The sequence below is a fragment of the Octopus bimaculoides genome, chromosome 6 (assembly GCF_046866305.1).
Source record: "Octopus bimaculoides isolate indiv1 chromosome 6, ASM4686630v1, whole genome shotgun sequence".
In the NCBI taxonomy this organism is placed as follows: Eukaryota; Metazoa; Mollusca; class Cephalopoda; order Octopoda; family Octopodidae; genus Octopus; species Octopus bimaculoides.
The window spans coordinates 108,496,800-108,640,978 of NC_142933.1; the positions used below are offsets into that span (position 1 = coordinate 108,496,800).

Genomic DNA, 144,179 nt, shown 5'->3' on the forward strand with positions numbered 1-144,179 from the left:
GGTGCGCGAAACAATCGTCTCTTGCTCTTGTGTCGGCGCACGCCCGGTTTGCCGGAATGGTGCGCGGAACTGTCGTCCGTTTCACTTGTGTCGGCGCACACCCGGTCTGCCGGAACGGTGCGCGGAACCGTCGTCCCTTGCTCTTTTGTCGGCGCACGGAACTGTCGTCCCTTGTTCTTGTGTCGGCGCACGCCCGGTTTGCCGGAATGGTGAGCGGAACAGTCGTCCCTTGTTCTTGTGTCGGCGCACGCCCGGTTTTCCGGAATGGTGCGCGGAACTATCGTCTCTTGCTCATGTGTCGGCGCACGCCCCGTTTGCCGGAACGATGCGCGGAACTGTCGTCCCTTGCTCTTGTGTCGCCGCACGCCCGGTTTGCCGGAACGGTGCGCGAGACTGTCGTCCCCTGCTCTTGTGTCGCCGCACGCCCGGTTTGCCGGAACGGTGCGCGAAACTGTCGTCCCTTGCTCTTGTGTTGGCGCACGCCCGGTTTGCGGGAATGGTGCGTGGAACTGTCGTCCCTTGCTCTTGTGTCGGCGCACGCCCGGTTTGCCGGAATGGTGCGCGAAACTATCGTCTCTTGCTCTTGTGTCGGCGCACGCCTGGTTTGCCGGAATGGTGCGCTGAACTGTCGTCCTTTTCTCATGTGTCGGCGCACGCCCGGCTTTCCGGAATGGTGCGCGGAACTGTCGTCCCTTGCACTTGTGTCGGCGCACGCCCGGTTTGCCGGAACGGTGCGCGGAACTGTCGTCCCTTGCTCTTGTGTCGGCGCACGCCCGGTTTGCCGGAATGGTGCGCGGAACTATCGTCTCTTGTTCTTGTGTCGGCGCACGCCCGGTATGCCGGAAAGGTGCGCGGAACTATCGTCTCTTGCTCTTGTGTCGCCGCACCCCGGTTTGCCAAAACGGTGCACGAAACAGTCGTCCCTTGCTCTTGTGTCGCCGCACACCCGGTTTGCCGGAACGGTGCGCGAAACTGTCGTCCCTTGCTCTTGTGTTGGCGCACGCCCGGTTTGCCGGAATGGTGCCCGGAACTGTAGTCCCTAGCTCTTGTGTCGGCGCACGCCCAGTTTGCGGGAATGGTGCGCGGAACTGTCGTCCCTTGCTCTTTTGTCGGCGCACGCCCGGTTTGCCGGAATGGTGCGCGGAACTGTCGTCTCTTGCTCTTGTGTCGGCGCACGCCCGGTTTGCCGGAATGGTGCGCGGAACTGTCGTCTCTTGGTCTTGTGTCGGCGCACGGCCGGTTTGCCGGAATGGTGCGCTGAACTGTCGTCCTTTTCTCATGTGTCGGCGCACGCCCGGTTTGCCGGAATGGTGAGCGGAACTGTCGTTCCTTGCTCTTGTGTCGGCGTACGCCCGGTTTGCGGGAATGGTGCGCGGAACTGTCGTCCCTTGCTCTTCTGTCGGCGCACGCCCGGTTTGCCGGAACGGTGCGCGAAACTGTCGTCCCTTGCTCTTGTGTCGGTGCACGCCCGGTTTGCCGGAACGGTGCGCGGAACTGTCGTCCCTTGCTCTTGTGTCGGCGCAGGCCCGGTATACCGGAATGGTGCGCGGAACTGTCGTCCCTTGCTCTTGTGTCGGCGCACGCCCGGTTTGCCGGAATGGTGCGCGGAACTGTCGTCCCTTGCTCTTGTGTCGGCGCACGCCCGGTTTGCCGGAATGGTGCGCGGAACAATCGTCTCTTGCTCTTGTGTCGGCGTACGCCCGGTTTGCCGGAATGGCACGCGGAATTATCGTCTCTTGCTCTTGTGTCGGCGCACGCCCGGTTTGCCGGAATGGTGCGCGGAACTATCGTCTCTTCCTCTTGTGTCGGCGCACGCCCGGTTTGCCGGAATGATGCGCGGAACTATCGTCTCTTGCTCTTGTGTCGGCGCACGCCCCGTTTGCCGGAACGATGCGCGGAACTGTCGTCCCTTGCTCTTGTGTCGTCGCACGCCCGGTTTGCCGGAACGGTTCACGAAACTGTCGTCCCTTGCTCTTGTGTCGCCGCAAGCCCGGTTTGCCGGAAAGGTCCGCGAAACTGTCGTCCCTTGCTCTTGTGTCGCCGCACGCCCGGTTTGCCGGAACGGTGCGCGAAACTGTCGTCCCTTGCTCTTGTTTCGCCGCACGCCCGGTTTGCCGGAAAGGTGCGCGGAACTGTAGTCCCTTGCTCTTGTGTCGGCGCACGCCCGGTTTGCCGGAATGGTGCGCGAAACTGTCGTCCCTTGCTCTTGTGTCGGCGCACGCCCGGTTTGCCGGAATGGTGCGCTGAACTGTCGTCCCTTGCTCTTGTGTCGGCACACGCACGGTTTGCCGGAATGGTGCGCGGAACTGTCGTCCCTTGCACTTGTGTCGGTGCACGCCCGGTTTCCCGGAACGGTGCGCGGAACTGTCGTCCCTTGCTCTTGTGTCGGCGCACGCCTGGTTTGCCGGAATGGTGCGCGGAACTGTCGTCCCTTGTTCTTGTGTCGGCGCACGCCCGGTTTGCCGGAGTGTTGAGCGGAACAGTCGTCCCTTGCTCTTGTGTCGGCGCACGCCCGGTTTGCGGGATTGGTGCGCGGAACTGTCGTCCCTTGCTCTTGTGTCGGCGCACGTCCGGTTTGCCGGAATGGTGCGCGGAACTATCGTCTCTTATTCTTGTGTCAGCGGACGCCCGGTTTGCCGGAACGGTGCGCTGAACTGTCGTCCTTTGCTTATGTGTCGGCGCACGCCCGGTTTGCCGGAATGGTGAGCGGAACTATCGTCTCTTGCTCTTGTGTCAGCGCACGCCCGGTTTGCCGGAACGATGCGCGGAACTGTCGTCCCTTGCTCTTGTGTCGCTGCACGCCCGGTTTGCCGGAACGGTGCACGAAACTGTCGTCCCTTGCTCTTGTGTCGCCGCACGCCCGGTTTGCCGGAACGGTCTGCGAAACTGTCGTCCCTTGCTCTTGTGTCGGCGCACGCCCGGTTTGCCGGAACGGTACGGGAAACTATCGTCCCTTGCTCTTGTGTCGGCGCACGCCCGGTTTGCCGGAATGGTACGCGGAACTGTCGTCCCTAGCTCTTGTGTCGGCGCACGCCCGGTTTGCCGGAATGGTGCGCGGAACTGTAGTCCCTTGCTCTTGTGTCGGCGAAGGCCCGGTTTGCCAGAATGGAGCGCGAAACTGTCGTCCCTTGCTCTTGTGTCGGCGCACGCCCGGTTTGCCGGAATGGTGCGCTGAACTGTCGTTCCTTGCTCTTGTGTCGGCGCACGCCCGGTTTGCCGGAATGGTGCGCTGAACTGTCGTCCCTTGCTCTTGTGTCGGCGCACGCCCGGTTTGCGGGAATGGTGCGTGGAACTGTCGTCCCTTGCTCTTGTGTCGGCGCACGCCCGGTTTGCGGGAATGGTGCGCGAAACTGTCGTCCCCTGCTCTTGTGTCGGCCCACGCCCGGTTTGCCGGAATGGTGCGTGGAACTGTCGTCCGTTTCATTTGTGTCGGCGCACGCCCGGTCTGCCGGAACGGTGCGCGGAACCGTCGTCCCTTGCTCTTTTGTCGGCGCACGCCCGGTTTGCCGGAACGGTGCGCGGAACTGCCGTCCCTTGTTCTTGTGTCGGCGCACGCCCGGTTTGCCGGAATGGTGCGCTGAACTGTCGTCCCTTGCTCTTGTGTCGGCGCACGCCTGGTTTGCCGGAATGGTGCGCGGAACTGTCGTACCTTGCACTTGTGTCGGTGCACGCCCGGTTTCTCGGAACGGTGCGCGGAAATTTCGTCCTTTGCTCTTGTGTCGGCGCACACCCGGTTTGCCGGAACGGTGCGCGGAACTGTCGTCCCTTGCTCTTGTGTCGGCGCACGCCCGGTTTGCCGGAATGGTGAGCGGAACTGTCATCCCTTGCTCTTCTGTCGGCGCACGCCCGGTTTGCGGGAATGGTGCGCGGAACTGTCGTCCCTTGCTCTTGTGTCGGCGCACGCCCGGTTTGCTGGAATGGTGCGCGCAACTGTCGTCCCCTGCTCTTGTGTCGGCGCACGCCCGGTTTGCCGGAATGGTGCGCGAAACTATCGTCTCTTGCTCTTGTGTCGGCGCACGCCCGGTTTGCCGGAATGGTGCGCGGAACTGTCGTCCGTTTCACTTGTGTCGGCGCACGCCCGGTCTGCCGGAACGGTGCGCGGAACCGTCGTCCCTTGCTCTTTTGTCGGCGCACGCCCGGTTTGCCGGAACGGTGCGCGGGGCTGTCGTCCCTTGTTCTTGTGTCGGCGCACGCCCGGTTTGCCGGAATGGTGAGCGGAACAGTCGTCCCTTGCTCTTGTGTCGGCGCACGCCCGGTTTGCGGGAATGGTGCGCGGAAGTGTCGTCCCTTGATCTTGAGTCGGCGCACGCCCGGTTTGCCGGAATGGTGCGCGGAACAATCGTCTCTTGCTCTTGTGTCGGCGTACGCCCGGTTTGCCGGAATGGTACGCGGAATTATCGTCTCTTGCTCTTGTGTCGGCGCACGCCCGGTTTGCCGGAATGGTGCGCGGAACAATCGTCTCTTCCTCTTGTGTCGGCGCACGCCCGGTTTGCCGGAATGATGCGCGGAACTATCGTCTCTTGCTCTTGTGTCGGCGCACGCCCCGTTTGCCGGAACGATGCGCGGAACTGTCGTCCCTTGCTCTTGTGTCGCCGCACGCCCGGTTTGCCGGAACGGTTCACGAAACTGTCGTCCCTTGCCCTTGTGTCGCCGCACGCCCGGTTTGCCGGAAAGGTCCGCGAAACTGTCGTCCCTTGCTCTTGTGTCGCCGCACGCCCTGTTTGCCGGAACGGTGCGCGAAACTGTCGTCCCTTGCTCTTGTTTCGCCGCACGCCCGGTTTGCCGGAATGGTGCGCGGAACTGTAGTCCCTTGCTCTTGTGTCGGCGCACGCCCGGTTTGCCGGAATGGTGCGCGAAACTGTCGTCCCTTGCTCTTGTGTCGGCGCACGCCCGGTTTGCCGGAATGGTGCGCTGAACTGTCGTCCCTTGCTCTTGTGTCGGCACACGCCCGGTTTGCCGGAATGGTGCGCGGAACTGTCGTCCCTTGCACTTGTGTCGTCGCACGCCCGGTTTCCCGGAACGGTGCGCGGAACTGTCGTCCCTTGCTCTTGTGTCGGCGCACGCCCGGTTTGCCGGAACGGTTCGCGGAACTGTCGTCCCTTGTTCTTGTGTCGGCGCACGCCCGGTTTGCCGGAGTGTTGAGCGGAACAGTCGTCCCTTGCTCTTCTGTCGGCGCACGCCCGGTTTGCGGGAATGGTGCGCGGAACTGTCGTCCCTTGCTCTTGTGTCGGCGCACGTCCGGTTTGCCGGAATGGTGCGCGGAACTATCGTCTCTTATTCTTGTGTCAGCGCACGCCCGGTTTGCCGGAACGGTGCGCTGAACTGTCGTCCTTTGCTCATGTGTTGGCGCACGCCCGGTTTGCCGGAATGGTGAGCGGAACTGTCGTCCCTTGCTCTTGTGTCGCCGCACGCCCGGTTTTCCGGAACGGTGCGCGAAACTGTCGTCCCTTGCTATTGTGTCGGCGCACGCCCGGTTTGCCGGAACGGTGCGCGGAACTGTCGTCCCTTGCTCTTGTGTCGGCGCACGCCCGGTTTGCGGGAATGGTGCGAGGAACTATCGTCTCTTGCTCTTGTGTCGGCGCACGCCCGGTTTGCCGGAATGGTGCGCGGAACTATCGTCTCTTGCTCTTGTGTCGGCGCACGCCCGGTTTGCCGGAATGGTGCGCGGAACTATCGTCTCTTGCTCTTGTATCAGCGCACGCCCGGTTTGCCGGAACGATGCGCGGGACTGTCGTTCCTTGCTCTTGTGTCGCTGCACGCCCGGTTTGCCGGAACGGTGCACGAAACTGTCGTCCCTTGCTCTTGTGTCGCCGCACGCCCGGTTTGCCGGAACGGTCTGCGAAACTGTCGTCCCTTGCTCTTGTGTCGGCGCACGCCCGGTTTGCCGGAACGGTACGCGAAACTGTCGTCCCTTGCTCTTGTGTCGGCGCACGCCCGGTTTGCGGGAATGGTGCGAGGAACTATCGTCTCTTGCTCTTGTGTCGGCGCACGCCCGGTTTGCCGGAATGGTGCGCGGAACTATCGTCTCTTGCTCTTGTATCAGCGCACGCCCGGTTTGCCGGAACGATGCGCGGAACTGTCGTCCCTTGCTCTTGTGTCGCTGCACGCCCGGTTTGCCGGAACGCTGCACGAAACTGTCGTCCCTTGCTCTGGTGTCGCCGCACGCCCGGTTTGCCGGAACGGTCTGCGAAACTGTCGTCCCTTGCTCTTGTGTCGGCGCACGCCCGGTTTGCCGGAATGGTACGCGAAACTGTCGTCCCTTGCTCTTGTGTCGGTGCACGCCCGGTTTGCCGGAATGGTGCGCGGAACTGTAGTCCCTTGCTCTTGTGTCGGCGCACGCCCGGTTTGCCGGAACGGTACGTGAAACTGTCGTCCCTTGCTATTGTGTCGGCGCACGCCCGGTTTGCCGGTACGGTGCGCGGAACTGTCGTCCCTTGCTCTTGTGTCGGCGCACGCCCGGTTTGCGGGAATGGTGCGAGGAACTATCGTCTCTTGCTCTTGTGTCGGCGCACGCCCGGTTTGCCGGAATGGTGCGCGGAACTATCGTCTCTTGCTCTTGTGTCGGCGCACGCCCGGTTTGCCGGAATGGTGCGCTGAACTGTCGTCCGTTGCTCTTGTGTCGGCGCACGCCCGGTTTGCCGGAATGGTGCGCTGAACTGTCGTCCCTTGCTCTTGTGTCGGCGCACGCCCGGTTTGTGGGAATGGTGCGTGGAACTGTCGTCCCTTGCTCTTGTGTCGGCGCACGCCCGGTTTGCCGGAATGATGCGCGAAACTGTCGTCCCCTGCTCTTGTGTCGGCCCACGCCCGGTTTGCCGCAATGGTGCGCGAAACTATCGTCTCTTGCTCTTGTGTCGGCGCACGCCCGGTTTGCCGGAATGGTGCGCGGAACTGTCGTCCGTTTCACTTGTGTCGGCGCACGCCCGGTCTGCCGGAACGGTGCGCGGAACCGTCGTCCCTTGCTCTTTTGTCGGCGCACGGAACTTTCGTCCCTTGTTCTTGTGTCGGCGCACGCCCGGTTTGCCGGAATGGTGAGCGGAACAGTCGTCCCTTGTTCTTGTGTCGGCGCACGCCCGGTTTGCGGGAATGGTGCGCGGAACTGTCGTCCCTTGATCTTGAGTCGGCGCACGCCCGGTTTGCCGGAATGGTGCACGGAACAATCGTCTCTTGCTCTTGTGTCGGCGTACGCCCGGTTTGCCGGAATGGTACGCGGAAATATCGTCTCTTGCTCTTGTGTCGGCGCACGCCCGGTTTGCCGGAATGGTGCGCGGAACTATCGACTCTTCCTCTTGTGTCGGCGCACGCCCGGTTTGCCGGAATGGTGCGCGGAACAATCGTCTCTTGCTCTTGTGTCGGCGCACGCCCCGTTTGCCGGAACGATGCGCGGAACTGTCGTCCCTTGCTCTTGTGTCGCCGCACGCCCGGTTTGCCGGAACGGTGCACGAAACTGTCGTCCCTTGCGCTTGTGTCGCCGCACGCCCGGTTTGCCGGAATGGTGAGCGGAACTGTCGTCCCTTTCTCTTGTGTCGCCGCACGCCCGGTTTGCCGGAACGGTGCGCGAAACTGTCGTCCCTTGCTCTTGTGTCGGCGCACGCCCGGTTTGCCGGAACGGTGCGCGAAACTGTCGTCCCTTGCTCTTGTGTTGGCGCACGCCCGGTTTGCGGGAATGGTGCGTGGAACTGTCGTCCCTTGCTCTTGTGTCGGCGCACGCCCGGTTTGCCGGAATGGTGCGCGAAACTATCGTCTCTTGCTCTTGTGTCGGCGCACGCCTGGTTTGGCGGAATGGTGCGCTGAACTGTCGTCCTTTTCTCATGTGTCGGCGCACGTCCGGCTTGCCGGAATGGTGCGCGGAACTGTCGTCCGTTTCACTTGTGTCGCCGCACGCCCGGTCTGCCGGAACGGTGCGCGGAACTGTCGTCCCTTGCTCTTGTGTCGGCGCACGCCCGGTTTGCCGGAACGGTGCGCGGAACTGTCGTCCCTTGCTCTTGTGTCGGCGCACGCCCGGTTTGCCGGAATGGTGCGCGGAACTATCGTCTCTTGTTCTTGTGTCGGCGCACGCCCGGTTTGCCGGAATGGTGCGCGGAAATATCGTCTCTTGCTCATGTGTCGGCGCACGCCTGGTTTGCCGGAATGGTGCGCGGAACTATCGTCTCTTGCTCTTCTGTCGGCGCACGCCCGGTTTGCCGGAACGATGCGCGGAACTGTCGTCCCTTGCTCTTGTGTCGCCGCACCCCGGTTTGCCGAAACGGTGCACGAAACTGTCGTCCCTTGCTCTTGTGTCGCCGCACACCCGGTTTGCCGGAACGGTCCGCGAAACTGTCGTCCCTTGCTCTTGTGTCGGCGCACGCGCGGTTTGCCGGAACGGCGCGCGAAACTGTCGTCCCTTGCTCTTGTGTCGGCGCACGCCCGGTTTGCCGGAATGGTGCGCGGAACTGTGGTCCCTTGCTCTTGTGTCGGCGCACGCCCGGTTTGCCAGAATGGTGCGCGGAACTGTAGTCCCTTGCTTTTGTGTCGGCGCACGCCCGGTTTGCCGGAATGGTGCGCGAAAGTGTCGTCCCTTGCTCTTGTGTCGGCGCACGCCCGGTTTGCCGGAATGGTGCGCGGAAATATCGTCTCTTGCTCTTGTGTCGGCGCACGCCCGGTTTGCCGGAATGGTGCGCGGAACAATCGTATCTTGCTCTTGTGTTGGGGCACGCCCGGTTTGCCGGAATGGTGCGCGGAACTGTCGTCTCTTGCTCTTGTGTCTCCGCACGCCCGGTTTGCCGGAATGGTGCGCGGAACTGTCGTCTCTTGGTCTTGTGTCGGCGCACGGCCGGTTTGCCGGAATGGTGCGCGGAACTGTCGTCCCTTGCTCTTGTGTCGCCGCACGCCCGGTTTGCCGGAACGGTGCGCGAGACTGTCGTCCCCTGCTCTTGTGTCGCCGCATGCCCGGTTTGCCGGAACGGTACGCGAAACTGTCGTCCCTTGCTCTTGTGTCGCCGCACGCCCGGTTTGCCGGAACGGTGCGCGAAACTGTCGTCCCTTGCACTTGTGTCGGTGCACGCCCGGTTTGCCGGAACGGTGCGCGGAACTGTCGTCCCTTGCTCTTGTGTCGGCGCAGGCCCGGTATACCGGAATGGTGCGCGGAACTGTCGTCCCTTGCTCTTGTGTCGGCGCACGCCCGGTTTGCCGGAATGGTGCGCGGAACTGTCGTCCCTTGCTTTTGTGTCGGCGCACGCCCGGTTTGCCGGAATGGTGCGCGGGACTGTCGTCCCTTGCTCTTGTGTCGGCGCACGCCCGGATTGCCGGAATGGTGCGCTGAACTGTCGTCCTTTGCTCTTGTGTCGGCGCACGCCCGGTTTGCCGGAATGGTGAGCGGAACTGTCGTCCCTTGCTCTTGTGTCGGCGCACGCCCGGTTTGCGGGAATGGTGCGCGGAACTGTCGTCCCTTGCTCTTGTGTCGGCGCACGCCCGGTTTGCGGGAATGGTGCGAGGAACTATCGTCTCTTGCTCTTGTGTCGGCGCATTCCCGGTTTGCCGGAATGGTGCGCGGAACTGTAGTCACTTGCTCTTGTGTCGGCGCACACCCGGTTTGCCGGAATGGTGCGCGAAACTGTTGTCCCTTGCTCTTCTGTCGGCGCACGCCCGGTTTGCCGCAACGGTGCGCGGAACTGTCGTCCCTTGCTCTTGTGTCGGCGCATGCTCGGTTTGCCGGAACGGTGCGCGGAACTGTCGTCCCTTGCACTTGTGTCGGCGCACGCCCGGTTTGCCTGAACGGTGCGCGAAACTGTTGTCCCTTGCTCTTGTGTCGCCGCACGCCCGGTTTGCCGGAACGGTGCGCGAAACTGTCGTCCCTTGCTCTTGTGTCGCCGCACGCCCGGTTTGCCGGAATGGAACGCGGAACTGTCGTCCCTTGCTCTTGCATCGGCGCACGCCCGGTTTGCCGGAATGGTGCGCTGAACTGTCGTCCCTTGCTCTTGTGTCGGCGCACGCCCGGTTTGCCGGTATGGTGCGCGGAACTCTCGTCTCTTGCTCTTGTGTCGGCGCACGCCCGTTTGCCGGAATGGTGCGCGGAACTGTCGTCCCTTGCTGTTGTGTCGGCGCTCGCCCGGTTTGCCGGAATGGTGCGCGGAACTGTCGTCCCTTGCTATTGTGTCGGCGCACGCCCGGTTTGCCGGAATGGTGCGCGGAATTGTAGTCCCTTGCTCTTGTGTCGGCGCACGCCCGGTTTGCCGGAATGGTGCGCGAAACTGTCGTCCCTTGTTCTTGTTTCGGCGCACGCCCACTTTGCCGGAATGGTGCGCTGAACTGTCGTCCCTTGCTCTTGTGTCGCCGCATGCCCGGTTTGCCGGAATGGTGCGCTGAACTGTCGTCCTTTGCTCATGTGTCGGCGCACGCCCGGTTTGCCGTAATGGTGAGCGGAACTGTCGTCCCTTGCTCTGGTGTCGGCGCACGCCCGGTTTGCCGGAATGGTGCGCGGAACTGTCATCCCTTGCTCTTGTGTCGGCGCACGCCCTGTTTGCCGGAACGGTGCGCGGAACTGTCGTGCCTTGCTCTTGTGTCGGCGCACGCCCGGTTTGCCGGAATGGTGCGCGGAACTGTAGTCCCTTGCTCTTGTGTCGGCGCACACCCGGTTTGCCGGAATGGTTCACGGAACTGTCGTTTCTTGCTCTTGTGTCGGCGCACGCGCGGTTTGCCGGAATGGTGCGCTGAACTGTCGTCCCTTGCTCTTTTGTCGGCGCACGCCCGGTTTGCCGGAATGGTGCGCGGAACTGTCGTCCCTTGCTCTTGTGTCGGCGCACGCCCGGTTTGCCGGAACGGTGCGCGGAACTGTCGTCCCTTGCTCTTGTATCGGCGCAGGCCCGGTTTGCCGGAACGGTTAGCGGAACTGTTGTCCCTTGCTCTTGTGTCGGCGCACGCCCGGTTTGCCGGAACGGTGCGCGGAACTGTCGTCCCTTGCTCTTGTGTCGGCGCACGCCCGGTTTGCCGGAACGGTGCGCGGAACTGTCGTCCCTTGCTCTTGTGTCGGCGCACGCCCGGTTTGCCGGAACGGTGCGCGGAACTGTCGTCCCTTGCTCTTGCGTCGGCGCACGCCCGGTTTGCCGGAATGGTGCGCGGAACTGTTGTCCCTTGCTCTTGTGTCGGCGCATGCCCGGTTTGCCGGAACAGTGCGCGGAACTGTCGTCCCTTGCTCTTGTGTCGGCGCACGCCCGGTTTACCGGAATGGTGCGCGGAACTATCGGCTCTTGCTCTTGTGTCGGCGCACGCTCGGTTTGCCGGAATGGTGCGCGGAACTGTCGTTCCTTGCTTTTGTGTCGGCGCACGCCCGGTTTGCCGGAATGGTGCGCGGAACTGTAGTCACTTGCTCTTGTGTCGGCGCACACCCGGTTTGCCGGAATGGTGCGCGAAACTGTTGTCCCTTGCTCTTCTGTCGGCGCACGCCCGGTTTGCCGCAACGGTGCGCGGAACTGTCGTCCCTTGCTCTTGTGTCGGCGCATGCTCGGTTTGCCGGAACGGTGCGCGGAACTGTCGTCCCTTGCACTTGTGTCGGCGCACGCCCGGTTTGCCGGAATGGTGAGCGGAACTGTCGTCTCTTGCTCTTGTGTCGGCGAACGCCCGGTTTGCCGGAATGGTGCGCGGAACTATCGGCTCTTGCTCTTGTGTCGGCGCACGCTCGGTTTGCCGGAATGGTGCGCGGAACTGTCGTTCCTTGCTTTTGTGTCGGCGCACGCCCGGTTTGCCGGAATGGTGCGCGGAACTGTAGTCACTTGCTCTTGTGTCGGCGCACACCCGGTTTGCCGGAATGGTGCGCGAAACTGTTGTCCCTTGCTCTTCTGTCGGCGCACGCCCGGTTTGCCGCAACGGTGCGCGGAACTGTCGTCCCTTGCTCTTGTGTCGGCGCATGCTCGGTTTGCCGGAACGGTGCGCGGAACTGTCGTCCCTTGCACTTGTGTCGGCGCACGCCCGGTTTGCCTGAACGGCGCGCGAAACTGTTGTCCCTTGCTCTTGTGTCGCCGCACGCCCGGTTTGCCGGAACGGTGCGCGAAACTGTCGTCCCTTGCTCTTGTTTCGCCGCACGCCCGGTTTGCCGGAATGGTGCGCGGAACTGTCGTCCCTTGCTCTTGCGTCGGCGCACGCCCGGTTTGCCGGAATGGTGCGCGGAACTATCGTCTCTTGCTCTTGTTTCGGCGCACGCCCGGTTTGCCGGTATGGTGCGCGGAACTCTCGTCTCTTGCTCTTGTGTCGGCGCACGCCCGTTTGCCGGAATGGTGCGCGGAACTGTCGTCCCTTGCTGTTGTGTCGGCGCTCGCCCGGTTTGCCGGAATGGTGCGCGGAACTTTCGTCCCTTGCTATTGAGTCGGCGCACGCCCGGTTTGCCGGAATGGTGCGCGGAATTGTAGTCCCTTGCTCTTGTGTCGGCGCACGCCCGGTTTGCCGGAATGGTGCGCGAAACTGTCGTCCCTTGTTCTTGTTTCGGCGCACGCCCACTTTGCCGGAATGGTGCGCTGAACTGTCGTCCCTTGCTCTTGTGTCGGCGCACGCCGGGTTTGCCGGAATGTTGCGCTGAACTGTCGTCCTTTGCTCATGTGTCGGCGCACGCCCGGTTTGCCGTAATGGTGAGCGGAACTGTCGTCCCTTGGTCTGGTGTCGGCGCACGCCCGGTTTGCCGGAATGGTGCGCGGAACAGTCATCCCTTGCTCTTGTGTCGGCGCACGCCCGGTTTGCCGGAACGGTGAGCCAAACTGTCGTCCCTTGCTCTTGTGTCGGCGCACGCCCGGTTTCCCGGAACAGTGCGCGGAACTGTCGTCCCTTGCTCTTGTGTCGGCGCACGCCCGGTTTGCCGGAACGGTGCGCGGAACTGTCGTCCCTTGCTCTTGTGTCGGCAGATGCCCGGTTTGCGGGAATGGTGCGCGGAACTGTCGTCCCTTGCTCTTGTGTCGGCGTACGCCCGGTTTGCCGGAACCGTGCGCGGAACTGTCGTCCCTTGCTCTTGTGTCGGCGCACGCCCGGTTTGCAGGAACGGTGCGCGGAACCGTCGTCCCTTGCTCTTGTGTCGTCGCACGCCCGGTTTGCCGGAACGATGCGCGGAACTGTTGTCCCTTGCTCTTGTTTCGGCGCACGCCCGGTTTGCCGGAACGGTGCGCGGAACTGTCGTTTCTTGCTCTTGTGTCGTCGCACGCCCGGTTTGCCGGAACGGTGCGCGGAACTGTCGTCCCTTGCTCTTGTGTCGGCGCACGCCTGGTTTGTATTGGTGGAGTTTTGCTATCTCAGTCACGTATAAGTCAAGGAGCGTGGCTTAGTGATTAGTGTATTTCGCTCACGATTGTACAGCCGTGAGTTCGATTCCTATATTTCCATATTCATTTTTTGTTCATAAATCGAAAAACTACCTTCACTTGTCCAACACCTCGGCAAAGAAAGAAAACTAGGTGTTATTTTGGCGTGTGATCTACAACTTAAAGGGCGATTACTTTAAGTTAGTTTTTAGTTTATTTTTCAATTTCTAATGTTCTTGCGTTTCTTGCAGATGTTCACCCAATTCATCGATAAAATTATTCAAATTCTGTATTTCATCTTTATTATTAAATTACTATTCAAATTTCTTATAAATTCTTTTGTATATACTTAACATTGTAAACATTTTTTTAAAGTTCTTACAATTTTAATAATAATGAAACTATGATTCATTTATGTCGAAGTAAATAATGATAACAAACCAAGAACAAACAATATAATAATTAAAATAAACGCGAAAACCACACGAATTTGGTAGCCGCGTGTTTTGCGACGTAAAATTGGCAACATTTCACCGCTTTCCCTTTTTCTTCGAGCTTTCCTCATTTCTCCACCATAACCATGACATGGTGCAAGATTTACTCCATCATCGAAAAGGCCATTTCTTCGTAAAATTGCAACTGCCTTCGTCTCGTCGCTGATCAAATTGTAAAAATCTTTTGCCAACATCTTTAAGGTTTTTAGAAGTTACAAAGTGAACTAAAAAGTAACCTAAAGTAATCTCCCTTTAAATTGTAAATCACATGCCAAAATAGCACCAAATAAAGAATATGATAAGGCAACGAGGTGGCAGAATCGTTAGCACGCCGAACCAAATGCTTGGCGGCATTTCATCCGTCTTTACGATTTGAATTCAAATTCCGCCGAGGGCGACTTTGCCTTTCATCTTTTCAGAGGTCGATAGAATAAGTACCAGCTGAGTAGTGCAGTCGATGTAACTGACTTAAACACCTCCCCCGAAATTTCTGGCTTTGTGCCAAAATTTGAAACCAGTATGAAAGAAATTGATTTCAAATATGTTTGAAAATCTGAAACTTAAAGAAGAAGAGAAACAATAAGAGATAAAGATTATTTGCCAACATAACATGGCAGTCATGGTTTAGGACGAATGTTGCAGTAATTTAACCCTAGAAGACATCGTCTCCAGCTGGCTATACGACACGATCAGTGTCCTTAGGAAGAATGTTGCTGAATTTAGCCATGTTATGCTGGCAAATAATTTTTACTCCAAAGAACTGTTGCTGAATATCTCTCGTTGAGAAATTTACAAATAGTAATTTTCCTATAAAAAAGTTATCAGAGAAAAAGGTGGTTCCAGGTTCAGTCCCACTGCTGGGCACTTTGCACAAGTGTCTCCTACTATATCTGTGGGCCGACCAAAGCCCTGAGAGTGGATTTGGCAGACGGAAACTGAAAGAAGCCCGTATGTGCGTGTGTGTTTCCGTCTGTGTTTGTCCCCCACAATCGTTTGACAACCGGCGTTGATGTGTTTACATTCTCATAACATAGCGGTTAGGCAAACGGGTTCGATAGAATAAGTTTAGTTTCAAGAAAATAAAAGTATTAGTGCCGATTCATTTGACTAAAAATTCTTAAAACCTGTTCCCCAGTATGGCCGCTGTCTAAAAAAAACTGTTAAAGGGAAATAAATGCTACATTCTGCTTTGAAGAGTTACTTCCCTTTAACCTTTTTTTTAACGAAGTTTTAGTGCATGGCTGTATGTTTTGTTAGATAATATACCCGATGGGTCAAACGAAAGGGTTTGACCCGAGCAAAAGAAAAAAGAAAAAAAATAGTGTAATAGATGTAAAACAACTTACTCTAAACGAATATGAAAAAAGTGCGCGCATTGTGAATGCTCCGAGTCGTCTCACCACAGCCAAAAACAAATTATTTGGTTGCAGACATCCTTTGAGTCTTTTTATCACTGGGTCACACATAGTCCCTCGACGGTAACATTGATTTCAAGGCCTTCCCAGTTGAGTGACTGGTTATTGAAAAACATTTAGAGATTGTAAATTTATTCTGTCGGTATAGTGGTCATTTGCAAACTCCAGAGGTGACACTTTCATTTCCCCTTAGCCCTCACGTTACACAGTTGTTAGTGTTTGAGTTGGGTCACGCCCTTCCAATTGCTATAGATCCTTAATGCATCTTACAGCTGTGCCTGTCACCTGTATGGTGAGGAATCCTACATTGGGGAGTAGTAACGACTAGGATAGGGTAGCTGACTGCTTATCGTGATCATTCGTCTTTTGCTTTCCTGTAGCTTTGCTCTCTTTTATAAACCCAGTGAACATACATATATTTCCTATTTCAAAGAAATTCAAACAATACATGTAAGACCCAACTTAAAAAAGATTCTCAACAATTCAACTTCTCTGGTTGACATTAAGACACCCACCCCCAATAGGAGCTTTAACTCCAACATTTTAGAGCTCCATGACACCCATTTTTCAGGAGCCAAATCCTTTTAACAGGTTCGATAAGACTGGAATTTTGGATTCTGCGCATAAAGATCAGTAGTATGAGATACATGTGTCATGATTAGAATTTTTTTTTAGGATGTGTAAAGAGGGAAAGAACCCTCATCTGCAATTATTTGGTTGCAGACCTCCTTTGAGTCTTTATATTATCACTGGGTCATACATAGTCCCTCGATGGTAACATTGACTTCAAGGCCTTCCCAGATGAGTGACTCCTCGGAACTCTCCAGGAAGTAATTCATCCCCTTCGGAACTTTCCAGGAAGGAATTCATCCCCCTCCCTCGGAACTTTCGAGGAAGTAATTCATCCCCCTTCGGAACTTTCCGGGAAATAATTCCTCCCCTTTCTCTTCATCCTCGGAACTTTCCCGGTCGTGATCCCTCCCCTTCCTCCCTTCTTCGGAACTTTCCAGGAAGTAATTCATCCATCCTTGGAACTTTTCAGGAAGTAATTTATCCAGCCTCGGAACTTTCCAGGAAGTAATTCCTACCCTTCCTCCCACTCCTCGGAACTGTCAGAAATGACAGGGACAAACTAAATATGCACCGCCGGAACGTGATGTTGACAAACCACAGCAGTAATTGTTTTCACCTGACGTCATTGATTGGTTGAACTTATCGAAATACAACTTCAACACGAAATAACTTCGAAAATAGGCAATTTTCTCAAAAACGCCAAGAGTAAATGATGTTTTATGTGACACATTCTACCAGTATACGAATTTTGAAAGTGTTTAGTTCCAAAAGATTATTTTTTAAATGTGCCGGCCAAAAGGTAAAGATCCGCAAACTTCTTACCACTCAGTCACTCCTGCGTACATGATAAAATTTACCAAAAAAATTCTTTAAGGCATTTCAAATTGTTCTTCCCCACCCACCCCGATTTTATTGACTCTAATTTCCGTAGCGTAAACAATTTTCACCTTTTTTTTTTTTTTTCAGATTATATGTTTGAAGCATTACTTTTACATAATCTACCCTCTGGAAAACATATTTCTGCAAATATGTTTTTCAAAAAGTTAAGAAGAAACGGAGTGGGAGAACCACTTTGTAAATAATCTTAATGTTTATGTGAAGCAGCTAATAACTTTTATTTAACTTTCAAGTCATAACAGGTGCCACCCTTTGGAATTAGCTACTACATCATCGTATCTCGTTTATTCTCCTCTATAAATATGACTTCATCAAACTCGTAAATTTCTTTCTTTTACTTAATGTAAAGAAGAATTTTCATTCATTTGTCGTTGTCTAAACTGATTACTACACGTGGTCCGAATTAATTATACTAACGTTATGTAAATAAAATAGTTTTTCCTTTCATTTTCTTATATTACCATCAATTAAATTTAAGAATATTCAAATAAAATATACTTCATTAATAATAACGTTTTAATTTAATATCAATTCTAATCTGAAGTAAAATTATTGTTATTACCTAAAGTACGAAAGTAAGTTTTGTGTTACTTTCACATAAACATGGCGGGCGTGATAGAAGATATCCGCACGCGGCTCACATTAAAGGAGTATGCAGTTGATAATACGCACAGTACTAATTTCCCTGGATCACATGTAGGTTATGATGACGCTCTGAATTTGAAAAACTTCAAAAAAAACTTTAAAGTCGACATAATTCGTCTTTGCGATGAATTTTTAGAGTTCGATATGGTTGGTATTGATGCTGCTATCGTGAACGCATTCCGGCGTATCTTGATCTCCGAGGTCCCTACGATGGCTATTGAGAAAGTCTTCGTTAACAATAATACTTCTATTATACAGGACGAGGTACTAGCTCACAGACTTGGTCTGATCCCAATATATGCAGACCCCCGACTCTTCGAGTACGTAAGTGAAGGAGATATGAACGGAACTCCCAGCGATACCATAGTTTTCGAATTGAAGATAAGATGTAGTAAAAATCCCAACGCTGACACGACAGACCCCGATGATTTATATATAAACCATAAAGTTTACAGTCGACATTTGAAGTGGATCCCTATAGGCAATCAAGCTGATCTGTTTAAAGAAGGAGACATCCGTCCTGTTGATGACGATATTCTCATTGCTAAACTTCGACCCGGCCAGAAACTCGACTTACGAATGCATTGCATCAAAGGTAAGTGGTATTCTTTCCCAATAATTCTTAAAGTTTCCACTGGAAAGCGGTCTAGCACCAACCTTCCTTGCTAATAGAGGTAACAATGTCCTGAATTTATTCCACAACTTTTACCGCAACCAACCCAGTCGTCCTGAGATCACGAAAATAATAAAGGCACTGCTGGTTTGAGTTGATTCTTTGGCTACTGACTGGCCGGAGCTATCTATCTGTCTGTCTGTCTGCCTATCTCTCTCTATATCTCAACACAAACAAATACATGCCAAATGCAAACAATACCTTCAGCTGCTTCGAACCAACGAAGCCAATACACCCTAACAATAAGTCCTTTTACTTTCAAATAATGCCCTATACCTAGCCCCTATCCTCACCAACATCTTCAGTCTCACTTTCAGCATGACTATATCTCGTTCTTTGGAAAACCATGTGTCCCATTCCAAGAAGAAAGCTACTATTCTATCACATTCGATTCCAGTATTTGAAAAGACGTTGGTGACAAGCATAGACCACAACTTTACCCAGCACCATGAATTTCTCTCCTTCTTTAATGATCTCCTCTTTGCTGTTTTTTATAAATCCAGGGTCCAGATGGACTATATGTAATCTGAACCTCCCCCCCCCTTTTTTTTTTACGGAATCCCACGTTTTAGGCTATGGGGATTCCGATTCTGAAAAAAAATTTTCAAAATTTCGAAACCCCCCCCCCCCGGTTTTTATATAGATCCACAGGGTAAACCTAACCCTAACACTAGTTTTGTGAGATTTGGCTGTTATTTCTAGCATGTAAATAGCCTGCTTGGTGGTGGTGGTTGGGGGAATTGAAATTTTTCAAACAATTTTTTTTCAGAATCGGAATGTCCATAGCCTAAAACGTGGGATTCCGTAAAAAAAATTAATAAATAAGGGGGGGAAAGGTTCAGATTACATATAGTCCGTCTCCGCCAAATCCAGATCACCTTTAGTTAAATAATTATTGTCATCATTATCTAACGTCCCACTTTCATGCCGACAGTGGTTAGATGGTTTGACAGAATCCAATGAGCTGAAGGACTGTCAATCTCCAACATCTGCTTTGGTGTGGTTTTTGTGGTTGGATGCCCTTCCTAATGCCAACCACTTTGCAGAATGTATTAGGGGGCCATTGCACTCGTGAGGTTGCCAAAGAAAAACCCCTTAACTGAATGGGACTGTAGTAGAGAGGGAGGTAGCTTTACACCAGGTGTCAAGAAAGGACAGGCACAGGTGTCAAGAAAGGACAGGCACAGGTGTCAAGAAGGGACAGGCACAGGTGTTTTGCTAGAGAGGAGCTACATGTCTATCCACATTGCATAAGAGTAGATGAGGGAAGGCACAAGAAAATGAGAATAAGAGAGAGAGAGAGGACAGACTGGATTGAGAAGCCTGGGTGGATAAATTCATAATGGTGTGAGGAGAGTGTCAGTTATGGCATAAGGGTGGAGGTATTGTTGGTGGATGGAAAACAGAAACTAGATGGTGATGATGATGATGAAAGAATTGGAATGGCTCGAGGAGGAGGAGTTGATAAGTGGCCGTGCAGTGAGGGAGGAGAGTGGCAGTGAAACAAAGCTGTAGATGAATCAGAAAAGAGGGAGGTGATATGGGGAGAGGGGAGAGGCAAAATAGAAAGTGATGGACATCAGGGATATGTAGGGGTGGTTTTAGTGAGTGGATAGGGCAGGGACATCATCATCATTTAGCATCTGCTTTCCATGCTGGCATGGGTTGGACGGTTTGACTGAAAAGGTGTAGGTAGAAAACTCCATAAGATGTACCTGGTGTAAGATATGGACACATATGAGATGCAGCAATACCAGAGGAAGGTTAACAGAGAAAACAGTGCTTGTGTGTGGAAGGTGCAGAGGTACAATTAACACTAAGAATGCACAGAAAATAGATTCCATCATGTGTCAGATGTAGTTGATAGCTTCTGTTACCTAGGTGAGTGAGAGGCCCTTTGTTACCAGCAGAGGTAGAAACACTCTGAACTTTGCCCAGCCTATTCATATTCTAGCACCTATGCTCTTGGAGCATCCACCCCAACCACTAACCTAGTCACCTAGGTAACAGAAGCTATCAACTACATCTGACACATGATGGAATCTATTTTCTGTGCATTCTTAGTGTTAATTGTACCTCTGCACCTTCCACACACAAGCACTATTTTCTCTGTTAACCTTCCTCTGGTATTGCTGCATCGCATATGTGTCCATATCTTACATCAGGTACTTCTTATGGAGTTTTCTACCTACACCTTTTCTGCAGATGGAGCAGGACCATCTATCTGAAGGAATTTGTGACTTGTCTGCTTTCTTACTTACTAAGACTTTGGTTTTTGCTAGGTTAACTCAAAGGCCCTTCGATTCCAGACAAAGATGGAAAGACTGGTGACGGCAAATATATCAGGGTGCTCTCACTCTCAAGATTTTTGATGAAAATAATGTTATTGCCTTCAACATCAGTTAAACTTGTAGCCATGTCTGGCTTAAGAATTTGTCAAAACTACTCACCTAGGGTCTCTGTCTGCTGCCTGAATTAGTGACTCTATCAGGTTGCACTACCATAAGTTTTGTGTGCTCTGAGATTTAGTTTTGTCCTCCACAACCTCCTTCCTATTCATCAACACTGTCATTCCTCCCAAACCTTCACCACCTAAGCATCATCCACTCGGATGGATTTGGAATGAGGTGCCTAACTCATTGTACAGAGACCTTGAGAACATCCTCCAATGGAACCATGTCAATCTTGCCTCCTTCAGCAGCTCAAAGACACAATTATTACAGATATTAGGAAAATGTTATCAGGTAAGAAGACTATCTTTGTTCCTGTATTAGACTCTGGTCTCTCAGCTGAGAGATTCTTGTCTTGCAAACTGTGGGTGCTGGTGCCAGATAAAAAAAAGGGCATCCAGCCATAGGAGCCATGCCAAAGTAGACAAATGGAGCCTAGTGCATCCCTCTGGCTTGCCAGCTCCTGTCAAACCTTCCAACCTATGCCAGCGTGAAATATGGACGTTAAATGTTGTTGATGCTGGTGATGATGATTCATTGCAACACAAGAATTAAGGATGGCATATTCTTGGAAATGTTTATAGACGGATTCACTGGTTCTCACTAGCATGGGTACTTTTTTTACGTGGTACCAGCAATGACTATTAATGGCTGAAGATAGTCATGGTGGCTACCTACCTGCATGCTAAAATCTTATCTACCAATTGTGTCCTTCCTTGCAGTACCTTCTTATATAGCTTAAACACTTCTCAAATGCCTTTCCTGCTTCTCACCAAAATACAATGCGTCAGTCCTCGTCATAAGCATTCCTCAGATCAAAAAATACACAGTAAAGTGATTTGTTCTTAATTATGAACTCTTGCATTTGTCATATCAGGAATTTGGTTTCTCTTGATGTCTTTCTATAAACTCTTACAATCTTCACACCTTCGCTGCATTACTTTTTAATTCTGTGGTTCTCAACCAACATCCATATAGACCTTCCAAGTCCACATAAGATTTTGTTGTCTAAATTTATCTGAAATAAATTGGTTATGTTTCTTCTAAATACAAAATATTTTAATTTTCTTATACAATTCCTAATAATATTATAAAAATACAATAAGATTTTTTTATAAACATTATTATTCCTAAAAACAACAACATCAGTGGTCACGAGCGTAAAAGCCGTATCGGCAAAATTAACAATTATTTATAAGATATATAAAGATATATGTATGTACAATTATAAATAAGCGCAAACGAAAAAATTTCTATGCCAATATGTTGAGAAATAGACTTTGAATCGTCAGTCACCACATACAATATATATCACTATAAATAGTCCTTGATTCAACACAATGTGTATTTATAGGGATATGTATTGTATGTGGTGATTGACGATTTAAATATACTATTTCACAGCATATTAGCATAGAAATTTTTTCTTTTGCCCTTATTTATAATTGTTTATAATATTCACCTTAAAAGGTATTTTAATATGCTGGCCACTTGATGAAATTTTTTTTTTGAAAAAATTTTATCCTATATTAGAAATAAAAATATATTTATATATATTAGGGTACCACATAAGCATCTGCTTCACTAAAAACTGAAATCAAAATATTCCTAAGCCACAGAAGAGTTACCAAATTAATACAGGCGTGATAGGAAAAAGATTTTATTTCATTTCATCAAATGGCTGTGAGGATCCAGTAGAGTAAAATAAGAACCAAAGGGGTCCATAGGTGAAAAATGGTTGGGAACCACTGGTTTAAGTCAGTCACTCAGATGTCTCAACATATTTTGAGAGTAATTTGAGTTGTCGCCCTTGCCTTTGATTTAGTCAATGTTTGTTAACCCTCTTCAATACAGCTATAATCTTTTTTTTTTTTTTTCTGCTCAAGGCACAAGGCCCGAAATTTTGGGGGTGGGGGTTAGTCGATTAGATCGACCCCAGTACGCAACTGGCACTTAATTTATCGACCCTGAAAGGATGAAAGGTAAAGTCGACTTCGGCAGAATTTGAACTGAGAACATAAAGACAGACAAAATACCGCTAAGCATTTCGCCCAGCGTGCTATCATTTCTGCCAGCTCGCTGCCTTAATACAGCTATAATCTTGATTAATTAAAACTATCATGCTAGCCACATTGAATGTATTAGCCCTCTATCATTAAAATCAGGACACACCTGGAAATAAATGGAAAATGAATTTAAGTCCTTAAGTTTTTACCTGACTAAAATAGGTGTTCTTAGATCTAATTATTTTAGTTTCTGCACACAAAGTCTCTTGCTTGACAAGCACGACTCCAAAATTGTTAAAAAGGCAGTATTTTTAAATCCATTGGCAATGTTTGTCTTCGTTTCTGATCAGCCGATGCCAGTACCGCCTGACTGGCTCCCATGCCAGTGACATGTAAAAAGCATCCACTACACTCTCAGAGCGGTTGGCGTTAGGAAGGGCATCCAGCTATAGAAACACTGCCAGATCAGATTGGAGCCTGGTGCGACCTCCTGGCTTGCCAGTCCCTAGTCAAACCATCCAACCCATGCCAGCATGGAAAGCAGACGTAAAATGATGCGTGTGTGTATACACACACACATTTTCATTTTCTTTCTACTAAATCCATTCACAAGACTTTTGTCAGTCCAGGCATATGGTAGAAGACATTTGATCAAGGTGCTGCACAGTGGGAGTGAACCACAAGCTGCATGGTTGGGAAGCAAACTTAACTTCACAACCAAACCAACAACTGACATAAAATACAGATTGACAAAATCTGTCAATTTGGGACCAAAAAAATGTCCTGCTGGAATTTTCTGAGATTTCCAATTGCTAATTGTCTTTTGTCAAAGCCCCTACCTTGGATTCCATATCTGCATCTTTGATATTTCATCTTCTCTTTTTTTTTTTTTTAAAGGTATCGGGAAAGACCACATAAAATTTTCACCAGTGGCCACTGCATCTTACCGTTTGCTGCCTGAAATAACCCTGTTGAAACCTGTGTATGGAGAACAGGCTCATCGCTTGCAGACTTGTTTCTCGCCGGGTGTTATAGAAATTGATATAGTAGAGGGTGGAGAAAGGGCCAGAGTTGCTCATGCTAGGAAAGACACATGCAGCCGTGAAGTGCTGCGCCATGATGATCTCAAGAATTCTGTCCGCCTCAGCAAAGTACGAGACCATTTTATTTTCTCTGTAGAATCAACCGGTGCTCTACCTGCCAATATCCTTTTCACAGAAGCAATAAATATTCTCATGAAAAAGTGCCAAACATTCCTTGGTAAAATGAAGACTTAATTCTTGACAAATAAAAAATAAAGTTAAATAAAAGAAAAATAATTCTCTTTGTTGTATTGTTTGTTAAAGTTTAAAGTTTGGAATTAAATCCTAAAAAAAGGATTGTAAACAAACAGCTATCGTCTCTATTGTTATTCCTCATCATTTATGGGCACAGACATGGCTAAGAAGCTTGCTTCTGGACCACATCATTTTGGGTTCAGTCCCACTGCATGGCACCTTGAGCAAGTATCTTCTACTATAGCCCCAGGCTGACCTAAGCAGAAACTGATAGAAGCCCATCATGTATTCTTTTACTTATTTCAGTCATTTGACTGTGGTCATGCTGGAGCACCACCTTTAGGCGAGCACGTCAACCCAGGAATTATTCTTTGTAAGCCTAGTACTTATTCTAAGTTATGGGGATGTAAACACACCAGCATCAGTCGTCAACCGATGGTGGGGGGGACAAACACACACATACATATATATATATATATATATATATATATATATATATATATATATATATGTATATATATATATATATATGTATATATATATATATGTATATGTATATATATATATATATATGTATATATATATATATATACACACAACAGGCTTCTTTCAGTTTCCATCTACCAAATCCACTCACAAGGCTTTGGTCGGAATGTGGCTATAGTAGAAGACACTTGCCCAAGGTGCCACACAGTGGGACTGAACCCAGAACCATGTGGTTGGTAAGCAAGCTACTTACCACACAGCCACTCCTCATCATCATCATCATTTAATGTCCATTTTCCATGCTGGCATGGGTTGGACGGTTTGACTGGGGGCAAGCCAGGACGCTGCACCAAACACCAATCTGATCTGGCAATGTTTCTAGAGCTGGATGTCCTTCCTAACACTAACCAGTCTAAGAGTGTAGTGGGTGCGTTTTACGTGCCACCAGCCCAGGAGCCAGATGGGGGCTGCCATCAACCTCGTTCAGATGGTGCTTTTCACATGCCACTGACATGGGGAGCCAGTCAGGTGGCTCTGGCAATGACCCAAGCATGAATGGTGCTTATTGCATACCACTAGCATGGGAGCCAGTCAGGCGGCACTGGCATCGTCTACGTTCAGATGGTGCTCTTTACATGCCACCGGCACGGGAGCCAGTCAGGCCTAGAGGGCTGGCATCGACCACGTTCGGATGGTGCTTTTTACATGTCAGTCAAGCGGAACTGACATCAGCCACAACTACAATTTCCATTTGATTGTGGTTTGATTTGATTTTGATGTACTTGACTCAATAGGTCTCCTCAGGCACGACATGTCGCCCGACGATCCAAAGGTACTTTTTTAAGTGGATCGGTATGTAACACTAGTGTAAGCTACGGCTGTGATCTCGCTTTATTTGCCGGGTCTTCTCAGTCACAGCAACATATCCAGAGGTCTCAGTCTTTCATCATTGCCTCTGTGAGGCCCAACGTTCAAAGATCATGCTTCACCACCTCATCCCATGTCTTCCTGGGTCTCCCTCTACCACAGGTTCCTTCCATTGTTTGGGAGTGGTACTTCTTCACACAGCTCTCCTCATCCATCCATAGTACATGACCATACTAGCGCAGTCGTCTCTCTTGCACACCACATCTGATACTTCTTATGTCCAACATTTCTCTCAGGGCGCTTACACACTGTCGTGTGTGCACAGTGACATTACACATCCAGCGAATCATGCTAGCTTCATTTCTTTCGAGCCTATGCATGTCTTCAGTGGTCACGGCCCATGTTTCACTGCCATGAAGCATGACGGTTCGCACATATGCATCATACAATCTACCTTTCACTGTGAGTGAGAGGCCCTTTGTCACCAGTAGAGGTAGGAGCTTTCTGAACTTTGCCCAGGCTATTCTTATTCTAGTGGTAACACTCTCTGAGCTTCCACCCACACTACAGACTTAGTCATTTAGGTAATGGAAGCTATCAACTACCTCTAGTTTCTTCCCCTGGCATGTGATGGAATCTGTTTTCTGAGCATCTGTGGTGTTTATTGCCCCTGTGCATCTTCTGCACACAAAAGCTATCTTCCCAGTTAATCTTCCTTTGATGTTGCTGCACCTCTTATGTGTCCATAGCTTGCACTGGGTGCATCTTATGAAGTTTCTACCTACACCTTTTCTACAGATTGAGAAGAGCCATCTACCTGAAGGGGTTTTTGCAACATTGACTCTAAGGCCTTTCGATTCTAAACCTTGCTTACACACTTGAAATTTCTTGTCTAATTCTAGTAGTGATTCTGCTATGGGAGCCAAATCATCAGCATAGAGGCGCTCCCAGGGGCAACCTGTCTTGAATTCCTCTGTTATTGCCTGGAGGACTATGATGAATAAGAGGTGGCTGAGGGTGGACCCCTACTTCTACCCAGAATTTTTCACTATACTCATTGCCAATCCTAACCTTACTAATGGCATCTCTGTACAGCCCTTATTAAACATTCATCAATCCCTAGTTTCCACATCACCCACCAGATAAGGGATCAGGGGACCTTGTCAAAGGCTTTCTCCTAGTCCACAAATGCTAAGTATAGGGGTTTATCTTTGGCTAGGTATTTCTCCTGCAGTTGCCATACCAGGAATATAGCATCAGTGGTGCTTCTACTTGGCTTAAAGCCAAACTGCATCTCATCTAAACAGAATCTCTCCCTAATTAGGTGGGCTATGACCCTTTCTGTGACCTTCATCACCTGATCCAGCAGTTTGATACCCCTGTAGTTATTTGTATCTAACGCATCACCTTTACCTTTGTAGCAGTTAACTATGGTGCTGCTACGCCAGTCATTGCGTATGACTCCATCATGAACTACCTGGTTTACAATACGGGTGACTAGGCCATAGCACACACCACCAGATGTTTTAAGCATCTCAGCGGTGATTCCTGATGGGCCCAGGGCTTTTCCTGACTTAATTGCTTTATCTATCAGGGTGCTGTCTATTCAGATAGCTGATCCCTCTACTGGGTCAACATTTGGCAGGCTGCCCTCCTCCCATTCAATCTCCACATTCAGCAGCTTTTCATAATGGCTTCTCCAAGCGTCTTTCTTTTCAGAATCATTAAAAGCAAGTGCACCATCATCCATGCGGAGACATCTCTCTCCTGTGTCATCTCAATTTTCTCTCACACATTGGCTTGCAATCTGAAATACTTCAGTTTTTTGGTCCTCACGTTGCTGAACATTGGCAAACTGCTTTTCTGCTTCTCCCTTGGCTATGCATACCTGTCGCCCAGCCTCCCTCCTGGATATCTGGTACAGTTCCCTGCTACCTCCACTCTTCCAGGCTTTCCAGGCCTGTTTCTTTGCTCCAATGGCTTTGTCTACAGTGCCAATAGAATATGTAAATAATTAACAAAAGATGTACAGGTGTCAATTCATTACGTCCCTTTCAAGCGGCTCCGTTTAATTGATTAATTAAAATTTGAAAGAAACCGTTCTTGTCAGATAACTGCATTCATCTGACAAAAACGGTTTCTTTCAAATTGATGTAAAGCTTTCATTAATCAATTAGATGGAGCTGTAATGAATTGACACCTGTACATCTTTGTTATTTGTTCATATTCTGTTTACCTAACATGGAATCTGCACTTTGGAAATACTATAGAAAGTACCTTTATAAAAAGTACATGTCAGAATTACCAAGAGTGGATATCTTGACTTAGCTGGGTTACATTGCCTAGACACACACAACAGGAATATCAGGTGTTAACACTCTTGCACGGAGTCTTGATATTCAATATTCAAATAATATTGTCAAGTTGTGCAAATTATACCGAATAGCAAAATGCCTCAATTTAAGTACCCAATTCAACTGAATCTTAATTATATTTTATGTGTGTGTGTGTGTGTGTGTGTGTGCATTAGTGTTCCCTTGTCTTGTAATTAGGTGATACCTATTAACAAGTGTCCTACAATCAATGCCCTTGGTCCCTAATCTTCCATTAATATATATCAGGCCATCTGGTAGTGATTCTGCTATGAGAGCCAGGTCATCAGCATAGAGGAGCTCCCAGGGGCAACCTGTCTTGAATTCATCTGTTATTGCCTGGAGGACTATGATGAATAAGAGAGGGCTGAGGGTTGACCCTTGGTGGACCCCTACTTCTACCTGGAATTTTTCACTATACTCATTGCCTGTACAGCCCTTATTAACCATTCGTCAATCCCTAGTTTCCGCATCGCCCACCAGATAAGGGTAGAAACAGGTGAGGTTTGGTGATAGGAAGGGCATCTGGCTGTAGAAAATCTGCCTCAACAAATTCCATCCAACCAAGCAGATGTGAAACTGAAGGTGGGGGGGGGGATGGGAGAGGGCAACAGCTAGCAGAGGTACCAGAGCAGTGGTTTTCATCTATTTTTACCTATGGAACCCTTTTGGTTCCTATTTTACTCGGGGTGGACCCTAAAAGCCAATTTCAGAAAAGACTGTAAGTCGATTACATCAACCCCCAGTGCTTGACTGGTACTTATTTTATTGACTCCAAAAGAATGAAAGGCAAAGTTGAACTCAGAACGTAAGGTCAGATGAAATGTCTAGTGACATTTTGTCCAGTGCCGTAACAATTCTGCCAACTCACCACCTCAAAAAGTTATTTTAAAAATTAATTGAAACAAGGCAGAGTATTTCAGAGTATGGTAACAAAAAGGGTTTAACCCTTTCCTTAATGTATTTCTGTTGAGATACTCTGTATTTCTTTCAATTACTTTAAATATAACAAAGAATTTAGTAAAATAACTTAGTTATCATCCAGCTAGTGTTAGGAACATAAATTGTGACTGAAGTTTGGTGGAAGATTTTAATTCAAAACTTATGAAAACAAGACATTTGTATTCAGAGCCAGAGCCAGTTTCAGCTGGGTTGGTATCAAAAGGGTTAAGAATCGTTTCTCTATTATATATTTTAACCCTTTCCTTAATGTATTTCTGTTGAGATACTCTGGCCAATCACAATATTTATTTACCCAACAATAACAATATTTTTCACAATCATTACTTTGTTATTCCTGCCCCAATTTCTCCTTAAGCTACAACAATCAAGCCAAATTCCTCATCATTTAATCATATAGTTTGTGTAATTATAAATGCTCTAATTTCTCATGACACTGTCAATCAAATATTTACTTGTCAACTGTTTTCAAAATGTTCCTTTGGTGGTGGACTGCTTCACCTTTTTGATCGCCAAACCACCAAAGTCTGTCTTTGGTTCTATGATACAAACTTCTCATTTTATTTAAATTAAAACTTTCCATCAAAATTTTATGCTAATTTATTTCCCAAACATCAGCTTAATGATAGTTTTATTAGATTCTTCTTTATTTTCAAAATTGAGAGGTTTTTGTTTTGCAAACCCTGACAGTGCTGGTGCCACATCAAGAGTACTGGTGATGGTACCACATAAAAAAAGCACTAGGGATGGTACCACATAATAGGTACTCATACTGGTGTCACATTAAAAGCACCCAGTACACTCTGTAAAGTGGTTGGCATTAGGAAGGGCATCCAGTTGTAGAAACTTTGCTAAAACAGACAACAGAGCCTGGAACATATCCCAACCTTACCAGCTCCTGTCAAACCATCCAACCCATGGAAAATGGATGTTAAACAATGACGAATTGAACCAAAAGCAGTGAGTTTCAATAGAAATGTGAGAACTAAAGGGTTAACCCTCTTTCATAGCAACCTGTCTGAGACTGCTCCTAGTTCTATAATATAAATTCTCTGTTTTAAAGTGATCTAAATTAAAAACTTTCATAAAACATTTATGTTTAACCCTTTAGCATTCAGATTACTCTCTTTTCAAATGTAATATTTATTCACATTATTTTGAATTAGTCATCCATTCTTTCATAATTTTGAGATTTCAGCAATGTGACTGCATTTGTTGTTAAATCGAGTATTGTGTCCCACTATGTCTCAAAGTTAGCAGTTCATCAAGCAGAGATCTATAAAATATATGCCAGATTGAAATACGTACCGAGGTCAGTATGATCAATTAAATTTTTGAAAGTAACACCCCATCATGGCGACAGTCGAAAGACTAAACCTAGTAAAATAATGTTTAAAGACTTAATGGCTTCAAATTTAAGGTAATGGATTACTAACCGTAAGATAATGAGTTCAAAACTTCGTATTGAATTCCCACCCTATACGATAACATTATATGTACATCTCAGTCTACTTGACTTCCGACAATTAACAATTGTAATTTGAAGTTGAATGGTTAGCAATATGAAAGATGTCCAGATTTCTTAAAAAATTAGTGTGCAAAATATTCTGGAAAAAAGCATTTTTTTTTTTCACTACAAAAACACACACACACACACACACACACACACAGATGTTTTTGTGGTAACTTGAGCTACTACAAATAGCAGCCAAATCTCTTAAAACACACCCTTTTATAAAAAAAAAAAAAAAAAAGACAGATTTACAGTATTTCAGGAAGAAAAGAGCAAAACTATGCGATGTGTCTGCTTCGTCAGAAGCAACTCTGGGCTAAACAAAACACAGACAAACATACTTCAGGTTAAAAGATTAGGAGTGGCTGTGTGGTAAGTAGCTTGCTTACCAACCACATGGTTCCGGGTTCAGTCCCACTACGTGGTATCTTGGGCAAGTGTCTTCTACTATAGCCTCGGGCCGACCAAAGCCTTGTGAGTGGATTTGGTAGATGGAAACTGAAAGAAGACCGTCGTATATATGTATATATATATATATATATATATATATATATATATGTGTGTGTGTGTGTGTGTCTGTGTCTGTGTTTGTCCCCCTAGCATTGCTTGACAACCGATGCTGGTGTGCTTATGTCCCCGTCACTTAGCGGTTTGGCAAAAGAGACCAGTAGAATAAGTACTAGGCTTACAAAGAATAAGTCCCGGGGTCGATTTGCTCGACTAAAAGGTGGTGCTCCAGCATAGCCACAGTCAAATGACTGAAACAAGTAAAAGAGTAAAAGAGTACTACATACTACTAATAAAGTTGTCGGAATATCTTTGAAGTTTCATTCCCTGATAAAATTCCTTGCATTTTAAGATTGTTCAGGCAGAGTTGCCTCCCTTAACTAATGACCTTAAAATTGTACTTCCTGATATTTTTTTCATACTTTACATTCCGAGTTCAAATCCGACTGACGTTGACTTTGCCTTTTGTCCTTTTGGGGGGTCACGAAATAAGTATGTGTTGAGCACTGTGGCTGATGTAATCAATTAGCCTGCTTCCTAAAAAATTTCAGGTCTTGTGCCTACAACAGAAAGAATTGTTGTTGTTGTTGTTGTTATTATTATTATTATTATTATTATTGGTGAGCTGGCAGAACTGTTATCACGCTGGGCAAAATGCTTAGAGGTATTTCGTCTGTCTTTACGTTCTAAGTTCAAATTCTGCCAAGGTCGACTTTGCTTTTCATCCTTTTGGGGTCAATAAATTAAGTACCAATTGAACTCGGGGGGGGGGGGGGGGTCAATGTAATTGACTTAGCCCCTCCCCCGAAATTTCAGGCCTTGTGCAATTAGTAGAAAGGATTATTATTATTATTGGCAAGCTGGCAGAATCGTTAGCATGCTGGGCAAAATTCTTACCAGTATTTCGTCTGTCTTTACATTCTGAGTTCAAATTCCACCAAGGTTGACTTTGCCTTTCATCCTTTCGGGGTCGATTAAATAAGTACCAGTTGAGCACTGAGGTCAATATAATCGACTTACCCGATTCCCTGAAATTTCACACCTTGTGCCTTGAGTAGAAAGGATTATTATTACTATTATCATTATTATTATTATTATTATCATTATTATTATTATCATCATCATCATCCTCATCGTTCGTTTAACATCCACTTTCAATGCTGGCATGGGTTGGACAATTTGACTGAGGACTTGTGAACCAGATGGCTGCACTAGGCTCCAATCTGATCTGGCAGAGTTTCTATTATTATTATTATTATTATTATTATTATTATTATTATTATTATTATATTTGTTTCAGTCATATTCTTTGTAAGCCTAGTACTTATTCTATCGATCTCTTTTGCTGAACCGCTAGGTTACGGGTACGTAAACACACCAGCATCAGTTGTCTCCAAGTTCAAATTCTGCCGAGGTCGACTTTGCCTTTCATCCTTTCAGGGTCAATAAATTAAGTACCAGTTGCATATTGGGGATCAATCTAATTGACTGGCCTCACTCCCCAAAAATTTTGGGCCTTGCACCAAGAGTAGAAAAAAATATATTAAGCAGCTAGAATGGAGAAAAGTACACACAATAAATGACAAAATCTCCAAGACGAAAACAGAAAGGAAAACAATTCTATGTAGACATGCATCACTGGATAGACACAAATTCAAGCAGATGCCTTGAAGCAAAGCTGAACTCTGTTTAAAGAAGAACATATGGCTTAGCATTAGTTTTCTGAGTCATAACCATAAATTCAGGTCTGTTAAAATTATTTTTCCACTTGGAAACCCAAGCAAAGAAGCATTTTATTATCCTCCCCCCCAATAGATTCCACATTGATACCAATTTATCTGGGACATAGGGCAGAGAGTGATTTGAGTAAAAGTCTCAAACATACCACCAGAACTAGATTTCTGGTGGTTGGGGAAATGTGTGGTTCTAGATGAAACCAGCACTCTTCAAGAAATTAAAAGATTTTGGAAAGAAAATTGGGTTGGAATGAGAGTTGGAGAGCTCAATTCAAGTGAAACCAGAGGCACTTGACAAAATTCCCAACCTAACAGAGATCCTAGGAGGGTAGCAACTGCAGGTGGAAATGGAAGAAAGATGGCCCCAATGCTACAACAGTGGAAACAAACCATCTAAAGGCTTTCTCCAACACCACAACTTCAACAACCACATTGATAATGGCATTATTAGTGATTGCAGCACCTGATACAAGACTAGAAGTAGCAGTTGTAGCAACAACACCAAAAGTGAAAACAAAGGCAGCAGAAAAAAAAAAATACAAAGCTAAAACTTTGCCCACAAGAACCACCACATCATCAACAACATCGGTTACTGAAAGCCCCAAACCACAAAACCTCAAGACATTCTCCTCCCTGCTTGGGATCATTCAGACATCTTGTGTAGCAAAGGAGATGGTGAGGAGCCTAAAACAAAAACACACCATCAAAGACCAAATAAACAAAGACTGGCAGATATGAACGAATGGAGGGATCCTTTGAGCAACAATGCCAGCACCACTCCCCATCACCACCACTATCACAGACCCCTTACCCTTACAAACAACCAAACAACAGGCAGGCTACACACCTCAGTATAAACAAAAAAAGAAAAGATGTTATTAACTACACATTCAGAAAGGCAATAAAGAACTAATGGATCATGTACACTAACATACAAGTATCATTCATGATAACTACATTGCATTAGCTACAAGCATTTCATCACACAAAAATCCTCACAGTATACAGACAACAACGTTAAAAAAATAATTTTAAAAAATACCCAAAAGATGTAGGAAACTTCCAATGGAATATCAATAAAAGATTATACGAAAAATTACAAATGAAAATACCCACAGCCAGCCTGTGTGACGAAATACCTGTCCCTCCACAGAAATAAGAGAAGTGATCATTTCTCATCCACTTCTCTCTCTTGTCAATCATGCTTGTGTCAGACTAGGCAACATAAATGCATGTGGTCAGCTTAGGAGCAGGGTTACCAGTTCAATGATCTTGGATCACTAGATTTAGATGTAGTGGCCATCAACGAGACCAGATTTTTACAAGCTTTCATGCACATTTTCAATGGGTATGAAATTTACTCATCTCCATGTCGACTAGGATTGGAAAGTGTAACTGTTGTTTTGTTCCAGAAGGGTTTCGATCTAATAATACAGACCATCTTCTTGGATCCAGAAGGTAAGTTGGTGGTCCAAGATATGAACAGTAGCAAAGGGTGTGCTTTCAGATTAGTAGCTGTTCATGTTCCAGAAAAGGTGGGAAAGCTAAATTTCTTCAGGTGTCTGGAAGTTTTCCTATGAACGTTCCACTCATTAGTGATAGCAGGCAATTGGAACGCCATCTTAGATGCACGTTTAGGTTGATCGGAGTCAGTTGGTAAGAAAGATGGTATAAAAGTTTTGCAGACCTGCTCAGATGTTTTCAACTACCTGACAGGTATTGACTGGACTTCCCAAATGTGTCAATGTGGACATAGACAAATCGTATTGGAGTATCCAGATCATATCTAGATAGAGTATTCTGTAGACCAGTAGAGGAGGATAGCATAGACTGTCCACATTTTCAAATTGCTGGCTGCACAGACCACAAATTTGTGATCTTCATGGTCAACGTAAATACACTTCCTAGGTTACTGGAAATTGAATGCATCGCTCACAGTGTACCAAACTGCCAGAACATGGGTTAGCGAATTATTTAAGCAGGCATTGAGGGAAATTGTCAACAACAAATTGTGGTTCACCTTTAAAAGGGTGATTAGAGTAGAGTTGGTTAAATTTAGTAAGGTCATAACGATAGAGAAAAATAAAATAGAAGATTTGGAAACTTGGAAGAGTCTAAGGAAGGCAACACAACTGACATGTTCATGGTGAAATTGGTCTGAGACCAATTCATCACATGAAGCATGAAGGCTGCATTGTTAGAGCTTGGGTGTGGGCTCTAAAGCTCATGGGGATGAAATCCATTTGATGGGCCTGAGTGGCAGGGGCACAACATGGAAACAAAGCTACACTTTGGTTTTTGGCAGAGATGGTACGCTTGCATTAAATGAGGATGCAAAGAAAGAGGTCTGGAGATGCCACTACGATAGATTGCTTAACAAAGAGAATGAATGGGAGAAAGAGAGCCTGCCGTATGTCGACCCAATAGAGGGACCAGCTATCCGAGTTGATAGTACCAGGGTAGATAAAGCAATTAAGAGTATGAAGACCGGGAAAGCCCCCGGCCCATCAGGAATCACTGCAGAGATGCTCAAAATATCTGGCAGTGTTGGCTATAGCCTAGTCACCCGTATTACGAACCAGGTGATACACGAAGGAGTCATACCCAATGACTGGTGTAGCAGCATCATAGTCAACTGCTACAAAGGTAAAGGTGATGCTTTAGATACAAATAATTACAGAGGCATCAAGCTGTTAGATCAGGTTATGAAAGTTACAGAGAGGGTCATAGCCCAACTAATTAGGGAGCGAATCAATTTAGATGAGATGCAGTTTGGGTTCGTGCCAGGTAAAAGCACTACTGATGCCTTATTTCTAGTGAGACAGTTGCAGGAGAAATACCTAGCTAAGGATAAACCTCTGTACCTGGCTTTTGTTGACATGGAGAAAGCCTTTGACAGGGTCCCCCGATCCCTTATCTGGTGGTCAATGAGGAAACTTGGGATAGAAGAATGGTTAGTGAGAGCTGTGCGAGCCATGTACAGAGATGCTGCCAGTAAGGTGAGGGTTGGAAATGAGTACAGTAATGAATTCCGGGTAGAGGTAGGGGTCCACCAAGGTTCCGTCCTCAGCCCCCTCTTATTTACCATAGTCCTCCAGGCAATCACAGAGGAGTTCAAGACAGGTTGCCCCTGGGAGCTCCTCTATGCTGATGACCTTGCCCTAATTGCGGAGTCACTATCAGAACTAGAGGAGAAGTTTCAGGTGTGGAAGCAAGGTCTAGAATTGAAGGGCCTTAGAGTCAACCTAGCTAAAACCAAAATCCTAATAAGTAGGAAGGTAGATAAAACACAAACCCCTTCAGGTAGATGGCCCTGCTCAGTATGTAGAAAAGGAGTAGGTAGTAACTCTATAAGATGTACCCGGTGCAAGCTATGGACACATAAGAGGTGCAGCAACATCAAAGGCAGGTTAACTAGCAAGTTAGTTTTTGTTTGTGGCAGATGTTCAGGTGCAATAAAGACTGCAAACAAACAGGAAACAACTTCTATCTCATTCCAGGGTGAAAAACTAGAGGTAGTTGATAGCTTCCGCTATCTGGGCGACCAAGTTAGTAGTGGGGGTGGGTGCGCTGAAAGTGTAGCTGCTAGAATAAGAATAGCCTGGGCAAAGTTTAGAGAGCTCTTACCCCTGCTGGCGACAAAGGGACTCTCACTCAGAGTAAAAGGCAGACTGTATGACGCATGCGTACGAACAACCATGCTACATGGCAGTGAAACATGGGCTGTAACTGCTGAGGACATACGTAAGCTCGCAAGGAATGAAGCCAGTATGCTCCGTTGGATGTGTAATGTCAATGTGAATACCCGTCAGAGTGTAAGTATCTTGAGAGAAAAGCTGAACATTAGAAGCATCAGTTGTGGCGTGCAAGAGAGACGATTGCGCTGCTATGGACATGTGGTGAGAATGGAGGAGGATAGCTGCGTGAAAAAGTGCCACACCCTAACAGTTGAGGGAACCCGTGGAAGAGGTAGGCCCAGGAAGACCTGGGTTGAGGTGGTGAGGCAAGATCTTCGTACATTGGGCCTCACCGAGGCGATGACTACTGACCGAGACCTTTGGAAATGTGCTGTGCGTCAGAAGACCCGGCAAGCCAAGTAAGATCGTTGCCAGTGCCCCTGGACTGGTTCTTGTGCGGGTGGCACATGAGATGCACCATTTTGAGCGTGGCCGTTGCCAGTACCGCCTGACTGGCTCCTGTAGGATTTTCGAGCGAGATCGTTGCCAGTGCCCCTGGACTGGCTTGTGCGGGTGGCACATAAAAGACACCATTTCGAGCGTGGCCGTTTTCGTGCGGGTGACACGTAAAAGCACCCACTACACTCTCTGAGTGGTTGGCGTTAGGAAGGGCATCCAGCTGTAGAAACTCTGCCAAATCAGACTGGAGCCTGGTGTTGCCATCCGGTTTCACCAGTCCTCAGTCAAATCGTCCAACCCATGCTAGCATGGAAAGCGGACGTTAAACGATGATGATGAATCAGCGCATGTTTCTTGATTTCACTCAACTGTTCAAGATCATGGATGGTTTGATTGGTGCTGCACAAACATACACTATCCCAAGCATATCTAGCCATGACAACCTCCAGTTCATGTGATACATCATAAAGAGTGTGGATAAGGAACTTGGCATAGGGCCCTGATCAATTTAGATCACTCAAAAGATCTCAATTAAAAGTGATGTTTTCTAGGGAAAACCCTGGGTGTCGACGACAATTAACTGGTTGGTTTGTTCCAGAGGACTTTCAGGTCGAGCCTATGGATAATTTCCAGGAATCTCTTGCCTGGCTGTGCTAAAGAGAACCTGTCTGTTTGAGATGAACTCTACAGGCAGGGAAATGCAGTCTGCTGTGCCTGCCTTAGATGCATGCAGAGTGATGAAACTGTACTTCATGTACTTATCCAGTGCTCAAGCATTAGACTTTTGGGTTTATGTTGAACACCTAATGTTGCTTGTTGGATGGATCTAGCTATCAGCTGAGTCCATTGTGAAGATCATCCCATTGCTTTTCTTTGGCTGGGAAGGACAGGTAGTATTTATCTATTTTAGCAAAAGAGATTACGTGGCAGACCAGATTGAAATGATTGAGAGAAGACACCTTCTGTGGCCAAACTCTCATCAACTTTTTCAAGTTTCACTTGAAAAGGAAAATGAAGGTGGAGAGGGTGTTGAAAGGTGGGGGAGGATGACAAGGAAGGTGAAAGTGAATGAGTCTGCTCTGAGCAGTAGCCTGTAGATTGAGAGAAGCGGGTGAAAAGAAGGCACTTCCTCAAGTGGTCAGGACGACTGAGATTTTGTGGCGTTTCCATGAGAAACCGTTGGGAAGTCTCTCCCTTTGGCGAATTTTTTCTTGTTTCAATATTTCTTTTGTTGTTATTTTTACTGCTGACATGCCTTCATGTTACCCTGCATCATATCACATCATACTGCATTTGCATCGCCCTCTATCTCAACCTGTTTATAATAAAGCTTAGTGGTAAATGAAGAAATTATTATAGTTTTTATCGACCCCGAAAGGATGAAAGGCAGAGTAGACCTCGGCGGTATTTGAACTCAGAACATAGCGGCAGACGAAATACCGCTAAGCATTTTGCCCGGCCAGCTAACGATTCTGCCAGCTTGCTGCCTTTTTAATAATAATAACAATGATGATGCTGTTGTTGTTATCATCATCGTCATCGTCGTCATCACCGCCCCAAAAATTGCTGTCCTTGTGGCAAAATTTGAAACTATTATTATTATTATTGAGAGAGCAGTGCATGCTATCAAAGTAACACTGAGGTCAAATATACAGAGCCCAATATACCCATCATGACTACCCGTCTGATAAGGGTACACCAGGCACATGCATCACAACCATATGTGCGCAACATGGTGATCTCATATCAAGATAAAAAGCGCATGACCTTGCAGGTGGGGCCCAGTTAGAATTTTCTTCAGGTTGAGTAGCCCATCCCGCTCAAAAGGTTTGTTTAAGGATGTTGAGCAAAACACCCGTTTCTAAAGGTGAATTATTCAAACCCCAAAGAATTCCTCTCAACACATGGCTATGATGCTCCCCCACTACTTCTGCTCATGATCAGAGATGCACATATCGTCAGCCACTAAGGGACATGCTCAACTGGTTATGGTCAAACAACTGACAAGCAAATCTGTGATATTAAGCAGAATATTTGCTGTAGCCCATTTTAACACTTGATAACACTTCCAATCAATTAAGATCAGAAGCCATGAGAGTCACTGCCTGGTACTGCATCAGGGCAATCATCATCATCATCATCATCATCATCATCATTATTATCATTATCATTATTATTATTATTATTATTATTATTAAGGCGGCGAGACGGTGGAATCCTTGACACGCCAGACAAGATGCTTAGCGGTATTTCGTACGTCTTTACGTTCTGAGTTCAAAATCCCTCTGAAGTTGACTCTGACTTTCATCCATTTGGGGAACTCAAGTGAAATAACTTTTTTTTAAGTCCGTAACTTCATCTTAGTCACTAAGTTTTTTAAGATAATAATTACGTATATAACATGTATGTATATGATGCATATATTATTCAAAACCACGTTAAATATAAAATAACTAACACTGAAAAAAAAACAACAAAAGCTAACAAACTTAATTCAGTTCCTGCTCAAAAATACAAGTAGGAAACACTACCCAAAACTGGCGACATGACCACCACCGCTAAAAATAGTAGGAAAGGCACACAGGTTAATGAAATCTTATATATACGATGACAGAGAGATTGGATATTTACGGCTTCAACGCCTTACATCATTAGCCTGTTTGATCAAGCTTTGCCTTGGGCTAAACAAACTCAACGACAGTTAACTTCATATGATGCTAAATTCCCTCAATGTTACTTGCACTTTCAACCCACTTCATCTTCTTTACTCCCACTCTGGCTTCACACCCTTCCCTTCCTCTCTTATTCTCTCCTACCCCTTCCGTTTTCTCCTTCTCTCTCTCTCTTCATTTCTTTCATTCTCTATTCTTCTTTTACATTTTTTCTCTCTTCCTGGTCTGTTTCTCCCTCTCTCTCTCTCTCTCTTTCTTTCTCCTTTCTCTCGCCTCCTCTCTGTCTCTCCGCATTAACATCATCTCTCTCTCTCCTCCCCTATTTACCATTGATATCTCACTAGTTATCCCCCTTGTGTTAATTCTCTCCAGTTGAGAGAACAGAAGCTCAATTTACTTTTAACTTGTCGCCTTAAACCAGACTGGATTTTTTTTTTCGTTGAAATGGAGACATTGCTCATTTGGGGAATATTTGGCTTACTGTTGGGGATTCTACTTTCTATTTTCGCTCTCTTGGTCTACTCGGGTCTCTTCTATAATATCCAGATTACCACAGGGAGACCTCCTATCGGCGAAATTGTTGTTGCGTACAAATTCGCTCGTGGGCCCTACAAAGACGCGGGCCATTTATTCTGCGAAGTGGTACGACTGGCACCTTATAAGAAAACCATTGGCATTTACTATGACGATCCTAAACAAGTAAATAACCATTCTATTTATTCTTCTATTTCATAACGGCACGTTTGGTGCCATTGTTGGTGTTGTTGTTGCTACTGCTGATAAATGACCTTTTCTTATAGCAACCCTACAGTTTGAATTAAAAATAAAAAGCAATTATATCGTTATTGTGTGCGTGTGTATATATATATATATATATATATATATATATATATATATATATATATATATGTGTGTATGTATGTATGTGTGCACATATACGCACAGAAGTTCTTGGTTAACAAGCAGAGTACTTCAATACATAATATTGTGAATTATATTTGTACAATCCAGGCGATACATTCCCGCATTACTCTGAGTTTCTCCTCCTCGCTCGATGCTGTCTTTCAGACAAAAAGTGGGATTCGTTAAAATTACTAACTCCCATATATATATATAGAGAGAGAGAGAGGGGGGGGGTTAATCTATATAAGTGGGCCCTTCCTATTGATTTTGTTTCCTCATAACTTAGAAAAATGAATATTTTAAAATTAAATTCTCTACAAGTACTTTTCTCTAGGTATGGTATACACATATATATATATGTGTGCGTGTGCGCACGCATATATATATATATATATATATATATATATATATATATATATTATACATACATACAGTCTTCACTATTATACTTCGTTATATCATTATAAATCGAAGAGGCTATTGTTTACAAAGAAGGGGTTTCCCTTTTTGCGATATCTGCCTCCCTTCTTATTCCTGCTGTCTTTATTTCGTAACCTGAATCGTTCCCCCACATCCTCTCACCCCCTCCCTCCCTCTATCTATCGTTAATTCTATTCAAATTGTGAAATAATCTTGTTGAATGTATTTTTAGCATCGCACTTGCTGTCAACCAAGAAGTCGGCTGTCAGTTGTACACTTTTGTGAAAACAAAATAGCTTAATTGTCTTAATCGATTTCAAGAGAAAATTCCCATACTGTCTGTCCTATTTTCACTCTGTCTCCCAAATGAAGCCTGTTATATACATCCGTACATGTATATACAGTGTGCGCGCATACATTCATCCTTACATGTATAGTGTGTGTGTATAGATATACATACATTCGAAAACTGTTGTATATTTGCCCACAACCTCTAGCTGAAACCGATAATAGAATTATATATATATATATATATATATATATATATATATATAAAAGGTTTAGATTTAGATTCAAACTTGAATATGGTACTTATGTTTAGGCACCAGAATATAGTATGGTATTACACAAAAACCATTCCAAAATGGTTTATATATATATATATATATATATATATATATATATATTCACGCACTTATATAGAGAACATATACATATTATCTATACGCGCGTGTGTGTGTGTAGTTGAAGGAAAACACGCATACATATACACACACATAACGAAAAATGAAAACGAAGCCTCTGTTTGTTATGAATATTGGTGTATGTAATGCTTATTATATATTTTGGATCATTGAATCGCTTGTATCAATTCTTTCTTATAAATGGGTCCAATGCTCTACAACAACAACAACAACAATAATTGTTATCGTCTTCATTTACTGACGTTGTCAATATCCTTGACATTCGTATAATTGGCTGGAAGCACAATAAAATATAACATTAGACATAACAGTGATAGGGGTGTGACGTATACACAAACAAGCATATTAATATTAAACATACACACACACACACACACACACACACATATGTGTGTGTGTGTGTATATATATATATATATATTCACGTACATATGTTATGTGGATAGGTGGGTCTGTGCGTGTTTCTATAAGAGCTGTTTCTTTGGAATTGTTCAGTTTAGTATTAATGAAAGACCATCCTTAAAATATATTTCAGAATTAAAAATTAAAAACCCTAGTTATCAATACCTTAACACACTTAAATCCACATTTTATATATATATATATATATATATTTTTTCTTTTTTAATTAATAATTTGAGACGAACCGTATATATCGAAGTCTCTATCAGATTACTGTTTCTTTTGTACAAGAAAGAAAGAGAGAGATAATGAAACAGAATTAATGTGTGTGTGTGTGTAAGTTGCAATAGGAACGGCTGTTGTTCTTAGAGAATGAAATGTCTAACCCAGTTCGGAAAAATGTATTGTTGAAATTCTGCAAATCTTCCCTTTGATTGCTTGTTCCTTTTCAATGCGAAACCTCATCTCTTTTACTGCATGCAAGTTCTTTGATCAACTGTGTGTGTATGTGTATGTATGTCATAAATTATTACAATTGCTGTTTCTGTGTGAAGATCGTTATTTTATTGATGTGATGACTGGTTTTCATAATCTAAGTTGTTTAACCACTCATTTATTCACTATATATATATATATATATATATATATATATATATATTTATACACACGCACACATATTTTATTAATTACTTGTTAGTTCGGAGAAGAGGTACGGACAGTTGCATCCGTTGCATTAAAAAAATTCTCTTAGATTACACACACACACACACACACACACACACACACACACACATCCTGTACCCGTAATCCTACTTGGACAAAATGTTTTATTATGATTATGGATTAAATGTTTATTCACTCTTAGGCTTATCTTTGAGTTATTTATTTTAAGTACCCCCACAGAGGTTCTTTGAACTTGTTCCCGGAACACACACACTCGTATGCACACACACACACACACACACACACAAGTGCAGTGAACTTTGAATGTTTATAGCTATTTTATAGGTTATAGATTATTGGATTGGGAGTTAAGACATGAACGAGGTGGGCGTTTCGTAAGGATGCATTTGGTGGAGGGGGTAGGGCTTGGGCGATATGTTTATGACAAGGTTAGTCCTTTGGTAGTGTGGGGGTTCCAAGAAGAAATTGGATTTTGCGTAATGCCATTAGGTTCAAAAGAGCAAAGGGTATTATTACTGTAGTAGTAAACAAAACCAGAGAGGTCACAGTTCGATTGCGAAGGGGCTGTTGTAGATTGTCTATAAAACAGACAATTTACAACAGATTTTTTTGGCTTCCACCATACAGTTTGGTATATTCTAGACGAACCTCAAAGACTCTTCGTCTCATATTTAAGTATTGGTAGATAGATGGAGTTGTGTATGTACGTTTGTATGTGAACATGTATGTGTGTGTCTATAATAGTTGTTTTGTGATATACATGAGAGAAAAGATGTGTGACTGCATTCATTCGTATGTCTATAGACACTTGTATGTGTATAGACAGAGACTTGGCTGGGTGGTTAAGAAGCTCATTTTGCAACGGTGTGGTTTCAGGTTCAGTCCCACTGCGCAATATTTTGGGCATTTTACTGCAGCCCCTGACTAACCAATGTCTCGTGAATGAATTTGGTTGAAGGAAACTGTGTGGAAACCCGTCGAATACATACGTGTGTTGATTTTTGTCTACCCCCACCACTTGACAAATGATGTTGGTTTGTTTATGTTCCTGTAACTTAGCGGTTCGACGAAAAGAGACTGGCAGAATAAGTACCAAGTTTTAAAAATAAGTCCCGAGATCGATCTGTTCATCTAAACCCTTCAAGGTGGTGCCCCAGCATGGCCACATTCGAACAACTAAAGCAAGTAAATGATAAAGATCCACACACACATACATTTGTTATTGAAAATTTGTTTTTACTCATTTAATACACATATTGAATAACAGTAACTATGAGGTAAACGTATTGAACTGAGAAAAGCCTATTGTATGTGGGTGTGTATGTATGTGTGTCTTTCCTTCTTCCCTGAGCGCCTGATAATACATTGCTTGTACCACGTCCTCGGGTTATTGTTTTTTTCTTGTCTATTCTTCTTTGTTTGGATTCACTATATATATATATATATATATGTGCTGGCGTGGCTGTGTGGTAAGAAGTTTGCTTCTCAAGCACATAGTCTAGGTTCAGTTCCACTGCATGGCACTTTGGGCAAGTGCCTTCTACTATAGCCTCAGGTCAACCAAAGCCTTGTGAGTGGATTTGGTAGATGGAAATTTAAAGAAGCTTGTGACGTGTGTGTGTTTATGTTTGTCCCCGACTACTGCTTGATAACTAGTGTCTGTTTTTTTACATCCCTTGAACTTGGCAGTTCAGCAAAAGTGACTGATAGAATAAGTATCAGGTTTTTAAAAAAAAAAGTTCTGGGGTCGATTTGTTCGACTAAAAATTCTTCAAAGCCATGCCCCAGCATACCCACAGTCTAATGACAAGCAAGTAATGTATAAAAGATATATATATATATATATATATATATATATATATATATATATATACTGAGGGTGATAAATTGAATATTAATTTCAATTTAAGACCAGTAGTCTAGCATATAAAAAAACCTGATAATTCAGAAAAATTGTATTACATGCATATAAGAAGGGATGACCATGAGGTGGACATCCAATATGCTGGTGGACATCCAATAGGTCATCAACGACGCAACCACAAAGAAAAATATATATATATAGAGAGAGAGAGAGGGAATGAGAATGGTAGTTATAGAGGCTCACATACAGTACTTCAAGTTTGTGTGAACAATTCTAGGTCACTGCACTTCAAATCTTGCAACAGCTGAAGAAATGCTGTGGTCATCTTAATGTTGATGCAGAAACTCAAAGTCCTTTATGTAAGTCTCTATAATTGTATCATTCAATGAATATAGTTCTCTATTTCCTAATATTGAAGTCTACCTTTTTTGTCTATCTATATATGTATGTATGTGTGTGTGTTTGTTTCTTTGTCTTGACATCACATGGTGTTTGTAAATGTCTCCATCATACAGGCAGTATTCATTCATCTCCAATATTCTGTGAAGTCATGTTTGACCATGGGGAAGTATTACCTTGCTTGGAAACAGGTAAGGGTTGGTGACTGGAAGAGCATCTGGTTACAAAAAATCTGCCTCAGTAAACTCAGTTCAACCCATGGTTGCACAGAAAGTGGACATTAAAACAATGATAATGATGATACATCATCTGTTTTCTATGCTGGCACGGATGGACAATTTGACAGGAACTGGTATGGCTGGAGAGCTGCAACAGGTTCCAGCTGTCTGTTTTGGTATGGGTTCTATAGCTGGATGCCCTTCCTAATGCCAACCATTTTACAGAGTGTATTGGGTGCTATATATCTGGCACTAGGACCGGTGCTGGTTCATGTGGTGCCAGCACTGGTGCTTTATGATATTAACAGGATCAGTTTGCCAAGCAGACACAAACACCATCCTTTCTCTTTATGATTTATCTGTTAGTGTATTAAAATATTTAGTCTTGGAACAGAATGATAAAACAATGGCTTTCAAAGAGCCTGAACAAACACAAACAGGTGAGAGAACTGTTGTTCACCTTGAATACCTGGCCATTGATATAAATAGAATAATAAAACCAATGTATGACTGTTAAGATAGAACAACTCAAAGGAATGTGTTTGTATTTGCTCGGCTGATATTCCATTCCAGTTGATGTACAACATGCTAAAACGTTTGCAAAAGCAAAGAATAATGAAGTGGCAAAGCCCTGCTACAAGGAATTTTACCGATGTTTGTGGCCTAGTTTACCCAAAAATATCAAGACACGTCTGGATTTATTGAGAAGTTACAAATAATAGAAGCAGGCAGTAAATAGCAAATTTAAAGCCTGTTTATCATTAGTCTGTGTTGTGGAAAGTAGATTTTTCTTCAAATATGGCATCTGGGACATCTCTGCCATGTAAATTATCCAAAAACATTTAACTAGAGAATTAATATTTGGAATTTTGGACTTCTCTCTTGAACTCAACTTTTAATGCACTAAATTTTTTTTCTTGAACATTTGGGGGTGCATCTAATATCCCTTTGTGTCTTTTAGACCATCAAATACTGTAATATTGGTTCTACCAATCCTGGGATTTATATCTTGCTATCAGTCAAACCATCCAACCCATGCCAGCATGGAAAGCGGACGTTAAACGACAACGATGATGATGATGAATAGGAGTAAGTGGAAAGAAAATGGAGATGGTGGAGATGAGATGCCAGAGTGAAATTTCAAGGTACAAAATGGGGAACAAAAAAAAGGATATAGACTGCAGGTTGGGAGAGGGGGGAGGGTAATTCCATAAGTGTGTGAGAGGAGAGTGTTAAAGATGGGTGTAGAGGTAGGGTAGAGGGTTAAAGATGGGCATAGAGGTCCTAGATATATCTCTGAAAATAAGTAGGATGGTCAGAGCTGGAATATCTTTTGCTCATGAGCCTAATTAACCCTTTCATTACTGTATTTCTGTTGAGATGCTCTGTGTTTCTTTCAATTAATTTTAAATATAGCAAAGAATTTAGTAAAATAAGTTATCATTCAGCTAGTGTTAGGGACATAAATTGTGACCAAAGTTTGGTGGAAGATTTTAATTCAAAACTTAGGAAAACAAGACCTTTGTACTACAGAGTCAGAGCTGGTTTCAGCCAGGTTGGTAACGAAAGGGTTAATCAGGTTTGGCCTGGGATAAAAATAACAACTGCTGTAGAATTCTTCAATTTATTGGTTCTTATTTTTTCAGAATGACATTTTCTCTTTCATTCATATTGTTTCAAATGAATATTTTTACTATATTAAGCTACTCTAACCAGCCTAGCAGATAACCCTTCAGTTTTTGATAGAATTCATTATCTACTTGTTAAGATAACAAAATCTGTGTAGTAGAGGCAATGATCATTTCTTGTCGGACCTTATGAAGACAATCTTAAACAGCAAAGCAAAAAAAAAAATGTAATTGGACATTGATTTATCTAAAATGGGGTCACTGTAAATTACTACCTCCCACCACCACATTTTGCTAGGTGGAGGAGCTGGTAGAATCATTAGCTTGCTGGGCAAAATGTTTAGTGGCATTATTTTTTTTTTTTTTTGTCTTTATGTTCTGAATTCAAATTCTGCCAAAGTTGACTTTGCCTTTTGTCCTTTCAGGGTCGATAAAATAAGTGCCAGTCATGTACTGGGGTTGATGTAATTGGCTTATCCCCTGAACTTGCTAGCAGAATCATTAGCATGCAGGGCAAAATGCTTAGTGGCGTTTTGTCCGTGTTTATGTTCCGAGTTCAAATTCCGCCAAGGTCAACTTTGCTTTTCATCCTTTCAGGGTCGATAAAATAAGTGCCAGATGAACACTGAAATTGCTGACCTTGTGCCAAAACCTGAAACCAATATTATTATTATTAAGATAGGGAACTGGCGGAATTGTTAGCACACTGGAAAAATTGTTTAGAAAAATTTGTCTTTTGATCCAAGTTCAAATTCTGTGGAAGTCAAATTTGCCTTTCATTCTTTCAAGGAGATAAAAATAAGTACCAGTTTAACGCTGGGGTTGATGTAATCCACTTACCCCATCCCAATATTTCAGTGCTTATGGTAAAAAAAAAAGAATTATTACCTCTGCCTTAGCGAAGGCAGAGGTATTGTTTTCAGTCGTGTTTGTTTGTTTGTTTGTCTGTGGACAAGATATCTCAAGAACCGCCAGATGAATTCAGATGAAACTTTCAAGGATGTTTGGCCTCGTGACTGGCACGAACTAATTAGATTTTGGGATCAATCTGGTACCAGACAAGGATTCTGGATTATTTTTCCTGTTTTTGTACTTAATTTTTGAGAGCGGTCCGGTTCATTTTTAGTATTTTCATTTGTGAGAGCTGTTGAGTTTATTTCAGATATTCTCATTTTAAAAATCATATCTGGTTAATCATTGAGAGGACGTTAGTGTTGCCTTGGTGGAGGTGTGCACTCTCTGAGCGCTCTTGCTGTTGTTATTAAGGTAGGGAACTGGCGGAATTGTTAGCACACTGGACAAATTGTTTATCAGCATTTCAGTTGTCTTTATGATCTGAGTTCAAATTCCACCACAGTCAGCTTTGTCTTTTATTCTTTCAAGAAGATAAAATAAGTACCAGTTTAACGCTGGGGTTGATGTAAGCACCTTGCTTCACCCCAATATTTCAGGCCTTGCGCTTATGGTAAAAAAGGATTATTATAAATATTTTTATTTGATTCCAAAAGATACTAAGCTGTTATTTTAGGAAAAAAATATAAGAATTTATGCAATCTTGATTGTTTTCTTTTTTCTTTTCTGTTTTGACATTTTGAGAAAGGTGATTGTGAAATCTAATCAGTCACTCACCTTTACAGGTAGGTGTGATATGTTATGAGTAAGTTTCAAAATAATAATAATAGATATTAATCTATTGTGCCCATTAATTGATAAAAGTTAATTTCTTGATTTCTGTATATTGATTTCTGACAAATGACTCATTTATGACATACGACATATGACTACTGTATCCCCCTTCCGCCCCCACATCACTTTCAATATCTTACTGATACATGTTTCATTAGCCCACCCTCCACCCCCACCACATGTACATTCAGACACAGGAAGAATAATAGATTTGATTCTGGGTTAATTAAACACTGAGCCTAGCAAGACGAGACCTCAAATGTGGACATGCAATTTACCAGACATAGCAGCCAGTGATCAGACAAATCATTGTCTACTATCTTGAAATATGGCAAAGTCATCTTGAGTAATAGTGTCCTAGATACACTTTAGCAGAATGAAAAAAGTAGACTAGTTGCAGCTGGAGCATTTTTTCATGGTGGTCGACTGGTCAGTCCCTAGATGACCTATGGCCAAACAACTGCTAAATTAAACACTGCAATTCATCAACTTGAGTATTCTATTGTCTCGGCCATATTTCATCTTATTTAATTAATGGAGTGATTTGGACTTGCACACATGTACACATATATATGTCATCATCATCATTTAATGTCTGTTGTCCATGCTGGCATGGGTTGGACAGTTTGACCAAAGCTGGAAGGCTGCACCTTCCTAATACCAACCACTTCAATAGTGTAATGAGTGCTTTTATGTGCCATCGGCACGACACCAGTATCTGCCATGACTACGATCTCACTTGGCTGGATGGGTCTTCTACTCAAGCACAGCATATTGCCAAAGGTCTTGGTCATTTGTCATTGCCTCCATGTGGCCCAGTGCTCAAAAGGTGTTTTTTTATGTGCCAGTTATGCAACACTGGCATCAGCCACATTGCCTCCAGGAAGTCCAGTGCTCAAAAGGAGCTTTTTATATGCCACTGGCACGACACCAGCATCAGCCACAACTATGATTTCACTTGGCTTGACAGCCTATCACCAAAGGTCTTGCTCACTGGTCATTGCCTCCATGAGGCTCAAAATTCAAAAATCATGCTTCACCACCTCGTCTCATGTCTTCCTGGGTCTACCTCATCCTCAGGTTCCTTCCACAGTTAGAAATTGGTACTTCTTTACACAGCTGTCCTCATACATATGCATTACATAACCATACCAGTGCATTCATCCCTCTTGCACACCACATCTGATGCTTCTTATGCCCAGCTTTTCTCTCAAGACGCTTACATTCTGACATAAATGCACACTGACACTGCACATTCAGCAAAGCATACATATATATATATATATATATATATATATATATATATATACCCAGATATGCACCTATATATATATATACAGGTGGATGTCGGTACGCACATACCTGTACGTATATATGCATATACTCGTTTACTATTTGTTTATATATATATATATATATATATATATATATATATATATATATATATATATATATATATATCATCATCATCATCATCGTTTAACGTCCGCTTTCCATGCTAGCATGGGTTGGACGATTTGACTGAGGACTGGTGAAACCGGATGGCAACACCAGGCTCCAGTCTAATTTGGCAGTTTTTCTACAGCTGGATGCCCTTCCTAACGCCAACCACTCAGAGAGTGTAGAATATATATATATATATACACACACACACACACACACACACACACACACACACACACACACATATACATATATAAGATTGGTAGAACAAACAAGCTAAATAAAACTCAATTCATGAATGTGTGTGTGTATATATACGTACATACATGCATATGTATATATCATCATCATTGTCGTTTAACGTCTGCTTTCCATGCTGGCATGAGTTGGATGGTTTGACTGAGGACTGGTGAGACAGAAGGCTGCACCAGGCTCCAATCCAATCTGGCAGAGTTTCTACAGCTGGATGCCCTTCTTAAGGCCAACCACTCCGAGAGTGTAGTGGGTGCTTTTTACGTGCCACTGGCACAGGCGCCAGTCAGGTGGGCCTGGCATCGATCACGTTCGGATAGTGCTTTTTACGTGCCACTGGCACAGGAGCCAGTCAGGCGGCACTGGCAACGACCATGTTTGAATGGTGCTTATATATGCATTTCAAGTTACTTTGCTCTCTTCAGTACCAGATACTGGGCAGGCAACTCTAAATAGGCTGGAAGGTTGAACGTCTTTATAAGAAATCAGTTAATATTTACTAATTGAAGGCAGTGAGCTGGCAGAATCCTCACAGCCCTGGGCAAAATGCATAGTGGCATTTTGTTTGTCCTTATATTCTGAGTTCAAATTCTGCCAAGGTGGACTTTGCCTTTCATCCTTTTGGGGTTGATAAAGTAAGTACCAGTTGCATACTGGGGCTGATGTAATCAACTTACTCCCTCCCCCAAACTTGTTATTTACTGATTGAAGGAGGTGAGCTGGCCGAATCATTATAGTGCTGGGAAAAATGCTTTACAGCTTTTCTACATTCTAAGTTCAAACCTTGCTGAAGCTGACTTTGCTTTTCATCCTTTTGGGGATCGATGTAATTGACTTATCCTCTTTCCAGAAATTGCTGGCCTTGTGTCAAAATTTTAAAGCCAGTATTATTTAGAACCAGAGTACATCGACCACCAGCCAGAACAAAATGTATGGATGGTGCGCAAAGCAGTGTTGTAAAATAAACTATGAGCATGAATCATTGACATTAAATACTGTAAGTTAGAGAAAAGAATCGCAGCTTTCAAAATGAAAAGTTGTATCATGAGGCCTTGTTATTCTTTATGCAAAACATCAAACTAAGAAAGTGTTAGTTTGCATAAATGGTGAACCATAAGATTTAAGTCAATTGTCAACAGATAAGAAAACGGTGTGATGTTGATCATGTATCATGACATTTCATATGTCTAGTAAACATGATTATACATGGACAAGGTAACCCTTTAGCATTCAAATTACTTTGTCAAATGTAAGGCTTATTTATTACCTTCGCCTTAGCGAAGGCTGAAATATTGTTTTCAGTCATGTTTGCTTGTTTGTTTGTCCTTGGACAAGATATAAAAAGACCTGCTGAATGGATTTGGAAGAAACTTTCAGGGATGTTTGGCGTCATGACTTGCACAAACTGATTAGATTTGGGGATCAATCTGGTACCAGACAAGGATTCTGGATTATTTTTTCTGTTTTTGTACTTAATTTTTGAGAGCAGTCGGGTTCATTTTTAGTATTTTCATTTGTGAGAGCAGTCGAGTTTATTTCAGATATTCTCATTTTAAAAATCATCTCTGGCTCATCGTTGGTGTTGCCTTGGCAGAGGTTTGTGCTCTCTCAGTGCTCTTGTTCACATTGTTTTAATTAATCCTGCATTATCTCAAAGCTCCAAGTTTATGATGATAGGATTGTTTATCTTTACAATAACCTTGTAAGGTAGGTGTGAGAGGCCCGATCTGGTCAGTTTGAACATAAAACAGGAGAATATTTGGGCACCAGATATATCTAGTTTAAATGCTTAAGGATTAATAATGAGGTATAAAGGAAAGTTACTAATGAGGTTGTTGGATGTCATGAACAAGATACCCCTTCCTTAGTCAATGAGGTATAGAAAGGTAAGCAACGGGGTGGTTGGACAATGTTAAAGAAGGATAGGGAGAAAGTTAGTGGACAACATGTGATTGGTTGATGACTGGGAAACATGGATGGAGAAGGTTACAGCTTTTGCTGTGCACTTTTGGCTGAGGATTTTTATCAGTTGATAAAAAATGCAATAGAGAGTACTTATCTCACACTTGATCCGTTAATCCTTTATCTTATTTCTGTTGCAGTGCAATACATTTTGTTTAATTGATTTTGTATATAATGAAAAATTTAGTAAAAATAATTTTATCGTTATTAAGCTGGGGTTTGGAGCAAAAATTAGCATGAAACTTTAAGGTTTCAATTTAGGTCCCTTTAAAACAGGAACTTTCTATCATAAACCAAGGATGGTCCCAAACAAACTCTTTTGTTACTATATTTCTGGAAGAAGCACCCTGTCTTGTTTCAATTAATTTTGAAAATAGTGAAACATTTTGTAAAATAGCTGTCATTGTTAAGCTGATATTTAGAAAATGATAAATTTTGATGGAAAGTTTTAATTTAGACCAATTTAAAACAGCAAGGTTGTATCGTAGAACCAAGAAGAATGACCCTAGGCTGGTTGGTATCAAAAGGTTTAACCAACAATTGGAACTACGTCACCTCTGGTTGCCAGGAGCTTGCTGCTGTCTCTTCCGCATTCATTACCTAATTGTTAATTAACAGTTGGTCTTGACTTTCAAAATAGTATAAGATTTCATCTCTCTCTCCTTCTCTCTCTTTCTCCCTTTCTCTTTCTTTCCCCCTTTTCTCTCTCTTCCTCCCTTTTCTCTCTCTTTCTCCCTTTCTCTTTCTTTCCCCCTTTTCTCTCTCTTCCTCCCTTTTCTCTCTCCTTCTCTCTTTCTCTTGCCCTTCTCCCCTCACCCCATTGAAACAGGATATTTTCAAGATCACTAGTCCAGCTCTTAGCAACTTTACATTGATTTGCAGCAGGACTGCAAAGCTTCTGTTAGTAATGCTTTCTTCGTATTTGCACTATGTCCATCTGTATGGGAAATCCTAACAATCATTTTAGACAAATCTCATGATTTTTTTTAATGACTGTTCTATATAAATTGTTATAAAAATACCACTCACATATGTATGCCATCATCATCATCATTTTAACATCCAGTTTTCCATGCTCACATAGATTGGATGGAATTAGTTGAGGCATATTTTTTTCCTATGGCCGGACACCTTTGTTGTCACCAACCTCCATCTGGTTCCAAACAAAATAACATTTTCCCATCGCTGGGTATATTTTCATGGAAGATTCGAAGCAAAGGACACTGCCTGAATGACATTGGCACTCATTTACAACAATCATGCAAAGTTGAAGCCAAGACACAGTAACACACATACACACACACACAACAGGTTTCAGTTTCCATCTGCCAAATCAACTTACCAGGCTTTGGCCAGCTTGGAGATAGAGTAGAAGAAACTTGCCCAAGGTGTCACAAAATGGAACTAAACCCAAAACTGTAGTTGGGGAAACCAACATCTTACCACACAGCCATACCTGTACCTATATAATAATTATTATTTAACTTTTCTCATATTTCCTGCTGCTTATTACAAGATGATGAAATTAATATTAATAATCAAAAGAAAAATATTTATTACCTTAAAATCAAATCAAACAAAACAAATTTCTCAATTGTATATCTGCAATAGATATATTATTCTCACTTATTGTTACAACCCCCTCCCCCAATGTCCATCAAGGGTATACCCCGACACATCTCCACTACCATCTCTCTCACTATTACTCTCTCTCTCTCACCCACTCTCTTGTAAAAAGCACCAGTTCTAGCACCACATAAAAAACGCTGGTTCTAGTGTCACATAAAAAGCACCCAGTACACTCTGTAAAGTCGTTCGCATTAGGAAGGGTATCCCACCATAAAAATAGCGCCATAAAAACAGCGCCAAAACAGACAGTGGAACCTGGTGCAGTTCACAGCCTCGCTAGCTCTTGTCAAACCATCTAACCCATGCCAGCATGGAAAGCAGATGTTAAAATGATAATGATGATGCTATTATTTTTCTAAATTTTATCAGCATAATTGCAATCTAGTCCATCAAAAATCTACCTCTGTGAAAATTTAACTCTTCCCATAACAACTTGGCTGTTTATTCCTTCTTTTTCTTGTCCTCTGTCTCTATGGATCTTTGTCTCTCACTCTGTGTATGGCCATGTGTAGTCCCTTTACTCATTGCATGCCACCAAGCTTAGCATGTGCACCCATCTTGCATCTCTTGTGTTAACTCTTTCTGAATCTCTCTTTAATCCCTGCCCCCTCTCTATATATACAGTAATCCCTTATCTATCGCGGACTTTTCTGACTAATATATGTAAAATTATATTGCAGACTCCTCAGTATATCCAGGTTTCTGTGGCCAATAGGTGTTTATATCTTTTTAGATTTTAACTATTTCTGTAGACAGTTTGGAACATAATACCCACGACAGTTAAAAGGTTACTGTATATGCTGTAAAGTGTGACTAGAGAAATTAACCAACCAACAAACAATTATATTGGCTGTTATATATATGTATGTATGTGTTTGAGTTCATGTTTCCCCTAATCTTCACATATGTTCACTGATTGTAAACCATAACTTCACTGTTGATGGAAACAGTGACATTTGCTAACAGCCTTTTGTGAAATTACACTGGGGGCTTTTTTCACATGTTGCAAGATCTTTGTAAGTAAAAGGCCTGTTCAAAGCATCATCATTTAACGTTCGCTTTGCATGCTAGAGTGGGTTGGACGATTTGACTGAGGACTGGTGAACCAGATGGCTGCACCAGGCTCCAATATGATCTGGCAGAGTTTCTACAGCTGGATGCCCTTCCTAACACCAACCACTGAGAGTGTAGTGGGTGCTTTTACGTGCCACCGGCACGAGGATCAGTCAGGCGGTACTGGCAACGGCCAATCTCAAAATGGTGTTTTTTACGTACCACCTGCACAGGAGCCAGTCCATTGGCACTGGCAACGACCTCGCTCGAATGTGTCATATATTTCCAGTTCTCCACACAACCACATCCATGATTTTTGTTGTCCAGTAGACTGGGAGATTATTACCTTGCTTGGAAACAAATGGAATTGCTGTCAGGAAGGACATCTGGCTGTAGAAAACACTGACTCAACTTACTCTCATTGGTCCATGCAAACATAGAAAAGTAGACATTAAAATAAGTGAAGCAATCGTATGTGTGTGTATAGGTACATGAAGGCACATGGCTTAGTGGTTACAGTATTTGGCTCACGATTGTAAGTTTGTGAGTTCAATTCCCAGTGGTGCATTGTGCCTTTGAGCAAGACACTTTATTTCACATTGCTCCAGGCCACTCAGCTGGCAAAAATAAGTTGTATCTATAATTCAAAGGGCCAGCCTTGTCACACTCTGTGTCATGCTGAATCCCTCTGAGAACTACATTAAGGGTTTGTGTGTCTGTGGAATGCTCAGCCATTTGCATGTTAATTTCAGGAGCTGGCTGTTCCACCGATTGGATCAACTGGAACTCTTGTCTTGTAACCGGCAGAGTACTGGTTTATAGGTACAGACATGGTTGTGTGCTTAAGAAGCTCCCTTTCTGACCATGTGGCTTTGGGTTCAGTCCCACTGTGCAGTGCCTTCGGCAAGTGTCTTTTTCTATAGCTCTGGGCCTACCAATGCCCTGTGAGTGAATTTAGGAAATGGAAACTGTGTGGAACCCCATTATATGTGTATTCTTTTATTCTTTTACTTGTTTCAATAATTTGACTGCGGCCATATTGGAGTACCACCTTTAGTCGAAGAAATTGACCCCAGGACTTATTCTTTATAAGCTTAGTACTTATTCTATCAGTCCCTTTTGCTGAACTGCTAAGTTACAGGGACATAAACACCAACATCGGTTGTCAAGCAATGGTGGGGAGACAAACACAAACACACAAACATATACATATATGTGTGTGTGTGTGTATGTATATATATATATATATATATACGACAAGCTTCTTTCAGTTTCCATCTACCAAGTCCACTCACAAAGCTTTGGTCGTCAGCCTGAGGTTATAGTAGAAGACACTTGGCCCAAGGTGCCACACAGTGGGACTGAACCCAGAACCATGTGGTTGGGAAGCAAGCTTCTTACCACACACCTATGCTTGCACCTGTGTGTGTCTTGACAATTGGTGTTTGTTTGTTTATGTCCTTGTAATGTAACAGCTTCAGCAAAGGATACCAATAGAATAAGTACCAGAGTCAATTTCTTTGACGAAACCCTTCAAGACAATGCTCCAGCATGGCCACAACCATGTGACTGAAACAAGTAAAAGGTAAAAAAAAAAAGATATGCATCTGTCCCCCCTCCCCCTCCCCCTGCCTCCCCTCCCACAAATATTGTACAGGTATAATTTTTCAGGCTGGAATTTTCTGGTTCTTTCTGACAACAACTACACTTAAAGAAGATTAAATTAAAAAGCATCCATAAGTCAGTGATGATGATGATGATGATGATGATGATGATGATAATGATAATGATGATGATGATGATGATGATGTCAGTTTGCTTGAAGACTTCCAGAGGAGTGTTCCATTTTCAGGCATATTACAACCATCTCCTTAAACTCTATATAGAACATTCTCACAGATGGACCAATGAAAACTTTACTGCACACACACACACACACACACACACACACACACACACTACCAAAATATTTACTATTTATTATCGTTAGGTTTTTGCTTTTGGTTTTTTTTTTGCACTGTGACTCACTATTTCCTCTGTTAAAAATGTCTATTTATAAGAGAGGCCCATCACTCCATTTCTCTTCATGCTCACACAACTCTGTATTGAAGACGCCAGCTTTTGTTGTGTTCAACGAAGAAAAAAAAACAAAAAAAAACCCAGTTCTTTATCTGTCTTGAAATGCAGAGTTAGGATAAAGTATAATGATTAAGATAAACGAAACAAAAACATTTGATGAATTTGTAACGTAACTCTACCTGGGAAAACAAGATGACTGCAATGTAAGCAGCAATTGAGTTTGTTAAACATACTTCTAGCCTCGTGCATGTACATGTGTGTACATGCATGTATGTATGGATGTGTGTGTGTGTGTGTTTTATTTCTAGAATTGGCAGTATGTCTATTACTTGAAAACTATTGCCTATAACAATCATTGAGTTGCGTCTTCAGTTCCTTCCGTTATTCCTCCTAGCTTGTTGACTGTATACCACCTCCCCCTAAACCCACATGAAGCATAATAATTGTTCTTCTTCCTACTGCCGTCACCTGACTGTCGGAGACATTGTAGAATCTTCAAGGTCATTGGAGCAGATAAAAGGCTGACATTGGCCTTGGTTGTACGATATTGCTGAAACATGAAACAGGGCTGGACCAGCATCTTCCAACCCCCCTCTGCTAATACAGAAGTGGCCCAGCAGTTTTATAGAAAACTAGCAGAAGTGCCCGGCGTTGCTCGGGGCTTAATTGTTTTAAAGTACTGGTGATGATTGTACTAAGTTTTTTGTTTTTCCTTGTGGAAGGAACGCAAAAGAATCACTCTTGCTGCCCACATGCGAGCAGCCAACATAAAGCTGACCATGAGAGAAACACGGCTCCCCTAAATGCATTCCTGCGACAGACAGTGTTTGCCCCTGTGCTTTGTTAATTGAGATTGCGAAGCATGGCCTCACTGGGAACTGGGACCTCCGAAATGTGAAAGGTAGGCCTGCTGCTGATGGGAAAAGATGCATTCTGGGTATGAGGACAACGTTACCTCGACCACACCCTGTGATTATTGTGGCCTCAATCAGATTAGGAGATAAGGACTTAACGATTAAACGTGTGCCGTTGCATTGTTTAGGCGGAACCAAATTTCGAATGAGCATTATAGGGGCACCAACTTTAAGTTTGAGAATGTGTGGAGGTAGTCCAGGGGGCTCAAGGGAATTTAGTACTTCTATTGGATAGTTGATGACGTCCTCAGGGTCAGGAGTTGTATCAATAGACTTATATATATAGTCATCTCCAGGAATGATTTTTAGCATTTGATCATTAATATGGTTAACAGTTGTATTCTTCGGGGCTAGAATAGCCCTCTGGCCAATCCAATCCATATTATGATAATTTGCTTGGAGATCTGGGAAAACTGCATCGGTGAGATCAGAAGGCGTATCAACAATGGTACAAAGTGAATCAATGGCAATATTGCCCTTTTCATCGCAGGGAGTTTTGACTTCGCCAAGTGCAAGGAGGGTGTGAGAAAATTCTGCTGATGCTACGTCACGTGGCATATGAGCCCGCATGTTAGTGTGAAGTTTGAGAGTCTTCACCAGGGGCCACAATGCAGATGACTTAAGACACGCACGTACTGTATCAGCTGTATTCCCCTTGGGAATAACTGGCAGTGTTTGCCTGAAGTCCCCTGAAAGAAGAAGTGTTATGCCTCCCATGGGAACTGTAGAGTCTTTGATGTCTCTCAGAGATCTATCTAGCGCCTCAAGAGCACCTCTGTGGGCCATTGTACATTCATCCCAAACAATAAGCTTGCATCGTCTGAACACTTCTGCCTTCTCTGAGCTGTTACTGATGTTGCAAATTGGTGTGTCCGTCTTCGCTAAGTCAAGCGGGAGCTTGAAAGTGGAGTGAGCTGTCCTGCCGCCTGGCAACAAAGTAGCCGCAATTCCAGATGATGCTACAGCTAAGGCAATGCCTTGTGTTCGCCTAATCTCAGCCAATATTAATTTTGTGAGAAAAGTTTTGCCAGTTCCTGCAGGAGCGTCGAGGAAGAAAATCCCCCCAGCTTTGTCCCGGACAGAATTAATAACGGAGTTGTAAGCGAACTTCTGTTCTGGAAGGAGCTTTGGCTCATTGTTCGCTATGTACAGGGCAAGTTCGTCAACATTATAACATGTCTCGCGCAGCAAATCGGAAGACAGTGTGTTTGGGCGTTCCCGGTTTGTTGAAAGTAGGCCATACACTGGCAAAGGATTCCCGCCCATATTGAGAACAGTATCTTCTATTTCAAGCAGCGCTCTGTTGTAAATGAGGTCACTGTAGTCGATGTTGATTGATGGATTTAGCAAGTGAACCTGATGCAGGAAATCTTCAGACATGTAATTTTTGTAGGTCAGCCATAAAGAGGCAGGATCACCCAAGTCGCACCATAGGAGTAGAATAGCGAAAAGCGATCTTAGTCTTTTAGGGGATTTTAACAAAACCCCCTCCGCCATAGTGGCGGCCCATTGTGAATCGTCCTCCAAAAGTCCACGCCTGAAGCAGGCTTCGCAGAAAGTGTCACATAATTCACCGTCAACAGTTCTTATGTCTTGAAAGCTTTGTGGGCCGACAACGTCATGAAGGAGAAGGCGAAGGTGAAAACACTCATGCTGATTGGGAGGCACAGTGTACACTCTTCCTAGACAACTGTTAAACTTGACACCGGGATGTCCTTGAACATCCTGACCTGACTTCCTATGCACCCAAGTGTTCTTTGACCACACATAGTAGGACGGAACCTGAGGGTATAAAAGCGTTTTGGCAAATGTGTCACGCCAATTAGAATGAGGTCATTGGTAACCATAGGTACATATATATGTGTGTATTTACGTATGATTGGCAGTGTGTCTGTTTATTTGACTCTCACTCCCGTTCGTTTCTTTGTCTTTTTTCTTGGCTCGTTGGTAAACGTTCGTAAGAGAAAGTAGCAATTGAAACGATGTGTAAGAGGAATAGAAATAGTTAATTTTAGAGGGGCAAAGTAATTTTGTATGTATCTGTCATTACAGTATCGAAATGTGATTGTTTCAGTTTTGATAGTTTTCTTTTTCTCCTTCCTTTCTTTTTGTATTTGTTGTTGTATTTTCGTAAACTTTCATAAGAGAAAGTAGGACATAAGAAGAAGTAGGAGTTGAAAGGATTTGTATTAGAAAGAGGAAATTAGATTTTATTAGGGAGAAAATGTTTACTCCTGTAGTTTTACGGATTTTATTCATTATTAGGAAATTTTTGGAGTGAAAAAATGACGCAATGACCTAACTTATTGTATTTAGAATATTAATTGCGATTGTTTAATCGAAGAAATTTTGAATTGCGTAAATGTATGAATTTTAAACATACACACACACAGAGTAGATTTGCCTTTTATAGTATAGATAAAGATAATTTGGTAGTTTTTATAGTTCAAGAAAGAGCAATTAATATTCCTGTATCTGCTAAACTATATCATCATCATCATCATCATCATTCAACATCCATATTCCTTGCTGGTATGGGTTGGATGGTTTGACCAAGGTACAATGGGCCCAAGCACTGCATTATGATGCACTGTCTGCTTTGGCATGGTTTCTATGCCCTTCCTAATGACAGCAAATTCATGCTTGTACTGGGTGTGCTTTTTTTCATGGCACCTTTACTACTGTTGAGGTCATGATACAGCTTGCAAGACTATGAACCCCAAAGGGGCCAGTTTTATCCTCGAATATGGGGAGTAAAAGTAAGAGATAAGGAGCTAGAACGACAGGCTTGTTGCTGTAAAGTAAGTATTTTAGAAGAGAAGATGAGGGGGATTGCGGTGGAGCTGGAATACAATGAAAATAGTGGTGATGAGAAGTGAGCAGGGACCCAGAGATCAAGAGTGTGGTGGGAGTGAGGAGGGAGTAGGAGTTGACTGACAATGCAGAAAAGGAGAAGGCCGAGAGAGAGAGAGAGAGAGAGAGAGAGAGAGCTGACATGTTGGGTAAGTTGAAGGAGTAGATGGGAAAGAGAGAGGCAGGCATAGTGCATGAGGTGGGACAAGAGACGCGTGGTGGTGGATGGAAGAGGAGATAGAAGTTAGTGACATGGTGGAAGGAGGTGGGGGTGATCAATGAAAGTGTTGCAGGGAGGGAACAGTATGAATGGATGATGGATGGATAACAAGTGAACTGGTTCTGGGGAGTAAGAAAATTAAGTGGTAGGAAGGAAGAGCTATAGTTAAGGTGGTGGGGGTGTCTTGAAGAGAAAAGAAAATATGTGAAGGATCTTGATAAAATATAATATAAAATGCCCTCTAAGAGCTAAAGGGTGGGATTTAAAGGTTAACACTTCAAGGCAATAAAATATACACCATTTCCATTCTGTTACGCCTCTGTTACATCACTGCTTTGTTAGCAGTTATCTGTAGTGTTACATATGATGAGAGAGAAATTTCTTCATGGATAGGATACAGCTCCAGCACAGATATTTCTTCTATGAAATTAAAGTTAGCATTTCAAGTGAAGGACATACATATCAGCTCTACCCTGTTGTCCTCTGTTGGTAAGGTTGAATCACATTTCTTTGTGATGCCTTATCAAAGGTAACATTCCCAGATGATCCTTCACATATTTTCAACAGATAAACCAACTGTAACAATATTCCACCCAGAATACACTATGAAATTCATGCAGCGTATTTGAACTCAACCCGCAACCTATGAGCAGATAATACCATACCTTATCCACTTGACCGTATCACCACCTTTATTTGAGTGATGAGGTCATAAATGTATGACAAAAAGACTTTGACACTTGATGATGATGATGATGATGATGATGATTATGATAATGAACCTGGTTTTGTGTTATAGTGTTTCACTAAACAGTGATGGTGGTGGTGGTGGTGGAAACATGGCCATGATATGAACGCCCGTTTCTTGACCCCATAAAGATAATATATCATCATCATCATCATATTTCTTTCGCATACTTGTTTGGGTGGCATGGAATTTATTGAGACAGATCTTTTGATGGCCAGATGTCCTTGTCATCAGTCACTGTTACTATATATATAGCTATCTATCTATTGCCAATGAGCTAAAAATGAATCTTAACACAGTGTTTCACACTGCTAGAAAGATCAGTCAAATCTCCTTCAAATCACACCTTTCTGGCATATTAAAATAAAGAACAATTGCACAAAGTAGTTGTAGAAACACTGAGAAAAGAAAAAAAGACAAAAAGGTCATGGCTGGAACATCTCTGGTTGCAGATCTGCCAGATCAGAGCTAGGGTGAGGTTAAACAACATCTAGAATTATCAATAGTTTCTGTCTCATTGTTAACAACCAAGAATCTGCTGAGCTTCTGTTTGGTAGAATTTGCAGGTAATACTTGACATGGATCACGATGTGAGCATTCCTAAAACCAGGCAGAGATCCAGAAAATACAAAGAACTCATCTTGTCTGTTCGTTCTGCTACATCACTGATGTAAACTGTTTGAGTGTTTAATCTTTAACAAGCTTCCCCCTGCTGTTGAATCAGACATTCCTCAACAGACTCAATTCCAACCTGACCAACCACGCAACAAATCAACTTCTGAATCTCACTTGGTTTATTAAGGATGGATTTTAAAAAGGACTAATAAGAGGAACCAGCTTCATTGATCTCTCTACTATTTATGACACTGTGACCTCTACTCCTGAAAAAGCTTTGGGAATTGACAAAAGACCTGGCCCTTGCTGACCCCCACTGAAGCCGCCTGTTGTCTTGAACAAGCAAAGTCACTGGTGACAACAGAACGGCTTACCCAAAGGAAGAGTGCTGGTTCCACTACTGATGACCAGCCAGTGGACCAGAAAACTCACTGGGTCATCTACATCAGTGACTTCCCAAGAAAGTACATCTGAAGCAGTAGAAGCAAACTTCCATCTCAGCGCTTGATGAACTACTCTTGGCAGAAATGGTAAAGCACCAAACTAAATATCTTACAGTTCTTAAGTCTGCCTCTACATCCTGACTTTCATTGATGTAACTGTCATGAGTCTAGGACATTTACCCTCCATGGACAATAACCCTCCAAGGACAACAGATGATGATTTACCCCCTCAGGACAACAGATGATGATTTAAAACTTCTTAATATATTAGAGAACGGGGCTAATTAACCAGGGTGGGGTTATTCGTCCTAGGGGTAGTTGCCGTTGGGGAGAATTATCCTATGGGGTGGGGGGTAACTGTCCTTGTGGAGTTAATTGTCCTGATATGGACTGTCATTGCTCTAAGATAAAAATCAATAACAGTCACATACTAAGGATCAATAGGATCAATAAACTATATCTCCTCTTACAAATGTGGACTCTGTAAAACACCACCAGAAATTGCTTTATTGATGTGTATCAGAATAATTGTGTTTCTTTTGTTGGTCGAGGGTTAATTTAATTTAAACAGAAATTACTTCATCACCATCATCATCATCATCATCATCATCATCATCTTCGCTGTTTTTACATCAACTTTTCCATGCTGTCATGGGTTGGACAAGACATGTTAAGGTAGCATTCTATGGCTAGATGCCATGCACAGCACCCATTGAAACCAAGGATTTGTGTGCTGGAGTATTGTTCTAATAAAACAAAACCCCTTTTCTCATTTTTCTTGGGTGATTCGGCCTTTTGTAACTGCCTCAGCATGATGGCATAGTGCTTTCCATTGATGGTGGGGCCTTTTTGATAAAGCTGGAACATCATCTCCTCATGTAGCAACCTTGTCAACATGAATGTTCTTAGGGGCTAAACCCTTTTTTTTTTCCTACAGGTATTTGACAACATCATGATGTCAAATTTTGTCCCTTTTCAAGAGAAGTCACTACCAGTTACATTTGAAATCTTTGAACAATCAGGTTTTCTGTTTACCTGGAAAGAAACAATGCAGCTATTAATAAGAAGAGTTAAAATTAATGCATGCAAGATTTCACAGCTCTAGCATCACTCCTTCGCAATCAGCCTATGAACTTTTCAGCCCACACTCATATATATATATATATATATATATATATATATATATATATATATATATATATCACCTTGATTGACCAACTGGTTACAGTATGCTGTCCATTACTCTATGGCTTGTGCCTTCCTCATCTACATAATTCCAAATGCTTGTCATATTTCGTCTACCCACTGTTTTGGAGGCCTCTTCCACTCATGCAGACAACTGCCTAAGTCCACCAATTGTTGGTGAACCAAGCAACATGTCCAGTTCATCTGAACTTCTGTATTCAGTGATGATGTCTCTCATGGCAGATTTCTATCTGGTTGCTTCACTCCAGATGTGCTCTTCCATCAACACTCCCAGCATCCATCTTTCCATTACTCTTTGAGCAGTTACCAACCTCTTTCTCCTCTCTCTTTGTCATGGCCCAGCTTTTGCTTCTGTACAAAATTGCAAGTAAAACCGTGCCATTGAAGACGTATATACACACAATGAGCTTCTTTTAGTTTCCATCAACCAAATCCACTCACAAGACTTTGATTTGGCTTGGGACTGTAGTAGATGACACCCAAGCTGCCACACAGTGGGTCTGAACCCAGAGCCATGTGGTTGGAAAGGAAAGCAAGCTTCTTACCACACAGCCATGCCTGCACCTAGAGATTACATTTGTGCCTTTAACATATAAAAACAATTTCACATTAGACTGAGAGATTACTAAATACTTTTTAGCAAAGTGCATTTTTATTAAACTTTAACAAGGAAAAGGTTGGCAGTGACAGAAGTTTCAGCTCGCTTACCTTCATCAGATTGTCAAAGGTAAGCCATTTACACACACACACACACACGCACGCACGCACGCACACACACACACACACACACACACACATAATGGTCATCTTTCAGTTTCTGTCTACCAAATGCACTCACAAGGCCTTGATCAACCTGGGGCTATAACAAAAGACACTTGACCAAGGTGCCACGCAGTGAGACTGAACCCGGAATCTTGTGGTTGGGAAGTTTCCTTCTCACCACACAGCCATGCCTTTGATCAGCTTGCACATATGAACGTGAAGCATGGTCATTGTTCAAGCAGGTATGTCATATCTGGAGATACGTCTGCCTCTAGTTGTTTAGTTGACTTCTGCACACACCATACATCTGCTAGGTCCGGGTTAACCTAAGTCAACACCACCACCACCTCCACAAGCTGAAACACACACACACACATACAATTTGTAAGATTGACACTAATGTAATGGAATGAGAACATACTTTGCTTCCATAATATAGCTGTCTCATTCTCTGCCCTGCCACCTCTCTCTCTCTCTATCTATCTATCCATCTCTCTATCCTATCTATCTATCTATCCATCTCTCTATCTATCTCCTCCTCCCTTCTCTTGTAACAGTCAGGTATTTTTTCCTCATATTTTACATAAAAACAGATGCTACAAAATGAAATCTCTTCAACAGTTTCTTTATTATTATTATTATTATATTTTTTCCTTGTTATTTGTTTATCATGTATTTTTTTTTTTTTGCTTTTTCCTCGCTTTTTGTTTTGTTTTAGTGTCTTTGTTTTTATTGTCTGTAGTCTGATCTGTAATACAGCGAGCTCTGACCTAATTTTTAGATGTGCATTTTGTCTATTTAATCAAATATCAGTACACACACAGACACACACACACACACACATATGCAAATACGTGTGTGTGTGTGTATCTTAGCAAAGTTGCCTAATTCATATTTTTATCTCACTCTTGGAAAATAAAATTCTTATTTTCTTTAATCAGATACAATCTTCTGTGGAGTAGGGGGAGTGAAGGAGGGGGTGTCATCTTCATCATCATCATCTTCATTGGTTGTTTCTGTTCTTCTTATTCCAGTCTGGCACTAAATATCGCTGCAGAGAAGCGAAATGTCTGAGAGTCTTTGTAGATACAGTAGTGGAACTGCTGCCTCCCAAGACTCCAGCTCTGATCGACTACAGCCATTTAAAAAAAAAAAGAAAAAAAAGAAATTCCTCTGAGCTTCAGTTGGACGATGCAACCAGAAATTAGCACTACATCATCTAGGAGCTTTGGCTTCACATCGGTGCTACTCAACTGTGCCTCCCAGAGATGCATGTGGGCTTCAAGCATCCTTCCAACAGCCCTTGACCATCTTCCCATTCTAAAAAAAAAAAATATTGGTTTCAAATTTTGGCTCAAGGCCAGCAATTTTGGGGGAGGGGCTAAGTTGATTAAATTCAGCTAAAACTCCTTGAAGGTGGTGCTCCAGCATGGTTGCAGTCAAATGACTGAAACAAAACATGAAAGAAGATATATATCATATGATATCATATGATATATGAATGGTTAGTGAGAGCTGTGCGAGCCATGTACAGGGACGCTGTCAGTAAGGTGAAGGTTGGCAACGAGTACTGGGAAGAATTCCGGGTAGAAGTAGGGGTCCACCAAGGTTCAGTCCTCAGCCCCCTCCTATTTATCATAGTCCTCCAGCCAATAACAGAGGAATTCAAGACAGGATGCCCATGGGAGGAAAGGCAAAGTTGACTTCAGTGGGATTTGAACTCAGAATATAAAGATGGATGAAATGCTGCTAAGCATTTTGCCTAGAATACTAACAATTCTGCCAGCCAGCCCCTACTTTATTCCCTCTTAAAATATAATTTTTTTCTTTGACGTTTTTTTTTTTTTTTTTTTGTGCAACCCCCTAAAAAAAACCCCAGTTTTTGGATCTGGCCTGGATATTAAAAAGCTTGAGGATCACAGCTTTAGATAGACTGACGTCCTATTCAGGGGAGGGCTTTTTGCTCATCTGTCAAATTCCACCCCATGAAGAATCTATCGAAATTCTTGCTTAACTAACTTTATCATCATCATCATCATTTAACATCTGTGTTCCATGCTAATATGGGTTGGACAGTTTAATGAACCCAAGGGCTGTATCATGCTCCGGTGTCTGCTTTCACATGGTCTCTATGGCTGGATGCTTTTTTTGTTTTGTGCCACCTGCATTATTGAGGTCATCATATATGTATTCAACATTTATGTAGTCTTTATCATCATCACCACCACACCAACCTGAAGACAATCCAAACACAGACAGGTGTTGTAATGAATACACACACACACACGTGTGTATATATAGGTGCAGGTGTGGTTGAGTGGTAAGAAGTTTGCTTCCTAGCAACATGGTTCCAGGTTCAGTTCCATTACACAGCACTTTGGGCGTCTTCTACTATAGCCTTGGGCCAACCAAAGCCTTGTGAGTGCATTTGCTAGATGTAAATTGAAAGAAATCAAGTGTGTGTGTGTGCGTGCGTGTGTGTCTTTGTGTCCACACTGCTTGACAACTGGAGTTGGTGTGTTATGGTCCTTATAACATAGTGGTTTGGCAAATGAAATTGATAGAATAAGTATCAGGCTTAAAATGAAAATAAATGCTGGGGTTGACCCATTCAGCTAAAACTCCTTGAAGGTGGTGCTCCAGCATGGTTGCAGTCAAATGACTGAAACAAAACATGAAAGAAGATATATATCATATGATATATGATATCATATGATATATGAATGGTTAGTGAGAGCTGTGCGAGCCATGTACAGGGACGCTGTCAGTAAGGTGAAGGTTGGCAACGAGTACTGGGAAGAATTCCGGGTAGAAGTAGGGGTCCACCAAGGTTCAGTCCTCAGCCCCCTCCTATTTATCATAGTCCTCCAGCCAATAACAGAGGAATTCAAGACAGGATGCCCATGGGAGCTCCTCTATGCTGACGACCTTGCTCTAATTGCTGAGTCCCTATCAGAACTAGAGAAGTTTCAGGTGTGGAAGCAAGGATTAGAATCGAAGGGCCTTACAGTCAACCTAGCTAAAACCAAAGTCCTAATAAGTAGGAAGGCAGACAAACCACAAATCCGTTCAGGTAGATGGCCCTGCTATGTCTGTAGAAAAGGTGTAGGTAGAAACTCTATAAGATGTACCCAGTGTAAGCTATGGACACATAAGAGGTGCAGCAATATCAAAGGCAGGTTAACTAGGAAGTTAGTTTTTGTATGTGGCAGGGTGTTCAGGTGCAATAAACACTGTAAACAAACAGGAAACAACTTCTATCTCATTCCAGGGAGAAAAACTAGAAGTAGTTGATAGCTTCCATTACCTAGGTGACTAAGTTAGTAGCAGGGGTGGGTGCTCTCAAAGTGTAGCTGCTAGAATAAGAATAGCCTGGGCAAAGTTCAGAGAGCTCCTACCTCTGCTGGTACCTCTCACTCAGAGTAAAAGGCAGACTGTATGACGCATGTGTACGAACATCTATGCTACATGGCAGTGAAACATGGGCCGTGACTGCTGAGGACATGCGTAAACTTGCAAGGAACAAAGCCAGTATGCTCCGCTGGATGTGTAATGTCAGTGTGCATACTTGACAGAGTATAAGTGCCTTGAGAGAAAAGTTGGACCTAAGAAGCATCAGATGTGGTGTGCAAGAGAGACGACTGTGCTGGTATAGTCATGTGGCGAGAATGGATGAGGATAGCTGTGTGGAAAAGTGTCACACCCGAGCGGTTGAGGGAAACTGTGGAAGAGGTAGACCTAGGAAGACCTGGGATGAGGTGGTGAAGCATGACCTTCGAGCATTAGGCCTCACTGAGGCAATGACTAGTGACCGAGACCTTTGGAAATATGCTGTGCTTGAGAAGACTCAGCAAGCCAAGTGAGAACATAACCTGTGGCCTCTGCCAGGGATGTAACCAGCCCACTTAGGCATACCTTTCTTTCATTGGACATTGTGGAGAGAACTTGTGGAAAGGGTAAGCCCAGGAAAACATGGGACAAAGTAGTGAGAAAGGATCTTAAGATGCTCTTGCTGTGCTTGAGAAGACATTTCACGCGAAGTAAAACTGAAGCCATCTCTACATACCGACACATCCCTCTGTCCTGCAGACTCACAAGTGCCAATGTTTTATAAAAAGTACTCTCTGTAAAGTGGTTGGCATTTGGAAGGACATCCAGCTGTAGAGACCATGCCAGAACAGACTGTTGGAGCCTGCATGCAAAAAACATTAAATGATGATGATGATATAATTAACATAATTAATTTGAAGTGGGGATAGATATTACCGTTTATATATATATATATATATATATATATATATATATATACATACATACATACACATACATATACATACACATACACACACACATACATGTATTAGATTGTCCAGAAAATAACGTTTTTAAGTCCCAAATTTAAAAATGAAAATAAAGTTCATTGACAGCAAGTTTAATCAAAGTAATTTCCAAGTGGTTGAATGCATTTTGCCAACATGTAACCATACTGTCACTCTTACGATCAATTATCCTGTCACTCACACTAGCACTCATATTGTCATTCATACTATCAATCATCCTGTCACTCATACTATCCCTCATACTGTGGCCCATACTATCGCTCATACTATCACACTGTCACTCATACTATCATACTTTCAATTATACTATCCCTCATATTGTCACCATGCACTTTTTCCAGTGGAACTCAGGCTTTGGGAAATGCTTTATGTTTATCGGCCATTCTGCAGATCTTTTCCTGTTGTAAAGAATCCATTTTCCATCACATGCTGTGATCCATTCAAGAAATTGGTCATTCTGATTTCTCAGCAACTGGGTTTGACAGATCTTACATCATCAACTTTTCAGGTCCTTTGTCAAAACCCATTTGCCCCTCTTTTCCCCTTTCTCCAGTCATCCCAATATTCTTGATAGGCAGATCTTTGACTATCTTCTTCTGCTGCTTCCCTCAGCGTGTTGTCATCAAAGAATCGCTTCCTTCCTGGACGATCAAGATCTTAAGACTCATCTCCTTGCTGAAATTTCTGAAACCAATGCTGTACTGTACAAACAGGAACCGATCCTTGACCAAACGCTTGGTTGGTGCCTCCTGCAGTTTCAGAAGTATTCTTCACTAGTTTGAACCCTGAAAGAAAAATCATATGCAAGTCCTTCTTTGTGCATGTTGTTGCTAGGGCTGATTAATCTAACCTAAAGAGAAGATCTTGAAAACTTTTGAATAAACATATGTTCTATGTAAAATACTATGGCACACTTTATTTGTACCATGCAAATAGAATGTGATATACAATTTCTGGACAACCTAACACACACACACACACACACACGCGCACAAAAACACATGCATACACAAACACTCCCTCACCAACACATAATTACTCAAGTTTCTACACAATTTCTTTGAGTCTATGGCAGAAAATATTTAGCCAAGGTACTGCACAGTGGGTTTGAACTCAAAACCACATTGTTGGTAAGCAAACTTCTTAACCACACAGCCATACCCGTATTAATGTGCTCAATGCCAGCAATATTTTTTTTATATTTGTCCTTGGTTTGTCTGTCTTCCAGATGACATTGTTTTAGCAACAATGGACGGCATTATATATACCTTTAGCACTGGTGTCATGATACTTAAGAAGGCTGATATCTTGTTAAAAGTAGCTGCTAATCACACACACACACTCTCTTTTTCTGCCTTTCTCCCCCCCCCCCCCTCTCTCTAAAATGGAGTAGTTTCGATGAAGCTTTTTGTGGTAATACGTTCGAGACCTGTTGGGTAAGACCAGAACAACGTGAGAAGATATAAAGTAAAGCACAAAAAGGAAACCAAACAAAGTTTGTAGTTTTTCCTTATATTTCTATATTTGGGGGCAATGACTCTTTCTTCAGGACATTTGGAAAAGCGAGGGATGGAAAATATCGTTACTGAAATTTCTTACTTTCTTTCCAAACTGCTCAAACCCCCCTACCACACACTTTCCCTGGACATGTTGACAGCCCCCCGCAACATGATCTTCAAAAGACTCAAAAGATGCTGACCCCATCACACCCAGAAACAGTCTCCCTATATACTTTTGTGCCTGTGTGTTTTTACATGGTACCAGGTTCAATCCTACTGCATGGCACCTTGGGCAAGTGTCTTTTCTTATAGCCTTGAGCCAACCAAAGCCTTGTGAGTAGATTTGATAGATGGAAACTGAAAGAAGCCTATCGTGTGTGTGAATACAAACGTTGGTTTATATTGGGATGAATGAGAGTCAGAGGGTTGTAAGGAAGAGATAATTAAAAAAAATTAATTTATTGAACAGTTTCGGGGTTTAAGGGAAGGCTTTCGGTGAAATAAATCAATGCCCTCCCCCACTTCCAGCTCACACTCCAGTAGATGACTGATGTTTATTTTATCTTATCAACTCCATAGCAACAACAACAACAACAACAGCAAAGACAAAACTAAAAATAAAAAATGTGCAAGGAGGCAGTTGTGGTTCACATGTACTTTAGTGTCTCAGTCACCAACAAACACAACAGCTTGGAATCAGGAATCCTCCCTCCTTTGTGTGTTTTGTAAAGTCTACCAGCTTTGAATCCAATTAGAGAAACAGCAGAGAAGATGGGCAGTGGGGTGGGAGTAGAGGGCTAGGTAGTCTGGTGGAGGACCCCCCCCCCCCCCGGCGGGTGTTGATTTATGGTGCTAAAAATAACAAAAACAAAAGATATCATTTCACAAGTAGGTGTAGGGGTGGGACGTGAGGTTTGGATGATTGCTTGCCAACCACATGGTTTCAGGTTCAACCCCATTGCATGGCACATTGTGCAACTGTCTTTTATTATAGCCCTGGCCAATCAAAGCTTTGTGAATGAACTTCATAGATAGAAACAGAAAGAAACCCATTTTACATTGGCTCCCGTAGGATTTTCGAGTGAGATCGTTGCCAGTGCCCCTGGACTGGCTTGTGCGGGTGGCACATAAAAGACACCATTTCGAGCGTGGCCGTTTTTGTGCGGGTGACACATAAAAGCACCCACTACACTCTCTGAGTGGTTGGCGTTAGGAAGGGCATCCAGCTGTAGAAACTCTGCCAAATTAGATTGGAGCCTGGTGTTGCCATCCGGTTTCACCAGTCCTCAGTCAAATCGTCCAACCCATGCTAGCATGGAAAGCGGACGTTAAACGATGATGATGATGATGAACGATGTATATATGCGCAGGTAGGTCGCACTTTTTTTTAACCCCAAAATTCAATAAAAAAATCAGGAGTGCGACCTGTCCACTTGACATCACAGGAATCTGAAGTAGACAGTGGTATATCAGTAATCCAGTTGCATACCCTGGACCTGGGCTTTTCAAGTTGTTGTAGAAACATTTTTGTGACATCTGTTTATTAGAAAGTGCAAACCAGAAGTCTACATATTGATGCTTTTGACATCAATTCACTCTGATTTTTAGTTTAAAAGTTTTAATAATGTTTTAATATTTGTAAGCATATTTACGTTAAAAAGGACCATGTAACTCTCCAGATTATAGTGCGATCTATCTGCAAGTCAACTGCAAATACCTACTTTGTCCCCAAGCTAAGGGTGTAACATACTTATGAGTATATACAGTGTGTGTGTGTGTGTGTGTATATATATATATATATATGTGTACGCAAGTATATATGCACAGAATTGGCTGTGTGGTGAGTAGCTTGCTTTCCAACCACGTGGTTCCGGGTTCAATCCCACTGTGTGTCACCTTGGGCAAGTGTCTTCTACTATAGCCTCAGGCTGACCAAAGCCTTGTGAATGGATTTGGTAGACGGAAACTGAAAGAAGCCCATCGTGTATATATATATATGTGTGTGTGTGTATGTATGTATTTGTGTAGCTGTTTTTGTTCCCCCACCATCACTTGACAACCGATGTTGGTGTGTTTACATCCCCTGTAACTTAGCAGTTCGGCAAAAGAGACCGGAAAAATAAGTATTAAGCTTACAAAGAATAAGTCCTTGGGTCAATTTGTTCAACTAAAGGCAGTGCTCCAGCATGGCCGCAGTCAAATGACTGAAGCAAGTAAAAGGATAAAAGAATATATATACATCGTTCATCATCATCATCATCGTTTAACGTCCGCTTTCCATGCTAGCATGGGTTGGACGATTTGACTGAGGACTGGTGAAACCGGATGGCAGCACCAGGCTCCAATCTGATTTGGCAGAGTTTCTACAGCTGGATGCCCTTCTTAATGCCAACCACTCAGAGAGTGTAGTGGGTGCTTTTATGTGTCACCCGCACGAAAACGGCCACGCTCGAAATGGTGTCTTTTATGTGCCACCCGCACAGGAGCCAGTCCAGGGGCACTGGCAACGGTCACGCTCAGGATGGTACATCTTATGTGCCACCCGCACAAGAGCCAGTCCAGGGGCACTGGCAACGATCTCACTTGGCTTGCCGGGTCTTCTCACGCACAGCACATTTCCAAAGGTCTCGGTCAGTAGTCATCGCCTCGGTGAGGCCCAATGTTCGAAGGTCTTGCCTCACCACCTCAGCCCAGGTCTTTCTGGGCCTACCTCTTCCACGGGTTCCCTCAACTGTTACGGAGTGGCACTTTTTCACGCAGCTATCCTCATTCATTCTCACCACATGTCCAAACCAGCGCAATCATCTCTCTTGCACACCACTACTGACGCTTCTTATGTTCAGCTTTTCTCTCAAGATACTTACACTCTGACGGGTATGCACATTTACATTACACATCCAGCGGAGCATACTGGCTTCATTCCTTGCGAGCTTACGCATGTCCTCAGCAGTCACAGCCCATGTTTCACTGCCATGTAGCATGGCTGTTCGTACACATGCGTCATACAGTCTGCCTTTTACCCTGAGTGAGAGTCCCTTTGTCGCCAGCAGAGGTAAGAGCTCTCTAAACTTGGCCCAGGCTATTCTTATTCTAGCAGTTACACTTTCAGCGCACCCACCCCCACTACTAACTTGGTCACCCAGATAGCGGAAGCTATCAACTACCTCTAGTTTTTCTCCCTGGAATGAGATAGAAGTTGTTTCCTGTTTGTTTACAGTGTTTATTGCACCTGAACATCTGCCACATACAAAAACTAACTTTGTAGTTAATCTGCCTTTGATATTGCTGCACCTCTTATGTGTCCATAGCTTGCACCGGGTACATCTTATAGAGTTACTACCTACTCCTTTACTGCATACTGAGCAGGGCCATCTACCTGAAGGGGGTTGTGTTTTATCTACCTTCCTACTTATTAGGATTTTGGTTTTTGCTAGGTTGACTCTAAGGCCCTTCGATTCTAGTCCTTGCTTCCACACCTTAAACTTCTCCTCTAGTTCTGATAGTGACTGCGCAATTAGTGCAAGGTCATCAGCATAGAGGAGCTCCCAGGGGCAACCTGTCTTGAATTCCTCTGTGATCGCCTGGAGGACTATGATAAATAGGAGGGGGCTGAGGACAGAACCTTGGTGGACCCCTACCTCTACCCGGAATTCATTACTATACTCATTTCCAACCTTCACCTTACTGACAGCATCTCTGTACATGGCTCGCACAGCTCTCACTAACCATTCTTCTATCCCAAGTTTCCTCATTGACCACCAGATAAGGGATCGGGGGACCCTGTCAAAGGCTTTCTCCATGTCAACGAAGGCCAGGTACAGAGGTTTATCCTTGGCTAGATATTTCTCCTGCAGCTGTCTCACTAGAAATATGGCATCAGTGGTGCTTTTACCTGGCACGAACCCAAACTGCATCTCATCTAAATTGATTTGCTCCCTAATTAGTTGGGCTATGACCCTCTCCGTAACTTTCATAACCTGATCTAACAGCTTGATGCCTCTGTAATTATTTGTATCTAAAGCGTCACCTTTACCTTTGTAGCAGTTGACTATGATGCTGCTACACCAGTCATTGGGTATGACTCCTTCGTGTATCACCTGGTTCGTAATACGGGTGACTAGGCTATAGCCAAGACTGCCAGATATTTTGAGCATCTCTGCAGTGATTCATGATGGGCCGGGGGCTTTCCCTGTCTTCATACTCTTATATATTCATCCAAGAGATTGAGATGGAGGCCACTTGGAAGGGCTCTATGATGCTGGGAAGATGATTTAATCAAACAATTTGGGTCGAGGCAGAAAAGAATGGTGTAATTTAGACGGAATTGGAAGTGCATTGTAACCAGCGGTGTATATCAAAATCTGATGGTTTGGTCGATACTGCGATACTCTGATGTATATCTATGTATGTTTGTGTCTTCTTGTGATTGTTGTAAATGTCATTCATTTCCAGTCTTCTGTGAAAACCTGTCTGACCATGAGGAAATATAATCTCAATTGGAAACAGGTTAGGGTTGGCAACAAGAAAGGCCTTAGAAAGCATGCCTAAAACAAAAAACTCTATCCAACCATGCAAACAAGGAAAAGTAGATGCTAAAATGATGAAGATGACATATGATTGTCTGTGTGTCTTAGACATTTTACTGTTGTTATTCTCTCCCCCAACTCTCTCTTTCTCTCTCTCTCTCTCTCTCTCTCTCACACACACTCTGTGAAGTAACTAACAAGCAAGCAGAAATGTTGTGTTGTGAGGTCCCTTTAGTCTTGTTATGGACAGGACACCTCTCTAATGTTGGTGCCATAAAAAAAAAAGATACCAAGCATACTCTAATGGGATTGGTTAAGAAGAGCATCCAGCTGTAGGAACCAAGTCAAAAATGAAACAAATGTGTGAGATGAGGGTCCTGAATCCATCTAGATAAGCAATATCACCAAATATGTGCTGAATCCAACCATGACATTCTATCCTACCTTTGCCTACATGGATATCATCATCATCATGACCATTTAACATCTGTGTTCCATGCAGATGTGGGTTGGATTGTTTGGCAGTGGTGCTTGACATAAGCCAAAGAACTGTGCCAAGTTCCACCGTCTGCTTTGGCATCGTTTCTAAAACAATGATGCTGACAACTTGAGAGTTTATATTCTAAGAGAAAGTCAATGGTTGCTGTCACTAGAAACAGATGTCAAAGGTTAAATATAGAACTATTATCAATACTGCCATCCTCCTCATCATCATCTTTGTCATGATCATGGTGGCATGTAAAAAGCACCATTCAAGCGTGGTCGATGCCAGTGGCACGTAAAAGGCACTATTTGAGCATTGTTGATGCCAGTGCCACATGACTGGCTCCCGTGCTGGTGACACATAAAAAGCACCCACTACACTATCAGAGTGGTTAGCATTAGGAAGGGCATCCAGCCGTAGAAACACTGCTAGATCAGATTGGAGCCTGGTACAGCCTCCTGGCTTGCCAGTCCTCAGTCAAACCATCCAACCCATGCCAGCATGGAAAGCAGGCATTAAACAACAACAATGATGATGATGATGATTCACATCGTCATCAGTCTCAATATTAGTTTCTGTTTGTTAGATGCATAACCTCCAGTTGAGGTTATCTAACATTGTGCTTTTAGAATACAAGTTCAGACATTCTTGCTTTTCTCGAGTGTATTGGTGATGCAGCTGTTGCGAAATACCTTAAATTAGGTGCACACATGCAGCATACCAACAACCTAGCTTTAGTCTATAGTTCATTATCATCATTGTCATCATTTTTTCTCTCCTGATGATATGGGTAACACATCACTTTTAAATTAAATTATATAGTTCAGTTATATAAATGATACTTAATGCCAGTGAAACAGCTGTAGAGAACAATTAAATTACGAACTCTGAAACTTATGCTTAATGTGTGTGTGTGTGTGTGTGTATATATATACACACACACACACACACACTATACATACACACATACACACATATATATAGTCACAATGAGGATATTCAAACCTCTCATAGGGATATTTATCCAAGATACACTGGTTTAATATAGTAAATTTTGAAGAGATAATTCTTTAATGAATATATGATATAGAATATCGTAAGATATCAAACATTTTTATTGGGTTAGAAAACAGAGAGATCTAACGGATACAAATTAATTTATTAATTAATCAACATATTAACCAACAATTGTTTCATTTCTCAAATAAGATTAAAATTCCAAACATATATAACAAAAGGCAAAATTATATGTTTTGTATATGTTTTGTAATTCTAATGTTATTTGAGAAATGAAACAATTGTTGGTTAATATGTTGATTAATTGATAAATTAATTTGTATCCATTAGACCTCTGTTTTCTAACTCAATAATATATATATATATATATATATATATACATAGCCACCTGTGTCATACTTATTGTAAATACATTGCAGAATGCAAATTTACTGCGGTATTCATTCAGAGATAATATCTGTTGTGGATGTGTTGTGTTTAAAAACACAATATATATTAGAGACAGCCATGAAAAGTAGTCATAAAATAGTGGTGGTGATGGCAGTGGTGTTGCTTGTCTGGCTGCTTCCACCCTCTTTCTTTTCCTCACTTTGTCTGTCTCTCTAAGCCCCTCTCTCTTTTTCTCTGTTTGTCCCTACGCATCTCAAGCCCCCCACCACCACCATCTCTCTCTCTCACTCCCTCTAAATCTGTCTTTGAATCATCCCTCTATTTCCAGGCACAACTCTCTTTCTCTCTCTTTCTCTCTCTCTCTCTTATTTACTCCATCAATCACTGCTCCTCAGAAGACAAATGAAGTGAAACAACTACAACAGGGATTGGAAACCAAAGTGAATTATCAAAGACAGAATTAGACAAAAAATTTATTTATTTATTTAGATATATTTTGTTCACTTTATATTATTTGAAATAGTCCATCAGTTTTGTTGATTGGTATTGATTTTAGCATCATTCATCACTTTGTATGTTGTATACAATAATAATAATAACAACAACAACAACAATAATCTTTTCTATATTAAAGCAGTTTGCTATAATTTCATACAGCTCCAATATTGTAAAAGGTTCTGCTATTGTTGTAATATGTGAGGGTTTTTTTTCTTTTTCATTTTCTCTTTCTCTTTCTCCATCTCCTGCTTTTCTTTTTCTTTCTCTCTCATTCCCTTCTCTCACTCTTTCTGCATCTCTTTGCTTTTCCTTTCCCTCTTGCTTTTTCTTCACATTCCTCTCTCTCTCTCTTTCTCTCTTCCCATCTTTCCTCCCCCCGCCCGCCAACACTGTGCAGTTACTGTTTCACACATGTCATTATCTACAAAACAATTTCGTAGTACTCATCTTATAATGACACTCTGTCAGTTACGACGACGAGGGTTCCAGTTGATCTGCTCAACAGAACAGCCTGCTCATGAGATTAACATGCAAGTGGCTGAGCACTCCACAGACTCTCTCAAACAACAGATAATTTGGATTTACGTGAAAAACTAAAAACTGAGAACCTTGTATGACTGAGCCTTTAGTTAACAGAGGTTGTGCAACATGTTAAGAAGAACAGATATTCCTTCATGGTGGGCTGCCAGCAAATGACGCCATTAGGAAGCCAGTATGTATGAACCAGCCAGAGTTAGAGAAATGCACACACACACACACCATCATCATCATTATCATCATTGTCATTTAATGTCTGCTCTCCAGGTCAGAATGAGTTGGATGGTTTGACTGGAGCTGGAGAGCTGCACCAAGCTCCAGCTGGGTTCTTTCAGTTTTTGCCTAACAAGTCCACACATCCACTCGCAAGGCTTTGTTTGGCTTGCAGCTATAGGAGACGACACTTGCCCAAGGTGCTGCACAGTGGGACTGAACCTGAAACCATGTGGTCGTTGGGAAGTCAGGCACTCTTGTATTATTTACTTATTTCAGTCATTTGACTGTGGCCATGCTGGAGCCACCACATTTAGTCGAACAAATCATCTCCAGGACTTATTCTTTGTAAGCCTAGTACTTATTCTATTGGCCTCTTTTGCCAAACCACTAAGTTACGGGGTTGTAAACATGCCAACATTGGTTGTCAAGCGATGGGGTGGGGGGACAAGCACAGACAAACTCAAATATATATATATATATAATGGGCTTCTTTCAGTTTCTATCTACCAAATCTACTCACAAGGCTTTGGTCAGCCCAAGGCTCTAATAGCAGACACTTGCCCAGGGTGCCATGCAGTAGGACTGAACTTGGAACCATGTGGTTGGGAAGCAAACTTCTTACCACACAGCCATGCCTACACTTACAAAAATATCATGAACAATATCTGGAGGGCAGGATCAAAGCAATCCCAAATTCTGTAATCCGTTTCATGTCTTTATTTCTTTTTATCCCAGTCTTCCATCTTAGACCAGCTAAGAAGGTCACATGTGTGCAAAAAGGCAATCAATGATTTCTGTAGGTTTGTTCTTTCTGTTTTTTAATAGACATAAAACAAGCTCTTCTCACTGAAAATCGTTTTTCAGTATAATTACACGTTGCAATAAGTTGCTGCCTATCTGACATATGTTGCAGAAACAAAGAGAAGGACAATATCTTGTGTTAGGCATTTGTTGCAAGAAGTGAGAGATGTTGTGGTTGTTTTGCATTGATCCATTGTCTTTTCATGAATTGCTCTATAAATAATTGGGTTGCTAATAGTCATCTCTCACGTAATCCTCGTTTGTCTTTCTTTTCACTATTATCGGTCGTTGATCTGCACCCAGTACTTACTTTATTAAGCCTGATATTGATTCTATTAGCCTCTTCTGCTAAAACTGCTAAGTTATGGGGATATAAACAAACAAACACCAGTTATCAAGAAGTGGTGGGGAGAGAGCACATACACACGACAGGCTTCCACACAGTTTCCATTTTCCAAATCCACAATGGCTGTACAGTGAGACTGAACCCCAATGATCTATTTAACCACACAGCCATGCTTGCATCTATCTTTTATCTTTTTCTGGTTTCAGTCATTGGACTGTGGTCATGCTGGGGCACCACCTTGAAGGGTTTTAGTAAAGCAAATCAACCCCAGTATTTGATTTTTTTTTTTTTAAGCCTGGTACTTGTTCTATCAGTCTCTTTTGCTGAACTGCTAGCTTACAGGGGCATAAACACACCAACACCGATTGTTAAGCAGTGGGTAGGGGGACACACACACACACACACTTCTTTCATTTTTCCATCTGCCAGAACCACTCACAGGACTTTGGTCAGCTTGAGACTATAGTAGAAGAGACTTGCCCAAGGTGCCATGCTGTGGGACTGAAACCAGAACCATGTGGCTGGGAGCAAGCTTCTTACCACGCAGCCACGCCTGTGCTTATAATTTTTTATTTTTTCATAAACTTATTAATGCACTGCTTCCTTCACACACATGAAAATAAACATTTGAAATAAGTTTTTGGTTCGTTATTCAAACAGCCTAAACTAAATTTAAGACATAGGTGTGTACAATCATATTTAACATGTTCATGTACACACAGATGTAAGAAAAAAACTTACGGTGGAAATAGTTTCGGCAGAAAATTCTCATGACTGATTCAGTGTCTCTAGCTGACGAAGTGTAACGAGGTAGAAACACGTCCTGTAGTCCATTGATATTTCTATAGCACAGTAATGTGTTTCACACACATTGTGATGATGCAGCTGTGTAATTAAGAAGTTCACTTCTGAGCCATGTGGTTTTGAGTTCAGTCTCACTGTGTGGCTCCTTGGGCGTCTTCTATTATAGGCCTGGACTAACCAAAGTCTTGTAAGTGGATTTGGTAAACAAAAACTGGAAGGTAGCTCACCATGTGTGTGTGTGTGTGTATATATATATGTATATATGTATATGTGTGTGTTTGTGTCTCTCGTGGTAGTCGTAAATGAGTGTCACTGTTATACAAGCAGTGTCCTTCATTTCCAATATTCTGCAAATGGATTTTCTGGTTTGGAGAAAATATTAACTTAGTTGGGAACAGGTGACAGGCAGAGTATCCAGTTGTAGAAAATCTCACTAAAAAAACTGTCTGAATGGACAGAAAAGCAGATGTTAAAATGATCATGGTCTTTGAGGAGAATTTCCTCTTCAGACAACAAAAGGTCTTTCCACTCCTGAGTCTACACAAACATATTAAATATGGTTTCACACACTTGTATTTCATTCAACTCTTTGTGCATGTCTGGTTAATAGATTTAAGATATTAAATAAAGTCCATGTGCCAGGTGTGACTTACAGTTTCTAATCCAACGATTCCTGGTCCAAAGTATGTTTAGATTCACACAATTATGTGTTTTTCATTTGTCACGCATCTTGCTCTGTTTATAAATATTCTTTTTTTATTATATATGATCTAAATATATTACAGAGATGTACTTGCATAGCAAGTGACCTGATCTGAGATTGTGTGCTGAAACAAAAACAATTGCAGCATGGAAGGTGTTTATAAGCCATTTAAAAACACACAAAAACTGTTAGATTCACTTCAACATTTAATTTGTCGAAATATTTTCGTCACTTTGAGACCGCGATTTGTTCGTGTTTTTAAATGGCTTATAAACACCTTCCATGCTGCAGTTGTATCTTAATCTATTATATGTTGTAATTTATTATAATGTAGCTACCTAAATTTCTCAACATATCTGTCATGAGATGTGATTCTTAATTATTCTAGAAACTTCCAAGAGAAACGCTAAGCTTCTTGTATAATTAAGAATCACGTCTCATAACACAGATGCTTCAAGAAACATAGGGAAGGGAGGTTACTCTATGATCTTTCTTGCAAGGGAGATCATTCAACTATTTAGCTACTGCTACAATATATTTCATGTAGCTCTCCCTATGGCAACAAATGCCATAGGGGGAACCTAAGGTGTCATTGCAGTGGGACTGAACCCGGAACCTGTTCTGGCTCCTCCTCCTCTCTCTTCATCTCTCATCACCTAGCATGAAACTCTCTCTCTCTCTCTGTCTCTCATAATCCCCCTCGGTCAGAGTTTCTTAGTCTGGCAGGTTGCATGGTGACCCTCCCTAGCGCTGGTGCTCCAATAAGAAAGGACCCAGTGCTTTGTTGTAAAAGTTGCTGGCATTTGGAAGAACATCAAGCAGACCTTGGGGTGCAACAGGAACTTCTTTCATCTTTTACTTGTTTTAGTCATTAGACTGTGGCCATACTGGAGCACTGCCTTGAAAAGTCTTTAGTTGAACAAATCACTCCAGCACTTATCTTTTTTTGTTAAGCTTAGTATTTATTCTATTGATCTCTTTTGCTGAACTGCTAATTTACAGGGATGTAAACACACCTACACTGGTTGTCAAGCTGTGGCAGGGGACAAACACGGACAGACACATCATCATCATCATCATCATACGTCTGTTGTCCATGCTGGCATGGGTTGGATGGTTTGACCAATGCTCAAAAGGTGCTATTTATGTGCCATTGGCACAGGTGCCAGTTATGTGACCCCAGCATCGGCCATGACTACAATTTCACTTGACTTGACGAGTCTTCTCAAGCACAGCATATCGTCAAAGGTCTCAGTCACTGGTCATGGCTGCTGTGAGACCCAAAGTTCAAAGATCATACCAGATCCACTCTCAAGGATTTGGTCGGCCCGAGATTATAGTAGAAGACACTTGCCCAAGGTGTCATGCAGTGGGATTGAAACCAGAACCATGTGGTTTGGAAGCAAACTTTTTTTATGACACAGCTTTGCCTGTGCTTATGTTGAACTTGTTCAAACATCCGACCAATGCCAACATGAAACAAATACATGAAATGATGATGATGATGGTGATGATATGTTCAAGTTAACCTCCTTGTAATGTTCTGAACAAGTTATAGGCAGACATCAACAAATTTGTAAGTTAGTCTTGTTATAATATTTGCTTTAGCAACCAGTTTTTCGCTTCCCTATAAAGAACCGTATAAAAGAGACAGCAAAATTTTAAAAATAAACTTCATTTTCTGGTGGTGCTAGTTTCTGTAATCTTCCCTATAACAACTTGCTGTATTTATAGTTCAATGAAGGATTCATAGGAATTTCAAAAGAAAATTTTCCACTATAACAACCAGCTGGTTATTTTCATATAAAGAACCATAAAAAACAAATAACTGAAAAAATGATTTTCTCTGTTTGTTTTGATTTCATTTACTGAGTTTTGTTTTGTTTTTGTTGGATTAGATTTTTTTTTTAATGTTCTGAATGCTTTTCTAAGCTTTCTAGAGTGAGTCATCTTTTAAAAATTCATTTTTAACTAAATTATTCCTAAATTTGTCGTTAATTGCAGATGATAATACTGTTCGTTATGGTTTTAACATAATTTATTAGAAACACGCAAACACAAACCGTATTATATAGACAGACACTGTATATTCTAGCTGAGTTTTATAGGCTATTGCAGTTTGTAACTGGGTCATGACAACGGTGATGTGGTTGTGAAGGAAACAGGAATGTTAAATACAGAACTATAGGTGTGGTGCAGAGGACATATAAATCATAACACACAAAATACATTACTACATAATATCTTTATTCGCATTCCTGCACACACGCATCTATATCGATCTCAGTTACATTTACTACCCCCCCTCCCCGCCTACTGTCTCCACCAATCACTTCCTTTCTGCACCTTCTCTCCCCTCCCTCTGCTGCTCTCCATCATTAACTCCTTATTTGCTTGCTGTCACCCTCAATACCTTTACATGTCAGCTGCAATCCTCACGCCCTCCCCCAACCTTTCCTGTATTTCTCTCCATCATTTGCTATGGTCACCTCACCGAGCCTCTATACTCTCACCACTCCCAATGTCCCTTCCCCCCCATCCCCAACACATCCCTACCTTCATCTCTCACATTATCACTCCCTTTATCTTACTCTCCAGCTCACTCTCTTTTGTTTTCCAACTGGGGTATCCATGTGTCTACTCTACAAGACACCTATATCTGTCCCCTTAAATCCCTCAACTGGCAAACAGACACACCCACTTAATACCACTTCCCAGATGAGTGAGGTCTGTCATGCAAGGTACTTGGTGACCCTGTCGATTCCAGTGTCACATACAAAGCAACCAGTACATTCTGTAAAGTGTTTGACATTAGCAAGGGCATCCAGCTGTAGAAACCAAGCCAAAACAGACATGCTAGTGGCACGTAAAAGGCACCCACTCTCAGCGTTGTTGGCATTAAGAAGGGCATCCAGCTGTAGAAACATTGCCAGATCAGACTGGAGCCTGGTGTGGCCTTCTGGCTTGCCAGCCCTCAGTCAAACCGTCCAACCCATGCCAACATGGAAAACGGACGTTAGACGGTGATGATGATAGAAGGAGGAAGGTCAGTTATAATAATAATCACAATGATAAATAACAATAACAATAGAATAATAAAATACCAACCAGAAAGGGGTCCAGAAATGAGCAGGGGGGGGGGGGGAGGAATCATACAAAGGGATTCTAAGTATCCCATACATCCATGTAACAACTCCAGATTGTCAACACATCAAGTACATATACCTTCTCTCAGTTCTCCAGCTCTTGCAAGCCATTCTGGAGCTGCAAAGTTTGAGTAAACCCATTTAGCCACACAAATTCCCCCATTCTCACTCATTTATGATTAAAATATAATAGAGAGTAGCACCTCTCTCCATCTCTCTTCAAGAAGTTGATGGGGGTTTGATCTGAGACAGAAACCTCTGCCCTCAAGCCTTTTGACTGCATCCACCGCACTACTTTGTACACCGTGTTACTAGCAACTGACTAAAGCTGAGTCAATCAGCTTTACCACCTTTCCTCTTCTAAAGTTGGCCTTGTGAGCAAAACAATATCATTAGAATAGAGATAAACTGTTGATAAGGGGAGTCATGACCTAATCTCCCTCTCTGGAGTGAAAAGAGTTATCTTTTAATGTCCTTCATAAACACAACATGAATGTCTCTCAACTAAGTGTCACTAAATGGTTCATTCTGCTGAAATAACCCCACCCCCACCTTTAAAATTTTTTTATTTAACCCTATTCATACTGATCTGTCCCCCACTGCATGTAGTTCTATAATATAAACTTTGTTTAAAGTAATCTAATTTGTTTGTCAAAATTTCATTATAATTAACACCAGCTTAATGATGACAGTTATTCCATTGTTATTTTCAAAATAATTGAAACCAGGTCAGTGTGCTTCAAATGAAATCTGGTAACGAAAGGGTTAACCCTTATATTAACTTGCCAGAGATGTCCGTTGTTCTATGACACAAATTTCCTGTTTTAAAGTGATCTAAATTAAGTTCTTCCATGAACATTTTTTTTTATTTTTGTTCCAAACACCAGTTTAATTACAACAGTAATTATTCTAATTTCGTCAGTATTTTCAAAATAGTTAAAACAGTAGCAAAATCTTTCAACAGAAATATGGTAACAAAAGGTTGGAAAACAGACATAAAATGAATGAAATTTATATTTCCTAGATATCCGTTGCTTGCCTTGCTTTCATGTAGGGAATGCCTCTGATTTTCAGGCATAATGTATTGATACCTGCAAGATATATAGTGCTGTACATGTGGACCTTACATCATCATCATCATCATTTATTGTTCCTGTGTTTTATTCTGTGTATTCTTTTAGCTGTGATTGTTGTCTTTCTTTAATTGGACTTGTATGTCAAGTAAATAACAGTTATATCTATTTAATATCTTAGTATGTAAGGAATGGACCTGGTAAAGCACAGGCTACGAGCCACCTTTTGTCGTCTATACAAACTGCACACATGCTCAAAGCTTACTAACTTCCTACACTTGGATCCCTGGATCGTACTTACTTATTACAGTCAGGGGTTGCTGGCATCGGTCACGATTGGTTGGTACTTTTTGCGTGTCACTGGCACAGGAGCCAGTCAGGCGGACCTGGCATCAACCACGTTCAGATGGTGCTTTTTACGTGCCATTGGCACAGGAGCCAGTAAGGGGCACCGGCTCCAGCTACGATATTGGTTTTACTTGACTCAACAGGTCTTCTCAAGCATATCATATCGCCCGATGCATCAGGGGTATTCTTAACAGGGCTGGACTTGTGTGGCTGCAATCTCACAGCATATCTCCAGAGGTCCTGGTCTCCTGCCATTGCCTCTGTGAGGCCCAATGTTCAAAGGTCATGCTTCACTACTTCATCCCATGTCTTCCTGGGTTTACCTCTTCTACAGGTTCCTTCTACAGTTAGGGTGTGGCACTTCCTCAGAGAGATAGAGAAAGCATCTGTGTCTATGTATATGTCTTTGTTCCCCACCACTGCTTGACAGCCAGCGTTGGTTTGTTTACATCCCTTTGACTTAACAGTTTGGTAAAAGACACTTATGGACTAAGTATCAGGTTTTAAAAAGAAATAAGTACTGTGATCTATTTGAAGGCACTGTCCCAGCATGGCCCCATCTTGGCCGCAGTCCAATGACTGAAACCTGATAAATGATAGATTTACTCCATCAGGTCTGACTTGGGACAAAACAACAACAGCAACAACAACAACCAGTAGTACCACAAGCCAACAAAGGAGTCTTGACTCGGTCACTTAACCTCCTAGAAATAGCTGGCAAATGCTCATCTATAAATAATGAGGTTATCAATTCGAAAAAATTATAATCTTTCTAACAACTCATCTCATATTTTTCAGCAGACTCTAACATCCCATCTGTTTGACTGGACATACTTGAAGGGAGATGTACTCTATTGTTCTAAAGGAACATATATGTACTCTTGTTGTGTGTGCTCTTGTTGAATTAACTCGTGTATATTATCACTAGTTATTTTATCAATACTTGTTTTCTCATCTTCTCCTCCCTCACTGCTTCCAAACACATCATCATCAGCCTCCATCCGATTTGAAGTCAAGAGTTACGAGCTGAGCCGTCAAACAAGTTTTACTTTCTCTATTTCTCTCTTCCATCTCAATGCACTCGGCTCTGTTTTGTTTATAACTCAAATCAAATCACCTTATCAACTGCTATTTATATTGATTCTCCTTTGATATTTTCCAGGTATCCACAAATAAAACTCGCTACATCATCGGAGCCATTCTGGCAGAAAATGGTGCCTTACCCAATGAGCAGCTGAAAACTACTTTAAAAGAGAAAGGTTACACTATAGCTCGGTTCCCAGAAGTGAGTCATGCTGTGAAAACAATGTTTCCTTTCAAATGTACCCTATCAATATTCATTGCACTCATCAGAGTCTACCCACAGTTAGGAAGCTACCTAAAGGTAGGTTTCTCTTTTCTTGTTTTCTTGTTTTTGTTTTTTTTTTTCTTCTTCCAGTCTGTCTTTTAACAGATTGGGAGCATTGGTTATGTAGTTTAAGAAGTTCACTTTCCAGTCAGAAGGGTTCTTGGCTCAATTTTGCTGCATGTCGCCCAAGCAAGTGTCAGCTATATCCCCTGGTCAACTTAGACTTTGTCGATAAAATTAGGTAGGCGAACAAGTACAGTAGCCATCATGTATCATACTTGCAGTCAGCCACATGTTCAGACAAGAATTTGTTGTTTCTCTTAAAGTAATAAGCATCTACTGATGTTGTGAATACCTGCCTTGCTGATTAAAAATCTGGTTCATGCAATTGAAGCAGTATTTAATTAAAATAACCATCTGTGCATTATACTTAATGTATATACACTGTAGATAGGTCAGTCACTGCTTGTACTTGTTCTGAGATAACATCTCTTATGGATGTGCAGTGTTAAAAAAATGCAAATTAATATAAGCGGGAAATGAAAATTTGTTTGTCTCAGTAGCAGCCAGCAAGAACACCAGATGCATTTCAGCCCTTTTGAGCCTTTTAAATGGTGTTTACCTACAGCTGGCCTCATGCCTGGACAAGAATTTGTTGCATCTGATTTAGGGAAAAACAAATAAAACATTCACTAATTTTGCAAGTTGCCACTTTAATTGTGTATACCAGATTGCAAGTTCAGTCCATCGGTTGGTCTGTACTTGTAATCCCCCCTCTCCTCACCTTCACCAGTCTTGCACACACACACACACACACACACACACACACACACACAGAGTCATACTGTGCCCACCTGATAATTACATTAAAACTACAGATTTCTGTAGAATTGTCAACATCTTACATCAACTTTTCCATGTTTGCATGGATCAGATAGAATTTGTCGAGACAGGATTTTCTAATGCTGGGTGCTCTTTCTGTTGCCAACTCTCACCTCTTTCCATGCAAGGTAATATTTTCCACCATTTTTTCTTTTCTTTTAACCATGGACAACACAGTGGCCAGACATGTCTTCATGGAAGATTGCAAACAAATGATGTTACTTGTATGATGGTGAAGCTAGTTAGCAACAATTAGCAGACAGTGTTAAGACAGACACAAACACTCACCCACATACATGCATAGGAATGATTGGCTTTTTTCTGTTTCCTTCTTCCAAATCCATTCACAAGGCTTTGGTCAGCCTTGGGTTGTAATAGAAAGCACTTGTTCAAGGTGCCACACCGTGGGACTGAACCCAAAGCACATGGTTAGAAAGTGACCTTCTTAACCACACAGCCATGTCTATCTGTAAATCTGTTGCTCAAACAGATGGAACCTCCAGATCCAATCACATTTAAAAGAATTGATTTTTTGCTTAAGAAGGAAGTGGGATGAGAGTGTGTGATATTCATGCTTTTGTTGAGAGAATCAAAACCCGAAAAGGATCCGATGAGCCAGAGGACTGCATTGAGTTCCACTCTCTGCTTTGACATAGTTTCTATGGCTGTGTGCCCTTCCTGACACAAGCAACTTTACAGAGTGCACTGAGTGCTTTCTATGTGGCACCAGCACCAGTTGGGGTCACCAAGTAATTTGCAAGACAAACATCCTTCAGGTAAAAGGGGGAGAGTTATTGAGGGAGGTGGCTTTGTGCCAGATGAGGGGATGTTAAACTATTACAGAGGGATAGCAACTGGTGTCTTATAGTAGAGGAAATACATAGCTACCATGTGTGTGTGATTCTATGATATCATATTTCAGGTTTCGAAATATTTTTCTGACCCTGAAGAGAAAGCCTAGCTTTAAGATTGCAGTTTTAGCAAAGTTATTTGCATTAAATTATGTCCCATCATCATCACCATTTAACGTACATTTTCCGTATTGTCAGGGTTTGGATGGTTTGACAGGAGCTGGCTCCAATTATCTGTTTTGGCAAGGTTTCTATGGTTGAAATACCCTTTCTAATGCCAACCACTTTACAGAGCATGCTGGGTGCTTTTATTATGGCACCAGCACAGGTGCTTTTTATGTGCCGCCAGCATGGGTGCTTTTTACGTGGCACCAAATATATATATATATATATATATATATATATATATATCATCATCGTTTAACGTCCGCCTTCCATGCTAGCATGGGTTGGACGATTTGACTGAGGACCGGCAAGCCAGAAGGCTGCACCAGGCTCCAATCTGATCTGGCAGAGTTTCTGCAGCTGGATACCCTTCCTAACGCCAACCACTATGAGAGTGTTGTGGGTGCTTTTACGTGCCTGTACAGTTGCCAGGAATGAGATATCAAAGACTGTGAGGCCTAGCATTTGTGAGTTTGATAGTTTTAATTGCATTTTGTTGATGACTAAAGGGGGGCGAAGTACAGGTAAGCTATCAGATCCTCTGGGAATGTTAATCAGGACAGATCAGCATCTAGTAAATGTCCGTCAGTGCTTAGAAGCTATTTCCTTTTTTTACTTTGTATTCCTTATGCAGGTTACAGCTGACCAATTCCTTAGCAGGCATTTCATTGTATAATTGGATAGTAATCTTAATTCTGTGTGATCTCAGTTCACTTAGCTGTTTGGATACCAGTGATAGAACAGGGTTATGTCATACCCAAGGATAAAACATCTTTCATTCGCTTAAAACTATCCAGCAGCCAGAGCTAAGAACCAGCTCTTGCATGTTATTTTCCGTTTGAAAAGTATTCATAGTTTTATATGTCCTTTACTGCCATGCCCACCCCTCCCAGCTGAGAGGTCTTTGACTTGAAGTGCCAGTACCACATAAAATGCACTCATGCTGGTGCTATGGAAACACACCCATGCCGGTGGCACATAAAAAGCACCCAGTACACTCTGTAAAATGATTGGCATTAGGAAGGACATCTAGCTGTAGAAACCAGGCCAAAACGGACAATTGGAGTCTGGCCAGCTCCTGCCAAATCGTCCAACCCATACCAGCATGGACATTAAACAATGATGATGATGATGATGATATATATATATATATATATATATTAATAATATTTAGCAAAAGCCAACAGTTTCATGCATTAACACTTACTCAACTACTTACAAAATTAGTTACATATCTACAATCAGTAACGAGTTATGTAAGTGCTAACACATGAAACTCTTGGTCCTTGAGTCACTCTCTTGCTTCTGCTAAATATTAATAATATATATATACATACTCATGTTTTGGGTTGTATTTTCCTGTTTGTATCACCATATATATATATATATATCTCTCCCACCCATGCTAGCATGGAAGGTGGATGTTAAACAATGAGATAGATAGATAGCTAGGTCACCTAGATTGGACTCTTTGGCTGCTCATTGAAATATATTTTTGTCGTCTTTGCTCTGATGAACTTTCCGGTCTACTGTCTTCTGTCAAGACTTTTAAACATGTTACCTGCTTATCTTCCCAGGCATATCATTTCTCTGTTGAGCTTCCTGTTAGTCATAAGTCTTTTTTATTCAAATAGCTTCTTTCCTCTGACTGCTCCTCTCTGCAACTTGCTACCATTGTTTTGTTCTCCTCTAATTTATGATAATCAATCCTTTGAGCTTTCTGCCACTTGACTTCTTTTGAATTTGTAGGCCCCTTATTTTCCTCAAGCCTTCTTTGAAAATATATGTTTCATCATCATCATCATCATCTGTCTTTCATGCGGGCAGGGGTTGGATGTTTCAACAAGATCCGATGAACGAGAAGACTGTTTTGAACTCTAGGTGTCTGTTTTAGCATGGTTTCTATGGCTAGGTGCCCTTCCCTGATACCAACCACTTTACAGAGAGTATTGAGTGCTTTGTTGTGGCACCAAAACCTGTGAGGTCACCAAGTAACTTGCAAGACAAGACTCTTCTGCTGAGGGAGATGGCTTTGTGCCCTGATGTTGAGAAGTATGATAGAGAGACAAGAACAGGGGTCTGGCTGGAGAGAAGATACATGGCTACCCTATGAGTGGGTGGGTGTGTGAATGTACACACACACCTTCCATCTGTTTCTGTCGTAGTCTGGAGACCTACTACATGCTTATATAGAATCAGCAATGTGTCTAGCAGAGGTAGGGCAAAGAAGACCCTGGAAGAATGAGTCCAGACAGGTCTGGTAATGTGGCCTCACAGAGAAGGTAACACCAGAAGGTGGTGGGGACAGTATGGCAAACTCTTTGAACCAATACCAAGAATGTCTCTTGAGAATAAAGCTGATGATAACATAAAAGATGACTTTGAAAATCCTAATGTGACGGAGTGGAATGTTTTTTATCCTTCCTTGGTTGATAAAAATAAATACCAGTAATATATTGGAATCTATCCAATTAACTGTCAACATTCTCTATAAATAGGCTTTGTGCCAATGTTAGAAATCAGTTTTTTACATTAATAATTACAAATATCTGAAATTGTAAACCTATCCAACCCTTGTTGCCAGAATATGAAGATGCTGGCATGGCTGTGTGGTAAGAAGCTTACTTCCCTACCACATGGTTCTGGGTTCAGTCCCACTGCATGGCACCTTGGGCAAATGTCTTCTACTATAGCCCCAGGCTAACCAAAGCCTTCTAGGTGGATTTAGTAGCCCGAAATTGAAGGAAGCCTGTTGTGTGTGTGTGTGTGTCTCCCACCACTGCTTGATACTTGGTGTTGGTGTGTAACTTAGTGGTTCAGCAAAACAGACTGACAGAATAAGTATCAGGCTTTAAAAATAATAAGTACTGGGATCAATTTGTTTGGTGCCCCAGCATGGCCATAGTCTAATGACTGAAACAAGTAAAAGCTAAAAAGATGGAATAAATAAATAAAGAAATTAAAAACGAGAGAAACGGAGAGATTGTGTTTTCACTGATTTTTGTATTTAAACCTTGATGTTGGCATTGTATTGTGGCCTTGGACAAGACACTTGACTCTATTTGGCGCTCAAGTTGTTTTGTTGGCTGACAAAAATAAACAAACAAAAGTAGCCATGTCTGTTCCACTTGATAATAAATTTTGGCAGTAAAAAACCTCTTGAAGAATGTCTGAGACTGCAGCCTCTGCCTCTAGTGCTGTCTTACCAATCTCAATATAGACAGGAAGACATAAACAGATAATCTTTATGACAAGGCAGAGGGGGAAAAGGAGGAGAAGGGTGTTGTGGTGAGAGGTTTCCTTAGATTAGACACAAAGCCTCTTTGTATAGTTTTGTCTGCTGGACATTTCATTTAATCCCAGTGAGAGGGAACCATTGACTTCAATTATAGTATCATCATCATCATCATCATTATTATCATCAGTAACAAGGATAATAGTTTCTCCATAAACTTCAGTGAAGTATCCAGTAGAACTTATTTTATTGAGCATCCCTCTCTTTTCCCCACCCCTTTGTGCCTCTGGTAAATGTGAATAAAATAATTATTTCTTTATTGCCCACAAGGGGCTAAACAAACAAGGACAGACAAAAGGATTAAGTCGATTACATTGACTCCAGTGCATAACTGGTACTTATTTAATCGACCCCGAAAGGATGAAGGGCAAAGTCAACCTCGGTGGAATTTGAACTCAGAGCGTAATGGCAGGCGAAATACCACTAAGCATTTCGCCCAAAGTAATAGCAAAAGATGACTTGGTAGTTACATGAGATCTCTTAACTTAAATATGAACTAATTCAGTGTTGGGGAGTGGTGGTGGTGGGGAATTGCCCATGGAGAAATATTACTTTACTTGGAAACAGGTGAGGGTTAGTGACAGGAAGGGAATCCAGCCATAGAAAATCTGCTTCAACAAATTCTGTCTGACCCATGCAAGCACGGAAAAGTGGACGTTAAATGATAATGATGACTAACATGATAAGACAGGTAACATGATGAGATGGGCATATGGCGTAGTGGTTAAGAGCGTGGGCTACTAACCCCAAGATGCTGAGTTCAATTCCAGGCAGTGACCTGAATAATAATAATAACAACATTGAAAAATACCTTAGGAATGAGAACCCAGATTCGAAATTTCCCCAAGACACCTGATGAAGGCTGGAGGGTATATCAGCCGAAACGTTGTGTTAACAACAAACAAGATGAGGACAAATATCCGTCAAATGTAAATAATGTAACATAAGGTTTATAAAAAGACTGATGGCATATTCAATATTATTTCACTAGATTTTAACTCTTTTGTTGCTATGTTCCTGTTGAAATTCATTGTTTTTCCTCTTCCTCATCATTTAATGTCTGTCTTTCATGCTTGTATGGACTCGACAATGCAAAGGACTGCATCAAAGCTCTAGTATCTGCTTTGGCATTGTATCTATTGTTAGAGACCTTCCAGATGCCAACCAATTTACAGAGGGTACATGGTGCATTTTTCATGGCTCCCACACCAATGAAGTCACCAAGTAACTCACAAGACGAGATCCAATACCCCAGGTGGACAGTAGTATTGAGGTGGGTGGCTTTATGCCAAGTATAATGAGGCGAAAGTATGATGGAACAGGAACCGGTATCTTGCTATAGAGGAGACACATGGCTACACCAATATTTTATTTTTAATTATGAAAGGAATGAATTTACTGAAATAATTTTGTCTGCATTGACCCTTTTAACATTCACATTACTCTGTCAAATGTAATGCTTATTTATTCACGTTGTTTTCAATTAATCATACATTATCTCGTAGCTTCAAGATTTCTAAGATGTCATCATCCTCATCATCATTTAATATCCACTTTCCATGCCGGCATGGGTTGGACGGCTTGACTGAAAACTGGTAAGCTGGTAGTGGGTGGGGGGCACCAGGCTCCAATCTGTTCTGGCAAGATTTCTACAGCTGGTTGCCCTTCCTAATGCCAGCCACTCCATGAGTGTAGAGGGTGCTTTTTACGTGCCACCAACACTCACTGGCATCACCCACACTCGAATGGTGTTTTCTTGCGTGCCACCAGTACGGGTGCCAGTCAGGCAGCACTTGCATTGACCACACTCAAATGGCACTTTTTACATGCCACTGTAACTGGCATCAGCCACATTCAAATGGTGCTTTTTATGTGTTACTGGCACAGGTGCCAGGCAGGTGGCACTGGCATCGGCCACGACAATGACTTCACTTGACTGAGCAGGTCTTCTCAAGCGTAATGCGATTGTATATTTTAAGAACAGCATTGTAGGATAGGTGTAAGAGGTTTGATCAGGTCAGTTTGAACTCAAAACAGATAGAATATTTCGGCCGGATGTGGTCAGATTAAATGCTAAACGAATAAGCTGGTGTATGTGATTATGAAATTGCAATGACAGGTTTTAATTTCGACCACTTTAACACTTTCGTGTTTGGATTACTCTGTCAAATGGAATGCTTATTTATTCATATTCTAAAAATAAGCATCATTGAAATCTCCAAGGTACGAGAAAATACACGATTTATTGAAAGCAGTTACATTGTAGGGTAGGTGTGAGTGGCAGGATCTGGTTGGTTTGAGCATAAAACATGTAAAATATTTAGGCTGAATATGGCCAGTTTAAATGCTTAATAGTTAAAACAGGAAGGAAAATGAATAATAGAACCATGTCTTTAGTGGCTTGCTATTCAGAAGGGTTAAAACTGTAAAATTTTACTTTGTAACTGGAGGGAAAATTCCTTAAAAGAATTGGATTGAAATATTTGTCTTTTTTTTTTTCTTTTTATTTTTTTTTCATGACACAGATACGCAGAGGTTGTTCTAAAAATAAGGAAATTCATTTGGTTGTAAACTAGCAGCAGACATGTTCTAAGCTTCTTCTGGTTCCTTCAAACATTTCTGTTACCTTTCTATTCTTCCAGTTGTGGAAGTGCCAAAACAATCAGTCTGGGTGGGAATAGCTGCTGAGGTTTTATAAAGAATTTATATACATATATATACACACACACACACACACACACACACACATGTATATGTATGTTTATGAGTATGTGTGTGTATTATATATATATATATATATATATACACACACACACACACACACACACACACACACACATATATATATACACACACATACATACGTATATATACACATACATACATACATATTCACACACGTATATGTACACATACATACATATATATACACACATATTCATACACACATACATATATTTATACACATACATGCATATATAAACATACATGTATATATACACACACACACATGCATACAAGACACCATACATATACATACACACACACACACACTCATATATATTATTTATTTAAAGGTCGCAATACATGTATGCAAGTGCCACTAATAGTTTCATATTCTTCAGGTGCAAATCATGAAAAAAAAAAGAAACTAAAAGAAATTGAATAAATAGAAGGAACACAAAAAAACTGAGATGGAGTACTTTTTTGTTGAATTTTCTATCACAGATCAGTACATCTCACACACACACACACACACACACACACACACACACACATGACATCACCAAAAAGATTGGAAAATTATAAATCTTCGAAACATCTTTATTACAGTCAAGTGAAGTCCCCTGTAATTATTTATCATCAACAATTCTGTACGTCCCCTGCTTAGATTCCAAATCCTTAATCTTCTCAGTAACAATGCCTATTCAGATATTCCCGATTGACTTTGCCCCCCCCCCCCATTGCCTCTCTCTATATATACATCTGCTACTCACTTCTTACCCACCCACTCTACTTCTCTCACCTTCCTGTAACTTGAGGGTATGCCACCCTGAATCCATCTTCCCTATCAACCTCTTCCAGCTGAGGTGGCCAGCTATCTCCCTTACAGCAACTCACCTGTCCTTAACCATTCGTCATCTGGCATAAAGCCACCTCCGCCAACACTTCTCCCCCACTTCTCAGTTGAGGGATCTTGTATTGTGGGTTACTTGGTAACTTCACTATTGCTGGTGTCACGTAAAAAGCACCCAATACACCCTGCAAAGTGGTTGGCGTTGGGCACCCAACCATAGAAACCATGCCAAGACAGGCATTGGAACTCAGTGTGGCCCTGTGCCTCAACAGCTCCTTTCAAACGTCCAACCCAGGCCAGCCTGGAGAATGGGTGTTAAATGATAATGTGTAAACATGTGTATATATGTATATACATGCATGTATCCTTTTATATATAAATATATGTATGTTTATCCTCAACATTAGATTTAATCATAAGCACAGGCATGGCTGTGTGGTCAGAAGCTTGCTTACCAACCACATGGTTCCAGGTTCAGTCCTACTGCATCGCACCTTGGACAAGTGTCTTCTACTATAGCCTTGAGCCGACCAAAGCCTTGTGAGTGGATTTGGTAGACGGAAACTGAAAGAAGCCTGTCGTGTATATATATATATATATATATATATATATTAGTTTATGTATATATTAATATTATCTCAGTTATTAAAAAAACCTTTGATTATGTTAATAGTTACCAGAGGTAGCAAAATTACACTAAAAAACAAGATATCACAGCCGTTTTACAGGTAGAGATACCAAGTTAAAGTGATACATTTTGAGAAGATATGAATAATAATAAATGGAGCAAAATGCATATAAATAAAAGTTCCTTTAATTCCTACACATGTTTCAAAATAAATGAGAGCTCCTTCACAAAGAAGTAAGAGCTGCTGGGATTCCTCATATATTTCTCTTCAGGGAGTTCATAATAAAACATATAATAGCAAGACAAAAACGAAATGATGAGGTAACTTACGAGCAAAGATGTTACATGATCCCTTTATATCTCAATGTAAACAAACGTTCTAACGGTCACTGACCATGTAACATCTTTGCTCGTAAGTTACCTCATCATTTCGTTTTTGTCTTGCTAGTACTTTATTGTACTCACTTTCAGCAAATCAGCTAAAAAAAATTTTTTTAAAGAAATTGTTTATCCAAAATTTCACTAATTCGTCCAAACGTATAACATGGCACTGTGCCATATGATTCTCCAGTATTAAAGCTAAAGCTATATACCATTATAATACACACTGTATTATGTGCTGGTGCCACATAAAATGCACCAAATCGACTCTGTAAAGTGGTTGGTGTTAGGAAGGACATCCAGCTGTAGAAACCATTCCAATGCAGTGTGTGGAGCCTAATGTGGATCCTGGCTTTACCAGCTCCTGTCAAACTGTCCAACCCATGCCAGCATGGAAAACGGATGATGAATGATGAGTATTAACACAACAGTAAACTAAAAGATATAGATGCACAGGTATGGCTGTGAAGTTTGATTTCCAACCATGTGGCTTGAGGTTCAGTCCCACTGCATGGCACCTTGAATAAATGACTTCTATAATAGCCCACCCCTCCCTTGAAAGTTTATGAAAGCCTTGTGAGGGGATTTGGTAGAAGGAAACTGAAAGAAGCCAATTGTATATGTTTTTGTGTGTGTAAAAGGAACATCATGTCAGCCTCATACAAGAAGTGTCCTTCGTTTTCAATCTTCCGTTAAAAAGCATGTCTGGCCATGGGGAAATATCTTGCTCGGAAAGAAGGGTTAGAGGCAGCAATTCCTGCCTGACCCATGCATGCAAGGGAAAGTGGATGTTAAAACGATGATGATGATACATACATACGTGTGTGTGTGTGTGTTACTGTTGCCTTGTCTTGACATCAAGTGATTGTTGTAAACAAGCAACACTGTCATACAAGCAGTGTCTTTTGTTTCTAGTCTTCCTTGAGATCCTGTCTGGCCATGGAGAAATCTGACCTTACATAGGAATCCATGCAAGAGCAGAAAAGTGGATATGAAAAGGGTGAGGATAATGATGAAAAGAATGATGATGCTCTGTGTGTGTGTGTGAGAGAGATCGTCATTTAACATCTGTTTTCCATGCTGGCATGGGTTGGATGGTTTGATAGAAGCTGGCAAGGCCTGGAGCTGCACCAGGTGAGGATTCTTCTTTGACATGGTTGCTACAGCTGGATGCCCTTCTTAATGCCAACCACTTTACAGAGTGAACTGGGTGCTTATTATATGGCATCAGTACCAAATATATATACCATCCAATTCATGCCAGCATGCATTAAGCATATTAAATGGTGATGTTGATGATATATAATAATACTTATAATGAAATTAATTTTCCTATTTTGTTTCATTGCAGGAAAGGCGTCTGTGTGCTCATCCAATCCTAGAAGTTTATGATGACTGCAACATTCACTTCATTGCTCCTTTAGCCAAACAGAATGAGTTCTACGTTGCAGAAGCTCAGTCGACTTCTGACGAGCAGGGTTCAGATGGTGAAGAAAGCATCTCTGCCACTGAAACTTCCAAAAGTCATTCCAATGATTCAACAAGTGAACTCTCTCATCGGAGCGTGTCGACTTTGTCTAATGTCGCCAGTGATGGTTCGACAAATACCACAGCAACTGCAGAGTTTAACGAGGAACCTGCAAGAGAAATAACTGAGTCTTCGAAATCCGAGAGCAGAGAAAAATCCCTAACTCCAGCCGAGGACATAACACCCTTTTTTTCCAAACAGCAACTTTCACCTGGTTCAGTTGACGACGACCAAGAATGGGAGAATCTTGAAAACTTTAAAACACAAGAAGAGGAAGATGAACATGTAGGCCCACCATCCAGTATTCAAGAAACAACTCATTCCCCTTTTGATCTTCCTTCACAAATTGCATCATTAGCTGGAGTTACGGACAACTCCTCCCCAGAAATAGAGAACGCTGCCCCTGTGGTCATAGAGGCCACTATGCAGGAGAGCATTAGTTCACGTCTCGAAGAGTCTGGATTCAGTGAGTCATTGTTATCGACACTTCAAGACTCTGGACTTGGTTCCGAGGAGACGAGTACTCCTCACCACGCTCACAACCTCGCCGCTTCTGCCAACACAGGTTTCACTGCCGCTGCCGTAAATGAAAGTTCTATATCATCTGAGCAACCCGAACGGCCACAGCAGCTGCAACCAACAGAAGCGCAGCAGCAGCAACCACCACAGCTTGTTGAAATAGAAAGTGACACTGCTTCGGAACATAGCAACAGTTCATCGAGTTATGAAGAAGTGAAGCTTACCGAAATTACTGATGCTTGAGCACCAAAATGACACTGGTCGGATTTTCTTCTCTCTCTCTCTCTCACCTTTTAAAAAAGAAAATAAATATAAACAAAGATGAACAAAAAAAATGCATAAAATAAACAGAACTAATTGTGTAACAAGAAGCAGCCAGAATTCTTAATTGTTTTGTTGGCCGGCTGTCTTTGACATTTCCCTACCCTATCTCTTTCTCTCTCTCTCTCTCTCTCCTACACATCTCCTTCAAACTAACAATACTTAAAACTTGGTTTTCATCTGGAGAAAGAACCAGTTGTTTGTTTGTTTGTTTATTTCTTGTTTTATTGTTTGTTTGTTTTTTTGTTGTTTGTTTATTTTATAATAATTTTACATCTGTGTAGGTGTAAAATGTAAAGTCCATGCACTCTATGTGTGTGTGAAAACACATTATCCCCCTCCACCCCTCCACCAAAAAAAAAAAAATAAAGAATATTTACGATCAGTGCAATTTCTTAATGGATTTATATAACAATACATGTGATAAGGCAGTACTAATGATCATGATAATGATGATGATGATGATGATAATAATAATAATAATCTCTACATGTGATAAGGGAATAACATAACCGTGTTCGTACTGACTAAAATAATATATGCAGTAAATGATAGATTACTACATGTACTAACAAGACACTATTAGAGTTATGTAGTGGGGGGGGGGGGGACACACCAGTACATGGAATAAGCAAGTTTGTTGCAAGTGCCTCGGATTTTTCATATTGGTTATTAGCAGTGTCACCAAATTACTGTACTAAGTCTCTGTGTGTGTGTGTGTATATGTATGAGAGTATATATATGTTTATGGGAATGTGTGTTTAGAATATAATCAATGGTGAGTTTTTAGAAATGTCTTTTTGTTTTGGAACGTAAAGTTTTTGGAATTGATTTTCTTTTAGCTTAGATCCATCTGACTTCTTTGCGTCTCTCCCCACCACTTCTCTTGATCTCTCATTTTCTTCCCCCCCCCCCCCCCGCTCTTAGTTTCATTATTTCTCTTTATTAATGTTATCAGTACTTATTCTATCAGTCTCTTTTACTGAACTGCTAAGTTATGGAACATAAACACCCCCAACACTGGTTGTCAAATGGTGGTGGGATAGACACACAAAGTCCTACCCATGCATGCTTGGAAGATGGACGTTAAATGATGATATATATATATATACACACACACACACAATGGGCTTCTTTCAGTTTCCGTCTACCAAATCCACTCACAAGGCTTTGCTCAGTCCTAGATTATAATAGAAGACACTTGCTCAAGGTGCCATGCAGTGGGACTGAACCTGGAACCATGTGGTTGGGAAGCAAACTTCTTACCAGTACCAGGTTTCAAACCCTAAGTATCTGAACTGCATACCCCTTGCCTTCCCACTAAAACACCAAGGAAATAAAATTGTTCTTTGAAAAGCTAACAATATGCCATGGATCTGTTTTAAGTTGCGCTTAGCAGAATTGTACAACAGCAACTATAGAACCACATTAACAGGTACAATAATAATAATTTTAACTTTTGACACGGCCAGCAATTTTGAGGGGAGGGGTCAAGTCGATTACATCAACTCCCAGTACTTGAGTGAAAGGATGAAAGTCGACCTTGGTGCCATTTGAACTTGTAAAGCCAAAAGAAATGCCACTGAACATTTCTTTTGAATGCTCTAACGATTCTGCTAGCTTATTGCAATAATTATGATAATGCAGGTACAATAATGACAACCACTATTTGTCAGCTGCCATTTTTTAAAATGGAGACTGCATATATTTAAGGACAACAGATGCTTCATAATAAAATAGGACGACAGACAATAGCATACATGTCTGTGTCATAGATCTGCCCTATAAAAGCTGATCAGGACTCCTCAACAGCAGTAACTGACTGTTTCTGCACAAGTCAATAAGCTGGCTCCCATCTAAGGACTTGTCATGCTACACTGCACACAACTGGAAAATCATTGGAGTATGAATAACCATGAGATTGTGAAACAGAAAGAAACAGGGCAACATTCAAGTATTTGGTTGATTACCTCTGTTCTAAAATGTCACTGGATTAATTAGAGCGAAACTGACTGGGAGTCCTGAGTAATAATGATTAATTATGGTTGGTGAAAAAGAAAGGAAAGTTGAGAGGATTGAGTTGGCCAAAGGACCAAACTGATTTTATTGCTGAAGAGCAAAATCAGCCACTGCTGGTATTTCTATCTTAGAATCTTGCGAAACACAAATATTAACCCCTTAGCATTTAAACTGGTGACTTCCTGCCAAATTATTCTATGTGTTTTATGTTCACACTGGCCAGATCCAGCCTCTCACACCTACCCTACAATATCATTCTAAAATTAAACAATTACATTATCAAAATCTTGAAGTTACAAGATTAGTGCAGCTCAGAAGCACTTGAACCAACCAAAACAATCTGTAGAGAATTACACAGCTAGAACAGAACACTTGATTCAGTTAGGTTTTTATGTACTCTCCAACTTTGATAATGATTATGGCATATTGGAACAATTTTTTGTGGTTTATCAATAATTTTATCAATAATCAATTGACTGGGGCTAATATATTGATAACCTGTCAATAATCTATTGATATTTGGATTTCCCTTTAGGTACATCCCCCTCACCACCATCCAACACAATTGACAACTGATACATTCACCCTTTTCTCTCTCCTCTATCCTGGTTTCCCATGATTCCATACACCTGCCCTTTTCTGTCTCCTATCCTGGTTAACATAAACTTGCTTCATGACAAACTCAAAGCCAATCCTCACTTATTTCATTTCAGACAGTAGATCTAAACTGGGGTCCACACAAGCAAAATATTAAATAGGGCCCCACAGTAATATTTTAAGGATCTGTGAAAAGATTTTGCTTAAGATATATTTACTACAAGAAATGGCCAGCTTCCTTTCTCTAACGTTTTACATAATTTAACATGTTTCCACGACTGAGAACGTTCTCCCAGAGAGCGGTGTAGGAAAGAAACCTACACAAGTGAATGTGTGAAAAACAAAATAAGAATTTTCAAAGAAGTATCTATAAACTAGTTCTTAAATGGCTATAGTAAAACAATAATGAAAGGGGTCCATATGTAAAAATGGTTGAGGACCATTGAGGTATGTTTACATGATCTGAAATGTCTCTCGTTGTCTGTATATATTACCCACTAAGTGTACAAAACAGGAAACATAGTGCTTGTTTTTTATATATTTATTTTCTTGCTTCCATATAGAAAGTAGCAGAGCTGGTTCTTGTAGGTTGGTTTACATTCTGTCCCCTCTCAAATGACCCAATTCATTTAACTGTAAGTTTACTCAGTAGGAGAGATTCCCTGTTGTGAGCAGGAACACTGTAAAATTTACAAATGTTTAATGAACATACAGTGTTGAATGTAACTTCTTATGGGTCTGGAGAAAATAACAAGAGAAACTGCTGCTGCTGCTGGACGCAGTGAAAGACAAAGAGTTGTTTCAAACATCTTGATCTATCTTATCCTTGGATCCAGACCCTGGTAAAGATTACATGTTCTACCTGAGATGACAGGTGTGCAAAAGACCGTCTTATATCAAAGTCATCGGACACGGACATCCAACTGCTGATATCTGTGTTATTAGAGACTACAAAGGTTTCCATGGCAATAACCTAGCAGGAGATAAGGCTATATTATAATATCTACTATTGCTTCTTCCTAATGGACATGAGGCTAAAATACTTTCCGTTAAGATAGTGGTAAATGGCAAGTTTGGGTCCTCTCTCTTCTGAAGACAGAAGCTGTATGATACAGAGTAAAAATGGTTCTGAACCGAAACTGGAACTCTGTGAGTGGACTTGCCTCTCTAATAGTCTTTCCAGTGCTAGACAAGGAATGTTAAAGCCTATAACTGCTCCCTAAGGTGTATTTATATCTTTGACACTATCATAAGTCTCTTTGAGAGTGGCCTCACAAATGTAATAGCCTAAGGCCTCCCTTCATCTAATCCCCACACTATCATACAGCTTATAAAATACTTGAGTACCTTCAATGTAATTGACTACATTTTGTTTATTAGTTTACTCTGCCCCCCCCCCCCCCACTCCACCTCATAACGCAAAACAGCTGCTAATTGTTTTTTTTTTTTTATGTGTTTATATATTCCGAAACACTTTATCCTCCCTTTTTCTCATCCTCTGTGATATAAAGTTAATTCTGGTCAAGGCACTGGTTTATTTTAAACAACACTTGCTTTCAACAATTGGAATTATTCCCATCTGGGGTGTAAATCATTAAGAGAATCGTAAGAAATTTTGAAAATTGCTAAAGAAGAAACCAGATTAATATTTACGGAAAAATGTCAGTCCTAGTAGGCTACACTTCACACAAGATATCTGCACCAGCAGACAACATTATATATAAGCACTTCCACACACACACACACACACACACATGCAATTCAGATTGTAGACATAAGAAACATATATTGAATAGAATGTTCTAGTGTTTGAGATATTGGTGATCTGTAGCAAGGTAGGTTAGTGAACAACGAGGAGGAGAGAACACATTTATTGTTTCAGGAAGAGTTCTTTATGAGAGAATGAGGGGATATAAGATAAGTCTTCTTTATAAATATATATCTTTTACAGATTAAGTACTCACTGATTCCTATAAATAATATGGGAGGTGTTATATAATGACTTATGAAAAAAATATCTTAACTTTCATAAACACACACAGCATCATTTTGGTTGTACATATGTATTTTTAATGTTTCTATGTTGACATGTGTTGGACAGATTTACAAGATGCTATCTTTCTTAGACACTAAAATCCTGCAACTTTATTGCCTGGAATTTTGGCTGTGGGATTTTTTTTTTTTTTTTTTTTTTTTTTTTTAACCAAATGCTCAAGTTTTATCAGCCATGGCAATAGAACAGGATAGTGGCTTTATTGTGATATGAGCACAAAATGTTCTCTCTCTTTCTCTCTCTCTCTCCAGACTTGTAGGCTTTTTCTCCTCTCCCTCTTATGTTCTGAGCCACTCGTAAGTCAGAAACTTCAAATATGTCTTCATTCCCTCAATGAACTCATATTTTTAAGTGGAGACAATAACAGAATGAATTAACATCAATCTAGTATATTCCTGGTATTTATTAGTTGATCAAACCCCATGAAGAATGAAAGCTGAACTCAAATCTGGTGAGATTTGAACACAAATCTGTGATACACTAAGCTGGCTAACAGAAAGTGTAAACACAATCTCCAGATTTTCTTTATTCTTCAATATAAATAATATATATATGTGTGTGTGTGTGAGTGAGTATTTACATACATGTGTGTGTGTATGCATATATATATATATATATATATATACATACACACACATACAGGTATGTACGTATGTGTGTGTATAAATATATATATATATAGATCTGTTTGCTTGTGTATGTTAGTATGATTGTGCTAATATTTTCAGTGTAAAGTGATATTAGATAAAAGCACCAATTTGAAACAGAGAAGAAAAACAGGATTTATGACTTTCTTGTGTAAAGTATGAGGTATCATTATGCTTTATGTGAGGAAGAAGAGAAAATGTGGTTTGTGTGACATTCATGCCCTTATCAAGGATATTAGTTAAAAAATTTCGTATGGATTTGATTTGATGATGATGATGATGATGATACATATGAAGTTGTTTTCGGTTTGTTTTGTTGTTTTTTTTTCTATTTTCTTTCTGTAAACTCTAAAGAAAAAAATGGATAATAAAAATGTTTAAAAAAAAAAAAGAGTTAGAAAGGAACTATTTCTTGTGTTTGGTAACTTGTACCAGTTTTGGTTCTATTGTAATATATGTTCTACAGTGGGTCATCATAGCAGATGTTACCATTTACAGTTCTGAACAGATGTAGTGGAATCTTTTGGCTACAATCTTAAACACCTGACACTATGTCTCAGGTGGTTTAAAGGTTGTCTGACTTGTCTTCATTGCTAAACACTAACAAAGAAATTGCATCTAAATAAAATGCGATGTGTGTTGCTAAACACCTACAACGACCCTCTTTTCACTGCTAAACATCTGTACTAAAATTGTGTTTAGTTCTAAGAACCTACAATGAGTGTGTCTACATTGCTCAGTAGCTACATGGTTTTATAATGTTAAATGTTTATGGCTGGACTGTCTTCGTTGACGAACATCAAAACTGAGCTTGTGTTTAGCTCTAAATACTTGTAAAGAGATCTTTCTGCAATACTAAACATCTACTGTAAGACTGTCTATAGTACTAAACATCTCCAATGAAACTTCATCTGAAATGCTAAACACCTACAAGAAGAATGTGTTCATTGCTAAACATTTACAAGACAATTTCTGCAATGTTAAACACAAAGTGAGACAGCCTATGGAGCTAAACACGAGTATGTGATGAGTAATACCTGCAGTATGATTTTAGTTGCAAAACTAAACACCTAAAATGATACTGTCTATTATAAACACATATAGTTCGACTGCTAAACATCTACAATGAGACTTTAGTTCTTAACATTTATAAAAAGACTTTACAATCTGATGCACATGCAAAAAGACTGTCTATGGTGCTAAACACAATGAGATTGTTTCCAATATTAAACACCTACAATTAAGCTCTGTCATTAATGCTAAAACACCTACAAGAATATTTTGGTTGCATTGCTAAATGTCTAACATGGGATTTTGGCAACAGCGCTGAACATGTGTTGAGGAAACTTGGCTGAAGTACTTTTGAAGCACCTGACAAGAGATTTGAGTTGCATCTGCTGTGACACTTCAGACAAGGAGTTTAACATCTGTATTGAGGCTAGATTTTTTATAATGAATTATAATTTGCAGTGAAACATTACATGTTTATCTATGATAACTTTAGCAATGATATTGAATTGTTTGACATTCATTGTTATCTAGGATATCAGTACTGGTCTTGCTAGTGAAATATCACCATCATCATCATCATCATCAATATCATTATTATTGAACAAAGCAGAGGAAGTCAGGTGTGATACATAATGATGGTACATTCTTCAGGATATCTAATGATTCTTGCAATCAAACTTTATTGGAAATAACTTGTCCATCATTCTATCAGAACTGACAGAACCATTTTAATGTAAATATATGTCTCTTAAACTCCAAGAGGCTTTCAGGAACTTAGTTCAAGTTTCTTGGTGTTAAGCAGAGGAAAGATTAAATTTTTCACCATATAGAATACCTGACAATCTCAGGTAACAAACCCCAGATAAACTGGTGCTTATTTTCCCCATCAGCAACAAGGTAAACTACTAATATATGTAAAACTGTGTACTGCCAAAATAGACGAGTACTTGCAGTGAGATTAACTGTTAAAATCCTGTTGAGAATTTTTGCTAAGTCAAAAGCCCAGTCCTCAACTGATTCTGTTACAGAACAGAAATGAATGACAGAGGAAGAGAACAGACTTTTCTCCATTACTTTAGAGTCTTCACTTCTTCTAAAATGAATGTCAACAAAGTTAGTACTTTTCTTGTGATATCGTGTGTTTTAGGACTGGCTGACAAACGCAGTCCCGTGTGGTATTGTGTTGTACAGGAAGTTAAGAGCTGAACTCAAGATGTAAAATGCTGGTAGTCCCGACACCATTATTCACTTTAGTTATTTTGCTTCTACTTAAATAAAATTTATACCAGTGATATACTGAGGTTGAGCTGTCCCTTTATGTTATATAGTCCTTACAGAAACAAGAAGGCAAAAAAGAAAGCAAAAAAAAAAGATTTTTACGTGACTCAAATAGAAACCACTGACCCCCATTAGTACATTCATTGAATTCATTAAATATTTTCAAAATACACCTAAACATTTAAACTATTATCTTATTCAAATAATATGTTTCTGCATGTATGTGTATTTCTCACCTTAATTGTGCAATCACACTTATACATGCATTCATACACACTCACATAACAAGAATGTGGACATTATTGCAGACATATACATACATTTTGTTATCTTGCTTCAAATTTGACAAAATTCCTTCTGTTATATTTCATCAATAACCAGAATTATTCTAATCACTATTGTGGAATCCTGTGAGTTACTAACATTCAATAAAAGATCTCAAACTTTGCCAATTCACATTCTACAGACATTTTCTTTTTTACTATTTTTATGGAATTTAAAAGCAGCAAAAAAAAAAAAATCACATACATTGCTATTTGTTTTTTTTTTTACATCTTTATAAGTTTTTTTTTTCTTGTACTGATGAATTTTATATTTTATTTATTCTACGTTTTTATTTTTTACTCCTCAACTTATTCGTTTTTGGAATTTCAAATTCCCAGCATGCCTCAAGTTGTCACCTGATTCACTAAGGAAAAAAATTAGGTACGTCTTGCTTTTTGTTTTATCAATATTCTGGTCCCTTCCACATTTCTGAAGTTTATTCTCTATTTCTATCAATGAAGAGGTCGACCCAACAGAGGGACCAGCTATCCGAGCTGGCAGAAACATTAGCACACCAGGCAAAATGCTTAGTGGTATTTCATCTGTCTTTATGTTCTCAGTTCAAATTCCACCGAGGTTGACTTTGCCTTTCATCCTTTCAGAGGTCAATATATTAAGTACCAGTTGCATACTAGGGTCAATCTAATCAACTGGCTCCCTCCCCCAAATTTTCAGGCCTTGTGCCTAGAATAGAAATACAATTGTAGCAGTGGCTAAGGTGGACGAGCTGGCAGAAACGTTAGCACACCATTTAAGGCAGCGAGCTGGCAGAAGTGTTAGTACACTGGGCGAAATGCTTAGCGGTATTTTGTCTGCCGTTATGTTCTGAGTTCAAATTGCGCTGAGGTTGACTTTGCCTTTCATCCTTTCGGGGTCGATAAATAAAGTACCAGTTACGCACTGGGGTCGATGTAATCGACCGCACTGGGGTCGATGTAATCGACTTAATCCCTTTGTCTGTTCCCTCTATGTTTAGTCCCTTGTGGGCAATAAAGAAATAAGAAACGTTAGCACACCGGGCGAAATGCTTAGTGGTATATATAAAAGTTTGATCAATATTAATAGACAACTGGGCAAAATGCTTAGCAGTATTTTGTCTGTCTTTATGTTTTGAGTTCAAATTCAGCCAAGGTTGACTTTGCCTTTCATCCTTTCAGGGTCGATAGCTGTAGCGAATTACCCACATTCTCTACTCTGTGTAGGTTCAAGTATGAAATCCCTGGATATTTACTTCCTATCCAGGATGAACCGCTACAAAGCGCTATTTGGATCTTCTTCTCTTTTATCAGAGACATTACAGTTTGAACTCTCTGGATATGCACCAAACCTATAAAAAAGTACTTTGAATTCTTATTTCCCTGATTTCCCTGTTTTTCTGCTTAATATATATTTCTTTATAAAGGCAGCGAGCTGGCAGAAATGTTAGCATGCCAGGCAAAATGCTTAGCGGTATTTCGTCTGTCTCTACGTTCTGAGTTCAAATTCTGCCTTGTGCCTAGAGTAGAAAAGTATATATTTCTTTACACTCATTTCTGTGTAAATGATTTGAAGTCATTTACAACATCCTGCTGATCTTTCATCTTTAGCATGTTCTCTACATTTGGATGCCCTTCCTAATGCCAGCCACTTTGATTTGACTCCATGCATCTTAAAGTTTCATAGGCTCATCAACATGTCCCATCAGGCTCATAGATTCGATTTCTACAAGTCAGATGAGAGGTTCGTTTGACGAGTCTGAAACTTTAAGCTGCATGGAGCCAAAGCACTGTTATTAGATAAATAATACATGTAACTCCTAACAAATGTGTTGAATGTCACTTCTTTTCATTTGTCCACTCACTCACAGAACTGAAGTGTCATTCTCTGTGGAGGGAACCTGTGGAAGAGGTAGAACCTAGAAGATGTGGGACGAAGGGGTGAAATATGATCCTCTGATGTTGAGCCTCATGGAGGCAATGACAATTTGCTGTGCTTGAGAAGACACATCAAGCAAAGTAAAATCATCATCATGGCCAGTGCTGGTGACACATAAAAAGCATCCAGGACACTCTGTGGAGTGGTTGGCATTAAGAAAGGCATCCAGTTGTAGAAACCAAACCAAAACAGACTGGAGCCCAATGCAGCTCCCTGGCTTACCAGCTCCTATTACACTGTTTTACCCATGCTAACATCAAAAACTGATGATGGTGATGATAATGATGGTGATATATCACCATCATCATTTACCATCCACTTTCCATGCTGGCATGGGTTGGCCATCTGATGTGATGGGTTTCTTTCAGTTTACCTCTACCAAATTCACTCGGCCAAGGACTACAGTAGAATACAGTTATCTAAAGTGCTACACAGTGGAACTGAACTCAAGACCACATGGTTGGGAAGCAAGCTTCCTAAGTACATGGCAACACCTGTGCATATAGCTATGCTTGCACCTTGTGCATTAACACTTTCATTACCGTAATTCTGTTGACGAAAATGCCTTTCATCATCTTCACCATTTAATGTCCATATACCCTGCTGGCATGGATTGGATGGTTTGACTGAATCCAACAAGCTGGAGGACAATTTTCGCATGGTTTCTATGGTTGGGTGCCCTTGCTAATGACAACCACTTTACAGAGTGGACTAAATTCTTACGTGGCACCAACACCAGTGGGGTGACTAAGTAACTTGTAAACCAGACCCTCTTGAGTGGGGATGTAGTATTAAGGATTTACACCAGGAGATGAGAGGTTGAAGTACAAAGGATAGGAATGGATGTCTTGCTGTAGAGGAGATATATGGCTATCCCAGCTGGAAACAGAGAGAGGATGGTGGAGATGAAGTGTCAGGGTATATCCACAAGATACAAGAAACTTAAAGAAAGAATAAAGACCGAGAATCAAGGATGGGTGGGGAGGTTTATGAGAGTGAGGATTATTACATTCTTCTACTATTACCGTCTCCGATGAAGGGATACATTGGATTTTCCCTGAAACAGCTGTAAGACTTTATCCATAAAATATAATTCTAACTTTGCCATTGGTCTCTTTATCCTTTTCTTTCTTTATACATACACACGCTAATACACGACCTATGTTATATTCCCCACTCATGTTGCTACAACGACAGGGGCAAAACTAGTCGGTATACAGCACTTACTCGGTATTGCCTGTATCTTTAGGGTTTGGTTGACTCCAATACCCTTCATAACCTTTATATATATACATACATATATATATATATATATATATATATGTATATGTATATATATTTATATGTATATATATTTATATGTATATATATATGTATATATATATATATGTATGTATATATATATATATGTATGTATATATATATATATATATGTATATATATATATATATATATGTATGTATATATATATATATATGTATGTATATATATATATATGTATGTATATATATATGTATGTATGTATATATATATATATGTATGTATATATATATGTATGTATGTATGTATATATATATATATATGGACCGTGGATATTAAATGATTATCAATGTGTGTGTGTGAATATGCAGGGATAGCTGTTTTGTTATGATGTTCACAATCCATATCCGTACAGAAAAATCAAATGTAAAAAAAAAAAAAAATGAAGACAAACAACAGTAGTGACAGTGATGACTAGTAGTGGTGGTGGTGGTGGTGGTGAAAGTAGTGGTGATGATGATGATGATGATATATGCATGACTCTTTACATTCTGAGTTCAGATCTAACCAAGGTTAATTTTTGCCTTTCATCTGCTCCTCCATAATCAATCAAATAAGCTGCTCCAGTCTGGTCTTGCTCCAATCAACTCTCTCCCTTCCCTTACACACCCATGAATGACCTACTTTCTTATGCTATAGATATGAAACATCTTGAACTTTATCGTCACACCTGTAACGAAGACATGAATCGATTAACGCTTTGAACACCGCAATTATTTTCCAAAGTAGGATCATTTTCAGGGCAGGGCATCTGGTTTGTAAACCACTCAACAGAACAGTTTGGTAGCTGTGAGTAATTTAGCAATCACCAGCAGAGACTGACAACTAAATGATATTTAAGCTTTATATGAACTTTTTAAGTTATACTTTAAACAAATAGTAAGTTACAGAATGGGCTTTCTTTCTCTCCCTCCATATACACATATATGTATAGATGATTGTGTGTGTGTGTATATATATATATATATATATCAGTGATGAAGACAATATTTATCTGTATATGTCACCCTTGTTATTTAACATAATCTGGTGGTCACTGAGAAAGCTGGGAGTAGACAAATGACATGAAAGAAGTCTAAAATGGAAGATAGAAATGAAGTGGGAGAGGACATCCACGAGTGGTTGTTTCATATATATCATCATCATCATCATCGTTTAACATCCGCTTTCCATGCTAGCATGGGTTGGACGATTTGACAGGACTGGTGAACCAGATGGGAACACCAGGCTCCAATCTGATTTGGCAGAGTTTCTACAGCTGGATGCCCTTCCTAACGCCAACCACTCCGAGAGTGTAGTGGGTGCTTAAAAAATATAATTATAGAAATAGGTTTTCATGATAGCTAAATTTCCCAAATTTTGTATGAACCATGTCCATCACCTACTTTCAGTTTATATATATATATATATATATATATATATATATAACGTAATTGTGCTGCCAACTTAATGTGACAGTCCCATGAAGGGAATAATACTACTGCTATTTAGCTCTAGGAAGCAGCACCGCTTCCTGTTGGCCTCGACACATTTCCTGTGTCCTTATGTTTACAAGGGGGAGACAAGCATCTCCACTTAGCTAAGCCTGCATCCAGAGACATGTTTCTGAGTCTTTGCTCGTCATCAGTCTGGAGTAGCAATGGCCTGCTAGTTGGAGATGGATGTCAAGCTCTCGTAAACATATACTAATTCTAGTGAAACAGTCAATGATTTCAAAAATAGAAATAATACATTTCTAAATCTCTGAGAGAGATTTATGCAGTAGTGATACGATGAAGTAGTTGTATACTGTCAACTTAATGTGACAGTCCCCTGAAGGGAATAATACTACTTTTTGTTAGACCTAGGAAGCTGCACCATTTCCTGTTGGCCTTGACACATTTCCTGTGTCCTTATGTTTACAAGGGGGAGACAAGCACCTCCACTCAGTTAAGCCTGCATCCAGAGACATGTTTCTGAGTCTTTACTTGTCATTAGTCTGGAGTAGAAATGGCCTGCTAGTTGGAGATGCCTGTCAAGCCTAGTGATGCGATAAAGTAGTTGTATGCTGTCAACTTAATGGATGCAGGCTTAGCTAAGTGGAGGTGCATGTCTCCCCCTTGTAAACATAAGGACACAGGAAATGTGTCAAGGCCGACAGGAAGTGGTGCTGCTTCCTAAAGCTAAATAGCAGTAGTATTATTCCCTTCATGGGACTGTCACATTAAGTTGACAGCATACAACTACTTTATCGCATCACTACTGCATAAATCTCTCTGAGAGATTTAGAAATGTATTATTTCTACTTATATATCATAGCCGGCCGCCAAAACTTTTTTTTTTGCAAAATAGGGGTAGCTTTTCCTGTTGAGGCTATATTATTAGCATTATCCTACGTTTGAGAATTTAAAATCACTTCTTTAACTTTCTAGGACATCTCAACGCTTCTAAAAGCAAACTTCGTTTGTTTGTTTACGTTCATCGTAATTTGAATATATATATATATATATATATATATATATATATATATATATATATATATATATATATATATATATATATATATATACATACAGTAGTCCCTTGCCATATCATGGTTCACCTATCGTGCACTCAGTACATTGCAGATTTTTCTGACTAATATATGTAAGTTTATATTGTGGACTCCTTAGTATATCCGGGTTTCTGTGGCCAATAGGTATTTATATCTTTTTAGATTTTAATTATTTCTGTGTGAGGTTTTGGAACGTAACACCCGCGATAGTCGAGGGATTACTGTATGTATATATAATAATAATAACAATAATCATTGGATTGAATTTATTAAACATTTAACGCATCGCTATGTGTATTTCCATAAAGCGATGCATTAAATGTTTATTAATTCCATCAAAATATTATTATTATTATTATTACTATATTTAGCCTACATTATATGAGTACAATGGAGGCGCAGTGACCCAGTGGTTAGAGCAGCGAACTCGCGGTTTCGATTCCCAGACCGGGAGGCATTGTGAGTGTTTATTGAGCAAAAACACCTAAAGCTCCATGAGGCTCCGGCAGGAGGTGGTAGTGAACCATGCTGTACTCTTTCACCACAACTTTCTCTCACTCTGTTGTACCTGTATTTCAAAGGTTCAGCCCTGTCACACTGTGTCACACTGAATATCCCCGAGAACTACATTAAGGGTACGCGTGTCTGTGGAGTGCTCAGCCACTTGCACGTTAATTTCACGAAGCAGGCTGTCCCGTTGATCGGATCAGCTGGAACCCTCGTCGTCATAACCGACGGAGTGCCACGATATCAGTTACAGCTCAATGCAACCCCGAAAAACTGGTTCATTAGTCAGCATCGTTAGACTGCGGCAGGCGTAATAAGAACAGGTTTATTTGCATATTCAAAACGTTTTCCCGTAAACAAATTTAAAAGAAAGATATATGTGTGTGTGTACATAGGTATACACACACGCACATATATATATATATGATCTCAGGAACAAGCAATATATCACTAAACCTTGAAGTAGAATAATATATTAATTCTAAGTGGAAACTTTATTTATCACAATCTAATTGCAAGGAAACAAAGAAACAGAAAAAGAAGAAAAGCAGGTGGAATTAAGCAGCAAAAGATGGAAGTGGGGAAGTAACGAGCCACATGAGGCAGACTAAATGACACCAACAGGAGACAAAACACAAAGCTCTATCTTTGTCAAGCAACGATGGGAACGTTAGACAATAGTTAGATAATAATACATAGGAGAAAGAAAGAGAGAGATGCATTTGATATGACCCCCTTGCCCCCCACCTCTGACCCCTGTCCAATCAGAAGATGTACTCGACCCAATATTAACCAATCACTTCACAAATATAAAACAAAAGAGACTTTTTTTTTTTGTCCCAGCAAAGTATTTTAGTGTATTTTGATCTGTTGACTGTTCTAGCCGCAAATAACTGGAAAAAAAAACAAAAAAACACCACGTTGCTAAGTAACCATGCCTCTGTGTGTGAGCATGTGTGTGTGTGTGTGTGTGTGTGAGAGAGTGTGCGTGCGTGTGAAGTGACCACACAGCATTTCAACAACTGTACATTATTCAAATAACTGATTCTTTTGCTTGTTCTGATTTCGTTTCTTTCTTTTCTTTTTTTTCCAAAATAATCCATGGCTCTCTCTCTCTCTCTCTCTCTCGACACAGACACAAATAAGCGGTGAAAGAGTGAACTTTTGAAAAACAAAACTAGGTTTTTAAAACTCTGTTTAATTTTAATGAAACAGAAAAAAATTTATATGTATGTATTTGGGTGCAGAACTGGGTGTATGGCTAAGAAGTTCACTTCCCAACCACAAAGTTTGGAGTTCGGTCCCACTATATGTCACCTCAGGCAAATATCTTCTACTATAGCCCCAGGCCAACCAAAGCCTTGTGAGTGAATTTCATAGACAGAAACTAAAAGTTCATTGAGTATATGTGTGTGTTATATATATATATATATATATATATATATATATATATATATATATATATATATATATATATATATATATATATATATATATATATATATATATATATATATATATATATATTCTTTTATTCTTTTACTTGTTTCAATCATTTGACTGCGGCCATGTTGGAGCACCGCCTTTAGTTGAACAAATCGACCCCAGGACTTATTCTTTGTAAGCCTAGTACTTATTCTATTGTTCTCTTTTGCCGAACCGCTAAGTTACGGGGGACGTAAACACAGCAACATCGGTCGTCAAGCGATGGTGTGGTGGAGGGACAAACACACACACATATATATATATATATATGCGATGGGCTTCTTTCAGTTTCCGTCTACCAAATCCACTCACAAGGCTTTAATCAACCCGGGGCTACAGTAGAAGACACTTGCCCAAGGTGCCACGAAGTGGACTGAACCCGGAACCATGTGGTTGGTAAGCAAGCTACTTACCACACAGCAACTCCATATTTATATATATTTCTTTTACTTGTTTCAGTTATTAGACTGCGGCCATGCTGGGGCAGCACCTTTTTTTTTAATGTCTGATACTTATTCTATTTGTCTCTTTTGCCGAACAACTAAGTTATGAGGACGTGAATACACCAACGCTGGTTGTCAAACAATGGTGGGGGGACAGACATACACATTTACGACAGGCTTCTTTCAGTTTCCGTCTATCAAGTCTACTCACAAGGCCATGGTAGAAGACACTTGCTTAAGGTGCCAGGCATTGGGATTGAACCCAGAACCATATGGCTGGGAAGCATGCTTCTTACCATACAGCTATATGTGTGTGTGTGTAAAAAAAGGTTGAATTAGATCCGTCCTATAATTTGGAGATTTTCAAAAAAAGATTTCATATTTTGCTGGTAGCTTACTGGTGTGAAATTGCAAATAAGAAAATTATATTTGTATATGGTATGTTATGTGCATTTACGGAAAGAAATCTTCCACATACTTTTTATGTGGTACCGGCTCTAATGAGTTCACCAAGTAATTCGCAAGACAAGATCCCTCAAATGACTGGGGATGGGGTATTGAGGGAGGTGGCCATAAGCCAGATGTTGACAGATTAAAGTAGGACAAGGGAGACAGAAACAGGTGCCGTGCTGTAAGGGAGAAACATCATTACCCCTCCCCCCACACACACACAGTTGGAAGAGGGGGGCGAAAGGAGGTGAAGGTGTGTCAGGATATACGGGTTATAAATCAATATTATTATTAATTATAGCAAAAACTAAACAACTCCAAAACATGCAGAATCCATTTTACTGCAACTATGCTGTTAACACCTTTGAGAAAGCCACGACCACCACATCCCAATAAAATTAAATTTTGATATCTCCCTAGCACAAGAAAATAACTTTGTACAAGGGGAGATAAGTGAATTGAACCAAACAATATATACCCAGTAGTAATAAACCTAACTAAAATATGTAGAGTGTGTATATATATATATATATATATATATATATATATATATATATATATATACAGGGTTGGCCAAAAGTCACCTGGCAGTAAATAAAAAAAGACCTTTTAATTCCAAGATTAAAACAAAAGAAGTTTTTATGGGACTTCACTAATAAATGAACAAATGTTGAAAAAAAAAACTGATTTTAACTCACGGCATTCAATTATTAAATATTCATAATTGGAATGAATAAATAAAATTGAATATTAAGTATTTAAGAAATTTTGATTTACTGTCAGTTGACTTTTGGCCAAACTTGTATATACATTAGTAGTGGTATATTCTTGTTTAACACAGAACATGGCTAAAATATGTGGGGTATATATACTTCCATAGTAATATTTTGTTGAACAATAAACATAGCTAAAATATGTAGGATACCTCTGCTGGCGACAAAGGCCTCTCACTCAGAGGCAGACTGTATGATGCATGTGTACGAACAGCCATGCTACATGGCAGTGAAACATGGGCCGTGACTGCTGAGGACATGCATAAGCGCGCAAGGAATGAAGCCAGTATGCTCTGATGGATGAGAAATGTCAGTGTGCATACTCGACAGAGTGTAAGTACCTTGAGAGAAAAGTTGAACCTAAGAAGCATCAGTTGTGGTGTGCAAGAGAGACGATTGCGCTGGTATGGACATGTGGCGAGAATGGATGAGGATGGCTGCGTGAAAAAGTGCCACACCAAGCGGTTGAGGGAACCCGTGGAAGGGGCAGGCCTAGGAAGACCTGGGATGAGGTGGTGAAGCACGACCTCCAAACATTAGGCCTCACTGAGGCAATGACTTATGATCGAGACCTTTGGAAATATGCTGTGCGTGAGAAGACCTGGCAAGCCAAGTGAGACCAAAATCCAAGGCCTCTGCCAGGGATGTAGCCAGTCAACTTACACGTAACATTCCTTCATTGGACACTAAACTCCGCTTGCGAAGACCTGTTGAGGCAAGTGAAATCGAAACCGAACTAAATTTGTAGGAACACTAAACTCTGCTTGCGAAGACCTGTTGGGGCAAGCGAAAGCAAAATCGTGATGGAACCTGTACCAGTGGAGCACTAAGAGCACCGTCCGAGCGTGATCGTTGCCAGAGCAGCTGTCTGGCTTCCGTGCCGGTGGCACATAAATAGCACCAGCGTGATCGTTACCAACGACGCCTTCCTGGCACTTGTGCCAGTGGCACGTGAAAAGACAGTCGAGCGAGATCGTTGCCAGTGCCGATGGACTGGCTCCTGCGCAGGTGACACGTAAAATGCACCATTTCGAGCGTGGCCGTTGCCAGTAAGACATTCGAGCGAGATCGTTGCCAGTGCCGATGGACTGGCTCCTGTGCATTTTAGACATTTAACAATGAATATTCTTTTCTCTGTTGGAGTCCACACTAATGACTAATTTTGATAATTTTCAATTTTCAAAAAATCTCTAAAGTGGTGCAAAATGAGTTAATTTCAATAATTTTTTTTTTCTTTAACTGTTTGGTGCATAAATATATCATGAAGAGAGCCACTCCAGCAGATCGTGAAGAAGCTATAGAGAATATTTTATGTTGATTTAATCAACTTTTGTTAATATCATATCATAAGCCATTTTCCCTGATCCTCTTTCATTTGATTTTGGTATTTTGAATTTTTTATGCATTTCCGGTCTTTCTGATATCTAAGAACGGATATTGATGCATACGAAGCTGTTTTCAAATGCAATTTTGGAGAACTGAAGAGGTAAATTCACCTTATCTCAGCTGACTCGTTTGTTTTTTATATTTTCAAAGAGAATGGTAATAATTTTCTCAAATACTGTTCCGATTATGTTATAATGTTTTTTTTTAATGCATTTGGAGAAGTTCATTTGCTTAGCTGTTATAGTTTCTTTGAGGTTGTAAACATTTATAAAAAAATATTGTTTTTCTGAACATCAAAAATGCAGTAAACACTCTTCATTATACCCTCTCCCCAGACACAACAGTATATATATATATATATATATATATATATATATATATATATACTGTTGTGTCTGGGGAGAGTCATTCTCTAATAGTGTCTTATAATTTAACACACTCACCGGTAAAATTTCCACTTATTTCTTTTTTATCTTTCTTAAATTTTCGTTGCGTCTTGCAACCTTTTCAGTTATAAGGCACTAAAAGAGAATGACTCTCTCCAAACACAACAGAATATGCTTCAACACACGAACTCACATAAAGAATCTTGCAAACCAAATCCAAAAACGAAATATATATATATATAATATAGAATGGGACACCCCTCAAGTAATATATATTTTGTTTAAACATAATTAAAATATGTAGGGTATACATACGCCTCTAGTAATATATATATTGTTTAGAACACAAAAATATGTTAGCTGTCAAAGATACAATATCTTGACAGCAAACAGCGGACGTATATAGTTTACTTCATGCTTCAACAGTTCTAAGATTGAAAAAACATCTTCACGAGTAGCAGAAGTATTGAATTAAAAAAAAAAGGTCGAAGTTGTTGTTGGAAAACTGGTGGATAATCTTAGGGGCTTCTACCAAGTTAGTTGCCAGACGTCGAAAAACATAAAAGATGAAGTAAATAGCCTAATTCATTCTACCAAATTCTATTCTCTTTAAAAGAAATCCAAATGTTTTTAGTAAAATACTTTGCATAACTTACCTGTAAGTAGACGTTGCAATTTTCTAAACAGATTTTGTTTTAACTTCAAAACCTTATCAGTATACAAACTCGTCATAATCTTGTTTTTTGGTGGAAATAGAAGCCAATTCACTGACCAAACCACGTTTTTAGTGATTTTTTTCCCACTCCAAGCAAAGAAAGTTTGCCAGTAATTCTTTAATCAACTGAAATTAGCAGAGATTAAGAGAAGGGAGATAACTCTCATAAAACGGAAAGAGACGAATTATCTTTCTTAGAAGACATTATTAGCGTTGCTGTTTTTACCGCTGCTGCTTGCAGGGAGGGTATATAAAGTAACCTGTTTCAAGTCTGAACCACTCAATGATAAAACCATTGGTAAATAGAGAAGTGATGAGTTTCTTTTGTCGTTACATTATTGAACCTCAGTTAAAGCACCTTCAGTTACGTTGTTAATGGGAAAGGCACGAATGTCACAACATTCAAGATTACTTGTCGATGTTTGAAGCCTTGTACCTAGACAACCCTGTTGTAGATGGTAGTTTAGTTTCTAGTCTCAATGGTCGTCTCTAGTCATTTAGTGTTTAAGTCAATCCTAAAAACGGTGTCAGGGGACTTCAAACCCTTTCAATTATGTACAGCGAGTTGGCAGAATTGTTAGCACGCCAGACGTACGTCCTGAGTTCACATTCCACCGAGGTCGACTGTGCCTATCATCTTTTCAGGATCGATGAAATAAGTACCAGTTGAACACCGGGGTGTCGATGTAATCGATTTTCCCCACTTTCCCAAATTCCAGGCATCGTATCAATAGTCGAAAGCATTGAGTCCAGGGTTGGGGTGATGAACCAGCAGAAGCATTAATGTGTCGCGCAAAATGCTTTGCGACATTTCCTCATTATATTCTGAGTTCAAATTCCACTGAAGTCAACTTGACTTTTCATCTTTCCAAGGTCAATCAACTGAGCACTGGGGTTGATGTAATCCATTGATGTATGGTGCTGGGGATTTCAAACCCCTTTTTTGTTATGGTACATTAGCTATAAATATCATTTTATAAAACTCATCCTCTGCCTTCTGAACAGCAGACTGCTAACGAGGCAAAGCATGAGATTTTCTCTATAAAAAAACAAAATGAATTAGTTTTCTTTTTTTTTTTTTTCTTGTTGTGGTGGTAAAAAGATTGCTGATGTCAAGAAATGAAAAGCACACCTTCGTATACTCAAATAAGAGAGAGAGGGGAAATCAATCCCAATATTTAACTGGTACTTTATGCATTGGCATGGAGGCGCAATAGCCCAGTGGTTAAGGCAGCAGACTCGCGGTCATGGGATCCCAGTTTCAATTCCCAGACCAGTCGTTGTGAGTGATTATTAAGTGAAAACACCTAATGCTCCACGTGGCTCCAGCAGGGGATGGTGGCGAGCCCTGCTGTACTCATTCACCACAACTTTCTCTCACTCTTTCTTCCTGTTTCTGTTGTACCTGTATTTCAAAGGGCCAGCCTTGTCACACTCTGTGTCACGCTAAATCTCCCCGAGAACTACGATAAGGGGACACATGCTCAGCCACTTGCATGTTAATTTCACAAGCAGGCTGTTCCATTGATCGGATCAACTGGAACCCCCTTCGTCATAACCGACGGAGTACCATGATACATTGGCACCAAAGAGATAAAAGACAGAGTTGGTCTTGGAACAAATTAACTCAAACAACATTTAAGTAGAAACATGACTGTGTGGTTAAGGGGTTTGCTTTGTAACCACATGGGTTTGGGTTCAGTCCTAAGTCACAGCAACTAGACAAATGTCTTTTACTGCAGTCCTGACAAATGTGCATTTGTGTGTGTGTGTGTAAATATTGATGTCTCATGGCTTTGCTTGAGTGAAATGGTGTTATGATCTATCTTTTACTTGTTTCAGTCATTAGACAGTGGCCATGCTGGGGCCCTGCCTTGAAGAATTTTAGTTAAGCAAATCAACCCCAAGACTTAATTTTTTTTAAACCTGGGACTTATTTTCTTGGTCTATTTGGCCAAACCACTGTCAAGCAGTGGTAGTGGAGGGGGACAAACTCAGACACAAAGACATACACATAAATATATATACAGGCTTCTTTCAGTTTCCATCCACCAAATCCAATCACAAGGCTTTGGTTGGCCTGAGGCTATAGTAGAAGACACTTGCCCAAGGTGCCACACAGTGAGACTGAACCCAGAACCATGTGGTTGGGAAGCAAGCTTCTTACCACACATCCGTGTTTGTGCCACTACTGCATTCTTTCACCTTCTTAACTTCTCCCACCCCAATATAAAGCAGGGTATCCATGTATCTCCTGTATATTAAGACATATGTACTTGTCTCTCTATCATACATTAACCTCTCAGCATCTGGTGCACCTCCTCCTCTCAAATAATCCTACCACCACTTAGTATCAGCAGCGTTTTCCTTTCCTTTTTTCTGTTTTACAAGTTATTCAGCAATCTCACTAGGGGCACAAAAAAAAAAAAAAAAAAAAAAGCATCTGACTCTCTCTGTAAAGTGGTTGGATCAGGAAGGGCATCCAGCCATAGAAATGCCAAAGCTGACATTGGAACTTGGCACAGCCCCGAAGCTCACAAGATTCTGCCAAACCATCCAGCCCATACCAGTATGGAAAACAATTAAAAAAAAACAACATATATATATAAATGCATATATGTGTACATCATCATCATTTAATGTCCGTTGTCCATGCTGGCATGAGTTGGACAGTTTGACCAGGGCTGCACCAGACTGCAGTCTGATTTGGCATGGTTTCTATGGCTGGATGCCCTTCCTAACACCAACCACTCCAAGGGTGTAATGGGTGCTTTTACGTGCCACCGGCACAAGTGACATTTGCGTGACACCAGTATCTGTCATGACTACAATTTCACTTGGCTCAATGGGTCTTCTCAAGTATGGGTGTGTGTGTATGTATATATATATATATATATATATATATATATATATATATATATACAGAGAGAGAGAGAAAGAGAGATGTATACATTCACACTCATATATATATATATGTATATTGGGAAGTGAGTATGGTCCCATGTTCAGCCCCACTGCATGCCATGTTAGGCAAGTATCTTCTACTGCTGCAATGGACCACCCAAAGCGTTGTGTGTGGATTTGGTAGATGGAAATTAAAATAATCCCATCATATAAATGTCTGTGTGTGGTTGGTGTCTCCTTGTCTTGATATCACATCATAGTTGTTATTGTCGTGCAAGCAGAGTCCTTTTGTTTCCAATCTTCCACAGAAACTTGTCTGTCCACATGGAAATATTTGAAATCAAATGACCATTGGTGACAGAGAAGGGCATCCAGCTGTAGAAAACCTGCTTCAATCAATTGCATCTGACCTATACGAGCATGGAGAGTGGACATTAAAAAGATAACAATGATGATGATGATGATATCTAAACCTTGCTTTTTATTATGGTGTTGTAGCACCAGTAACCCATATCTTTGGTTGTTAAGCTCTATAAAACACCATTAAATACTGTTTTATATTGTTCAATTTAATGTTTTTTTTTATGGCCTTCTTGTAAATACAAGGTAAACCAGTGAGGTGTGGTCTGTGAGTGTCAAAAAGCTACTACAAATGTTACAATACTTATAATTTTGATGTTGACATTTAAATCTATGAATGACATTAAGCATGTTAAATATATGTCACACTATAGTCTGTTGCCTTATCATCAGTTATGGGCAATTACAAAATGTTTTGTGCTTCTCTTGTAGCACTCTGTCGGTTACAACGACAAGGGTTCCAGTTGATCCGATCAGTGGAACAGCCTGCTCATGAAATTAACGTACAAGTGGCTGAGCACTCCACAGACATGTGTACTCTTAACATAGTTCTCGGGGTGATTTAGCGTGACAAGGCTGGCCCTTTGAAATACAGGAAGAAATACAGAAACAGGAAGAAAAGAGTGAAAGTTGTGGTGAAAGAGTACAGTAAGGTTTGCCACCACCCCCTGCCGGAGCCTCGTGGAGATTTAGGTGTTTTTGCTCAATAAACACTCATAACACCCAGTCAGGGAATTGAAATCATGATCCTACAACTGTGAGTTCACTGCCCTAACCACTGGGCCATTGCACCTCCACTATGTGCTTCTCTAATATAATAGAATAATAATAATTTTATGACTGTATTGTGTTGAGTGGAAAGTTTTGCAATATTTTGGTGACTATTTGCTTTATTTGTCAAGTTACAACAAAAGCAGCCAAGCATTCAAAGTGGAGGGCCATCATGTTGTACCGTCTGAAGACACTTTTCTGCCAGTTCTTTCATCCCACGCCGATACCAGTTCTTGTCTTTCGCAGTGAAAAACTCCTTCACTGAAGCTTCCACCTCTTTTTGGTCAATGAAGCATCATGAGTTCTGGGAGTGGACTAATAATTCAAGGGACCTGGGCGTGGCCTCAGTTCAATTCCCTCAAGTTCTCGGAGTTTACTCTGAGTCATTTGAGCACCATGAGGTCCTGCATTGTCTTGCTGCACAAGAGATTCCTTTCGATTTACCAATGTCAGATATTTTTGTTGCATGATGGCATGCACCCAATCCAGCTTTTAATGTTTTGACCCCCTGGAACAAACTGATGGCAAATTATCCACTCACAATTCCAGCAGATGCAGAGCATCACCTTGCATTTGAAATGCCCATGTTCAACAACAGGTTCCAGAAGCTGACCCTTACTTAACCCCTGCTTTATTGCACGTTAGGGTTCCAGAAAAATATCCCCCAAGGGTTTATTATTTGTTTCAATTCATGGCTCACTTCCTGCACTCAAGATGCTTCATCAACCATGAAGAGGTGGAGACTTTAGTGAAAGAGTTCTTTGCCTGGAAGGACAGGAGCTGGAATTAGCATGAAGGTCCCTCACAGATACTTCCAACAGACCCAGGGTAGATGAGGCCCTCAAGCTCTTTAGCTGCTCACCAAAGAAAAGGTAACTCCATACAAATCCTACATCCTGATAACTACTGGGTTTGTGGTACTTGTTGCACCGGACCAATACAAGTTGAAGGATGCAAAAGTGAGATTAGTTCTGCACAAACCATGTCCACTATAACAAAAAAAACCCTTCTCTACCTTATGGGGTAAATTAGTGAGCATTTAAAAAAAAAAAAAAAAAAAAAAAAAGACTAAGAGAGCAGACCCCTACAGAAAATCTGGAGGAAGGGACCATAAAGCAAATATGTATGGTTATACTTAACCAATATCTGGCATCCCTGAGGCCAGGCACAGTAGAACGAGTGCTTAACTTACTGGTCTCTCCAGTATTGCCAACCAAACCATATGCACACACACATACACCCCATCATCATCATTGTTTGATATCCACTTTACCAGGTTTGCGTGGGTTTGATGGAGTTTGTTCAGGTGGATTTTCTGCAACTGGATACTCTTGCTTCCACCAACCCTCACCCATTTCAAATAAAGTAATATTCCCCATGGCCAGGTGTTTTTTTCACAGAAGACTGGAAACAAACCCTGCCTGTATATCAGTGACGCTTGTTTACAACCATCATGTGATGTCAAGGCAAGTGTTCACACACACATCAACTCTGTCTTTAGTGTCGTTTTGTCATTTTTGCTATATATTCTTTTACTCTTTTATTTGTTTCCGTCATTTGACTGTGGCCATGCTGGAGCACCACCTTTAGTCAAGCAAATCAACCCCAGGACTTATTTTTTGTAAGCCTAGTACTCATTCTATCGGTCTCTTTTGCCAAACTGCTAAGTTACAAGGACATAAACACACCAAGTGTCAAGTGATATATATTCTTTGTGGGTTAATATAGCTACCATATCACTTCATGTAAAGAAAAATCTCTTAACAATTATCACAACTGCCACATAGGAACATTGGTACACATCTCCATTTTGGATGAGAATACACAAGGTTACACAAATCTCTATGGGATCTCTGAGTGAATAAATATACAGTTCATAGGAGGTAACTTATAAGGAAATCTTAATTGTTGTCTCCCCTGCATTAGACCTGGAATCGTTGCAAGGAACTTTGTTCATCATGGATTAATTCTATATATATGATGGGTTTCTTCATTCTCTGCCTACATTGCTTGTAAGACAACAAGGCACATTTATAACTATCACACAATATCAAGACAAGGAGATACAAACATACTCACACACATATATACGATGGGCTTCTTTCAGTTTCCATCTACCAAATCCACTCACAAGGCTTTCGTTGGCCTGGCACTATAGTAGACGATACTAGCCCAAGGTGCCATGGAGTGGGATTGAATCCAGGACCATGTGGTTGGGAAGCAAACTTCTAAACTACAAACCCATACCTGCACCTATAGTGTATATGTAAGAGTATATATATATGTGTGTGTGTGTGTATATACTTTCCTGTTGTAGATAATAGATGAAGGCTCTGTAATTCCTTGCAGAACAACCTGCACAGATTTGTTTTTAGGGATCAAATGCATGTGCTGCACCTTAACTCATTCCTTCTGTCAAACCAACATTATGCAGATGAGCAATGTACCACATGTCACATGTTGAAGCGATTGCAGAGCAACTCAAGATGACAAGTTTTGCTCAAGAACAATGTAACATCTGGTCCAGGAATTGAAACTACAATCTCATGATTGCAATTGCAGCCCCATCACCTCTGGGCCACATCCCTTCACTCTCTCTATACACAAATTCTTTTACCTTCTACTGATTGCAGTCACTAGCCTGTAACCCTGCTTTATGGCACTGCACCTTCAAAGTTTTCATTGTTCCCATCAACCCCAACACCTATTTGTTTTGCTTCTGGCCCTGTTCCATACTGAGTGTCTAACTTACCTTTGTGTATTTTACGTTTTTAATTGATTGTCTTGTGTCAGTCAAAAGAACACAAATATTAACATAAACACACACAAACTTCTTTCCCATGGTTGCTTGTGGCAGACAAAACTATACACTGGGCTAGAACCCTGAAGCACATGCTTGATAACCAAACCCCTTAACTGCACAGTCATACCTGTCTCTGTAAATACACTATATACAGGGTACGATGGATAAATTGCTGCCATTTTATATTTTTAATTTTGCACATGCACATTGTTTGCTTTTGATTTTGTCGACTACACAGAATAGTTGGGTCAGTTGGGCACCGCTTGTGAGAAAAACAACACCATGACGCAATTCACTTTGCCAGAAATTTAGAAATGACATGCTGTACTGCTTGGCACTCGCATTGGAAGCTCTAACATGAATATTTTAGAGTGTTTGGTTGTCAATCTGAGTACATGTACTGAGAATGATAAAAATCAAACATCCAGTAAACACTATAGTGTTTGGAGTGATCACTAGTGATAGCAATGTTATGCCTACATTCATCTTCCCACATAGCCTCAGACTCAACACAGAGGCCTACATCAAGTGCCTGGGTCAAGAGGGCAGCTGCTGGAAGACCCTACGTCTGGCAACAGGACTCTGCACTGTGCCACATAAGCAGGAAAATCCTTCATGGCTGTCAGACAATTTCTGCGACCACATCACCCATAGCATCTGGCCACCTAACTCCCTAGACTGCAACTTCCTTGATTATTATGTGTGGGGCACAGTTGAGCGAGAAACCAACAAAACTCCTTGTAACACCAAAGAATGCAAGGATTATGGCAGCATTCACCAACTTAAACAAGGAGACCGTCCAGAAGAGTTGCAGGAGATTCCAAAGTCATCCAGAAGCCATGGTTGAAGCCAATGGTGATTTTATTGAATAAATTTACTCTTTAATATTTCAAGATATTTTTATGCAATTTTGGTAAATATATCTGTTAAAATGAGATGTCAGTGTTATTTTCATTTTTGCATAATTTAGACGACAGTTTATTCACCGCACTCTGTATATAGTGGTTAGGGTATTACACTCATGGGCCCAATTCCCAGGTCAGATGGCATGCTGTATTCTTGGGCAAAACACTCCATTTCCTGTTAACCCTGGGATAGAATGTTCTTCTGATCAGGAGGAATGCATACTGGCCTGTTCGCCTTCCCAATGGAAGGAGAGGGGAGTGTATTTGAAAGCTAAAGCAATGTGAAGCACATTGTGACCAGTGATGTGTAACAACATCCAAATCTGGTCAATACCACGATATATAAAAACATACATTCACATGCACACACACAACCACATTCATGTATATTTGTATATATTTATAAACACACACGTCAGTGTTTTTAATCGGCAAAGATGTATATATGCACACACACACGGCCATTGCCAGTATCGCCTGACTGGCCTTCGTGCAGGTGACACGTAAAAGCACCTACTACACTCTCTGAGTGGTTGGCGTTAGGAAGGGCATCCAGCTGTTGAAACTCTGCCAAATTTAGATTGGAGCCTGGTGTTGCCATCCGGTTTCACCAGTCCTCAGTCAAGTCGTCCAACCCATGCTAGCATGGAAAGCGGACGTTAAACGATGATGATGATGATGATGATGATATACGTTCGTTTACACACATACATCTACATTCATATGTGTTCATACAGTTATACAATCTCTCTCACACATACACATCTACAGGCACTCACACACATTCAAATTTTTTAACAAAGATGTAGAAATCTATCTATATCTACCTATCTATATGTAGCATACTGTTTCAATATTGGTGGGATTAAGTATCCAGTGAGAGATAAATATCATTTAATGCACACAGGGCTTAAATTGGAGCTGCTATTAGTTCCATGCCTCTGAAAATATGACATTCAGACAAGTTTGTAAAGTGTGTTGAGTATAGTCTGAATGATTGCTTGGAAATACACATCATGCTATACAAGTTTGTTCGATCCTCAAGTTTTCAGAGGCATGAAACAAATGGTAGCTTGAATTTAAGCCCTGTATTAAATGACACACACAAGTATGTGTTTTTAATCAACAAAGCTGTAGAAATACACACACACATACTTCTATGCATACACATGCACTCCCACACATCTATAGTCGTGTATTCATAGACATTTATACACACATCTGTTTTGTAATCAACAAAGCATTAGAAAAATATATACATGTATCATTTAATAAACAAAATTACAAAAGAGCTAGCAATAGTTTTATGCTTTAAAATACATGGCATGTTATATAAATCTGCCAATTTATTGTATCTTTAATGCATGAAACTATCAGCTTGTTTTTTAATTGTGTATATGAAATGATATTTGTCTCTCACTGGATGAAGTACTTTTTGTGTTGATCCTATCTAGAATGTAAACTATATATATATATATGTATATATATATATATATATATATATATATATATATATATATACATACACAAACTTGCATGCACATACACACACTCCCACATATGCGTTTATACACACTCATCTGTGTCTTTTAATTGATAAAGCTGTAGAAATAGAAACCATACAGAAATATAATTAACTGAAAAATAACAAAAGGTTTTGTTTTTTTAATGAAAAGAAAAGAAACATTTTGTTTATGAAACAGAAATATGTTAAATGATGATAATTAAAATATACTTCATTATGAAACAAGTTTGTTTGTTTTTTCTTTAAATATTTCTTTGAGAAAATAACAAGGAAATGTTGAGAGCTGCTGGATTTGACGAACTGTCTCTCGTTTTCTGAAAATGACCTCGTTATGATAACGAGGCACGGAGATGAAAGGTGATGGAAAATGAGATGAAAATGGCAAAAAATGGAACCATCAATGGGCTAGGAGTTAGTTAGATGTAGATTCGGTGATGTTCATTCAGAGAATGGAACGAAGCAATAACCCTGCACCCCCCACCCTGCTATCCCAGAGGAAAGAGAAAAATAAAGGTAAAAGACTTGAGAAAGCTGGTGTTGGTGAGAATATAAAGAGAGTAAGGTGAATATACAGAGAGAAATAAGGATGGAAAAGTGGTTTTTAAATAAGAGAGTACTGTAATTAACTTGAAGCATTGCAATGTGTAAATGATATAAATATTTGTAAGATTTTCAAGAAGACCCTTTCAGCATTGCAGGTGAAAAGTTTGGCAAAATATGTAAGGTGATGCGAATAAATAAAGACAAAAACAAGATGATGTCTTATCTTGGTTGTTTAATACTGCTATTATCACATATAAGATAGAAAATGATCCAACATACCAGAATGGCCAGCTTATGCTAACACTTTTTCTCCAAACACATGGATTATTTTCTATCTTATATTTGACAAGGGGAACCTTTTCCCAAAATATTATATAGAACCATTATACAACCTATGTAGGGTGATGCACTATCTTGCCTTTGTCTTCATAGTTTGCTAAACTTCTCACCTGCATTGCTTAAAAGTTTTAAATAAGATGAGAAAGAAACGGTGATAAAAAGAGGAAAGTGAGTGATTGAAGAGAGAGGGGAGTGAAGAAAGACTGATGAAGACAGAAAAGATGGAGTAGGAGGCGAAATGGGAAAAATGTGAAATGAGAAGAGAAGCAACATGGGTGTAGTGAGAGGAGCAATAAACCAAGTTGGTGATGGGTGGAGTGGAGAGAGAAAGGAAGAGGGTGAGAGGGAGGAAGAGAGAAGGAGAGAGATTATAATTAAAAAAATGAGAAAATTAGAAAGAAAAAAGTTGTAGGGGGAAAGAGAGGGATATGTAGCAAAAGAGAGTGGGAGGAGAGAGGGAGGGAAGCGATAAATTCAAGAAAAAACTGAGAAAGAGAGGAATGTATAATGATTTGTAACAAAGACACATGACCAGAAATCAATTAAATCACATCTCAGTCTAAGACTGGTTCCTTATTTTGATCAAACGGCAAGTATGAAGCAAACATTTGACTCCCACCGGTATTTAAGTTCAGAAAGATAAGAGATTAACTAAATCCTCCGAGTTGGTAGATAAAATTCATTGATCGATTTAAAAATCCTCATCTGGTCTTTAGATGACTTTAGCAGGTCCCTTTTGTTGCACACAATTTGGGCCATATGAGGATAACTTTGTCCCTTCTTTCCATTTGTCAGAGTAGCCTTAAAGACTCAAAAGGATAACCCTTTGCCAGGAGGCCTTGAGTAGAGAGGGCAGTCATTGATGAGGTCACAAATCACATGACTAACTTGCACACACTCCATTGGTCATGATGATAAAGGTTCCAGTTAATCCAATGAATACAACAGCTTGGTCATGAAATTAACATACAAGTGGCTGAGCACTCCACAGACACATGTACCCTTGACATAGTTCTCTGGGAGATTCAGCATGACACAGAGTGTGACAAGGCTGGCCCTTTGAAATACAGGTGCAACTCATTTTTGCCGGCCGAGTGGACTGGAGCAATGTGAAATAAAGTGTCTTGCTCAAGGACAGAATGCGCCGCTGGGAATTGAACTCATGACCTTACAATCAGGAGCGGAATATCCTAACCACTAAGCCAGGTGTCATCACATTGACTAGCTTAACTGACTGAATGATTGGCTGAACAATTAATCAAACAATCAATTACTTAATTGGTTAACTAGTTAAACCAATTAACAAATATATAATAAAGAAGTGAATTACAACCAAGGCATGTGTTTATTATTGGCATAATGATACTCCCAAGATACAACAAAATACTAGTTGAATTGTCAGAGTGTTGGACAAAATGTCTGTATGTTCTGGCTCTATATTATGAGTTCAAATCCTGCTGAAGCAAACTCTGCCCTTCATTTATTTTTGGGTTGATGAAATAAAGAAGCAGTCAAGTACCGAGTTTAGTTTAAATCAACTAAGCCCTTCTTCACTGAAATTTCGGGCCTTGTGCCTGCGTAAGAAACATTTAAAGGTTAAGAAGACGGGTGAGAAGGGAAGTAGAAAGTGTTGGGGGGGTGTAACAAAATAAAGGAGGAGCAGTTAGAGGAGAGAAAGAGAGTGAGAAGAGAAAAGGATGTAAATGAAGTGGAGGATTAGTGGGAGGAAACAAAGGGAAGGGGTAGGAGAGGATAAGAGTAATAGGGTGAGTAATAAGGATAGAGGAGTGGTAGGAGATGAAGAATGGAAGTAGTAGTAAAGTGCAAAAGTAGTGAGAGGGGAAGAGAAAGGGACGTTTAAAAGTAGTAGGAGGAGGAAGGGGAGGTTAAAAAAGAGTGTAACAAATTTAAGAGGTGGGAGTTGGAGGACAGGAAAACATGAGGGGCGGGGAGGGGCAGTAACAAAAATATAAAGTTTGGAGAATTGGTGGTGAATGATGGAGATATAACGCCGCCGCTGATGAAGATGATGATGATGATGATGGGGATGATGATGATGATGATGATGATGATAATGGTCATGCAAAGGCAGTATTAGTGTCTTAAATGATGTAAACATTTCTGAACATAATTTATAGTCAAATATGTACAACGACGAAGGTGAGACAGAAACAGTAACACGGTAACAGGTTTAACAACATTGTTTCTTGTGTGACCTTATGTATACGTATATATAAATATATATACATACATGGATGTGTACACATATGTATATATATATATATATATATATACATGCATACATACATATGTATATACACACACATATATACATATATAATTCACACACACAGGCATACCAAAGTATTTATATGTATAAATACTAAATAGATTGACAATTTCAACATCATATTTCTTTTTTTTTTTTGTTGTTGTCTTTATATTATATTATATATAATATTATATACACAATATCCATGAATAATAACAATTTTTTTCACTTTTTTTTGTTTTTTGTTATAAAAAAAAATCATTAATTTTTAATATACAGTCGAACAAGGAGCGACGGGCTGGAGACAGTGGATTCTGACGTCTACCTCAACGATTTGATATGATTCTCGACTGAAGATGCAGAATGCTGCGAAAGACTGATTCTGTTAAGAATTTAATGGTTTGCCTGATAAAGTTTATTGTGCCATACCCCGTTTTGTCTTGACATCTGTCTATTGCAATTGGTAAGAGAGAATGGGACCATTCCCAGTTGGTGTGAGCTGAGGAGTAAGAATTCTGCAGAATGATGATACACCTGAATAAGGGGACATGATAGAGAATTTTAAGCCCATAACACAGATTTAGAGATTTGGGTATAAAAGTGCTCGTCAAAAAGGTTGGTGCTTGTTGTGGGTCATATAATCAGAGATGCACAAACTTGCGCAATCCCTGCTAAATCTATTTGTGACCTCCTCCACTTTATGTGATAAATCAAGGAACAGGTTAGTACTAGATCTGGCTTTGATGGGGCCTTGATCAGTTTAGATCAGTTTGAAAGTAGATGGCATTTCAACAAAACTATTTCCAGTGCTGTCTTTAGAGGCTGTTTAGTTACAATGTACGGCAGCATTTCAATGGTGGTCAGACTAAAATGGTTATCTTTAGGAACCATTTCACATGGCACATTCAGTTAGCCAAGGGTATCCTCTCTTGTCCCTTCTTCATGTTTCTATGCTAAAGCTGTTGTTACAGAGGTTGAAGATTTTGAAGAGCATCCTGCTTGAAATGAGACACAGCAAAGTCATGCTTGCATATGCTGACATCACCATAATTAGTGTCAGACATTGAAAATTATGAGGTGGGTGGCCCCAGGAAATTAGGGAAGCATGCATTAACTGGAACAAGTTGGTAGGCTTGCAATTCCTTAATGGGCAATGGAAATACAAATACATGCTGAGCATTGGTTTCTGCAACTGGGTCCAGAAGCCCATATTAAACTGAGAAAGGTTTGGTGGAAGTGTCTCGCAAGTCCATTATTGTGGGGATGTTCTACCATCTGACTTTCATGTGTTGTCTCAAGAAACATGTAACTATACTGGACAGTATGCTCTTTCACTTCTTGTGGAAAGGGTAGAGCCTGTCTCTTTGATCCTGGTTCAAGTGCAGTCCAAGGCTGCACATTTCGCATGTGCAATGTTGCTGGGTACCGACCACACTCTACTAGCTGGAGCACGTGGTCAGTGGACCGTCAACTGTGGCATTTTATAGAGGGTTAATGGAGGGTATGTATGGTGATAGCTAGGGAGAAATTCTGAGCATAAATGAGAACAGTCTGAGAAGTCTCTTGAGGAAGAGATTCAGACTGAAGAATATGAATAATTTCCAAATGTTTTTGGCCTGATATTGCAACAGGATGACTTTGTCTGCTTGGGATAATCTCTACTGGTTTGATTGTTGAGCTGCCAACAACCAAACCTCTTTGTGATGTGCATAGGTTGATGAAATCATCAGACATTCATTTGTTCAGGATCTGTGCAATGGGTGCATGTCGGACAACCATTATATATTGGATGGATCCAGTTATCAGCTGAGTCTATTGTGAAGATTGACACGTTACTTTCCTTTTTGGTGGTTACGTTGAAGAAACTTGTATGGTGAACACAGCTGAAAGGTTTTATGAAGATGTTTTTCCTCTCCAGACAAACTCTCACCAACTTCTTCATGGACCATTTGAAGAGAAAGGAGAGGGTAGAGAGAGAGAGAGAGAGGTGTTGCTCTTCAGTAAATTTCAAGAAAGGTGGGTAAAGAAGGAGAAATTGGTGTGGCATAAACAGGCCTATTCTATATGGTTGTAGGTTGGTGACAAGACTTGGGAGATATGTCGAGGTAATTCGGCATTATATGTAGAATGTCCCTGAATCTTTCGATGTGGCTGTTATGTTGCTGTATAGTTATTGCAATTTACTGTTATCTGTTTGTTTATGTGATTTTATTATTACCATTGTTCATACATCACCCTTTTACTTGATGTGAATAAATCCCCTCTGTTTCTTGTTTGTTTTGCTTTTGTTCCCAATGTCTTGGCCCCTTGTACACAATAAAAGGAATTGTTATTATTATTATTATTATCATTATTACTATTATTATTAGGTGAGAGTGAGTGGCATAAATGACAAGAGTGAATAGAACCACTCTAAGCTTATAACTATAGGTTGGAGAGGGTGCTTGCCTTTGGGTCTCAGGGTGATCTTGAGATTTGTGGGCTTCCCAGATTAACCCTAGATAGAGGTCATCCACTATCAAGAGGATTGCTTTATCATATTCATATACCATGACTACAGGTATTTCATTCATTTTTTTTTCTCTTTTCATCTGATATTAAATGTCCACAATTAATGTAACTCTTTGTGGTTGTCCCTTAACTTTTGTCTTAGTGCCAAATAAAAGAAATTATCATTATTATTATTATTATTATTATTATTATTATTATTATTATTATTTACTGCTTAAGGGTTGTATGCCACTTAATTCTTCGGCTCTTCAAGTTGAGAACAATAATTTGCTCTTATAGAGATTTGCTTTTTGATGATTTTTTTTCTGTTTTTTTCATCTTGTTGTGGAATCCAGGATCCTGGGGAGTAAGAGGGAGTGGGGAAAACCAAAACATTCAAAGAAAACCATATTTTTTTTTTTTGCTTCTTGCCCCCATTGGTGAGGGGGCATGCAGCTGAGCAAAAGAAAAAAAAATTGTCTGAAAAAAAAAAAAAAAACTATATACATGGCATCAATTTCGGTAGCTGGGTCACAGGAGAGTATAAAAGGAGGGAATACAAGCGACAAGGAAAGGAGGGAGGTTGCTACTGAAAGCCTCCTCCTCACATCTTTCAATAAGGGACACCTCTTTTTCTTTCAGTTAACAACACACCCACCACCATCACCGCCACCATCACCACCACTATGACGTTTGTGAAGATGAAATGATTATCATTGTTATTACACAGGTTGGGTCAGAAGAACCGGTCAGACAGGTTATGAATGGAGCTCTTAATCCAACCGAGACAGGAAAAGCTTGAAAAAACATCCGCAAACTGACTGAGCTGCCAAAATGGCAGAGAACAAGAGAAGGGAGACTGACCCACAACAACAGCACCACTAACAGTAACAACAACAACGGCAACAACAACTGAAACTCGAAATGACAACAGAACCTGCCACCACAAAAGCCTTCCAGCAGCACCCACACCCCTCTAGCAAACTTCAAACACACACACACACACTCTCTCTTAAACACACACATACACATGCCTTCCAGCCTCCTTCAGCCTCCACCTGATCATGTGATGAAGTGGAGACAAAAGAACTGTTATAAAAGATTTTTGATGGGTGAAGAGAAAAAAAATCAGAGGCAAAGGAAAAACATAAATAATAAATAAAAAAATCTGCCCCAAGCTGGAAGGTTTGATGCACATACATCACCACCACCACCACCACCAACCAAAGTCATAACCACAACAACAGAAGTAACCAGAAAACACCACACAAACACAAACACAGCAACAACAACAACAACAACAACAACAACAAGAGCAACCAACAGCCAAATTCACAAAACAAAACTGTGAAACATCTCTGCAACTTCACAGTGGTGAATAATTAATGAGGAATTCTCAGAAGACTTAGATTTCGGTCTGTGATGAAGCCCAGGATTTTGGCCAGAGCTTGCCCCAGTTTCCATGACTGAGCTGACAACACTCCCTGCTGGACACAACATTGGTTCGTTGCAGGGTTAACTTCCTAGATATTACAGGGTTGCTAATTTCTGCAGCTGAGTGAACTGGAGCAACGTGAAATGAAGTGTTTTGCTCAAGAACACAATACACTGCCTAGTCTGGGAATTGAAACCATGATCTTGTGATCATGAATTCAACACTCAAACCATTGGGCCACATGCTTTCACTTTCAAAAGAAAATGACCAAAAAAAAAAAATACAAAAAGAAGAGAGGGCTTTGACAGGACAATATCAAATAAACATTAAAATGTCAACAGAATTTTACTGTATTGAAAAAGAAATTTCACAGATAAACAGGGGAATTTTCCAGGACACTGTGGACAAGAGCTCTTGAAAGGGGTTTCCAAGGAATAATCCCTTCCCACTGTATAACCAATCCTTCTACACAACCAGAATAAGTGACCTCCCTCATTTCTTTTCTCTGGCCAACATAGCTATATTCACAGTAGGAAGTATAAATGCATGTAGCCTGGGGTTGGCTTGGAGGCCAGGTCAGCTTGGAAGCTCAATGAACTCAGGTCACTAGATAAAGATCCAGTAGCCACTGGCAAGACGAGAATTTCCAACACTGATAAACTCACAAAACTTTTTGATGATTACAAGGCGTATGTATCTTTCGACTGATCTGGATCAGGTGGCAAGATAATAGTGTTGTTTCAGAAAGGTTTGAATCCTAAAGTAAAAATGATCTGCAAACTGGGAGGGGCAGCTAAGCCTTCATGACTGGCAACCGTTTATGTCTCAATTGAGGCAAAGTGGCCAGATTTCTTCAGAGGTGTTTTTCAAACCACACTCTTTAGCACAAGCAAGAAACTGGAACATTTTAGACACATGTTGGGATTGTGTGAGGTTAGATGAGAACAGAGAGAGAGATGGACACATACAAACATCACTGTAATGGTGTAGGTCTCTACAGCTTATTTCTTTGACGGAGCTACAGTCCTCAGTCAAGCAAATACCAACACTGTGTGCCTGACATCTGGAATGTTGTTAGGTATTCATGGCCCTCCACCAGTTGACCGATGCAGCTAGTGCAACTTCCACATCAGTGTTCAAATGCGGACTATTGGTGGGGAAGAGCAAAATTGTTTTGGAGAACTCTAGGCACCAGCAAGAATCAACTGGATGGTTTGTTCCAAAGGATTTCAGAAGTCCCTCGGCTGAGCTCTTCCAAGAAGCACAAAGAACAATGAAACCATTTTGCAAACATATTCAGTGTTTAAGTATAACTGACTTGTGGAGTTTTGTTGCAGATCTGTGGTCACATCTAGGACGGATCCAGCAACTGGCCAAGTCTATTATGATGGTTGCCCTGTCACCCTTCCTTCGGCCAGTCAGGGCAGCAGTTTTTCTCTGTCTGGTAGCTTTGGTAAAAGAGGTTGAGTGGGTGATATGACTGAAAGGATTGAGAATAGATACTCTCCTCTTTGGCCAAGCTTTCAAAGACTTTTCAAATTCCATTTAAAGGGAGGAATATGAGGAGGAGAGGGTAAGGCTGGGAAGGAAGGCAAGCTGGGGAGGAAGGCGAGGCTGGGGAGGAAGGTGTGTTGCCTTTCAGTAAATTTGATGAAAATTGGGTGAGAGTGGCAAGTATGGCTTGACTGTATGGGCCTGTTTCCAACATGTATTTGTAGACCAAAGAATATGGCTGGGAGAGGGCATTTCCCTTGATAGTCAGGGTAATCCTAGATCTATGGGGTTCCTTGATTAACCCTAGGCAGCAGTCCTCCTTTTGGGGCATTACCATATTTTGTATGTTTTCCATTCATTTCATTTCGTTTATGTAGATCCTTACACTTGTCTCCTCATCCGTCACCCTTGTGGCAATAATAAAGAAATTATTAATCATCATCATTATTAATATTATTATTATTATTATTATTATTATTATTATTATCATTGTTCTAATCATCATAACTCTTTATTCGTGAGAAAAGAGAAAGATACCTGTTTGTTTGCTTATTCGTTTTTTATATATTTTGTTGTTTTGTGATTTTGTTTTTTAAGTTCCAAATTGAAATTTTAATACCAAATTTTTTTTTTTTTAATTTTTTCCCCCTAAAATTCAATTCTTCCTCAATTCAGAGAAAATTTGTCCTTCATTCAAAAAAATTGTTCAGTTTTTTGTTTTTTTTTTAATTTCAGCATTTTCTGTTCAAAATTATGAGATAATGGGGAAAAAAAAAACAAAAAACAAAAAAAAAAAAAAACTCTTCCAACTTTTTTTTTTTTTCTACCCAATTATTCGCTAAGAGATCATGCTAGGTGGAGTGGTGCCATGACCCGGTGGCACCTGAGCAGCGCCACTCATGTCTTTTCTCTGGGAATTGTCTGATTGCTGAACTGCAAAAACAGTGGAGTTTTGGGCTGCAGCAGTTACATGTCCTACCTGATGTGCGTTTGGAAACGTCACTTGCAGCGACTGTGTTTTTAGCTTATTATTACCAACTGGTTTTGTTACTACCTTGCTCCCGCTGCTTGACTTGATATGCGTGTGTGATGACAGTATGTGTTGCTGTTGTTGTTGTTGACTGCCGCCAGTTTTACTGTTATTTTTGTTACCTGCTGTTATAGTGTGCAATGCTGATGTTGCTGGTGTAGCTAATGTTGGCGATGAAGTCGATGACTTTGTACTGTTATTGTTATTATTACTGCTGTTGCCCCTGCCTGTCACAACACTACCCCCACTGTTGTTGCTTGACGTCTGAGCTTTGCTGCCACCGGCTGATGAAGAAGATGAGGTCGCTGAGTGACGAGCTTTGCTGCTGTGGACATTAGCAGCTTGATTCGACTTGTGTGATCGATGGCTTGAGCCCTGAGCCCCGTGTCGAAGATTGGTTGAACTTTTATCTGTGAACAGAGAAAACAACAAAGATTATTTCAGGTTCCCAAAACTTCTGAGATTCTCAAATTAACTGCCACCATTTAACAACTGCTTTTTTTTTCCCATGCTCACAACCAGCTTTGGCCTATCAGCTTTCATGGATGGATGGGAGGTAAGAAAGCTGAGAGAAGAAACTATGCACAGGTTTTGAAATTGAGAAGGAAGAGGAGGAGGAGGAGAAGAACTGAAGAAGAAGAAGAAGAACTGAAGAAGAAGAAGAAGAAAAGAAGAAGAACAAGAAGAAGAAAAACTGAAGAAGAAGAAGAAAAAAAGAAGAACTGAAGAAGAAGAACTGAAGAAGAAGAAGAACTGAAGAAGAAAAAGAAGAACTGAAGAAGAAGAAGAACAACAACAACAACAATAAGAAGAAGAAGAAGGAGGAGGAGGAATGATTACAAAGGACATTAAAAAAAAGCCCGTTTGTGTTAAAATAACGAGTAGAGATAAAAAGTTTGATGAGAAGCTGTTGAGTTTGCTAAATTGGTGCAGATTGCTACTTACCAGAGGGGGACGGTATTATTCCATTGAGTAAAGGAGATGATGCAGTGACTTGGGGACTCACTGAACCCTACAGAAAAAAAAAAAAAGGATAAAAAATTAGATAAAATTGAAAACTTACAATTTTGACACAAAAACTAAAAGAAAAGACAGCCACAAGGAGAGCAAAAACTTGTCACTGTTTTTATTACATATTAGATAAAAACCACAACTTCAAACACATGGTGGACCCTAGAGGTCAGCCTATCAGAGATGACAGGGTCCCTTCTAGATTAAAGTGAGATTGGAAGTTTGAACAATTAAAAGATACATATATAGGCGCATGAGTGGCTGTGTGGTAAGTAGCTTGCTTACCAACCACATGGTTCCGGGTTCAGTCCCACTGCGTGGCACCTTGGGCAAGTGTCTTCTACTATAGCCTCGGGCCGACCAAAGCCTTGTGAGTGGATTTGGTAGACGGAAACTGAAAGAAGCCTGTCGTATATATGTGTATGTGTGTGTGTGTGTGTGTGTGTGTGTGTGTTTGTGTGTCTGTGTTTGTCCCCCTAGCATTGCTTGACAACCGATGCTGGTGTGTTTATGTCCCCGTCACTTAGCGGTTCGGCAAAAGAGACCGATAGAATAAGTACTAGGCTTACAAAGAATAAGTCCTGGGGTCGATTTGCTCGACTAAAGGCGGTGCTCCAGCATGGCCACAGTCAAATGACAAACAAATAAAAGAATACAAGAATGTGTGAAGGTTTGTGCCTTCTAATCTTGATGATGATGATGATGATATCCTGCATTAAACCATTATTTCTTCCACAATATTAACGTACCTCCACCCCTGTTTCTTCAACTACGAAACAATACCATTGCAAATGTCCTCCACCCTTTTCATTCTCACTAAAGTATTTACTAGCTCCCAGCATAAACATTCCTTTAAAGATGAAACAAAATGGAAAAGGTGTCTTCCAATTTTTGCTACTACCATCGAGATCTACACCGAGGTCTGCATCTGCAGTCGGCTTCACCTGGGCTCGTACAAACATGGCACTAATTTCCATGATAGAATGTAAAAGCAATAGAAAAGAAAGAGAGAATGTTTGAAGACAACCAGACAAGAAGCACTTTGATCTCTCAAACAATAACAAATACATTATTTACATTTGACAGATATTTGTCCTCATCTTGTTTGTTGTTAACACAATGTTTCGGCTGATATACCCTCCAGCCTTCATCAGGTGTCTTGGGGAAATTTCGAACCTGGGTTCTCATTCCTAAGGTATTTTTCGATGTTGTTATTATTATTATTATTATTAAGGTCACTGCCTGGAACTGAACTTGGAATCTTAGGGTTAGTAGCCCATGCTCTTAACCATTACGCTATATGCCTGCTCTTAACCACTACACCATATGCCTGTGGGCATATGGTGTAGTGGTTAAGAGCGTGGGCTACTAACCCCAAGATTCTGAGTTCGATTCCAGGCAGTGACCTCAATAATAATAATAAAAACACATCGAAAAATACCTTAGGAATGAGGACCCAGGTTCGAAATTTCCCCAAGACACCTGATGAAGGCAGAAGGGTATATCAGCCGAAATGTTGTGTGAACAACAAACAAGATGAGGACAAATATCCATCAAATGTAAATAATGTAAATAATGCACATAATTCCTCATCTCTTAAATATCGAACTGAATAACAAATACATTTATATTATTTTCCCCCAGCAAAATTCTAAACAAATTACTCTAATTGTAATCTTGATAAAATTGTTTAGCATCAAAAATAAGTTAGAAAAAAGAAAGGGTGAGGGACTTTTTGTCAGGTTTAATGCAACTAAGTGAAGTATGAGTGTGTGTGTGTGGGGGACACAAAACATTTGAATAATGGTAAAAATAAAGCAAAAATTTATCATATATCAGGAAGTTAACCAACAACAGACAGACAAGATTAGAACCTACAACTTCTGATATTTCATGATAGATAAGTAAAATGGTTGCAAGCCAGTCTGATTTACAAGAAACTCATTCACTTTATTACATTGCTCATCGCCTATAATAATTAAATATAATATTAATTCTAAATATTTCATTCATAAAAAAAAAGAACACACACACACACATATATATATTTACTTTATGTGTTAACAAGGCTACCATTGGTTTCATGCAGAGAGAAATCTCTCAACAATTATCAAGCCTTCCACATAGAACATTGGTAATTGGAGGGAGAGAGAGAGAGAGAGAGAGAGAGAGAGAGAGAGAGAGAGAGAAAGAGAGGGTGTGTGTGTATGTGTGTGTGTATATAGCAAAGAGTAATTCTGAAATTTAAATGAATGTTTCCTAATAGTAAAATAGTAAAGTATTATTAATGAAACCACCTCGTTAAGCTGGAAGTCAGAATTGTAATCTCAAAACAGATTTTCTTTCAGCCTCTGGGAGCAGTTTTATGATTGTAAACAAGACTCAAAGCTTTGTTCAATTTGTGAACTGGGAATTTAGATGTGTAGTGGGTTTTCACTGCAGTCATTGCTAAACCAGTGAATAAAGTTGTCTTGGTTGTTTCACCTTCATCCTTTCGTTACCATATTTGTGTTGGAAAACACTGTCTTTGTTTCAATTCTTTTTGAAAATAATGGTGAATTTCATAAAATCACTTTTGTCACCATGAATTTGGTGTTTGGAACATAAATTAACATGAAATTTTGATAGATCACATTAAAACTTCACAGAAAGAAAGATGGTCTCAGGCAAGTTGTATCTAGAATTAAATATTGTTCTGTCTCTCTTGTAGATGTACAAACATTATTTACATTTGACAGATATTTGTCCTCATCTTGTTTGTTGTTAACATTTCAGCTGATGTACCCTCCAGCCTTCATCAGCTGTCTTGGGAAATTTCGAACCTGGATTCTCATTCCTAAGGTTTTTTTTCGATGTCATCATTATTATTATTATTATTATTATTCAGGTCACTGCTTGGAATCGAACTCGGAATCTTGGGGTTAGTAGCCCACACTCTTAATCACTATGCCATATGCCCGTGGGCATAATAACATCGAAAAATACATTAGGAATGAGAACCCAGGTTCAAAATTTCCCCAAGACACTTGACGAAGGCTGGAAGGTATATCAGTCGAAATGTTGTGTTAGCAACAAACAAGATGAGGACAAACATCCGTCAAATGTAAATAATGTACATAATTCCTCATCTCCTAAATATAGAACTGTATGTACAAACATTGGCCGGAAGAAGTGCTCTGTAGCAATTCAAACCTGTCCTGCTTGTTTTTACTAATACCAAAGCATGAATATCACAGCAGAAGAGTTGCATAAATGCACCAGGGTGACATAGTTTCAATCCTAGGTTTAGCATGAATATTTCACTGTTGTTAACTTAAACTTGCATAGTTTGGTAATTAATAACATAATAAAAGTACTAGTTATATACCGAAATTGATTCAATCAAAAAGAAGTTTAATTTGTGCCAAGTTCAAAGAAATCTAATAATAAAGAAACACAAACTCTTTGCCCTGTACAAAAGAAATCTTGTAAGAAATTGTGGCAAAGTTCCTGCTCAGTTTTGAACCAATGCTCTCAGATTTTCCTAGCTTGGAGCTATGATCTACCATACTGCTGTAAAAGGCAATGTGTCACCATAAAAGGCATTAACATTTATGTGAATATGACTCAACCAATCAGAACTGGCCGATTTATTATGGTTGATGCAGTGAATTTTAAAAGAAATATGCAAAGTTTTCTGCTAAGTAACTCGAATGAATGTTCTAGAAACTTTTCCTTACAGTAATAAAAAGCTGGTGAATCTCCCCTCAGACTACAGCCACTCAGCAGTGCACATGGTACAAATATGACTTTGCTCAATGAACTGGTCTTTCACTTTGTCTTACCTAACATACTTATGCCATATGCAACAAAAGGCAACAACCTTCAACTGTAATGTCAGACCATGCACACATTGATTATATGCAGTGGTTTCAATTCTTTCTAATGATTCCATCTTCAATGACTATCAATTACTTTCATATTACCTCGAATATTTTATTACAGAAGCTTCCAAACTGTTATGTTTATCATTTCATTAAATCAAATTCATTCTTTTTATCTTTTATCTTTTACTTGTTTCAGACATTAGACTGTGGCCATGCAGGAGCACCACCTTGTAGAACTTTTAGTTGAAAGAATCAACACCAGTGCATATTTTTTCTAAAGCCTAGTACTTATTTTATCAGTCTCTTTTGCCGTACCACTAAGTTACAGGGATGTAAACACACCAGCAGCAGTGGTACACACCTACACACACACATACATATATACATATATATATACACACACACATACATATATACATATATATATACACACACACATGGCAGACTTCTTTCAGTTTCCATTTACTAAATCCACTCACAAGGTTTTGGTCAGCCAAGAGGCTATGTTAGAAGACCCTTACCCAAGGTGCCATGCAGTGGGACTGAACCCAGAACCACATGGTTTAGAAGCAAGTTTCTTACACACAGCCATGCCTGCGCCTATTGTCAATATTTATGACTGCTGAATAAAAAGTGACTTTAATTCAAGTTGCTACAAAATCAGGAGCTTTTAAAAATGAACAACTTCAATTTATACTTTGGGGCAAACTGCCAATTTTTATCTGATTCAAATATGTCTACCTTTTCAAACAATTTCTAAAGAAAAATCAATACATTTCAGTTTCGTCGGGGAAGAAAATATCTTCTTCCACGGATTATCTTATTATTTTGGTAACTCATCATTTTATGTCCCCTTTCCAGGTTGGTATGGGTTGGAACAGTTCGACAGGATCTGACACTTTAAAATGGCTCAAAGCTGAACTTTCAGAGGCAAAAAATGACTCCATCTCTTTTACACAAACCTCATCTATCTTCTTATTTGTTACTTTTTCCATTACCATCCTCTCACAATAAATCAGTTGCATGTGTGTGTATATATATATATATATATATATATTCATACAAGTATTTTCTATATGTATACAGATACATGTGAAGATGTGGCCTGTGGTACTCATGATCACAAGATTGTGGTTTCAATTCCCCGACCTGATATTACATTGCATTCCTGTGCAAAACACTTCATTTCACATTACTTCAGCCCACTGAGCTGTGAAATGAGTTCCAGCAATACTTGGGAAGTTAACCTCGTGATGGATTAGCATCCCATTCAGGAGGAGTGTTGTAATCTCATTCAATTATATATCATGGCAACCAGGTTAAGTTCCAGCCTTATCACTCCTGAGGATCATGACAGACCTAAGTAATATATATATGAATACATTAAAACACATACATTTACGTGAAGCATTTGTGTTTAACAGGTGTTGGGGATTGACCTCCAAGCTTTTCAGTGAGGCTTCAAGAACACACTGAAAGCCTCACTGGAGGGTTTGGGGATCATCCCCTAAGAAACCCAAGCACAAGACTGCCCTGCCTGGCAAAGTTGCACTAACAGAGGTGCCACCTCCTGTAAGCAGAAGAGAATTACAAAGGCACAAAGAAAATGCAAACTACACAAGTCCAGAGCCAAACCCTTGCCTTCAGTCCCAACAGACCACAAGTGCCCAACCTGCAGGGCCTTCCAAGTATCCATCGGACTGACTGGTCACAGCTGGACACACTGTGTTCAGTCTTCTCCCATATGATGTCCTTGGTCATTGTCAACGACGACGGGACAAACAACAATACACTTAAACACACACATTAATTTTTACAAGGAAAAGATTGACAGTGACTCTGAAGTTTTGGCATACTTGTCATCAGGACTGATGACAATGAATGAGTGAAAACTTTCCCTATAAAAATTAATAAATATCTACTCTACTAAAAAGTACTATGTAATCCTTCCATCTTATGTTAGATTCTTCTTTAATATACAATCTACCATTAAAGCAAATATTCATAACCACACACACACACACACACTTGAAGCAACCCTGCAGCCTGCCAGATTCTATCAAACCATTCAACCCATACCAGCATGGAAATTGGGTGTTCAGTGATGACGATGATGATACATAGAAATATTATATATCATTGTCTTCATCATTTAAAGTCCATCTTCCATGCTGGGAGTGGGTTGGATGATTTGACAGGAGCTGGTAAGCTAGAGGATTGAGTCAAGCTCCACTCTCTGCTTTGGCATAGTCTTTGCGGCTGGATGCCCTTCCGAACATAAACCACTTTGCAGAGTGGATTGAGTACTTTTTACGCATTTGCATACACACACACAAGATACATATTAT

At 41.1% G+C, this 144,179-nt stretch overlaps 3 protein-coding genes across 7 annotated transcripts in view; 2 read left to right on the plus strand and 1 right to left on the minus strand.

Annotated features, from left to right (window-relative positions):
* Positions 1 to 16,356: 16,356 nt before the first annotated feature.
* On the plus strand, positions 16,357 to 23,725 carry LOC106880528 (DNA-directed RNA polymerases I and III subunit RPAC1). The gene is made up of 2 exons (XM_014930503.3): positions 16,357 to 17,872; positions 23,304 to 23,725. Exons 1-2 carry the CDS (start codon positions 17,236 to 17,238, stop codon positions 23,681 to 23,683), a joined length of 1,017 nt encoding a protein of 338 aa, XP_014785989.2. The 5' UTR covers positions 16,357 to 17,235; the 3' UTR covers positions 23,684 to 23,725.
* A 15,602-nt stretch (positions 23,726 to 39,327) lies between these two features.
* On the plus strand, positions 39,328 to 98,612 carry LOC106880527 (uncharacterized). The gene is made up of 3 exons (XM_089354398.1): positions 39,328 to 39,631; positions 85,910 to 86,131; positions 97,226 to 98,612. Exons 1-3 carry the CDS (start codon positions 39,377 to 39,379, stop codon positions 98,162 to 98,164), a joined length of 1,416 nt encoding a protein of 471 aa, XP_089210524.1. The 5' UTR covers positions 39,328 to 39,376; the 3' UTR covers positions 98,165 to 98,612.
* Positions 98,613 to 136,464: 37,852 nt separating this feature from the next.
* The window catches only part of LOC128248022 (uncharacterized), a 251,462-nt gene continuing 243,747 nt past the window's right edge, over positions 136,465 to 144,179 (minus strand). For all 5 annotated transcript variants that reach the window (XM_089354399.1, XM_089354400.1, XM_089354401.1 and 2 more), the window contains 2 exons: positions 137,900 to 137,966; positions 136,465 to 137,364 (listed from right to left, as the gene is read on the minus strand). In XM_089354399.1, coding sequence (XP_089210525.1) covers positions 136,763 to 137,364; positions 137,900 to 137,966 — 669 coding nt within the window. In that variant the 3' untranslated portion in view covers positions 136,465 to 136,762. The remainder of the gene's footprint in view (positions 137,365 to 137,899; positions 137,967 to 144,179) is intronic.

What these genes read in the sequence shown, in the direction of transcription:
- LOC106880528 (XM_014930503.3), top strand. Translation starts at nt 17,236, where the DNA reads ATGGCGGGCGTGATAGAAGATATCCGCACGCGGCTCACATTAAAGGAG. An exon ending in ACGAATGCATTGCATCAAAG is followed by an intron (nt 17,873 to 23,303) that starts GTAAGTGGTATT and finishes TTTTTTTTAAAG; the next exon opens with GTATCGGGAAAGACCACATA.
- LOC106880527 (XM_089354398.1), top strand. Translation starts at nt 39,377, where the DNA reads ATGGAGACATTGCTCATTTGGGGAATATTTGGCTTACTGTTGGGGATT. An exon ending in ACTATGACGATCCTAAACAA is followed by an intron (nt 39,632 to 85,909) that starts GTAAATAACCAT and finishes GATATTTTCCAG; the next exon opens with GTATCCACAAATAAAACTCG. An exon ending in AGTTAGGAAGCTACCTAAAG is followed by an intron (nt 86,132 to 97,225) that starts GTAGGTTTCTCT and finishes GTTTCATTGCAG; the next exon opens with GAAAGGCGTCTGTGTGCTCA.